The 129,129-nt window shown below is 48.2% G+C and overlaps 3 protein-coding genes and 1 pseudogene across 3 annotated transcripts; 1 reads left to right on the top strand and 3 right to left on the bottom strand.

The window, feature by feature from the left end:
- The first annotated feature begins 896 nt into the window (after positions 1-896).
- On the top strand, positions 897-57,320 carry Sytl3 (synaptotagmin like 3). Its single transcript, XM_041680179.1, has 15 exons — positions 897-1,006; positions 3,324-3,542; positions 16,290-16,354; positions 28,180-28,231; positions 29,340-29,409; positions 31,341-31,419; positions 34,428-34,552; positions 38,555-38,689; positions 45,112-45,290; positions 47,076-47,178; positions 52,326-52,496; positions 53,984-54,089; positions 54,829-54,934; positions 55,868-56,073; positions 57,155-57,320. Exons 1-15 carry the CDS (start codon positions 897-899, stop codon positions 57,262-57,264), a joined length of 1,836 nt encoding a protein of 611 aa, XP_041536113.1. The 3' UTR covers positions 57,265-57,320.
- On the bottom strand, positions 14,985-15,691 carry LOC121466450 (ran-specific GTPase-activating protein-like). Its single transcript, XM_041680178.1, has one exon. It carries the CDS (start codon positions 15,689-15,691, stop codon positions 15,080-15,082), a length of 612 nt encoding a protein of 203 aa, XP_041536112.1. The 3' UTR covers positions 14,985-15,079.
- On the bottom strand, positions 31,549-32,274 carry LOC121466307 (annotated as a pseudogene).
- A 263-nt stretch (positions 57,321-57,583) lies between the features above and the next one.
- Positions 57,584-99,443, bottom strand: Ezr (ezrin). Its single transcript, XM_041680177.1, has 13 exons — positions 99,300-99,443; positions 78,855-78,938; positions 75,018-75,113; positions 73,807-74,081; positions 73,239-73,322; positions 72,282-72,428; positions 66,318-66,414; positions 61,647-61,810; positions 61,308-61,438; positions 60,459-60,619; positions 60,065-60,157; positions 58,889-59,140; positions 57,584-58,768 (listed from the first exon to the last, which is right to left on the bottom strand). Exons 1-13 carry the CDS (start codon positions 99,309-99,311, stop codon positions 58,604-58,606), a joined length of 1,761 nt encoding a protein of 586 aa, XP_041536111.1. The 5' UTR covers positions 99,312-99,443; the 3' UTR covers positions 57,584-58,603.
- Positions 99,444-129,129: the final 29,686 nt, after the last annotated feature.

Genomic DNA, 129,129 nt, shown 5'->3' on the forward strand with positions numbered 1-129,129 from the left:
CAATTCCTTCCCACCTCTGGTGGCATCATCTGCTCTCGGGCTTGATCTAATCTTGTGTGGTTTTGTTCGTCGCCCCAGGGGCAGTGGGCTATATCATATATACATACACATGCCCTGCTGTGCAGCAGGCTAGACCACCTGGGTCTATGTAACAAAACTGGTGAACTCCAATGTTTGTGGTGACAGAATGGCTAAACAGCTCACCTCTCGGGACATCAGACTGGGCTCTTTGTCCCCTCCCAGCTGAAGATCCAGAATTCTTGGTAGGAAAACCCAAGTGTGGAAACTGTAAGAAATGTTGGAAAAATGCCTTCTTTAATAATGTTTGAATCACAGCTTAAAAACGTGTTCTCTCTTCCGTAGTGTTGTAGCAGGGCTGCCAAGCCAGGGAGACTAACGCTGGTCTCGTTTGTTCTCTGTCTTTTAAACAGGTTTTCAGGCATTAAACAGGCTGGACTTTTGATTGTCGCTTCTGCGGACCTGGACGCGTTTTCCTGGGGAAAGTTTGTTGCCATAAATCTTTGGTGCTCTCCGGCTGCTGTCTGTGAACTTCCTCGGCCTGGCGATTACTTGTGCTTTGCAGAAGTCATCTGCTTAGCAGCCATGCATCATTTATAACAATCTCTGGCAAAACCTCAGAACAAGATACGCTCTTGTGTCATCAGTGAGCCCAGTGAAAACACTGGCCGGGTGGAGGTGCCTCCGGCAGCGGGGCAGCCTCGTGGAGCTTGCTTCTTGGAGGGAGTATGGTACAGTTAGGAAGGAAACAAGAGTCACAAACCAAACACGGTCCCTGGTGAAACCAGAGAGGGGCTCCTGCAGGATCGAGGGAAGCAGCTGGACTCGGGCTTCTCCGCGGGACCGTGGATCTCTTCCTTCCGTCGTGGGGAGAGGAAATGGCCCATGAAGTGGACCTGGAGTCCTTCAAGGAGTTGGAACGGGAGGTCATTCTCGGGGTCCTATACCGAGATCGGGCTGTTCAAAGCATAGAGGAGGAAAGGGTCCGGTAAGTTGCACTCCGACCTGGGGCCGTCCTATGGGGCTTGGCTTTTTCTGTTTGGAGCCATGGCTTGTTGGATTGCTTGTGACAGCTTGCTCAGGGCTGAACTTCTAACCCAGAAGGGTCCCAGTGAAGGTGTGGAGATGGGGATTATTTTCTAAATGGACCTAAATTAACTTCACGATTCTTTGGAAAGGGTGCCTTTGTGATATTTGTTCTTTGTGCACTTGCCCACTTTATGAGGGTACCCAGTGGGACACCGACAGTCTTCTGGCAGACACCCCCCCCCCCCCCCGACAGTGCAAACTTCCAGTTCAGAGTGCCGCCCCCCCCCCCCCCCCCCCCCGCCCACGCTTGTTTTCTGTGGTAGCTGGAGGTACAAAGGAGGAGGCTCAGAAACAGAACCGGAGGAATCCATTTCTGTCTTTTCTCTTTGTTCACTTTTGCCTGCAGCTGGCTTGGAAGAAGGAAAGGTGAACCTGCTCAGCCTGTTCCCTGACCGCTTTATCAACAGGAGCTTCTTTTTCTGGCCTGGCTGTTTGGTCTGAGGTTGCATTTACTGGCGGCTCTGGGTAGCAGAACGGCACACTGTTAGCTGGAAGGTTCCCTCTGTAAATACAAGGCTTGTTTTTCGGTTCATGGCACACCTGAAATCTCCGTACCTGGGAGGTAGAAACAGGAGGATTAGGGGTGCAAGGTCAGGGCTCAGGAGATGCCTCAGCAGCTAAGGGCACTTTTTCATCTTGCCTAAGACCCTGGGTTCAATTCCCAGCATCGGCATGGTCGCCCACAACCACCTCTTACTCCAGTTTCAGGGTGACCCAGTGCCCTCTCTGACCTCTGTGGGAACCAGGCACTCATGTGGTGCACATATATGCATAGACAAAACATACACATAAAATTGAAAGAAAGCTAAATATTTTTTAATTTAAAAAAAGTTCAAGATCACCTTTTAGCTCTCAGGCCTGTTTGAAAGTAAGCAGATGAACGGTTGAGCCCTGCTGAGCATGTAAGAAACTCCAGAGTCGATCCTGGTACCAACGAGGGGAGCAAGCCAGGGTTCTTACTAGAACTTTTTCAGAGTCACTGGAGACGTGGCTCAGCAGTTAAGAGCACTGGTTGCTCTTCCAGAGGACCCATATGGTAGTTCACAATCCTGTAACTCCAGTCCCAGGGGAACCCGATGCCCTCTGCTGGCTGCCACAGGCACTGCATGAACAAGATGCTCTGACGTACATGCAGGCAAAAACAACCCATGTGTGCAAAAATCAAAGCCATACATAGAAAACAAAATTTTTGAAGAGTGAGGGAAATTGTTTGGTTAAGCAAAGATACAAAGTTCTTTTTCCTTGTTCCTCTATTTCTTTTATTTATCCATTCATTTGTTTATCTATCTGAGACAAGCTCTCTCCCAATCGCCTTGGCTGTCCTGGAATTCCCTGCCTAGACCAGGCTGACTTTGAACTCACAGAGATCTGCCTGCCTTGGTGTCCTCCTCTGTCCCAAATGCTGGGATTAGAGGGGTGTGTCACCCCGCCTGGTCCCTCCTTCGTTTCAAAGCCCCTTAAATATACTTGCAAACTCTAATTCATTGAAATAACAATAGGCTGAGGGGGTGATTTAAATCTCTTTGGTAATAAAGAGACAGTACTGGAGTAACAGAGTTCCTGGGTGCTGGTGAGAAGGCTCTATCAGGAAGGATGAGCAGAGTGTGATCCGCCTCTGACTTAGGCATGCAGTGTTGTGTCACGTGATCCTCACAGCCATCCTGGGAGACCAGGCATTGCTTCACAGAAAACCCTGGGCCTAGGCTTAGCAGCTGAGGAGAAAGGCCAGCTCGGGCAGCCTTATGTGGTGGTCTGTGGGAGCTCCCGCCTCTAGTCGGCTGTCTAGCACTGTGTCTGGCTTAGTCTTCTTTATGTTGCTAAGATAAATTACCCTGACAAAAAGCAGTTTCGGGGAGAAAGAGGTTTATCTTTTCTTATGATTTCAGGTTACCACCCATTATTGTGGGGAAGTCCAGGTAGGAACTTCAAACAGTTAGTGACGTACACAGCCAGGAGCGGAGTGTGCGTGTGCTTACCCAGCTCCATCTCGCCATTCTCATAGTTTGCCCCTGCCTAGGGGATGGTGCTGCCCACAGAGGGCTGGCTTTTTCCACATCAGTTAACTTAAGACAATCCCCCACAGATATGTCCACAGGTCAACTCAATGTAGACAATCTTTGTGGAGGCTCTTCCCACAAAGATTCAAGGTGGCGCCATGTAGCAGGTAAAGCAAACCATTATACCACCCAATCGTTATTCAACTCATTGGATCACAGGAAATTGAAAACGCACCTGCAGCATCTTCGGTGGAAGGGGGCGAAGAGCTCGAGCCAGGAATACAGGGCCAAGTGCTGTGCACGCTGCCAGCGGGCTCTGGGCCTGCTGCTGAACCGTGGGGCCGTGTGCCAGGGCTGCAGCCACCGGGTGTGCTCCGAGTGCCGCGTATTCCTGCGGAGGACTCATGCATGGAAGTGCACAGTGTGCTTTGAGGACAGGTAAGCAACATGGTTAGGGTGTGTGTGTGTGTGTGTGTGTGTGTGTGTGTGTGTGTGTGTACAAGCACTCCAAAGAGTGTTCTGTTCCTCCCCTGACCCAGGACTGGTCCAAAACCATTCTGGCTTCAAACTCATTGTCTGTGGCCGTCACACTTCGGTCACCAATAGATGGTTCCCAAGAGCCATCATCACACCAATTCAGATCCATAGCTGCTCCCAGGTGCCTCAGCTAGGGCTGCTTTTCTCTGCTTAGGAGGGAGACATCTTAATTAAAAAATGATTTTATTGCAGGATGGTGGTATCTATCCATCACTGAGGAAACAGAAGCATCTCTGTCTCTCTTTCTTTCTCTCTCTCTCTTTCTTTCTTTCTTTCTTTCTTTCTTGAGCTAGAATCTCACTACGTATCTCTGGAAGGTCTGCAGATTGATTCATAACCAGGCTGGCCTCGGATTTCCAGATCTCTCCTCCTGAGTCTGGGATTAAGGAAAGCTGTGTGCCATTTCCCCCAGCCATATAGCATTTGTATTGATGAATGTTTGGTGACCGATGATGGACTGACCCAGGACTTGAGGTGATATTGTGTTTCTTGACTAGTGCCTTAGTCTTTTTTTCTTTGTAAGGATAGGGTCTCAGGAAGCCCAGGCTGACTTCAAGCTCCGTATATGTAGCTGAGGCTGATCTTGAACTCCCGATCCTCCAGCTACTACCCAAGTGCTGAGATTACAGGGTCACTCTACACCCAGCCTGGTGCCTCCATTTTCTTGGACCTTGTCCACTTCAGGAAAGTAGGAGGGAACGAGAACTGGGTTGTAAGCAAGGTCTGGAGCTGTGTTCTAGAAGAGTGTTTTGAAGGAGAGAAGAGGGCGTGGACACACAATTAGATGGTGACTATTATTGTATACAGATTCTGCATCCATTTTAACCATTTGATGCTGTGGGTTTTAATTTTTTTAATTTATGCATATTTTACATTCCTGTATGTCTGTGACCCACATACATGCCTGGTGCCCAGAAGACCAGAAGACAGCGTTGCATCCCCTGGAACAGGAGTTATAGATGGTTGTTAGCCACCATGTGGATGCTGGGAATTGAACCCAGGTCCTCAGAAAAAGCAGTCAGTGCTCTTAACTAGTGAGCCATCTCTCATGAGACTTTTTTTGTTTGGTTTTGCTTTGTTTTGAGACAGGGTCTGTCTATGCAGCCCTGGCTGGCTTGGAAGTCACTATGTAGACCAAGATAGCCTGGAACACACTATGTAGTGATGCAGAATGCGCCAAATAGGGAAAATGTGAGTCAAATAGCTCCAAGCTAACTTCTAATAGAGTATTTTAAGTTTTTTTTAAAAAAAATTATTATTAAGGGGCTGGAGAGATGGCTCAGAGGTTAAGAGCATTGCCTGCTCTTCCAAAGGTCCTGAGTTCAATTCCCAGCAACAACATGGTGGTTCACAACCATCTGTAATGGGGTCTGGTGCCCTCTTCTGGCCTGCAGGCATACACACAGACAGAATATTGTATACATAATAAATAAATATTTTTAAAAAAATTATTATTAAAAGGGAACTCATAGATCACAGCGAGGAAATAGGAATAGGGTCCAACATCCAGGTGTGGCTTGTGGGAAGAAGAGACCAAGCGGGATGGGACCACAGCTTTTTGGTACCCAAAGACATGCCCCAACCTGGTCCAACCTCTCAAAGGCCATTGGCTGAAGGAGGTTCTCTATTACCTCTCCCTTTTGTCTAAATAAGAGAGTTTCAAACACAATACAAAACTATATACAATAAGAACAGATATCAAGTATAAAAATTAGAATTGTAACCATCATAACCAATATTAAGCAAGGAGCATATGCTAAATGGTTCAGTAATCATTTTATCCTAAGAAGTCTAAGTCTTGTATTTGAAATGGCTTGGCTAGATTATAAGAGGAAGGTAACTACATCTATCTAATCTTTAACGCTATCAAAGGCCTGAGAAGGGAGATAATATTACTTGGGTAATATTAATTGAGTAATATTATCCAGTAGACAGTAGATTTTAAATTTTGTGAGACATATTTTTTACAGTGACTAGGAATGACTGGACCATGTTTGACATGGGGGCCTGCAAGAGGCCCCCAAGGAGTTTTCTGATGATATTGGGTTGCCTTGTCTGTCTTTTGTTGACCTATATTTGTTGGTTGAATGTTAGCCTTTGCCATACCTCCTACATATTTTAGAAGGCTGAGACTGCCTATTTTTCTCATTTTCAGAGAAGACATTATTTTTAGGAATTTCTTGTCTACAATTCCTTCTCAGATGTCCTCTTTTACCACAATTAAAGCATTTGGCATTTCGATGTCTCCTCATACCTTTGGAAATTGCTTCTCCTACCCAAGCCTCAGTATTATAGTCAAATATCTCAACATTCATTGTATGCAGGATCCATTCATCCATTGGTGCTGATCTAATCTTTAAAGGCCCAAGTATCTTTTTGCATTTTAAAAAGTCATAGATTTGATAAATACTCATCTAGCATCTGGGTCTGTTACTCCTACTTGTACAGCCTTAGTTAATCTTTGTAAAAAGTCACTAAAGGGTTCTCTCTGGCCCTGTTTAACCCTGATATATCATTCAATTCTCTTTCCTGATTCCTGAATCCTGTCCCAAGCATTTAAAGCTGTTGTGCTGCTTAGGGACAAGGTGTGTTCATCATAGAGAGCTTGGTTATGTGGATCAGCATAAGTGCCTCACCAAGAATTTGTCTCTGGTTCTAATATGTACTGGCCGTGTTGAGTCCTGTTTTTGTACCTTCCCTCCATGTTCATCAGGTACAATAATCTCCTCAATTGTTTTAAATATTTTTACCACTCTTTTGTAGACTGACTCTCCTGTCCAGTGTTCCATTCTAATGTCCTCATTGATGATTTCAAGGTATGAAATCTGTCCAGTAAAGATAATGTCTCATCCTTGGACATAATTTTAATGGTGTGTATATTGCCTTTATGGAGAGATACCTTATCCATTAATCTATCATAACTTTCTTAACAGATTTTGATTGCTAAATTTGACAGCATGAATTTTTTTTTAGATAATGAGTCAGCACCCTTTGACATTGATTGGATTTTGTCTGTCAAATTAATGTTATTCTTTTTAATAGGATTTTAAACAGCTATTTATTATTAGTCTGTAAAAACTGTATTATTTTTAAAAATGCCTCATTCTTGGCCCTGTTATTAAACCAATGTTAATGATATAATATGGAAAACAAAACTAATTCCTGAAATCAAATAAATGAATATATAAGGAAAATCACATAAGCCTTGTAGAATACCCTCTGTAGCATAAGCAAAATGGTTATTAAATTTTTGAATGATAATATTGCCAGTCATTTTATAACTTTTAAATTCATCACTTACCCCCTGTAGAAAATTTTAGTGACTAGGTGTAATAATCTTTATTGGCAAGCCAGTGTCATGATTGTAGCTGTGTGGTGGAGAGACCCAAGCAGTGGCAGACAGTCCTGGTTTGGTTTTGCTCATGTTATCTACTTAGATACTGACAAATATGCTTTGTTTAACAAATTAAGAGCAGTTATTAAGGACAGTTAAAGTGATTCTGTACAGGGAGAGAGTTTTATGGTGGCTTTTCGTCAGTTGCGAGCCGCTGAAAAATGGCAGACTGCGGGGAAATTCAGAGTCCTAGGCAGAGGCAGGTGGAACGAGAGAGGTTGCAGTAGTGTGCTGAGTCTGGGTGCCAGCTGGAGCCACAGGTCAGCAGAGTCAGAGTCCTAAACAGCGGCAGGTGAGCCACGGGCAGGTGAGAAATGTGCCCTGGCTGGTGAACGGGGAACACCGCGGGGTGGGGTATCCCGATAAGCATGGACTTGGCCCCGCATTGTATGCCAGATGATGCAGAACTCGTCAAGGGGGGTTGCGAGTCAGATAATCCCAAGATAACTTCAAATAGAGATTTTAAGGGTTTTTTGTTTATTATTATTATTAAAAGGGAACTCATGGATCACAGTGAGGAAATAGGAATGGGGTCCGACATCCAGGTGTGGCTTGCAGGAAGAAGAGACTGAGCAGGGAAGGACTGCAGCTTTTTGGTACCCAGTCATGCCCTCACCTGGTCCAGCCATTGGCTGAAGGAGGTTCCCCATCAATGTAGACCAAGTTGGCCTCAACCTCAGAGATCTATGTGCCTCTGCCTATAAGTTCTTGGACTAAAGGCGAGCGCCCCAGTACCTGGTTGATGGTGAGGTGTTTTAAGCCCAGAAGTGGTGTCTTTGAACAAGTCATCTTGAAAATTAGCATATTTGACCTGCAGTCCCACTGTCCTAAGTGAGAGCAGGTCATAGGTTCCTTGAGACATGAAAGGGTGCACCCACTTGAAAGAAGAGCAAACACAAAATACCGCAGAACTCACAGGAAGAGAGCAGTGTGAGGTAGATGCCAACCTGTAAATGAGCAGTCAGAGACTCTGGCCTAAAAGCAACTTGTAATATCCCTGCTCGTGTTGGAGGGTCCTAGAACAGATCATGGGAGATTTGAAAACAGCAGCATGAATCTAGCTTCCCTTCCTAAATCAGGAGGGCTGTCTGTATAGCCACCCAACAGCAATGCTGGATTTCCTGTTCCTTTGCAAGGAATCTGGCTTCCTTTCCTAGATCAGGAGGGCTGGCTGTACGGCCACCTGACAGCAATGCTGGATTTCCTGTTCCTTGCAAAGGCTTAATGCACGTCAGTCACCAACAATATGGAAATGGCTCTGCGCTCTCTGTCTGAACCAGTCCCTTCCTTTGCCCCACACCATCTCTCCCTGTCCTGGATCAGTGTCCTTCAGGCTTTTCTTAGTTCAAGAGACAAACCCTAAGCAGGATTGTGCGCTGCCCTGGCCACACGGTTCTGATGTGGGCCTGGAGAGGGGATTGATTCCGAGTCTCCTCCACACAGGTCCAAGGACTTTCTTCCCCACTCACTCACCTGACTTTGATGCGTGCAGTCAACCCTAATAAAGGAAATAGATGAACTCTTAGCATTTTCCCCCCTCTAATGGTTAACTGCAAACTAAAAATCAGAATAGAGGGCCTGGGCTGAGGCAATCTCCTAGGGAGGTAACTATGTTGAAATTTCCGCCCTACACGGCATCATGCCCAGCATTGTAACTTGACCCACAAAGTACACAAAATGTCATTTTATATAACCCCCAGCTTCCTTATTTTGAAATAAGGATGTTTTTCAAAATACCTGTGGTAATTGCGCCACTCCAGGTGGATTCGGAGATGAAGCCATGTTAGAAGAAAGCTAATTTAGTGACTCGGGATTTCTCTCACCCCATTCTGCCCACTTCTTCACACTCCTGACACCCGTCTCCAGCTCTGTCCTCACGGAGCCACCGTCCAGTTTTGGGGCTGCAATGATCACGCATGCTGATCAAGCACTCTGCCACTGAACTTCACCCTCCAGCAGTTGCACGCATACAGTCTTACGGGGTACTTGCTACTGCTTGACACTGGGAGCGGGCTGTTAGACATCAGAAAGTCAATGACCTAGGGATACTCCTTGCCAAACAGCAAGTCATAAATTTGCTTACAGCATTATGGAATTGTTTTACCTAAAAAAACAACCGAAAACCCCATCGTGTGGTTCTCAGGCGTGAACTTTGTAGGTGACAATGTCTTGCTACATACCTAAAGGATGGACACTTCTGCTTGGACGGAGCAGATCCAGTCCTGAAAATCGGGGAGTTATTCAAGTTTGAAAGTATTTGAGCAATAGGTGTGTCCTGGAATTTTTATGAAACAATCAGAGCGAAGTGTCTTAGCTATCACTTCTCTGATGAACCAGCACAACCGAAGCACACTGGGGAGGAAAGGAATTATCTAGCTATCACAGTCCATCGCTGAAGGAAGTCAGGACAGGAGTTCAAGCAGGTGGGAACCTGGAGGCAGGGGCTGATGCAGGCCATGGAGGGTGCTGCTTGCTCCTCATGACTTGCTCAACTGTAAGCAGCTTCATTTCCCAGCTGCCCAGACCCGAATAATCACACAGAAACACACTAATTACAACATTGCTTGGTCTATTAGCTCAGGATTCTTATTAACTATTATATTTTAAATTAACCCATTTCTATTAATCTGTGTATCAGCATGAGGGTGTGGCCTACTGGTAAGGGTCCAGCATCTGTCTCCTTCGGCAGCTACACGGCATCTTTTAGACTCTGCCTACTCTCTCTCTATATCTCTGCTCGGATTTCCCGCCTGGCTTTACTCTGCTAAGCCATTGGCCAAAACAGCTTCTTTATTAAGCAATGGTAATAAAACATATTTATAGCATACAGAGGGAAATATATTGTGTAAAGGATTTCACGTTGTCAGACAGAACTCCTAACGGGCAGTGTTATATGTCTAGTCCTTGCAGGGTGGCACGTGCCATTTCATGTGGACTATGTATACTCATCTTAAGAGTATTTTTTTTAATTTATAGGATTATGATATTTTACTCATGCACAAAAAGAGAATAAAGATTCTTAATATTCTTTGAAGTCGAAGCAGAAAATAAAACTGTAGAAAATTATAGAATACTTTTCTGTGTATGACGTGGGAGTGTGCATGTTTGTGTATGTGTACGTGTTTGCGTGTCTAAGCATAGGCACGTGTGTACCATGGTGCATGTGTGGAATTCAGAGGCTGTGACTTAGTTGTTGGTCCTTGCCTTTCACTATTTTTTTCTTTCTTTTTTTTAAGTTTTTTTGAGACAGAGTTTCTCTGTATAGCCCTGGCTACTGTCCTGGAACTCACTTTGTAGACCAGGCTGGCTTCAAACTCACAAAAATCTGCCTGCTTCTGCCTCCCAAGGGCTGGGATTAAAGGTGTTCACCATCTCTGTCAGGCGCCTTCCACCTTTTTTATTTTAAAGATTTATTTTTAATTGTGTGCGTCTGGGGTAGCATATGTGTGTATACATGTTGGTGCCCTCAGAGGCCAGGGACATCAGATCCCTTGAGAGCTGGAGCTACAGGCAGTTGTAAGCTGCCTGGCCTGAGTTCTGGGACTGTACTTGGTTCTCTATAAGAGCAGGACGCATCTTTTCAGCCCTGGCTTCGACATTTCTGCCTTGTCTGAATCGGGATCTCCTGTATATGCCTGTGTAGCTGGCCTTTGAGCTCCTGAGAATTCTGCCTCCTCCCATCTTGCCATAGGATTGCTGCAATTATGGGCCCATGCTACCACATCTAACTTTATGTGGGTTCTAGAGAGCCAAACACGGCCCTCGACCCTTGTGAAGCGAGCGCTGAGTGGCCCCACTGAGCTCAGCACTAGAATACTTCTTTGGTGCTTACTAAAGAGAACTCATTTTTGAGACCGGGCCTCAGTAGGTAGTTCAGGCTGACCTCAGACTCATAATCCTCCTGTCTCCACCTCTCGGGTGGTGGGATTCGTAGGCTCATGCCAACATGCCCAGAAAGAGAATGATTTCACACAGTTTTGTGAAGGTCAGGCTCATTTTGTGGTCAGCACTTGATTGCAGTTCTTTAAAACCCTTTTGAGAATCAGTGAGCTTTTTATTTTATTATGTCTTTGGTTTGTACTCTCTGTTGTCATCTGCTTACTTCCGCTGGAGCCTGTCACCATACAGGAGGCGGTTTACCGGGCTGGCACTTGGCATGGTAATCAGGTCACAGGGGGCCGGGAGTTGAGAGCTTGAACAGGTGGGTGGGGGTGGGTATTTCTGTACAGTACGCTTTCATAAGGATTTCCATAATAGCTTGTGCACATCCACAAGACAGACCAGAGTGTGTTCCCAAACCAGCAGACGTCATATGTGTTCTAGCTACAAGTGACTCAGCTCCCACACTGGCCCATTGATGCGGCAATTTCAGTGTTGTCATGAATGAGCCTCTTTATTGTCACAGAAAGAGGGCAGCCTGGGTTCCTGTCCAGTCATAGAGCTGACTGTAGGCTGCTGTGCTCTGAAATCCCTCCTACACTGAGATGCTCTGGTGATGGTTGGGTTAGATTCTGGAATTTCTTTTTGATTACGATGAATACTTCTGGTTTTCAGAAACCAACAATGTTCCCCTTTCCTAGGAAGACACTTGGATCTTCCCCATAAAAGCTTGTTCTCCACATAGTTACCCGTATGAACATTAATTACCCCTGTAAGACTGCATTTCCCAAGCCAGCGGACTTAAGTGTGCCTTCCAGTGGCCCTTTCACATGTGTGGTGACCTCACTGGGTTTCTATATCTGGGTCTCGCCCTTTTAATCAAGAAATTCAATAAATGCCTCATTGTCTTTCAGAATGTAATGCTACAGAGACTTCTGAAGGTGTTTATCACCTATTCTTTATGCCCTAGAGATTCTCCTGTCTGAGGGTTTCTGTTGCTGTGAAGAGACAACATAACCACAAACTCTTGTAAAGGAAAATACTTTTATTGGGGGTGGCTTACAGTTTCAGAGGTTCAGTCCATTATCATCATGGTGTGGCATGGTGGCATGCAGGCCAACATGGTGCTGGAGAAGGAGCTGAGAGTCCTACATCTTGACCAGCAGGCAACAGGAAGTAGTCTGAGACACTGGGTGTGGCTTGAGCATATATGAGACCTCAAAGCCCACCCCAACAGTGACACACTTCCTCCAACAAGGCCACCTCCTAATAGTGCCACTCCCCATGAGCTTATGGGGCCAATTACATTCCCACAGCCCCCCTTCCCAGTCCTTACAGTCAAAAAGACTGGGAAAGAGGGTCTCTCCACTTGATCTTACGGACCGAGGAACATACTTTTGAATCTTTGGTTATTCAGCCTCTTGAATTTGCCCATTTCTAAGCCAACACTTTCTTCTCTTCAATTTGATTATTCTTTTGTGGTGCCCCACTTTCTTATCTTTTACTGGGGACTGAAGTTAGGCCCTGCACATGCTAGGCCAGTGCTCTCCCACTGAGCTACCAGCCTGGAGAATAACTCAGTGAGCAGCTTGGTCTCACGCTCCATTTGTGTTCTCCTCTCTTCCACATTTCCAACTTTTCCCCCCTTTATGTTCTGGGAAAGCGGCTGAGCCGAGCTCAGTCAGGACTCAGCAGATTTGGTTCTGCCCCCCCCCCCCCCTTTTTTTTTGCCAGACAGGTTTTCTCTGTGTAGCCCTGGCTGTCCTGGAACTAACTATGTCGACCAGGTTGGTCTCGAACTCAGAGATCTGCCTACCCCTGCTCTTGAGTGCTGGGATTAAAGGTGTGTGCCCCCTTTACCTGCTGGTTCTGCCTTTTATTGGGCGCCAGCAGGGCTCCCTGTACTCGGTCAGTGTCCTAACCTCCTTCACGTGTCTCCTGCGCTCTGCCCCATGTCTCCTCACTCCAGCCTGATTTCCTGCTGTGGTCGAGGTTCTTTTGCACAGAGGCAAGAGCCATGTTTTTGAAAGCTGCTTCCAGCTAGTGCTTTCTAGTTGCCATAGTGACGCTTGCTCAGCATGGCCGTTCCCCTGGTCTTTCAGGCTCCATGGATATTGCCTGTGGCATTTTGCCAGCTACTCTTTGGTGCCTCCTCAGACCTCTGGGTTGGGGCTGTGCCAACTCAGAGTGGTTCTTGCCCCGGTGCCCTTAGCTCAGTCCTTTTGGTGACATGAACCCCCTTGAAGGCACATGGCTATGGGCTCTATCCGCTTTGAATCCCACCTCATCCCTTTCTTCTCAGAGTGCTCCCTAGAGAGGTGGGAATATTCATATATTCACCAGTGCACTGTACTAGGACTTGTGAGTGTGTCTCTGGGTGTGATGGACACCAGGCCCTGGGTTAAAAAAGGGACATAGTGAATGTTTTGCAGGAAAGGGTTGATAGCAGCGTGATAAAATCATTGCTTTATCTTCATCACGAGTCTCCTCTCTTCTCATAGTTGCCTAGGATTTAATCACATACATCTGTCTGTTTTCCTGGACCAACGCTGACAGCAGATCAGCTGGGCTTGTGGATGGGCAACCCCCCACTAGTTTCCTTTGCCACAGCAAAGCAGCTTCGCTGCAGGGTTGTTGGAAGGAAAGTTTTAACTGGGTGAGTTCACAGACTGCTCCTAGCAGGAGTTAGAGGGCGGACTGGCCCGCACAGGAAGCCCATTGTTCTGTTTCACACTAGCCTGCTGCTTAATTCTGAGTGTTTGCACCTTGAGCATCTGGCAAGGCACCAGGGGCTCTTGGGGTGCTCTTCAGGTTTCTTTGCGATCAGGGCCTTGACCAGAGAGCAGACCTGCAGAGATGCGCGGCTTCAGGCATTCAAAGTGTTCTGAAGACACGGCCCCACCTGTCTTTCACTTTTTGTGGGTTGAATGGTGAAAATACCTTCGGCATCTCTGGGGGACATCATGCCCACTTTCTCAGCACATAAAGCATAAATGTCACTGCTCCCCCACCTGCAGACACAGCAGCATGATGCAGAGGGAAGATATGCCCCTACATGCCCATTTAATTTGCGACTTGATCGTGGCGGTGAGGTCAGAACAGCTTTCTCCTAGGTGCCTCCAGCCTCCCCATCAGGAAACATCTGTGCCAGAATTCACAACGTGTGTGTTCCACAGTTATTTCTCGTTTGCTAATTCAGCATTAGGAGGGTGGAAGACCATAAAGATGAATGCTGGTGCTTTCTAGAAGCAGAATCAGGTGTTCGATGTTTATAATCCCAGCCTCCCTCAGGCAGGGACTATCTTCCAGGAGTGTTCAAGCCATGGCTCTCGGGTTGTAAGAGTACGTTTATTTTAAGTGACTTCTGGACACAACGTTGCCATCTACAAAGACTACTGTGCCGGTTAGTTTGTGTCAGGATAACGGAAAAAGAAGTCACGATTAAAGAACTGCAGCCATTGGATTTACTTGTGCACGGGTCTGTGGGGCATTTTCTCAATCGATGATTGGTATGGGAGGGCCAAACCCGTGCTGGGTGCTGCCACCCTGGGCAGGTAGTCTTGCATTATCTAAGAAAACAGGCTGAACAAACCATTGAGAGAGAGCAAGTCAGTCAGCAGTGTTCTCCTGTGGTCGCTACTTCAGTTCCTGCCTGAGTTCTTGCCCTGGCTTCCCTTGGTGATGGGCTGGGAGCCAAACAAATCTTTCTTCCTCCAGGCTGCTTCTAGTCAGTGTTTTACCACAGCACAGAAAACAAACGAGGGCAGTTAGAGCATTGAATAAATTATAAAATAATCTCTCTCTCTCTCTCTCTCTCTCTCTCTCACACACACACACACACACACACACACACACACACAGAGTATTTTTTTTCAAAGGTATTTTTATTCACTATTTTTGATGACTATAAATAAGTGTTTCCACTATGGAAAAGAAAGTTAGCACAGTACATTTTCATTACTGGGGAATGGATTTCTGAAGTCATGTTCAATGGTGTCAAAACTTAAGGAGAAAAGAATTAAAAAAAAAAAAAAGAAAAGAAAAAACCCCTAAAGGTTGGAATTCAGTTCTTTATAAAGTCCCTTGTGAAAACAAAACAGAATAAAAACAAACCTTAAAGGGCAGGGAAATTTTTTTAAAAGAAAAAGGAAGGAAAAGGACAGATTCATTGCTTCTCCTCAGATTTCTCTTCAGCCTCATCTCTGGCCTCCCTCACAGAAAGGGCTTCCAGCTTCTCAGCCACCTTTTCAGCATGATCATTTTTGCCTGGTCCTTTCTTTTCTCTTTCTTCAGTCTCTTTCCTGCATTCTTCAAACTTTGTCTTGAACTTTTGTGCATTCTCAGCATTTAGGAAGCAGATGGCAAGCAGTTCAGGCTTGGGGCACTCATCTGCAAAGTCGGCGTGAGTATTCCAGACCCAGGCACGGTCACTGCCAGCATTGGGCTTCAGCTCCATCATTGATGTGATATAGTGGTTGGCGCATATCTTCAGAGTCTTGTCCCTCCTCATGAGAAGGCGGATGTTCCCTTTCTCCTTATGCTTCAGGAGTTTGACATCACCAGTGCCTCGCTCCTTCCATTCTGGGAGGTCATTCTCTGAAGCAAACCGGAATAGCTTTGCCCGCATCTTGAAAAGTTCCTCTTCATCTTCCTCCAGTGTTTTAATTTCTTGCTCAGGAAGAGAAACTATTGGCTCGAACTGAGGGTCATGGTTGGATTCATCTGCATTCTCTGTGGATGTATCATGGTCCTCATGACTGTCCTTGGTGGCCGCCATGGGGGCGCGGCGACGGCTCAGGCATTGCTGGCTCGGCGGCCTCCGGGCGGCTGGTCGCAGCTTCTTTTCCTCCGCGTCTGGCGCCGGCGTCTCCTGCCCGTCCGCCCACACAGAATATTTTTAGTACGTTCACAGTTTTGTGTTGGGGCCACATTCAAAGCTGGCCTTGGGGTTGGATACTTCGGAATGTGTGGGCCAAGACCTTTTTTCTTCATTCAGTTGATCCAGAGAAGCCAAAAGGTTGGATGTCCATGGCTACCTAGAGTAGGGGCAGGGGCAGGGGCAGGCCCGGCGGGTAACAGTTGCCTGTAACTCCATTTCCCACGAATCTGACACTTCTGGCCTCGGAAGTTACCAGGTACGCGTGTGGCACACAGACACACATGCAGGCAAAGCGCCCTTACAAAAATCACACTATTGTTTAAAAAACAGGTATCTGTAAAGGTCTTAATGGCTCACAGCTGTTACCTCAGCACGAGCAGCTGAGGCAGGAGCGTGCTGTGAGCGGGAGGCCTGGGCTCTGCACAGTGAGTTCTAGGTCAGCTTGAGCTGGAGAGTGAAGCCTGCTCTCAAGAAAATACTTCTTTTTGCTTTTCAGAAATGTGAAAATCAAAACTGGAGAATGGTTCTTTGAAGAGCGTGCCCGGAAATTTCCAACTGAAGGTAAGTGCTCTAACACCTTAGCTCCTGTAAGATGATCCTTTCTAGTTTTAAAGTATTTGGTACTGAGTTATTTTTGTGGTTATTGTTGGCTTGCTGTTGTTTGTTTGTAAGTCAAAAACCCTCATGGTGTTGGAATTGTCAAAACATGAAATGACGGTGTTTTTAGTGACGGATCTGACTGGCTTTAACTTGCACGTCACAAACCGAGGCAGCCTCCGATGTACAAAAATCAAATGATTTCACCGTAAGCAGTCACCCCTAAGCAGTGGCAGCGAGTGGGGTTTGCAAGGCAGGGACAAGCTCAGTGGCTAGCACCCGGTTACTTCAGCTTCCTTACTCTGGTGAGAACTCAAACCCATGGTGAGTGTTCCTTTATTGCTGTAAATGGGTTGTAAGGGCTGACGTATACAACTCTGGTCAAGAGGACTCTTTCGTCTCCAGGATGTCTGTCTATTTGGGATCTTTCTTCTTCCTTAGGCCTTTTAGCATGAGTGACTCTGTTTCTGTTTGATCTGGCTTCTTGGGACCTAATACAGGACCTCAGACCACAGGAGCGACCTCCCAGGACTTGAGTGTGTGGCGCCTAGGCCCTGACAGCTGGTCTGTCCCTTCCATCTATCTGAGCATTCCTGTTATGAACCAAGTCGATTGGTTACCTCTGCCTGAGGCTCTGCCCAGTCTAACTCACTCAATCTCTGCTTTGCCAGACTTCCAGCTTCTGGGGTTGTTCTGGACTGCTGTGCAGCAGCTGCCTTCTGCCTGGTTTTCTGTGATTGTTGCAAGGCACTTTTGCGCGCTTCCATTTCTCTCTGCAAGTGCTTTTCTATATTTTCATTTAAAAAAATCTTTTTGAAATCTTTTCATCCAGTGTTTTGTTCGTGATCCTGAATTAAAAATACTTAGCTTAGATCTGGGCTCAGTTGATAAAGCAGATGTGGACCTGAGCTCCGGCCCCAGAACCCACCTCAGAAAAAGGCTGGACATGTGGTCCAAGCTTGTAATCCTTACGGAGGCAGAGATAGGCAAATCCTTAGGGTTTGCTGGGTAGCCAGCCTACCCTATCGGGCAAGTTCCGAGCCAGTGAGAGAGACTGCATCAAATAAGACAGGGAACACCTGAGGACCAATAGCAGCTGTCTCCTGTGTGCAGTGGTAATTAGCAGGTCCCTTCCTCCCTCCCTCCCTCCCTCCCTCCCTCCTTCCCTCCAACAGGACAGAGGTGAGGACTAATGCCAGAGGTGTTCCTCCAACTTCACAGGCACTCATGGCAAGTGCATGGCTCCCACACACCTATACGCATCCACACACAAAAGATAATAACGCTAAATACAAGTTAAATAAGTCAGTTTAAAAGATTAGTGCCTGGGGCTATATTAGGTAGCATGCTGGGCTCACATGAATGAGACCCAAGGACTTGGGGGTGGGAATGACATTTTGTTACTTCTCTTGCTGTGGTAAAACACATCAAAGCAAAGGCAGTTTAAGATGAAGGGGTTTGGCCAGGTGGTGATGGTGGGACCCTTTAATCCCAGCACTCAGGAGATAAGAGGCAGGCAGATATTTGAGTTTGAGGCCATCCTGGTCTACAGAGCGAGTACCAGGACAGCCAGGGCTGCACAGTGAGACCCGGTCTCAGAGAAAAGAAGAAAGGGAGAAGAGGTTTATTTTGGCACATGGTTCCAGGTGGGTGGAGGTCATCATTGCAGCGATGACAATGCATGGTTAGTGGCAGGAGCAGTTTGGTGGCTAAGCACATTGTAGCCACAAACAGGAAACAGAGAGACATTGTACAAATAGGGCATGGGACCAGACTAGAAACCCTCACCACCCACATCCTTCCTCCAGCAAGGCTCCATTGCCTCCCCAAACTGCATCACCAGCTGGGGGCCACTTAGTCAGATACATGAGCCTATGAGGGACCTTTCTTCTTCAAACCACCCCAGCCATTGTCGGAAATGTATCGATGACAGCAATTGGTTCAACTTGTCCCCTACTGGCAGGCATTATACCCTTTTATTTGATTTTCACATGGCAGGCCACTGTGAGGAGCATCTTGTAAAGAGGTCTTGGCAGTGCTGTGTGACTCCCTAGGAGAGCGTTCTCAGAGGGAGGATAGCTGGTTTCATGCAGGGGCACAGGAGTGGTTTGTGATGTTTTGTCAACACACCTTCTAGGAAGCCATTTCACTTGGTGTGCTTGGTGGGTCGGGCCGGCTTTCTTCTCCCAATACTCTAGGCCTCTCGGAAGCGTCATATCAGATTCCATTGTGCTTTTGTTTTGATGTAAGTACTATGTATCCATTCAAAAATCAGAAAGGGAGGCTGACTGGAGATAAGGCTTCATAGAACACTCGCCTGGCATGTGTGGGACCCTGAGTTCAGCCTCCCATCAGAAGAGGGTTCAGGAGGGGATTGGAGATGAAGAGGAGGAGCAGGAAAGGGAGGGTGGCGATGTGAGAAGCAGAGCCGCTTCTCTCGGAATGGTTGCTAATGTTCTGTTACACGTTGTTTCTGCCCACCCTTCCCCATGTGGGCAACCTGAGTTCAATTCCGTCCTCTGACACCCCCCGACGCACTATATTAAAATGCACTAAAATGTTTAATTATCCACGTGAATCAAGAGACTTAGGCACAAAAATGATTGATGACACTCTTCTATGATATTCGTGTGATTAGAGCAATTCATCTTCCGTTTTAACCTGGTATTTCTCTATGCAATACTTCGTGAAGGATATTTTCCAGATACTTACACATCATGGACCGTGTGGTTTCTGCTGACCACAGCTCATCCTCCCTCAGATGTCCCCACCATTTGCTCAGCCAAGTTATGATTGTGGGCTGGGTAGGCAGGGCTATTTGACGATAAAGGCTGTATCCTATCCACGAGCGCACACCTCGGGCTAAGGTTTGGTGCTTTTCCTTTGTATCGTTGGAAACCTAGAGCCGAGTTTAATCTTTAGCTACTGTTCCAGGGATCATTACGCCCTCAGCACCATTTCCCTTTTTATGTGCTTTACTTATTTCTCCCTTAATGGTTCTATTCGATATGTGCCATTTAAGATCAACGTTACCGAAATTCCTGTGAAAGCGGACTAGATGGAGTCATAATAAAGAGTGGTAGAGATAGATTGTGGTAATGTTGACTGTGCCAACCTCTCAAAAGACAAGAGAACTGGCAGGACGGCTCAGCGAGCATTTGCTGCTCAGTTATAAGCTTCTGGGTTCAAAGTCTCCAGAACCCACATAGAAAGCTAGTGTGACCGTGTCTGTGCCTGTAGCCCCAGGACTAGGGGGAGGGATCACTAAGGCTCCCAGGCCACGGGTCTCCAGATGTGTGAGACAACCTGTCTGAGGAAAACATGATGGGGACTGACAGAGCTGTGAGTGTGCAAGGTGTGCACCCCACACTCGTGCATACACTGTTTATATAGACCGTGTGCACCCCACACTCGTGCACACCCCACACTCGTGCACACACTGTGTATATAGACGGTGTGCACCCCACACTGCGTATATAGACGGTGTGCACCCCACACTCGTGCACACACTGCGTATATAGACGGTGTGCACCCCACACTCATGCACACACTGTGTATATAGACGGGTCGCACCCCACACTCATGCACACACTGTGTATAAAGACGGGTTGCACCCCACACTCATGCACACACTGTGTATATAGACGGTGTGCACCCCACACTCATGCACACACTGCGTATATAGACGGTGTGCACCCCACACTCATGCACACACTGTGTATATAGACGGTGTGCACCCCACACTGCGTATATAGACCATGTGCACCCCACACTCATGCACACACTGCGTATATAGACGGTGTGCACCCCACACTCATGCACACACTGTGTATATAGACGGGTCGCACCCCACACTCATGCACACACTGTGTATATAGACGGGTCGCACCCCACACTGTGTATATAGACGGTGTGCACCCCACACTGCGTATATAGATGGTGTGCACCCCACACTCGTGCACACACTGCGTATATAGACGGTGTGCACCCCACACTCATGCACACACTGTGTATATAGACGGTGTTCACCCCACACTCATGCACACACTGCGTATATAGACGGTGTGCACCCCACACTCATGCACACACTGTGTATATAGACGGTGTGCACCCCACACTCATGCACACACTGTGTATATAGACGGTGTGCACCCCACACTGCGTATATAGACCATGTGCACCCCACACTCATGCACACACTGTGTATATAGACGGTGTGCACCCCACACTCGTGTGTATACTGCGTATATAGACGGTGTGCATCAAAAAGGTTTAAAAATAAGCAAAAATGAGCTCCAGTTCCTCATTCTGCACACACACAGTATAAAAATTTAGTTATCTCGGCTCACTTATTTTTTTTCTGAGGATATACTACATTTTCTAAAACTTTTAAATTAGTTTTGTGGCTTTTATAAAAAAATAGTTTATGCCAGGCAGTGGTGGCACTCGCTTTTAATCCCAGCACTCAGGAGGCAGAGACAGGCAGATGCGGATCTCTGTGAGTTTGAGGCTAACCTGGTCTACAGAGCTGGTTCCAGGACAGCTAGGGCTGTTACACACAGAAACCCTGTCTCTAAAAACCAAAATAATAATAATAACAAAATTATTATTATTTATGTATATGTCCGAATGTATGTATATGTACCACATAATAGTGTCTGATGAAGGGTGTTGAATCCCCTGGAACCGGAGGTGCCTGATGTGGGTGTCGGATCTGCACCCAGGTCCTCTGCAAGAGGAGCCAGTGTTCTCACCCGCTGAGCCATCTCCCCAGCCCCTGATTTTCCAGTGTTGTTGAGGTTTTCTGTCCTCATCGGAATCATTGTGTGTCCAGAGCTTCCCAGCTCTGACATGTCTTTAGAGCCTTCCCTGGCTGTCTTGGCATTGTTCCCTCTGGATCTGCTGTCCGCAGTATTTGGTGCGTGCAGGCTTTTCATTGGTTTCTGGGACCCTGGCTTCATGACCAGCTGAAAGTGTTTCAAGTTTGCAGCTCCTGGCTTCCCACACTAATGGTGCAGTTCAGTGAGACCCTGGGGTGTGTTAGGTGGGCCGGTGGGGCTTCACAGGGTTGTGTTAGGCAGGTCGCCAGGGCGTTCTTATGAGCACTGTGGGTTTGAGAGCCACTAATGAAGTGTCTCTGTTAATCATGATGGACATTTTCCTGAGTCATTGGAATCTGAAACTGGAAGTCACGTTTACTCCTGGCGCCGCCTTTTGGCTCGTTGCTGGAAGTGCATGTTTACTTTGGTGCCAATTGTAGCTTTTCTGCACCATATAAATTGAAGCACAGTCGTGCATGCTTGTAATCCCAGTATTTAGGCATCAGGAGCAGGAGCATCAGAAGGTCAAGGTCATCTTCAGTTACAGAGTGAATTTGATGCAAGCCTGGACTACCTGACCCCTTGAGTATTTTGTGTGTGTGTGTGTGCGCGCGCACATGCATGTGTATGTGTGTGTGTGTAAAATAGATGAAAGGCTGTGTGCTTGTCTGTGGTTCCAGCACTCAAGAGGCTGAGGTTGACTATACAGTGAGATCCTGTCTCAAACACATGCACACACACACACACACATACACACATACACACATGCATACACATGTACATATGCACACGTGTGCGTGCACACACACATCAGAAAGCAGCATCAGTACCTTTAATACCAACTCTTCTCAAGTTAAAAGAGGGTAAATGCTTCTGTAAATAATCAGACTTCTGTTGTTAATACCTGGAAATAAAATGACTTAGGGTGGCTGCCTTCCACCCTCCCTCAGCTAACTGTCTCTGTAGCCAATTGAATCACAAACCAGGATGAGTTTTGCAGTTGGTCATTATGGAAGTGCAGGGATCTTTATCCCCTTCCGTAGCAAGCAGGATTTAATTTTTCAAACAACTTTTAAGAGTCTTGTGCTTCTACCTAGGCAGCTTAGCCAGAACCTGTCTTGTCACAGGATTCTGCAGACAAAATGAGTGCTAGGGCTCATGAATGAAAAGCAGCAGAGGGGCTGGGGAGACATCTCAATGGCAGAGTGCTTGCCCGGGCTCATGAATGAAGAGCAGCAGAGGGGCCGGGGAGACATCTCAATGGCAGAGTGCTTGCCCGGCATGCACGAGGCACTGGGGTCCATCTCTGTACAGAAAGGACAATGGTTAGTTGGGCTGGGGAGAGATGGTTCAACAACCAAGTCTGATGGCCTGTGTTTGGTCTCTAGCTCCTCACAGAGAAGATTGACTCCCAAATTTTGTCTCTCATACACACGCACACACACATACACTAAACAAATAAGAATTTTAAAGAGATAGGTTCCATTGAGTGTGTACAACTCTGCTCAAGACCGTGTGTGTGTCCTCTCCTCTGTTCCGTCAGTGAACACCCACCCACCCCATTTGTCAGATAGATCAGACAGACTCAGCAAGGCTAGTTCTGTAACACTCACTCACAGTTCCCATGAGTTCACACTCCTACAAATTAGTATCTTCAGTGAAATCATTTATTTTCCAGAGATAAAATGTCTTATTTCTTTTTTTATTTTATTTGCTTTGGTGTTTTGCCTGCACATGTGAGAGTGTCAGATCTTGGAGTTACAGTTGTGAGCTGCCATGTGGGTTTGGGGAATTGAGTCCAGGTCCTCTAGAAGAGCAGTCAGTGCTCTTAACCACTGAGTCATCTCTCCAGCCCTCTGTTTCTTATATTAAAGAAAAGATAGGATCCTGTGTTTGATTGCTTTTTTTCTTGATATTCCTCTTAAGAGGAAAGCCTGCAGACACGACACCACAGAGGGATGGTCCTAAGAATGTTGCTCCCAGAAGGCTGGGTGCCTGTCAGGCCCCTGAGCTTTAGACTGGTCCTACCAAGCTGGATAGAGCAGAGATAATCAGATTTCATTATCAATAGGTAAAGTAAGACCCGGACCTTTAAACTTTCTGCTTTTACCCAATGTCTGCAGATAGTAATCTTCCAAAGCAGGTTCTTGATTTTCTTTTCCATTAAAAAGAAAAAATCTGTTTAGCCTGGGCAGTGGTGGCACACGCCTTTAATCCCGGCAGAGGTAGGCGGATCTCTGTGAGTTTGAGGCCAGCTTGGTCAACCAAGCAAGTTCTAGGACAGTCAGGATTATCTCACAGAGAAACTCTGTTTTAAAAAAATCAATTTCATTTATTCTTTTGCAGTTTTACAAATGCCTATAATTCTGATCACTCTCCAATACCTTTCCCGCCTCACCCACCTCTTCCCCTTCTTTATGGCTTTTGAGTTGTTGGTCAGGGAGACTCAGTGAGCCTTCAGGTTACTATGAGTCTGTGTCGGTTCCTGTCAACATTATATTCATAACCACCACCCCTTGTATGGGCTACCTTCTCCTGGGTACTTGGGGTAAAAAGATGAGGCTCATGTCCTCAGAGTTCTCACTTTAATGGCAGTTATGAACATACACCCACTTCCTATGGGGAAGGCACGGGGTCTGTACTGTCACCACTGGGAGAGACAAGCCTCTCAAAGATGGTTGGTTGTTCATTGTTCCAGGTTTATTTCTGTTGCTGTGATAGAACAGTCAAAATCAGTTTAGGTGGGGGAAGGGTTTATCTAGCTCAAAATTTCAGGTCACAGACCATCACTGAGGGGAAGTCAAAGCAGGAGCTCAAGCAGCTGGTCACGTGTATCCTCGGGCAAGAGCAGAGAGAAAGGAATGCATTCTCACGTGCTTGCCTCTTACACCTTGCTGGCTTTCTTCAGGGTTGCACAATCCAGGGCCCAGAATGGGCTGGGTCCTTCCTACATCAATGCTAAGAGACGGGCTCAGCGGCCAGCCTGGTCTAGTAAATTCCACAACTGCGATTCTCTACCCAGGTGACTCTGGGCTGTGTGAGGTGAAAGCTAACAGCACACAACAGTCATCATATCGCTGTGAGACATGAGCAGGAGGGGCAGACTAGGTCCAGTTTCAGTTGAGAGAGGCTCAGGGAGAACACGAAGTGTGTTGTGCAGTGTGTCTGTCTGGGAAGCTTACCTGACCAGGACCAAGTACATGGGACAGAATAGGCATCAGGGGACCCTGGAAAGGAAGGTGGTGACTACAGATGGTCTCTAGACTGGCTTCTTAGGACACCACAATAAGGCCTTTGTTACTTTCATAGCTCCAAGTAATGGAGAGTTATTGTTAGTTGTTTCAGAGGCTGAAAACCCAAGAAAGACCAAGGTGACCGTGAGACCACACTTCCCCGTGTTTGTCTAGCCTCTGGTGGTTCCCGGCAGCCTCTGGCATGTCCTTGGCTTTTAGAAGCTTCACCCCAGCCCTGCCTCATTGCTACCTAGCCATCTCCATATAGTCTTCCTACCTGGGAAAAGGGGAGAATAGCATGACCAAAGTAAGAACATTCCTCTAATTTAAAACTGGTGTGTGTGTGTGTGTGTGTGTGTGTGTGTCAGCTGCCCTCAGGATCAATCGCATGGTCCTGCAAGGAGCCCAGGCCATAGGAGCTGGTCTTGCTGCAGCTAAGCAGGCTGCAGGCCTCTCCAGTCCTGCTGCTCTCGACTCCCCTGAGGTCCAGGAAACGGCCTCTGAACACATTTCCTCAGAAGAGGAAATTGCAGGAATTGGAAACGTGTTAACAACAACAATAACAATAACAGAATGAAGACTTTGTGGTTTTTGAATAAAAGCAATGAGCGAGGGGAATGGGGGTGAACAGGGGATCAATAAAAGCCACACATGGGGCCATGTGCTGTGTGCACCCGATTGGCCTCATTTGGGGATCTCATGTCACGGAGGTTCTGATACACAGTGAGGGTGGATCTGAGGTTCTGGGTAGCCCCCCACTTCCCTGCCATACGACACATGGACCTGAAGCAAACTTATGCTAAGCTAAGAATTTTTTTAAAAGTTTTATTTTACTTTATATGTATGGGTGTTTTGTATCGTGTGTGAATGTGCACCACATGCGTTCCTGGTGCCCACGGAGGTCAGAAGAGGAAATTGGATCCTCTGGAACTACAATTACAGAAGGTTTTGTGAACCACCACGTAGGTGCGGAGACCTGAACCTGGGTCTTCGGTGTGCTCATAGCCACTGAGTCATCTTTCTGCCCCTAAGTTAATATTTGTGATCATATAAGTGATACTAAATTAGAACGTTAGTGTCCATAACGTTTTGTCAGAACACAGCTGCGTACCCTTCAGTAACTGTCAGGGCTGTTTTTCCAAGCAGAAGCCCTCAGTAAGTGCTTCCCATTTGGTCTTGGGCCACAGCTTGCCACAGCCTGCAGGGGGCAGCAGAGAGCCAGACACAGCAGCAAGGCCACTTCCTGTGGCCACGGGAGCAGATGAAACAGGGAGGGCCAGGCTGGGGGTTAGTAGAGAGCTGTGCAGTAGGAGTCTGGGGTAGGAATGCATGTGGAAGCAGCCCCAAGAGAAGTGGGGTCACATTAGTTGTGGAGGCAGAGGTCAAGTGCAGGCTAGGTAAACCAGAGAGGCAGGAAGAAACGATATGCTATTTGGAGTGGAAAGAGCAAGGGCTGTAGGGCACGGAGGAGCCCAGGCGAGGCAAGAACACCCAGGACACCATGTAGGGCTCATGATTTAGGCCTAGGATGACAGATGATAGCATCAGATTTGAGGGTGTGGGAGAACAGCAGCGCTGGAGGTCGTGCCTCAGGGCTGGGTTTGTAGCCATCCAAGGTCAAGCAGGTAACCCAGGCTAGGGGAAGTGGGTGTTGGAGCTCACTGTCCTGTGTCTTGGCCGGGGTCCTTCTGGGTATGCATTGTGCCAGTTTCTCATCTTCCTTTCTCCCCTTTCCTTGCTCTCCTCTGCCTTCCTGTCCACCATCACCGTGCAGTGAAGTTGGCTCTCTCAGTTTCTACGCAGACGCCGCCATCGAGGCAGCTCTTGTAGATGAGGGGAGGGGAGCTCCATATGTTGCCTTCTGGCTTTACAGTTTAGCTGCCTGTCTTTGGGAGAGGCCTTTTGTTTTGCCTTGGAGAAGTTCTTCTTGGTGGACCAGCATAGGAGGGTGCTCCCAAGTTATTTTAGAACACTTCTATGAAGCCCCCAAAATATACACAGTCACAGAGGTTCAAAACATTTGGGCTGGGATAGGACTCAGTTGGTAGAGCGCTTGCCTCACGTACGGAAGCCTTGGGTTTGAGCCCTTACACTACATAAAATCAGGGACAGTGATGTACACCTGTTAGTCCTGCACCAGGGTTTGAAGTTCAAGATCTCCTCAGACTATCCTGGGCTACACAGACCCTGTCTCAAACAAAAGAAGACAAAAATCCTTTAGGTATGATTTTAAGATTCCGGTCTCTTCTGGAGGCAGCCCAGCTACAGATATGGAGCTGGAGCTACGTCCTGCTTCGAGGGTTGGAGCTTCACATCAGGGTTAACGCTAGGTGTTGTCTGTCCCTCCTAGAGGTGCCCCTGCCTGCCCGCTGTTCTCAGTACCCCACTCTGTCGTTGTGTCCTTAAGTAGCTCTGCTATCCAGATTTGTGCAATGAATTAAAATCTTCCAGGCAACACAAGAGCAGTCTTGCTCTCCCAGAGCCTTGGTGGGCCAGGCTGCATGGAGGTTCTAGAAAGTTCCATGAGCTGCCAACATGGTCCCATACTGTAGTTCCTCCCATCCCCCCTCCTTGCTAGTAGCTAAGAACCACTGTGGTCACAGGAACATGGACAGGCAGAGTTGTATTCGGGGAGGGGGTAGTGGTACGCGAGGAAATAAAAAGGGTTACTACGGCAGGTGCAGTCTGCTCTGGGAAATTATTAGTCACTAACTAGAAATAAGTAGATTACATTTTTTAAAGAGATTAGCTTAAGTCTTCATCACAAGGGGCATTTTGTAGGCAGCGTTTCCTGGGGGAAAGGGACTGGGGGACTTAAAGGATTGTTTCAAATTACCCAGATTTAGAAAATCTAATTCAACATTAGCGTCTCATAGAAGCAGTCCCAGACATGATGGATTGTGGGGTGTGTAGGAGAGTTAACAAGTCGGTGGTTCTCCAGGGATGGAAGGCTGCACAATAATCCCCACCATCCAGAATTACATTTTTAAATGATTTATTTATTTTTAGTTTATTGTATATTAGTACATTAGTACATTGATGTGCATGTATATCTGTGTGAGTGTGTCAGATCTTGGAGTGACAGACAATTGTGAGCTGCCATGTGGGTGCTGCGAACAGCCAGTTCTCTTAACCACTGGACCGTGTTTCCAGCTCCCTAGAGTTATGTTTTTATGTTCATTATTTTTTATATTTTGTGTATAGGTGTCTTGCCTGTGTGTGTCTATGCTCTGCATGTGTGCCCACAGAGGTCAGAAGAGGGCATTGAATCGCCTGGAATTGGAGCTGCAGATGGTTTTGAGCTGCCATGTGGGCGCTGGGAATCAAATCCAGGTTTTCTAGAAGATGAATCAGTGCTCTTAACTGCTGAGCCATTTCTTCAGCCCTATGTTGATTAATGGTGTGGGTGAGTGTGTGTGTGTGTGCGTGTGCGTGTGTGTGTGCGCCAGGTATGAGGGTACTGATCAGAGAACGACTTGGAGGAGTAGTCTCTCTTTGCACCCTGTGGATTTGGGGGATGAAGCTCACCTTGTGGGTTTGGTGGCCTTTGCCTGCTGAGCCACTTCACCTGTCTTTTGCAACCCAACTTTGAGCATTTCTGTCACCCCCCAAAAGGATCTGTCTCTTTTTAATACCACAAGTGATATTAGAATAATCTTAGTGTTTTGAGGCCAGTGTTTGTGCCACCTACAGCGTGTTCTCAGCCCTGACTGCCCTTGGCTTGTTTCTCCTCCAGGTAAACATGAGACGGCTGGGGCGAAGCTCCTGCAATCTTATCAGAGGCTGAGGTGAGTGCCTGGGACGGCGGAGCTCAGAGGACGTCCTGAAAGAGCTCATGAGTCCAGACCTCCAGAGGTCACTGCTTGGGAACACGACTTTTCAAAAAATTCAAAAGTTCTTGGAAAAGATTGAGATGAGCTTCCAGATTTATGAGGAACCTTCTAGCAATCCTATTGTTACACAGTGTTTCCCCCTCAGCTTCTCCTGCGATGCTGTAAAAAATGAAATAGCATTTTTGATGGTGCATCTGAGACCTTCTAAACCAAACAGTTGTGTTTATTTCCCTTCCTTTGGCATCTTCCCGGGTGCCAGGAATATCCCTAATATATCTGTGGGGGGGGGGGGGGGGGAATACCTGTTGCCCATGGCCAGTGCTCTGAGAAATGGTGGCCTCTGCACAGGGTTCTGAATCCCCGCAGCCTCGAAGCAGCAGGGGTCGCACTGCCTGTCCTGCTGAGGTTAGTGAGCGGCGCCGAGAATTCCCACGGGCGCTGACTTTTGTTGGCCCATGATAAAATTTATCTGGTCTCAAAACTTAGAACCTCCCCTTCCTTCCCTATACATGTAGCCTCGTGGTCTGGTCATGGCTATGTAGCCCAGACTGGCCATGAAGTTCTGGCAATCTTCTTACCTCAGCCTGCCCAGCACTGGGTTTACAGGCTGTGACCACACCAGCTTCTTACTTTATTTTTCCAGTCCCCCATTGGTTCTTTTAGCTCACGCTTCCAGTTTTTCTCAAAGTATGTTTAATTTTTTGTTTGGTTTTCCCCGCTTCACATTTGGCCCTTCTGCTGGTGTGGTTTGTACTAAGGATACAGAGTCCAGATAGGACTCCACATATGAAGCATGGGTCCAGGAGCAGCTCAGTGTGGGAGTCAGAGTCCCCTAGTGGCTTCAGAATGTGACGAGCTATGAAACCTTTATGTCCCTCTGAGACACCAGCACACAGCACCTGCACAGAAAAGCAGGGCCAAACCGTGCTGCTGGGCCATTTTCTTTAAAAGGGAATTAGACCCAAACAAAGCTAAGCACTCAAATGGTAAAGTCACACATTTGAATACATGTGAACTAGTAACTCACATAGATCTAAGGCATTATTGTCTTTTTCCTTGGCAGCAAAATCTCTGTGGTCCCTCCGACGCCACCACCGCTCAGCGAGAGCCAGTGTAGCGGCAGCCCTGGCAGGGTAACTTGTCTGTCGGCGGGTCCCTGGGTGGGAAGCAGGGAAGGAAGGCCAGGGGAGGCTGCTGGAGAATTGGGCCAGTGGACCTGACTTACCTAGAGCTGGAGCTGAAAAGTGCTTTCTTTTTCATTCCGTTGCCAGGGACCATCTGCAGTCTCAGCTGGCTCCTTCTGCTCGTGCCCTGAGACATCTTGTCCTGGCTCTTGTCGCAGCTTCCATCCCCGCCTCTGTAGTGTGCCTTTAAGTGTGTGTGGGTCTGACATGTGTACACAGCAGGTTGTGGGTGTGTGTGTAAGTGGTGTGCCTGTGGCGATGAGTCAGTGTTTGCTGGCTCTACGGGGGCCAGAACCAGTTCTGTCCAAAGAATTTAGCTGTGGGATCTCAGTTACTTGGTTCTCCACCTGAGAAGTGGAAATAACTGTCTCCCATGCAGGATGTGTCTGTGTGTGCTTGGAAACTGGAGTGCCAGGGAATTGTATGGTTTTGATTACCTGCATCGATTTGCGCATTAGAGGGAGCAGTTATGTCTTACGTGGGATAATATACATGACCATTTGAGTGATGGAAACATGTTCGTTGTTTTCCAAGTTCACAGACACCTTGGGGATTGTGTTCTGAGGACATATTTTTGGGTGAATGGATGAACTCTGGAAGGATGGATAGGCGGATATATGGGTAGCTGGGTAAATGGATAGGTGGGTACATGGGTAGATGAATAGGTGGGTACGTGGGTAGATGGATAGGTGGGTAGGTGGGTAGATGAATAGGTGGGTAGATGGGTAAATGAATAGGTGGGTAGGTGGGTAGATGAATAGGTGGGTAGATGGGTAAATGAATAGGTGGGTAGGTGGGTAGATGGATAGGTGGGTAGATGAATAGGTGGGTAGGTGGGTAGATGGATAGGTGGGTAGGTGGGTAGATGGGTAGGTGGGTAGATGGATAGTAGGGTAGAAGGGTAGGTGGATAGGTAGGTAGGTGGATAGGTGGGTAGATGGATAGGTGAGTAGGTGGGTAGAAGGGTAGGTGGGTAGGTGGGTAGATGGGTAGATGGATAGGTGGGTAGGTGGGTAGATGGATAGGTGGATAGGTGGGTAGGTGGGTAGGTGAGTAGGTGGGTAGAAGGGTAGGTGGATAGGTGGGTAGGTGGGCAGAAGGGTAGGTGGGCAGAAGGGTAGGTTGGCAGATGCATAGGTGGGCAGATGGATAGGTGGGTAGAAGGGTAGCTGGGTAGGTGCATGCATGGAAGCATATATGATGGATGGATGCATGGATTGTTGAGTAGGTGAGTGGATGGGTACATAGAATGTTGAGGCAGGTGGATAGACAAGTAGAAACTGGATGGATGGGTGTGTTGACAGACATTGGACACATGGATATATAAATGGATGAATGGATGAATAGGTAGGCAGATGAGTGGTTGGGTACATACAGGTAGGTGGATAAAGAATGGGTGGACAGGTAGATAGATGGGTAGACAGTGAGTGGGTAGATGGATGGATGAGATCTGAATAAAGTTACTGTTTTCCCTTTTCTATGATCCATTTTGGGAGACAGTACTCTGTCCCTACGCTAGTCACCTTCCCTCTTATGGTACTCTCAACCCCCATGTCACCTGCATCCTGTACCTTCTACATAGAATTTGTGGAGGGCTAGGAAAAGAAGGTCAAACAAGCAGTAATTAGCTCTGAGCCAATGAAATGTCAGTCATCCTAAGAGGTAGTTGTCTTGTGAACTACCTATTGATAGCGCTCCATCCTTTAACAAGGCTGCAAAACACAGAGGAAGATGGCTAAGTGCCAGGGATGTCTACTTCCTGGGGGCTGTGCATCCCTTCCCACCCCTTCCTGCTTGTAGTGTTGGGGGCTGGCAGCCTGGAGATGGTGGGGCAAACACAGGTGGTGGGCTAACAGCTCATTGTCCCGTGTCTGTTTTAGTTACAGGAACTTGGTCACTTCAGAGGATTTAATAAGTCCGTGGAAAACTTGTTTCTGTCTGTCACCACCCAGATGAGAAGTAAGTGATACTCAGGATGTGTTCTTCTATCCAGCCCTGTGCAGGTCAGCCCAGGCAGCCGCAGGTGGGAAAGCCGTGGGTCAGTGGATCAGCCTCTGGCTCCTTGAGGAGAGCAGGCGCCATTTCGGTCTATTGGCCTTGTTCTGACTCCTGCTTGTCTTGCCCAAACCTTTCCAGCTCAGCAGCACAAAGAATTCCAGAGGAATGAAAACAAAACACAAAATACCTAGCAAAATCCAAAACCTTGGCTTTTCTGGCTTTGCAAGCCCAGTATCTTCCACATGTCCATTCTTCTTCCTGGTGAATTTCAATGCAGGCATGGCCACAAACTCCAGTGAGCTTTCTGGCAAGCCAGAGGAGACACTTTTCAAAGTCGTAGTTACTTTTGGCAGAAATGTCATAATGAAGATTTTAATTTTGGTGGAAGATAATAGATTTTGCCTTCACTTTTGTGTCCTTAATATCCAATTTGTTACTACATAACACGATGGGGATGTTTTCATACACACACACACACACACACACACACACACACACACACACCAGATTTCTATGCCAGTTAGGCACATTCTTATAACTCACTCTTGACGATACATAAAACATTATAATGGCACACTGGGCTTGGATGTAGTAGCCATCACGCAGGCCCCCAAACCACTCCTGGCTGGCTGTGTCCCACATGTTGAACCTGATGGGTCCTCTGTTGTCATGAAAGACCAGCAGGTGCACCTCCATGCCCAGGGTGGCTACAGACAGCTTCTCAAACTTGCCAGTCAAGTGGCACTTCCTGGTGCTGCCGTCGCCCACCAGGACAAGCTTGCACTGGACCTGCTGCTCTCCCTGGACAGCCGTCATGGCAATCCTTCCAGAAGGGTCTCCACTCTCTTTGTCTTCATTTACCGCCCACTTTCTGCAGTTGCCTGTGATGGTCTCATTGTTGTTATGGCTTCCAAGCCAACTACAACTGGATTTAAATTAGTCATCAGTATTCCACACAAGCCCCACCACACAGACAGCTGAGATGAAAGCCAGGCTCTTCCCATCAGCAGTGGGCTGTCTTGGGTCTCTTTCAGGAGGAGGAAATAGTTGACTTTCAAGGGCCTGTTTGCCCCTCTGAGGATATCAGCCTGGCTGTGACAGCGGTCTGTTCTCTGCAAAACTGGTGTTAGTCCCATGACAGTCTTCTAAATCAGATCCCTCCCCAAGTCCACGTGAGAAACACCGCTCTCATTCCAAAGGGTCAGTTTGTTCTGCAGACAAAGATGCGTGGCTCAGGTTACCCCAAATCCCACAATGAGAAGCAGTAAAGGTTTCATGGCAGTTTTGTGGTACCAATACAAGGAAAGTCATCAATCAAGAGCACTTTTCAAATTCACTGATGGAAACATCAGGGAGTTGGATTATGGCAAAGTGGGGAAGCTTCTGTGAGGCCTCAGATGTTACCTGATGAACTCGTGGGTTGAACTCGTGGCCCAGGATGCTAAAGTTGGTTTGGAACCACAGGATTTGAGAATGCTGCCCCAGAGCAGCACCCTCTGTCTGCCAGTGTGGTCCAAAGCACCTAGGAGAAAGATTCCAGTTCTTTATGAGACCCCTTAGCAGACAGACAGGGGGTTGGGTTGACTCTTACTTGGGAGCCAACTGTGTTTCTTTCTGCCCACACGCCACCAATCCTACTGATGTAGAGAGATACTTGTCAGAACTCCAAACTTCTCAGGTTCTTCTCTACTTGAAAATGGGCCCTTGAAATGGGCCAAACAGGCACAGCCCCAAAGTAGTGTGAGCAGGCTTATGGCAGATGGTGCCTACCAATGGCCAGACTTGAGAGTCTTTTGTGCCCTTAGCATCCAGGTTGCTGTAGGTGGCTGTCATCGATCTCTGCCATATGCTGGTCTTTTCCAGTTGCTGACAACTGATGCCCCCCAGGATACTTCTGGATGGTAGACTTGAGAATGCTGGGGTGGTGTGGCTCTCAAAGAAGAGTGGCTAGGAAGCAAGACTGGCAAACTGGGTGCCCTTGGCTCGGGAAGCAGGTCAGGAATCCATGTCAAGGAAAGGAGACCTCCCACGCTCTCCCTGGACAGTGCGGATGGCAGGCAGCCACCAGGCAATGGTAGCACAGGATCATCTGGATGTTTCCATGTGTGGACCAGTGGACAGAGGGAGGCTGGCGCACACGATGCTCAGGAGTTCCCAGGGGACAGTGGCAAGGAGCACAGCTGGAGTGAATGACATCCTAGATTCCAGAGAATTGTACAGTTAGTGGATGGTCTCACAAGTAACTTTAATATTCGCAATCTATCTTGACAATCTGAATATTGTGTCTAATGAAGTGCAGAGTTAATGTCACCTGTTAATGTGGCTAAAAAACATTTTAAAGTAGCATAAGTAATTCAAATTATATCTCTAGAGTGTGAAGTACAGCTATGAAGATGGGTGGGGAGCTCTGGGAAGGGGATCTGGATTTGAGGAAGAATCTGGATGGAATACAGAGCCTTCACTTGTGTGGGGCTCCCTCCCTTATGCTTTGTTCATTGTCAATTTAATGTGTGTCCCAAGTGTGTCCCTCATCAAGCACAGCCCACGGAAGCCAAAAGGTTGGGCACTAGTGTACTGAGAAACCCAAAGTGTGAGTACTCTTTCTAGCCTCAGGCCATCTCTAATCTTCCCCCTTCCTGTAGTCACAAGAGAAAGTCTTAGGCCAACAGTCTGTTTCAGGACAGGTGGTTGACCATACAATGGTTTGGGGCACAGGGAAGCTGGACGAGAATTTCCCTCTGAACCCCACCTTGACCATGGCTGCCCACAGAGGCATGCAGCCAGTGTGGACCTTCGAAGGGGCTAGCCTTTCCTCTTCCTGCCTCTGGCACACAGTCACACCCAGTGCCCTTTGTTCTGCTGTGGACCTGCCACCCTTGCTTAGTCGTCTTTTCTTGTCTGCCTGTCCCTCAGGATCTGTACGTCTTGGCAAAATCTCATACTCCCAACTGTCACCCCTTGTCTTCTAGAGCTCTCCAAGTCCCAGAATGATATGACTTCAGAGAAGCATCTTCTCGCTATGGATCCCAGGCAGTGTGTGGTCCACACGGAGAGGCGGAGCCAGTCTGACACAGCAGTCAATGTTACTTCCAGGGTATGCACTGACCTGCTGGGCCTCTGCGCCTAGCGCCTTCGTGTCCTCTTCATATCCTCTTTTCTGGCTTATTGCCCTCTACATTTGCTTTTTTATTGATAGAAAGCTTCAATCGGCCGGGAAAACCTAAGTAGGTATAATCTGTATTCAGACACACCTGACCAAAGGAAGCAAGAGTTTGAGGTCAAGCCAGATGATCTAGCCCGTGCCTGCATCCCCAGTTATTTGGGAAGTTGAGGCAGGAGGTTTGTCTGAATCAAGGGATTATAACCAATCTGAGCAACAATGTGAGACTCCCCTGAAAAAGAAAAGAATAATGATGATTCAAGATCACCATGGAGAATTAGATCAGCGACAGACTTTTACCCAATCCCAAGCTCCCAGGGCTGCTTCTTTCTGGTTTCAGTGCTATCCAAAAGCAGGCCTCACCTGCAGGGCTGACCTGCCATTTTCTGGGATCTACAAGTCTCTTCTCATGGGGAGGCCTTCTGACTTCCATTCACGGCAAAAAACCTTTGGTTGGGCTCGGCTTCTGGTGGAAAGTGAACACATAAGCTCTGCGCAGAGTGAGGGAGCAGGAGCACAGCTCCTCCCCTGGGGTCTAAAGCGAGAGAGCTCACTGGGAAAGGAGAGCGGGTAGGGAGGACATCGCAATGCCCTCTACTGAATGGGTTAAACTAAAAGCAGGTGCACTGAACTCCAGATAATGCTGACTTTGGAGTCAAATACTTGGGTTCAAATCCAGCCCAGGTGACCTGGCAGGCAGATGCCAGCACCTGTTGTTTCCAGTCTAACTGTGGGCTCTGTAGGACCCGTGTCCCTCCTCTATGCCTGTGAGTCCATCCTTGATGTCCCCAGACTGTCCTTTTTGTAATGGTGGAGAACTTAACCTTCTAGAACTTGCTCTAGAGCAGAGATTCTCAAGTCATGGGTCCTGAGGCAACCTTTGTCTCCAAAAAGTATTTACATTGCTATTCTTAACAGTAGCAAAATTAGGGGCTGGAGAGATGGCTCAGTGGTTAAGAGCATTGCCTGCTCTTCCAAAGGTCCTAAGTTCAATTCCCGGCAACCACATGGTGGCTCACAACCATCTATAATGAAGTCTGATGTGCTCTTCTGGCCTGCAGACATACACACAGATGGAATATTGTATACATAATAAATAAATATTTAAAAAAAACAGTAGCAAAATTATAGTTATACAGTAACAATGAAAATAACTTTATGGTTGGGAGTCACTACAACATGAGGAACTGTATTAAAGGGTTGCAGCATTAGGAAGGTTGAGAACCACTATCAATCCAACAAACTGGAGATTAAATGTAGCCCTGTAGTTGGAACGGCGGCTGCGTTCTCGCCCAGCTCCCTCACGGCTACCTTAGCCCCGGAAATAACACACAAATTGTATTCTTTTAAACACTGCTTGGTCCATTAGCTCTAGCCTCTTACAGGCTAACTCTCACATCTTAATTAACCCATTTCTATTAATGAGTGTAGTACCACGAGGTGGTAGCTTACCAGGAAGGATCTTAACCTGCGTCCATCTTGGAGAGGAGAGTTATAGCGTCTGCTTGACTCAGCTTTCTTTCTCCCAGAATTCTGTTCTGTCTTCTCCGCCTACCTATGTTCTGACCTATCAGGCCAAGCAGTTTCTTTATTAATTAGCCAACGAAAGCAACAGATAGACAGATGACCCTCCTCCATCATAGCCCTGTTTTACACTGAGAGACATATGAAGACATATCACTGTGGCCTCACTGGGTTTGAGATGCACAGACTCCCACATCACTGTGGCCTCACTAGGTGTGAGATACACAGACTCCCACACCACTGTGGCCTCACTAGGTATAAGATACACAGACTCCCACACCACTGTGGCCTCACTAGGTGTGGGATACACAGACTCCCACACCACTGTGGCCTCACTAGGTGTGAGATGCACAGACTCCCACACCACTGTGGCCTCACTAGGTGTGAGATGCACAGACTCCCACATCACTGTGGCCTCACTAGGTGTAAGATACACAGACTCCCACATCACTGTGGCCTCACTAGGTGTGAGATGCACAGACTCCCACATCACTGTGGCCTCACTAGGTGTGAGATGCACAGACTCCCACATCACTGATCTCACCGAGTATGAGATGTGGAGTCTCTGATACCTTTCTGCTGAGCTTTGGGAGATAAACAGTTACTGATGCTGATGGTTTTCTAGTGACACATGTCTCAAATATTTGTGATGTGCTCAGCTGACAGGGCTTTAAAATTCTCAAGTGCAAACATATCTGCTCACAGTGGCTCCCTGGAGCCATCCTTTTCAAGTGTACAGATGGGGGCTAACATTAGGTCCACGGGCAGATGGGGGCTAGCACAGGGTCCACAGACAGGTGGGGGCTAGCACAAGGTCTACGGGCAGGTGGGGGCTAGCACAAGGTCCACAGACAGGTGGGGACTAGCACAGGGTCCATGGGCAGATGGGGGCTAGCACAGGATCCATGGGCAGGTGGGGGCTAGCACAGGGTCCACGGGCAGGTGGGGGCTAGCACAGGATCCATGGCAGGTGGGGGCTAGCACAGGGTCCACGGGCAGGTGGGGGCTAGCACAGGATCCACAGGCAGATGGGGGCTAGCACAGGATCCACGGGCAGATGGGGGCTAGCACAGGGTCCACGGGCAGGTGGGGGCTAGCACAGGATCCATGGGCAGGTGGGGGCTAGCACAAAGTCCTCTTTTAAAGTCCTTTGTTCTGGGCACTGTAGTTGCCTATCTAACCACAGAATAGAATCACTCATGACCACGGTCAGAAACCTGATCTTGACTCAGAGGCCGACCAACCAGCAGCTCACATGTAGGGAACGATGGTGCCAGGAGTAGAGCCTACGTTCAGATATTGCTCATTTCTAGACTGCTTCATTTCCGCCCTGAGGACAAGGGAAGGTCTGAAGGAGGAGGCTTCAAGGAAGGGAACTCCAGATGGCACACTTGCCAGATCAGACGAAGCTAGTCCGATGGTGGCGCTGACCAAGGGCAGTCCTCATGCCGGGCACTGTCCTCTGCAGAGAGACCATGTTGCTCTTCATCTTTAGAGCAGTTCTGTAGGATTTGTCCCCATTAAAGATGAGGACTTGGGAGCAGAGAGCCAGCAGAAGACAGTGTGGTCAGAAGGAGGAGGCCAAACCTACTTGAAGTGCCAGCCCCTCCCCTAGCTCCTGCCATGAGAGGTGTTCTTTTCTCACTTGTTTGAAATGTGCCCCCTGCAGGGTATCTCAAGTTCCCTTAGGCCTCACTGTTGGTATTCTGAATGTTGGTGTCACATGGCATCCTTGGGATATCCCTCCCCTGCTGCCTGAGTCCTTGGTTCAGAGCCTCCCAGGCAGTCCCAGCCCAGAGGATGTCTGAGTTGTGAGGATTGAGGAATCCAAGCAAGGAATTGCAGAGGGGCTGTGGCTCCATCATCCTGGCCTCATAGTCTCCACTGCACAGGCTCCCTCGCAGCATGGTGCTGCTGGGAACCTAGTTTATTGTATTTTACTTCAGCTGATTTGAACTGGCTCCACCCCCATGTGGTTAGTGGCTATTGAGGAATACTGCTGTAACACGATAGAAGAAATACTAATTATTACCAAAAAGGAATAAATACAATCTAAAGACTTATTTTTTCTTTTTATGGGCATGTTAGAAGTAAAAATTTTTTCAGTATAAATACTATATTTCATGTAATTTCATGACATGATCATTATTAAAGCCAGAATTTAAACATTTTTAGTACTTTCTATAACTCATAGGAGCCCACCTGTCCATGCTGGCAATGATCCCTAACGATTCTACTTTAGGGTCCTGCTGGTGTGTAGGGTGTGCGCATTGATCCAAACACAAGTGTGTCTTCCTATGCAGCAGCCAGAAGTTTGTGTGTGAGAAGCATCACTTCACAGATGCTGGCTGAGCTTGCTGGCCTCTTTGGTCACGTGAGATAGTGGGCTATGTTTGTTTTTACCCTCTCCAGAAGGTCAGCTCACCCGATATTCTGAAAGCATTCCATCAAGAAGATCCCAAGCAACCTCCCAGTCCTGTCTTGAAGCAAGGCACTCTCCCGTCCAGTCCAACACACAGCGCTGTCTTTTCTGGAGGCCTGAGACACGTGAGTCTTGTCCCAATACTCTTGTAAAAGGTGTGGTTCTCAAGCCACCAGGGACTAGAGATGGAGCTCGGCAGTAGAGCACAGGTAGAGCATGCACACGGCCCAATTCTGTTGAATCCCCAGCACCAGAAAAGAGAAACCAACCAGACATCATCCAACTGGCCTGGTAGGTAAGGCATGGTGCATTGAATGAGAACGGCCCCCATAGGATCATATATTTGAATGCTTGGTCCTCAGTTGGTAGAACTGTTTGGGAAGGATTTGGAGGAATGGCCTTGTCGGAGGAGGTACATCACCAGTGGCAGGCTTTCTTCAAAAGCTCCTGTCATCCCCAGTTAGCTCTTTCTCTGCTTCATGCTTGTGGGTCAGGTGTAAACTCTCAGCTACTGTTCCAGCACCATGCCTGCCTGCCTGCCTGCAATGGCCCCCCACTAATGGTCAAGGACTCACCTTCTGAAACTGTAAGCCCCCAGTAAACTTTCTTGGTCATGGTGATTGCAATAGAAGAGTAACTAAGACCCAAGGGAAGGAATAGACTATGGTCTTTGGTCAACACTGGAGGTAAGAGGAGAGGTGGAGGTGATTTTCATGTTGATTTGGAGCTAGGGAAAGCCTCAAAACACATTGAAGCCATCTTTCCTGTTTACCTTTTTAAAAATATCATCTTGTTGAGAACATTTTATACCTTCAGACAGTAACTGGTCCTTGTGCTGGTTTTTGTCAATCTGGAGTCATCTGGAAAGAGGGAACCCCAGTTGAGGAACCGCCTCCATGAATCTGGGTCATGGGCAAGTCTATTGGACATTTTCTTGATAAATGACCAGAAGAGGGCCCAGCCCTTTGTGCTTGGTGCCACCCTTAGGTGGTGATCCCTGTTTTAGACTCTGTCCTCTGGTGACTAGGTCTATGTTTAGGCCACGGCCACATTGTCTTGTTTGTAACTTTGCTTTATGTTTAGAGGGCTAAGGTTAAGGTGTATTCTTTTTCAAGATGGCTTCATAATGTTTCAAATCTACTCTGTTTCTAGACTGCATGTGGAGTCACCTGTTGACTCATTTGCTAAACAAACCTAATGCTACTTAGGCCTAGAGTTTTTTGCGGGAACCTGAGGCCTCAATTAGCAGTTGTTTTGATTGGTTCTGTGTTGCTATCACAGAACAACACTGACTTGGTAATTTGAAAACAGTAGAAATTTACTTATGATTCTAAAAGATGGGATTCCAAGATCAAGCGATGGCAGACTCGGGCTGTTATGGGCCTATTTCCTGCTTTGTGATAGGCATCTTCAAGCTGTGTGCTCACCTGGTGGAAATGGTGAGGGGCTCCCTGTGGCCTGTTTTCTAAGTTAACCCCATTCATGAAGGCTTATAACCTGCTCACCTCCTCATATCATAGGTTTCAGTGCTCATGTGTGAGGCTGGCTTAACACCAAGGGCTGCTTGTGTTTTAGAATAGTCTAGAAAGATGAAAGTCAAGAGGACTTCTCCATGAAGATCAGGCGGGCAAGGCTGGCTCTAGAACCTTCTTTTCTAGTATGGATTCCTATGGTGGACTCAAGGCAGTGAGAGCGGCCTGGGAGCAGGGAGACTCTGGGAACGAGCCAGCAGGAGCCTGATGTTGACTCAAAAGGACCATGATCCAGAAGAACAAAGCCGAACTCACTTCTTAGAGAGCCTGAGGGGCTGTGTCCATACAGTTCCAGCTGAACTCACTTCTTAGAGAGCCGAGGGGCTGTGTCCACACAGTTCCAACTGAACTCACTTCTTAGAGAGCCCGAGGGGCTGTGTCCACACAGTTCCAGCTGAACTCACTTCTTAGAGTGCCTGAGGGGTTGTGTCCACACAGCTCCTGACATCCCACTAGAGTTGGCTCACTGTCCCTTCCTGGAACAGGATGGCGCTCACGCAGCTCCAGAGCCAGCACGTCTCTACACTTGAGATGGTCCACAGGGTCCTGAGCACCTGCCCCCATTCTGCTTTGACCCCATCTGCTTTCTTCCTCCCATTGCTCCATCACTCAACCATGTGATCAGTCACTGGTTCTCAAGTCTAGGACACACAGACTTCCCAGGTTATTCCCTAGTTCTCTGAATTTTGTTTGGAGGCTCCTTTTCAGAGAGGACCCTGTCAGTTCCCATTCACTCACTTGCTCCTGGCTCATGTTTTAGCATCTTCTACCTGAGATCCACCTCACTTACCTGCCTTTCATCAGCTGATCGTTAGAATACAATTCCCAAGTCCTTGGAGCAATGTCTGACACTCAAGCGACTCTTGGTAAACACTCACCAGATGACAGGGTCAGTAGCTCCGAGAACCTGCACCGATGGCTTCTCATGTCCTGTGACTGTATGTTGGCCACTGTTAGTCCATTTCACAATTGAGCAACCTGAGAGTTCAGGGGTAGGTAGTTTACTAGAGTCCTCTAGGGGTTGTAGAACTTGGGGTCAACTAACCCAGGGACCACAGAATAGCAGCTATGACCCACAGGCTTGTTGCGCTCTAGTACGAACTGGTTTTTCTTACCCACACCGTCCGTCCTTCTTTCTTCTCTCCCTATAGCTGATCAAGAATTAAGGTTGGGCAGAGGAAAATGGTTCAGTGAGTAAAACTAATCATGATGTCCCAAGCTCAAATCTCTGGAACCCTATAAAAGCCAGATGCTGTGGTATGAGTCTATAATCCCAACAAGTGAGATAGGAGGCGGAGACATGAGAGCACCCCAAAAGTTCAGGGCCAGTTAGCCTGGTATAAATACAGGGGAAGGCAGGGGCTGACACCCAAAGTTGTCCTCTGACATTCACACATGTGCTGTGGCATGTGCGCCTTCACATGAACATGTGTTCATACATACACATCATAGACAACAACTTAGCTGTTTTAAAAGAGTGTTAGGGCCATGACACTGAGCTAAGGAGGAAGACACTGTGGTGGGGTTTTTCTTATGATAAACTCTAAACTCAGTAGGCCACTCCATTCTCATCCCTTCTAATTTTTTTTTTTTTTTTTGAGACAGGGTTTCTCTGTGTAACAGCCCTAGCTGCTGTCCTGGAACTAGCTGTGTAGCCCAGGGTGGCCTTGAACTCACAGAGATCCACCACCAGCCTCTGCTTCGCAAGTGCTGGGATTAAAGGCCTGTGCCACCACTGCCCGGCTCCTAATTTTTTTTTTTTTTTTTTTTGTGGCGTATTCTCTTCAGAGTTATGATGGTGAGTTTAGATTGTTCTTAATTGTAATGTCTTCTTTTAAACCGAAGCAATATCTGTCTAAGGGATTCAAACTTCTACAAGGCAAATAACCACTGCGTTATTTCGTGTCCAGATTTGTGGCCTACCCTTCCTGGAGAAATTCATGACTCCAAGAAACCAGGAGTTGTTTAGAAAAAGCCTGTAAAATCTCCGCTTACACATAGAGACAGGGAATAAATAGAGACAATCATCTAACCTCCCAAGTAGTGGAATCAGGGCAAAACTGAAACAAAATCCTATTTTGGGACGATGTTAATAACGTCTAAAAATGCAAGGCAAGGGCCCAGAGCGGCAGGCATCTGAAAACCACATGGCAAATGGAAATTGTTGCAGCTTCCCTGGAGACACATGCACATATTCAAAAGCCTGGAGGTGTCTGCTTCTGCCACAGGCCTCGTGCATGCTAAACGCACCCCTTACCGCTGAGCCACACTCCTGCCCCTGCAGGTTCTCTCGAATAATCCAACGGATGGGAAGTACTTCTAAAGCCTGTCCTAAATGTTGCCCCACACGTGTGGTTGTCCAGGGCAGTGCTGTTTATGATTGTTTCAATGTTGGAAGTTTGGCAGCAACCAGACAGAACAAGCTGTGGTTCATGGGCACACAAAATGCTTTTAACTGTGCGGACACCAGAATAAGGCAGACTGGGAGGGGAGTTGATATTTTACTAATGAAACCATAAAGAAAAATAAAGTTGATGAGCAAGCAGCTTTGAAGCAGCTGGTACTCAGGAAGGGTGGGGACTAACTAAAGGAGGGGCTGTAGGGCGTCTCAGAGATCCTGGTGAGTGTGTGTGTGCACATGTGCACGCGCTCATGCTTGTGAACAGAGGCATGTGTGTGTCATCATATGCGTGTGTCAGAATACCCTCAGGTGTCATCCTCATCACCCAAGCTACACTGTTTGAGACAGGGTCTCTTGTTTCCACTGCCTATGCTTGGCTAGCTGGCCTGGTGGCTCCCAGGGATCCTCCTGTCTCTGCCTGTAGGGTCACTGAGATTACAGATGTGTTACTGCACCCAGCTTTATGTGGGCGGTAAGGTTCCTGACTCAGGTCCTCATGCTCGCTCATGGCAGCAGCTGAGCCATTGCCCTCCCAGCCCACTGTTTTTTCTTCTTAGCACGCGAGTGGGGAGAGATGAGATTATTGCAGTTATTTTTTTTTAACTACTCTTGCGCATTACACGTGATGTTTAAATGCTGTATACACTTCACAGCCAAGAAGACAAGAACAAAGGAAGGGGTTCACCCAGCTTGCAAAGGGCCCTCGAAGGTGCAGAGTTTACAACAGACACACACACTTTGGGCGCTTCCCATAGACCGGGTTCTAAGCTCTGTGTTTTGTAACTGTCTGAACTGTCGCAGAGATTCGGGTTTTACAAATGAGGAAACTGAGGAAAATTGCTGGAGACCACACAGCCAGCAGGGCTCAGTCCAGAACAAAAGACTGCCTATCACCGGCTAACCCACTGTGTAATACTTTTCCCTGTGTTCTTGGCTAACAGAATGTATCACTTTTAAAAAACCATAGCTGTCATTTTCCTAGTTTTTCTACCTTTGTGACATAGACAGGCCCAGGACTCAGCTTGAGGTGATAGTAGATGACCTCTGACCTTCAGGGGGTCTCTGGCCACTGACGGGTGTATGGTCTTTGCTTTGCCCTGAGTTGGCCTTTCAAAGGCAGACAGAACCAGTGACTCCGACAGGAATCAGGTCTGGATTGTACTTTGGGGCCAGAACCTTTTGGTTGATTCAAGTTTACTGCTCGGGCTTTTGTTTATTTATTTGTTTTTTAACAGATTTCTGTAACAGCCCTGGCTATCCTGGAACTCACTGCAGACCAGGCTGGCCTCAAACTCACAGAAATCCACCTGCCTCTTCCTCCCGAGTGCTGGGATTAAAGGTGTGCACCACCACCACCTGGCTGCTTGCTCTGAAGTTCTGTTCTGGCTCCAGAGAAAACAGAACTGAGTCCCAGACAAGGAACTCTTGGGAGGGTTATCAGCCGCCTCCAGAGAACTCCATGTGGGGCAAAGTCTCTCTCCTGGACTGAGTTCTAGGCAAAGGACCTTTTGAGGTTTTCCCAGTCCTGGGCCTCGAACCTAGAACACCTTCTGCTTTGTTAGGTGAGTGCTTTATCTCTGAGCTACAGTCCCAGCAAAAATTTTATCGTAGTGACTAGAATTCTTCAGCTCTTTCCTTTGGCAGCTCACGTCTTTTGCCCACCCCTCTTCACATCTCCCGTCTTCGTTTTCAACCCTCGCTCACTCGCTCTCGCGCCTCCCATCCCGTGTGTCATCTTTGAATGTGTACCGGCTAAGGTTGCTTTCCATCTGACCACCACAGGGTACGGTCAGGCGACATTTTTCTGGGGCTGGGTGTGGCAATGCTCTCTGTATTCTTGGCATTAGTTAAGACAGGTTCCTGGCCCTTTGAGTTGGTTTGGGTTTTATCTCTCTCTGCCAGTTATGGCTTTCTGTTGTAGACTTTCTTGCTTTCTTTTCCGGGAGTTTTATGGTGTGGAGGAGCTGGTTGGGTATGAGAAGCAGAAATTATTTAGTGTTCCTCTAAAAGCAGTACTGGCACAACTACTCACAAATGGTGGCGGTTGTCTAAGCAAATTTAATAATGATGAGATGACCTAATCTTTTAGGCACAGCATCCTGGGATGCAGTCCTTCAGGTATCACTTAAGTTTAGAGTGTGCTAATATCCGAAGGTGCTTTCATTTTTATTTTAGGTGCCCATAAAACTTAAGGGTAATTTATTGTCTTCGCACAGTCTGCACGAGTCACTCTGTGTGGGCCCCTTCCTCACTGTCTGATTCTAGCCTCGGTCACTTAGTCTCACTGCTGCCCAGCTGTGGATGCCATCTGGCCCAAGAGTTACGGTGAAAGAATGGCACATGAGCTAGTCCACGTCATCCTGGTGACCCGCGGTAAAGATTGGGTAACCTTTATCGCCAGGCAGAGACAGAAGGAGACAAGATCTCCTGAGGGTGCCTTGTCACCTTAGGACTCACCAGGTGGCAACGTTAGCAGGGGGCATGCCGGGGGCACATATCAGCTTAGCGAGAGTTGGGTTGCATGCTCTGCGTGAATTGTGACTTACCGTGAGAGCACAATGGCAAACTATTTATTAACCGTGAGTTAATTTATTATATCTGCCATTGATTTCAGGGAAGCTTAATTAGTATTAACAGCACCTGCACGGAGATGGGTAATTTTGACAAGGCTAATGTCACTGGAGAAATCGAATTTGCCATCCGTTACTGCTTTAAAAGCCATTCTTTAGAAATACACATCAAGACCTGTAAGAACCTTGCCTACGGAGAGGAAAAGAAGAGGAAGTGCAACCCGTAAGTTGTTGGGTTTTGTTTTGCTTTAATTGAAGTTTGGCATTACAACATTGGATGTGTTGCTGATGCAAAGGTAGGTCGATAGAGGATCAAGGTCCTGTTTTATAGGCCTGAGCATATACGGGAATTTGGATGCTCAAGGGGTGTTTAGACCACTTGAGTTGCTGTAACAGATGGCAAGAGACTGGATGGCTAAGAATCAGCAGCAATTTATCCTCACAGTTGTGGATGCTGAGACGCCCAGGGACTGACAGAGCTGGTGTCTGGTGAGGGCCAGCTCCTGGTTCACAGATGGAGACTGGGGCCTGTCAGTCCATGGGAGAAGCAGGGAAGGGCAGCTCTCTGAGGACTCCGTTCTAAGAGCACAGATCTCATTGAGGGCCACCCTTCCACCCAACCACCTCCAAACACAATCACATGGGAGTTAAGTTCCAACACACAGGAGTTGAAACTTAGGGGCAAAACATTCAGTGTGTGTCAGGGAGCTCTAGCCAATCAAGGAAGAGAGATGATGCCCAGTAAAGGGTGTTGGAAGGCTGATTTCATAGAGGAAAACCAAAATTAACATCAGAGGTCCGCCTGCCTCTGCCTCCCAAGTGCTAGGATTAAAGGCGTGTGCCACCAAGTCAGGCTTCCAAATAGTCCCTTTTATTTTAAAGAGATCGAATTTGGCCTGTTCTATTAAAATTGACAGCATGCATACAGGCTGGGGATGTAGTTACCATGTACCCTGTCATGTTTAGTTCTGTGCCCAATGCATACGTGTATCAGGACTATAGACTCTAATAGCAAAAACTAAGACAAAGAGTCTTTCGAGGCTAATGAACAGTGATGATCAATACAGTACAATGATATATAGGGAAATGGAGGGATCAAAGCTCCATAAGCGGGGGAGGGAATCAATCTCAAACAGCACGATCATGAGGGGACGAGGTGAGTTAGAGAATGCAGGTGAGCCGTTTCCCTTACGTGGGTTCAGAAGCGGGATCTTTTGTGGGAAAGAGTATAATCTTTGAGGTCTCCGAGCCAAAGCTAAGTGTGAGTCATGAGTTTCTATTCTCCTCCTTAGTTCTGAGGGTCCAGGGGTAGCAATGGGTGGAGGTGGAAAGAGGGAGTCTGGCATGTACATGGAACATCAGGTTCTGCGGTCATGTGGTCATCATGAAGCGGGAGATGAGGAAGAGGGACAGATTCTAGTAGGACCCAAGAGTAAGGCCAAGGCGCTTTACACACTCAGTGCTCAGCCAAGCGGTGTAAATCCAAAGTTACTCATACTGCACTGAGATCGCTCACGTTGAGGGCTGTAGGGGCATGTCCTGGTCAGTAAAGGGCTTGCTCCGCAAGTATGAGGACCCGAGTTTAGATCCCAACAACATCTGTGTAACAAGCTGTGCACGGTGCCGCATGTCTGTGATCCCAGTGATAGAGAAATGGAGACATGAGGAGGCCTGGGGTTTGCAGACCAGACAGCCTAGCCTAGCCAGGGAGCTCCAGGTTCAACAAGAGAGACCCTGTGTTGTTAATAACATTAGTAATAATAATAAAGCAATAAGGTTGAGGGCAATTCAGGAGGACATCAAACAACCTTTGGCCTCCTTGTGAAGGTGCTTACATTCTCTCTCTCTCTCCCTCTCTACTCAAGTCAGGATGCAAATCTTGCCCATCAACTCAAGCTCCAGCAGGGAAGCAGGCCAGAAAACCCACTGATGCTACATTGTACTCCCCTGAACTCTCTGCTCACCCCATGTTGAGTTCACCCTTTGTTCTTCTGCCTCTGCCCACTAGGTACATCAAGACCTACCTGCTGCCTGACAGGTCATCCCAAGGGAAGCGCAAGACACAAGTCCAAAAGAACACTCTGGACCCAACTTTCGAGGAAACCTTGAAGGTACTTGTGGGCCAGACATTCCTGAGTCTTCCCTATCCCAGGCTGGGTTTAGGGTCAGAGGTCAGCATGCCTCTTTGAAACTCTTTTTTTTGTTGTTTTTGTTTTTGTTTTTCGAAACAGGGTTTCTCTGTGGCTTTGGAGCCTGTCCTGGAACTAGCTCTGTAGACCAGGCTGGTCTCTAACTCACAGAGATCCACCTGCCTCTGCCTCCCGAGTGCTGGGATTAAAGGCGTGCGCCACCATTGCCCGGCTTCTTTGAAACTCTTGAGTCAGTTAAATATAATTGCAGACATCTTCATGTCAATCAGTGCCAAGTTGATAGAAGGTAGACATCAGCCTTTGTACTCTGCCAGACTCGGACACAGCTCTGGATTAATGATTTCTAAGAAGACACAGGTCTCAAGCTAACAACTGGGCACAGAACGACTTGAAAGACTGAACATCAGAGAGGTGTTCTCCAGCAGAGGGTCCCAAGAGTGATGTTCCTGGGTTTTGTTCTCCACAGAAGTACCTCTTTATTAGAATAGATGAAAACCATAGATTTCATTTCTTTTTATGAAAAAAAACAGTTATAGGGTCAGGGAGATGTCTCAGTAAGTAAAGTTTTGAGAACCTACATAAAGCCAGACTCTCAGTGTCCTACAGCAATATGGGAGGTGGAGACAGTGGAGTCCCTAAAAAGTGGAGAACACCTGGTGGACACAGTGGCAAAACAAGAGACTCTGTCTCAAACAAAGTAGATGGTTGTTCTCTGATATCCAAAGGTGTCCATGCAAGTGCCTGTACTTACACATACATTCATGTGCAGAGATATATCCTACATACCCAATATACAAACCCTTCATGCACACATCATAAACATACCCTTCATGCACATTTTATATACACACCCATCACACACACACACACATCATATAGACACCCATCCTGCAATCCATTATACACACCCATTTTGCACACATCTTATACACACCCATCATGCACACATCATAAACACACCCTTCATGCATGCATTATATACACACCCATAGTGCACACACCATATATATGCTCTTTGTAATACATCATATATATACCCATCATGCACACATCGTATACACACCCTTCATGCACACATTATATACACATCCATTATGTGTGCATCATATACACACCCATCATGCACACATCTTATACACACCCTTCATGCAACATCATATACACACCCTTCATGCGCACATCTTATACACACCCATCATGTGCACATCATACACACCCATAATGTATATGTCATATATACACCCATCACACACATATCATATACACCCCTCACACATATACAAAGACAGAAAAAATTATAAGGGAATTATTTAAGTCTTCATTTTCTGTGCTACTAAGAAACAGAATTATGCTTCAGAGCAGAGTTAAGCCCTCATAATTTCATTTGAAGTAGAGGAAGTCCCAGCATGGACTGTGGCTGTTCTAGCCAGATGGGCTGCCTGGACCTGTGGAAACCCCAGCCACGACTGGCAGCTCAGAAGCCCTGCTGTCTGGCACTGGCAAGGGCTTTGTCTGCCTTTCTTGGCAAGGAGTAGTAGTCAGGGGCCATGTTGGGGCTGGCACAGAGCCTTGAATTCATTAAATAATAATAATAGCCATTGTTCCCTGGGCCTCTCTCTGACCAAATGCTTCATGTACACACTGAGGATGGTATTAGAATCTCCATCTGCCAGTGGGAAATTGGACTTGGGGAGGTCAGGAAGCTTAGCAGGAACTCACAATGGAGAGGCTGTCCTGGAGAGTTCATAAGGGTTGGAATCCCCTGTTCTGCTTTTAAATTGCAGATTCTGACTCAGCAGGTGTAGGCAGGGCCTGAAGTCTCTGTTCCCTCAGACTCCTCTGCTGGCCACCCACGTGTGGGCCACTGCAGCCAGTCTGCAGGCTGCTTGCTTGCTGGTACATTTTAGGTTGATATTGAAATATTCATCATAAGGCTGATAAGGTATTTTATGTAAGACTGAGGAGGCTCAAGAAATGAGGTGGGAACTATTTTTAGATAAGTGTTTATATAGTTCAGTTTAAAAGTCTTTCTTGCCTTATTTAAGTTACATGCACGATGTCAAAGAAATCACAATCATAGTCTGTTAGGCATGTTTTAGGGTCTTAGGGGATATTTTAGATCTATCTGAAAGAATAATGTCTTAATTTTATAGTGTTCTAACGCAGACCAAACTTATTCTTAAAGAAACTCCTGCAGGCATGGTAGTGCAAGCCTCTAGTCCCAGCACTAGAGAGACAGAGGCAGGTAGATCTTTGTGAGTTCAAGACCAGCCTGGTCTACATTGTGAGTTCCAGGTCATTTGGTTGGTTGGTTTTTTTGAGACAGGCTTTTTCTATGTAGTTTTGCAGCCTATCCTGTAACTCACTGTGTAGACCAGGCTGGCCTCAAACTCACAGAAATCCACCTGCCTCTGCCTCTTGAGTGCTGGGATTAAAGGCGTGCGCCACCACCGCTTGCCAGGTTAATTTTTAAAAAACCTGTTAGGAACCTTGCGTTTCACTTCCCTCTGGGTCTGGTATCCAGCAGGCTTGTAAAACCAAGGGGAGATGGCTGTGAGAGCTACCTCCAGTTGGTTTTGAGAAAAAAAAATGTGGGTTGATGTAATCAGGGTAGAATGTGACAGCCATTCTACCCTCATTACATCTGTCTTATAGAAGTCTGTGTATCAAAATTGAGGCTTGGGCTAGAGAGATGGCTCAGCTGGCAAGGTACCTGCCACATAAGCCTGAGGACCCAGTACCCACGTAAAAAGTTATGATACATGTGTGTAACCTCAGTGCTCGGGACTAGAAACAGGAGGATCCCTGGAGCTCATTGGTCAGCTAGCCTAGTCAAACAGCTTTAGGCTCAACTGAGGGATCCTGTCTCAAAAACAAAAACAAAAAACAGAAAACAAAAGGAAAGCAATTGAGGCTGACATTAATATCAATCTCTGATCTTCATATGCCTGTGCACCTACACAAATAATATGCTATAGCACATACCATACCACATACACACATGCCCCACGTGCACACGCCATATACAGCATACATCACAACACACACACACACACACATACTGCATATAGCACACACCGTACCAGACAGACACATGCACACACGCACTCCAAACATACACATGCCCTACATACAGACCATGTACAGCATACACCACAGACACACACACACCGCACACCATGTATACATACTTCATACAGCGTGTACCCCCACATACACCAGACACACAAAGTTGAGGCTCTAAAAGCCACTTGCCATCATTTTCTCGACAGAGTGTTTCTTGGGGCCCTCTGGGCTTGGAGAGGTTTCTAACTCCTTTTGAGACTCTGGGAATCAGAAAGGGGATGGAGACAGCAGATTTGGTCCTTGTCTGTTCATGTTCTCTGAGCTGTTAATGTGTCAGACCCCATAGTCTACAGTAGCCTCAGGCCACTGATGCAGGCTTTAGAGACATAGTCCAACAAGGTAGTTCTTGTTCAACACAGTAAATTCATTATTGGAGGAGAACAGTCCTGTTTATCAGATAGGGGTGAGCAGCCAGTGAGGACGCAGGAAATGTCCTCAGGCCTGAGTGTCCCAGGGAGACCCACAAGGGGCTGCAGAGGGAGCGGTTAGGGAATGGCCTCAGGTGACACTGAGGACCCACTGCACCATGGCCCTGTAGCTAGCTCTTGGAACAGCCTTATTTCTCAGAGGGCAGCAAGCCAGCCCTGTAGTCAGGGCTTGTAACCGACTGCTCCTGAGGAACGGGAAAGGAGGAGTCAGCAGGATGATTTAGTTGTTTGTCTGACAGAGGGAGAAATGGAACAGGGCGCTGGGTGTAGTGCCTGTACCTGTAATCACAGTGCTGGGAGGCAGAAACAGGTGATCTCTGAGTTAGAGGCCAGACCTGGTGGGCGGCACAGTGAGTTCCAGGACAGCCGGAGTTACACAGTGAGACCTCATCTCGAAAACAACAACAGAAAGGAAATAGGGATTTGGAAAGCAGAGAAAACGGAGCCAGGGGCTGTGAAACGGGAATGTGCATGGCTCAAGAGCGTGTGGAGTCCAGAGGGAAGAGAAGATGGTAGGATGGGGACAGCACCCCTCACCACCACCTCTCTGCTAATTGATCACAGCGTCTTGGTCCCCATTTCCTTCCCATCTTGTCCCTCAAAGGGAAAGAAAGGCCCTGAGATGGGAAAGTGGATGCAAAATCCAGCCAGACTGTCCACGTCCCCTCAGTGTGAGCACGTCTGCTCACACCATGCCACGAGGCTAGCACTGGCAGGAGGGTGCAAAGGTTATTAGCAGGGAGAGCTCAGGGCTGGGTACGTGGGTGGCGATGCCACTCACTGCTGATGGCTTCGGGACCGAGGGGGGCACACCTACCTTCTAAGTGACTCACAGTATTGACCTCACTTGTCCTCTTGGAGGCCAAAGGTGCCCGTACAGGACAAGGGCCCAACAGCTTGCTCTTTGTAGCCATTACTGAAAATGTACAGTGTACAGACCAAAGCCTGGGCTCCCAGAGGCTGAGGTGGAGTGTTCCGTGTGGCACAGCCTTCAGAGGGGCCATGTGTCACCTACATTCCTGATCTCTGTCCCCCCATCCCACCCACAAGTATTTTCTATCCACGGTTTACACTGCTCTGGAATCTTGTGCCTGCCTTTCTTTGTTTGCTTGCTTCTTTATTTTACTGCATTACTGGGGGTGGGTTGTAGGACTTGGTGTGTGTCAAATACATCTTTGATTCCCAGCTATGGTCCCCCTGCATTTAATAAAAAAATCAAAAGTCTGGTTTTTAGTATTTTGGGATAACACTGGCTTGGGGCAGTGCAGTCCTGTGTAAGGGTATGTCATGGTTTGGTTTCCCAGAGTCCTGGGCTAGGCAAGGACTTTCATCCAGGAAACAGGAAAGGGTGATGGGTGAGAATAGGGATGGGAGGGGATGAGAACTGGACCGTGGGGAAGCTCAAGGTGCTTGGCAAGCAGACAGCGAGGTTCAGCTTGGCCCACCCTGAATACATCTGAACTCTGGCTGTAGCTGAGTCCCAGGGCTCAACCTACGCAGGCCTGGGGGTGGTTCTAGAAGACCCAGCTGACAATCTTGTTCTTGCACCTGCAGTATCAGGTAGACCTCGCCCAGCTGGTGACCCGGAGGCTGCAGGTCTCTGTGTGGCACCTAGGCACCCTTGCCCGGAGGGTGTTTCTTGGAGAAGTGATCCTTCCTCTGGCCACATGGGACTTTGAGGACAGTTCGACCCAGAATGCCAGGTGGTATCCACTTCGGGCCAAGGTGTGTCTTTGGGGGGCTATATTTTGGGGGGCTGTATTTGTTACCTTTCTGTTGCTGTGAGAAAACACCATGGCCAGAAGCCACTTACAGAGGGTATGTTTTGGTTCTGGTGTGTGGTTCTAGGTGGATAGTCTGTCATGGCAGGGAGGACGCTTGGAGATCATACCTCAAGGGCAAGCCCGAGGAAGTGGATTGAGGTTCTAAACTCTCAAAGCCGACCTCGGTGACATGCTCCCTCAATCAAGGTCCCACATCCCCAAGGCTCTGTAACCTCCCCAAACAGTGCCACAATTAGGCACTAATAGTTTAGATTCATGAGCCTATGGCGGGACATTTGTTATTCAAACTACACAGGGCCTGAGAGCACCTAGTCACTATGAACTCATTTTTCAAAGGATAACACACACACACATACACGTACGCACGCATGCACACACGCACACACTGGCAGCATGAAGAAGGCCAGGACATCTCTGACCGGCTACCATAGGGTCCCACCCAGCCTCCTTTGGCGAATGGGCCAGCAGCAGAGTGCCAAGCTAAGTCACCTCACGGGATGCCAGCTGGGAGTAGCACAGCACCCTGTCACTGAATGGGGTATGAATGTCAACAGGCTGCCATGGGGCTCTGGCACCAGGCTACTCGGGCTGGGACTTGCTTTCTAGACCTTGAGTGTCCCTGCCCCAGTTGGCACCAAAGGGCCTGTTGAATGTTTCAGTGCAGATGCTGGCTGGCCCAAGCAGGCTTTCAGAAGTCCTGGGTACCCTGAGGGTTGCTTCTCGTTTCTCGTGGCGGCAACCCTGACCTTCCCTCCCAGCACAATTTCCACACCTGGACGGAGGGCTGTCAGATTCAGGACCCTCTCCTCTCTGGGCTTTCCATTCACTTTCTGGCAGTCACTCAGGACCCGAGAAGTCACTTCTGAACGGTATCTCACAGGGCTAGACACCATGGCCTACAGAGCTCTCATGTAAGGTAGAAGCAGTCTGCCACTCTTTCTGCCCTCAGTGCCCGAAGGAGGCGCTGCCATAGAAGGGTAGCTCCAATCCTTACCGACCTAGAGCGGGCTGATGGATGGAGATGAATCTTGGGTTTTCAAGTCCAGTGCTGTCCAGGCCTCCCTGGGGCCACGCTGTTCCCAATGGCTTCTGACGTGCTAAGGTAGTGAATTGCTCCTCCCATGTTGAGGGGCTGAGGTAGCAGCAGCGAATCTGTAGACAGAGGGCTAGTCCACCAGGCACCCCCATTCCATCCTTAGGCTTTGAGAGGGTCTGTCGGGGTGGGGTGGGACAACCTGCATGGCACAGGTGGTTTTGAGACGGCCTTGAGAGGGTCTGTCGGGGTGGGGTGGGACAACCTGCATGGCACAGGTGGTTTTGAGACGGCCTTGAGAGGGTCTGTCGGGGTGGGGTGGGACAACCTGCATGGCACAGGTGGTTTTGAGACGCAGGGGCAAGATTCTGCTGAGCTCTGCCTCTCGCCCTCAGGCTGAGAAATACGAAGATAATATTCCTCAGAATAATGGAGAACTTGCTGTTCGAGCCAAACTGGTCCTTCCTGCAGGGCCAAAAAAGCTCCAGGAGGCCCAAGAAGGTGAGTGACCTCCAGTCCCGTGAGCTTTTGTTTGTCACTGTGCCCAAAATTCAGAGAGCAGGCAGTCTGAGGTAGGCAAAAGACTTCCCACTGCCCACTGGCCCCACATTCCAGGCCCTGTACATGGGTGACCAGAATAGGCGAGGCCTCCGGTGCACACTTCCTCCTTCCTAACCGCCAGTCTCTGGTGGCCCTGTTGAAGAGGGGGCCACTGTAGCAGCACACATGGGGAATTCAGGAACCAAGACTGCTTCTAGGGCCCTGGGAGCTGGAGGCCGAGAGAGGTCAGGATGGAGTGGGTGAAGGGCAGATCCTGGAACTATTTAACTTAGATAATATAAGGTATGCAGATACCGAGGGTAGAGAAGGACACGGGAAGACTCATAAACGACAAAGGGTCGTTCAGTGACTTTGGCAGGAATTGGAGCTCCCAGGGCCAGCAGCGTGTACCTGCCAGAGGTTGCCAGGACCTAGCTCAGCAGCGTATGGCTCCCTTCTCAAAGCAAGGGCTACGACCAGCTTTCACAGCTTTCTCGCCATGGTTTCCCCAGTCCTCTGTGGAACAGCCACCTTCCTGGCATTTTACTGGTTCTTCCATTCTGTCTGCCCCAGGAAAAGTGTGGGCAAAGCCGGTGAGGCTGTGGGTCCTCTCAGGGAGCTACCGCTTTCTGACTGTTGGTACTGTACACTAACATATCAGGAAAAATATGCTTAACCCGAGTTCTGACTTTCCTTCCAGGCACGGGAGGTCAGTTATCGCTTAATGGTCAACTTTGTTTGGTTGTGCTGGGAGCCAAGAATTTACCCGTGCGTTCGGATGGCACCTTAAACTCTTTTGTTAAGGGGTAGGTATTGGATATCAGTATATACTGAGCATGGTCCAAAATCTGTAGGAAACATCAAAAAGTATAGACCATTTGAACTCATCTTATTTAGCTTTCCTATGAAAATCTAAAATAGTGCTTGCTGGTGAGATGGCTCAGTGAATAAAGACCTGGAACCAACCACACAGTGCAAGAACCAGCTTCTGCAAGTTGTTCTGTGTCCAACACGTGTGGCGTGTGCACTTGTTCTTACATGCATGCACATACAAAATAACAAAGTAATTAGATTAAAAAGAAAATCGAACAAAGCACATTTTTAAGGACCAAGCATTCCAAGAGATGAGGCTTGGTTATGCGTGGCACGGCTGGGAAGAGCACATTTTAAACAGGAACCCAGACCTCGCCAGTTCTTGATAGGCCAGTAGATCAGTTTTGAAATTGAGTGTGAAGTTCAGTTAGCATTTCCCTAGCTCAGCACCTGGTCACTCTGCCATTCCAGCCATTACCGGTGTCCGTGTCCCCAGAGGAAAACACTAACAAAGGCGTGAACCCCAGTCCCTGAAGCACGGGAAAAAATGGTGGCTTGTCAGGATAGAACCCCTTGCTACTACTGTGTACACCCTAGGGCAATTTAGTTTTTCTGAATGTATCTTCCTAAGACTGGAACAAAATGAAGCCATGGATATACAGAGATCTGGTCCCTCAGCATTGGTTTCAATGGTGGCGTGGCCGTGAGGAGAGCTCACAGTGAAGGTCACGTCCCCCCGATTTCTAACTTACCCTAAATACCTGAGGTGGGATCCAGCCCTAAAAGGAAATAGGAATTCTAGGGAGGAGACAGGCCTCGATCCTAACCCAGTTCAGCGTAGAATGGGTTTAGGTGACAATGGGTACCAATGAGGAAGGGGGTCGCACGCTGGGCTGTGGCCTCAAGCTTCCCGTTTCCTTCTTCAGCTGCCTCACTCTGCCAGACCAGCAAAAGTTGCGTGTGAAGTCCCCAGTACTGAAGAAGCAGGCTTGTCCCCAATGGAAGCACTCTTTCGTGTTCAATGGTGTGAGCAGCTCTCAGCTGAGGCAGTCCAGCCTGGAGCTGACTGTCTGGGACCAGGCCATCTTTGGCATGAGTGACCGCCTGCTCGGGGGAGCCAGGCTTGGTACAAGTAAGTCTACTTTGTGGCTCTGTGTCTCCCAGACTTTACTGGTGAAAATCACAGATTTATGTCTTTAGTGATTGCCCAACACGGGTACCGATTTCAACAGTAGACGATTCAGCTGGCTTTGAAACTGCCCTGTCCCGTCATTAATGGGGATCCCCAAATCCAGGTTTAACTACACCAGAGAAGATAATACCACCAACTATTTCTGCAATTTAAATCAGATTTGGATCAGCTAAAGAAACAAAAGCTTTAGGGTTCACAACAGGCAAGGGACAGTATTTACTTTTGTCCTGGTGTCAGTCATAAGAGGATTATTTCTTTAAGGAAAATATCTCAGCCCGGCCAAACATACATCTGGAAGGACGTCACTGAGGGGCAGACAAGGGCACCATTCAGCACAGCTCACCCCGAAGGGGGCTGCTGGCATTGTATGGACAGCCTCCTACTGGGAGCGGGCAAGTTCTGTTCTCTCAGCATGGCTCCCACATCTAAGACCTCCCCAGGCAACACCGGCATCACCAGCTAAGAACTACTAACCGAGACTGGAGTTGCATTCCTTAGGATGCAAATGTTTCAGAGTAAACCCTTCCTCTGAGAAATCTTTTCCGTGAAAAACCAGGGTCCCCAGCCCACCTTTGACCTCAGAATTAAGGGTCCATGACTCCCACTGAGAAGAACTGGAAGCTTGGAGTTCATTTCCTCTCCTTTACAGCAGCGTTCTCAACCTTCCTAATGCTGCAACCCTTAATACAGTTCCTCATATGGTGACCCCCCCAATCACAACATTATTTTTGTTGCTAATTCAGAACTCTAATTTTGCTGCTGTTATGAATCACAATGTAAGTATTTGTGTTTTCTGATGGTCTTTGATAACCCCTCAGGTTGAGAACCACCACTTTCAAGCATAGAATCCTAGGCTTTGGAGACTCCACTCTGAGGACACCCCAGCACATACCATCCTCACATCTCCTGTGCAGGGGTGTGGTGCCTCTTAGGGAGAGAAGGGGCTTCTCTTTAGCGCCCTTCTTAAAGACTAGGAAGGGGAAAGGGGCGCTCTCACCCACCGCCTACTATCTCATTGCAGAAGGAGGCGCTGCAGGTTGTACGGACTCCTGTTCACAGTCCAAACTTCAATGGCAGAAAGTCCTGTCCAGTCCCAACTTATGGACAGACATGACCCTCGTCCTGCACTGAGGTGAAGCCAAAGGCCAACAGATCATAGCGGAATCTGACCCACCGGGGCACCAGTAACCGACTGTAGTTGTGTGGTTATGGCCACTTAGGGAGGTTACTGACCAGAAGTGTTCTGATTTCAATAAATGCTCAGCAGCAGCCTATGGCTCTCATCATTAACAAAAGTTCTATGCTTCGCGTGTGTCTCAGAGAAAAGAGTGTGCTGAGTGTTGTCTGCCTGTTTCCTATGGAAAGCCTCCCAGTGAAGGAGCCTGCGAAGACATCGTTCTGGTAAGTGTGCTGGGCATGTCTCGAAAGACCCCATGCAAGCAGACACAAGGCCTCGGAGAGCTTTTATTGTGCATAGGTCTGGTGTGGTGACGTCACATCTGAAAAGGACAGGGTAGCACAAAGGAAGACAAAAACTGAAAACAGGAACGAGGCGCTCACAATAGACGGGTCGGAGTGTGAATGCTCTCGGTGTATTTTTTTAAATGAGAAACCGACAGGAAATTGAAGTGCGCACTTACATGCACAAAACCCCACCAACATTATGTACAGACATGATTACTGCAGTAGTTGGTTTCCAACTGCCCCATGTCAGATCAAGTGTCTCGAGTACACGGTTCTTAATGTTCTTTTATTCTGTAAAAGGTAACAAAATATACAGAACAAACTTTCCCTTTTGAGAACTAATGTTACAAACCCATATTATCACTTTATATAAATACTATTCTCTATAGCAGATCATTAGGTAGAAGTCCAACAATGTATGCTAACAGCAAGCACGGAAACCAAGTTTTCTAGCGGGAGGGTCCTGTACCGTACGCTCTCAAGGACCGCCGTGGACTCTGCCAGCGGTGTGGAGGAAGGAAACTGTGCGGGAGCGTGCTTTAGACTCAAATTGCAAAATCATTTTCACCCCTTAGAACACGGAGATGGATCCTTCATAGAAATCAAGAACAAAATCGATTTGAGCTCATTTCAAAACTAGGAAAAGTATGGCACCCAGGTGTGCGCCGCAGTGTGGTCCCTGCTGATGGTGAACCTTGTGTCACACGGGCCAGCCTGAAGTTATTTAGCCTTTAGAGGTATCCGAAATCCACTGTAATCCTGCTTAAAACAGGAAGTGATTCGGTAACTGTCATAAAAATCTGGCCTGTTTGGCACTATGATACAACTGGAAGTAACCAGGGGGGCTTCCACTGGGACCTGGTGTAGAACAGTTCTGCCCCAAAACTGCTCTTTGAGGGACTGGAACCTGTCAAGGGGGGTTCTAGACTTAAGAGTACTAAAGAGCCAAGGTGACACCCCCTGCCATGAGGTGCCCTCCACCCTGGGTCGTGGTGTGGCGTGGCCTTTACATGGCCTCGAACTCGTCAATCCGCTGCTTGGTGTTGCCCTGCCTGATCTGCCGCAGCGTCTTGTACTTGTCCCGACCTTGCCGCATGTTCTCGTTGTGGATGATGTCATTGTGGGTCCTCTTATTCTCATCCCGGGCCTGGGACAACTCGTTACTCAGGGTCTGCAACATGAAGCAAGGATCTGTTAACCTACCTGTCATGATGCTAACATAGTGATCCCATGGAGTGACCAGGAGATGAGAATACGGATGGACAGGAGGGAAGACCCTCCGCCCACTCACCAGCAGCTGCCGCTGCACGCGCTCGTTTTTCTCGGCCTCGGTGATCCGCTTCTCCTCGTTGCGGTCACCCAGGATGCCCTCACTGGAGAGCTCAGCGCTGTAGCCCATGGGCTCTGCACCCTCGTCATGCAGCCCCTCATGTACGTGGTAATTCACGGGTTCGTACATTGGGGGTGGAGGAGGTGGTGGAGTCGTCATCACCAGGTGCAGCTCTTCCTTGGTTTTCACCAGGTCATCCTGGGCTTCTCTGGCCTTTGGAGAGGAGACCATGGGTCAAATGAGAACTCTTTCCCACAGCCTGTGTTGTAAGAAGTAGCACGGTCTACCAGTAAGGAGCCTAGAGATCCTGACTCTCCTCGGCTCTCACAGGGGTGGCACCACCCAAGTGCAGAGTCTGGACACTCTGAATACCATGTCTTCCACCTAGACTCCTAGTCTCCAGCCTGGCAGCACCACCACCGGGAGAGTCTGTGCCTGCGTCTCATCCTCAGCCACCATCACCCTTCCTCTTAAAGAAGCCTTATAAATAAATGGCTTTCTTCACCTGCTTGCAATGGGCTGGAGAACATATATGGTAGAGATGGGAGATACAGGCCCGGGGCAGCCCCAGAAAGGAACCCCTAGAAGCAGGACATGTGGGAAAGGGGTCTGCCAAAGCACAGTGTTGAGTCCATGGTAAACACCGTATCACCTAGATGTCCTGGAGGACATGGGGATAAAGGTGGATCCAGGCACTCTTTCAGCCATAGCTGACTGACCCTAGGCAGGACACAACACTGCTGCTGCCCAGTCTGAGGAGCCTGGAGCCCTCCAAGGTTCTTCAGGACATTCCAACTGTCACATCCTGCTTCAAAGCTCGGTGACCCCTGCAGGGGGGCACCCAAGCAATTAGAATCAAAAACTCATTCCAGTTAGGGTGTCTGATCAAGGCTGAAGCGCGTGGGAGGCGGGAAAGGAATAAGCAGGCCTTTGTTCCTCTGCTAAGGCAATGCAGCGCTGGCCTGCTGTTCTACCTCTTCAACCAGGTCAAGATTTCCATCTCATTAACAGAGAAGCCATCTGCAAAGGGTTCTGAGAGGTTCCAGAAGCTTGTGATGTGACCTGCAGCTGAGCTAGAGCCCTTCGCAAGGCTTCCCCCACCCCATGGCTACGCAGGGTCTCTGGGGTCAGACTCACCCGGTGCTGCCACTGCTCCACCTCGTCCTCTTTGCGCCGCCGAGCCTCCTCCAGCAGTGCGATCTTGGCAGTGTACTCTGCCAGCTCGGCCGCCTGGAAGAGAGGGTGGAGTCACTCCTAGGATCCTTCTGGCAGAATCCATCGGTGAACCAACATTCACCGACAGGAATGAATGGCCTCCCCGGCGATGGCCTGCGCCCCCTCCTTCATGGCCAGGAGACCCTGCCGGCACCTCCCTGACTGGGGATGCACATGCGTCCAGCCCACCCCGCTCCCCGCGGCTGCAGATCTGCTTACAGCCCTAGCCGAAAGCTTTGCAAGGCAGGTGTCGCTTGCTTGGCTCCCCAGTAACAGCCTCTCCATAATTCAGCATCCTGAAACCAGGCAATCCTACCAGCTGCTCCTGGCTCTTTATCTGATCCTGTGCCTGTCTCTCCAGTTCCTCCTTGGCCCGAAGGGCAGCCACACGGTCGGCTTCCAGACGCTCAGACTCCTCCTGGGCTCGCCTCCTCTCTTCCTCCAGCTGGAGGGCCTTCTCAATCTGCTCCGAGAGCTCTGCAGGGAACATGGAGTCAGAACTGCTCAGACTCCCAGGCAAGAAATGACCTCAGCCTTCCATTCCCACTCCAGTAGGCTGAGGGAGACTGAGTGAAAACTGAACCCCAAACCCCCAAGTCCTAGACTGAGTCACGGGCTTGTGAGCAGGGACACCTCAGGGCTCATTCCTGCTGATGACCTAAGTGTGTGGAGACCACCGACAACACCCTGCCCCTGGGTGCACCCGCTGCACCCTCACCAGCTCCACCTCATCTGCACACTGGCTCAGACACAGAACCGGCCCGCTGGGATCTGGCAGGCCCCAGCAAGCACCATCTCCCTTCTATTCTAAGTGTCTTATAAGGGCAGGGCTGCTCCTGTGACCAGGGACGGATGGTGGAGGTGTCACAAGCTGGCTGTGGCAGCTGAGTATGTGCTAAGGGGATGTGGTACTGAGTCTAAAAGGTGTGGGAGTAATGTGTCCCACATCTCTGTCCTCACTGGAGCTTGACTGCAGGCTGCCTCTACCTCTCACTAAACAGTCTCAGGAAAGTAGTGGGAAATCAATTATGACAGGCGCAGACATTTAAAGCACAGGACCGCTGTCTAAACAGACACTCTTGATCAAGTCCCCTCTTGGCTGCGGGCCAACCCCAGTATGACTGTGGGGTGGGGTGGGAAGGGGCGGGCAGCCCGAGCTCCTGACCTTTCTCGGCCCTCTTGGTCTTCTGCTCAAAGTCCTGCAGCCGAAGCATCAGCTCCTCCTTCTCCCGCAGCATCTGTTCTTTCTCTCTCTCCACGGTTTCTCTCCTTTTTTTCTCCGTTTCCAACTGTTGTCTGGTAGAGGGAAGATGAAGGGGAGGATGAGGCAGGCAGCCCTGGACCTGGACACAGCTGCCGGCCTGCTACATCTCTGTTCTCTTGGGAGCCTGGATGGTTGATGACACACTGGGTGGCAGAGGTTCCTAGGGACAGTTCCTGTCCAGGCCTGGGCTCCCAGACACCTACAGATGGTGACATTCTACTGGGCTCTTTGGCCGCTCACCGCTCCAGCTGCTTCTGGTGCTTCTCCTCCCGGGCCTGGGCCTTCATCTGCTGCACCTCGATGGTGTCGGGCTTCCTGCGGCGCATGTACAGCTCATGGTTCCCCATGCAAAGCTGCAGAATCCGCTTGTTGATTCTCAGGCGTGGGGCGTAGAACACGAAGTCCTATGAAACAGAACAGGGTGGCCTGGTTGAACCCAGCTCCTCCTTTCCCAAGACCACACTTCAGAGTTCCAGAACCTTCTCTAACGGGCCAAATGCCACAGAGGATGGGGCCAGAAATGTTCACTCCCCATGGGGGCGTGTGTGTGGTCTGTGTATGAGCACGTGTGTATCCACTCACATACATATTTGTGGTCTATGCGTGGTATGCCTAGCGTGGGTTTGTACACACTAAATCTCGGTCTACGGCCTTCTGTCAAGAGGCCTCCCCTGTCCTGAGAAAGCAGGGGGGTGGTCATCACGGGCCCCCTAGTGTATTATGTTTTGGTGTCTGCCTCCCCAGCCCCTGCTGTCACCATCCTTCCATTCCTGGTCCTGAGCTGTCTGCCTCCTGCCAAGCCCATCACTATGCACACACTACTCACTGCCCCGATCTCCACTGCTCCAGATCCCCGAGCCAAGGATGCACCCCCATGTGAACTGAGCTGCACTGTCTCAGCACCTTCAAAGGGAGTGTCAGTCCAGCCCCATCTACCCAGTGACCCCAGGCCTGTTTCCGGGCCACCGTGCTAGCATGTCACTCACTCCATTCCACTGCCTACTTCTGCATCCGACCCCCACTAGACCACAGCTCCCTCCTGAGGGCAGTGGCTGTCTACTCATCTGTCTCCCAGGACCAAATCAACACTCAGTAACTCCCGGTGCTCAACAGATAGTAGCTGGGTGATAGCCCGTTAATACACGCCACTACTGCTGAGTCCTACAACCCTGAGCAAGTTACCCATCACTCAGAGTCAGGGAATGAGGGTGACGATATAGTGGGAATGTCACGGGACTAAACTGGAGACTGTTCATAAGGGACTCGAGTAATACCTGGGACAGTAAACACTGGCTCCACACGCAGTGGCTACTTATCGGTGCCAGCTGCCTTATGCCTTATGTACTTGGGGCAGAGCATGGTATTTGGAAATTCTGTCTGCAGGAACTGCAGACAGGCTTGTGCTTGGAGAACAGTGTTCTTGTTACTCATGTTAACAGTATCTCATCTATATAGTTATAGATTAACCCCAAACTAATTATTCTTGGCGTAAAACGTGTTACTAGAAACATACAAAATAGAATTAAAATCCATCCAATATGTGAAAATTCATTGCTGGACCTAAAACCAGGGCAATGACGACACACAACCTCACTTCCTAACTTCTTGGTCCTTCCACGATAGCTTGTGTGACAGAGGGGAGACATGGCCTATTTGGAAATGCCTCGTGGCTTCCTCCAGCCATCTGGAAGGAAGGTGATGGAAACACAGCAGTGTGCATCCCACCCACAGCCACCCTAGAGACTGATAGCATGCTGGACTAGCCAAGTGACACACCCAAGGGGAGCCCGTTTAGTTCCCCTGTCTGCATGAGGCCATCTGAAACCCTCAACTTCCTGGGTGGGGCTCCCTTCTGGTTTCAGACTGATTATTAACTCACTGAGTTTCCCAGGGAGGAGCCCACAGAGCTGAGAGAAACAGGAATTTTTATTACCTACCTATCTCTTATTACACAAGAGGAAACAACCTTGGCTTATGGCTTCAGAGGCACACAGCCCAAAAAACGTTCCACTGTGACTCACAAGTACGTGCAGAGAAATGTACCAACTCCCCTTTAGAAAACACCCATCACCTAGATTCAAGAGTTAGAGCTACAGGCGGACACGAGACTCCCTGACCCTGCCTGTAAGAAAAAGACCCAGAAACCACTAGCAAACATTCAGAGAGAGAACAGTTGGCAGCTACATGGATGAGGGGAGGGAATTTCACCGGTACCTTAGAAAGAAGCCAGTTATGACTCCAAGCTAAAGATTTCCGAGTTCAAGTCCCCAAAGCTAAAGATTTCCAAGTTCAAGTCCCCACAGTGCGTCTTAATGCAAAACAGAAGGGACCAGGGGGAGCTTTCTTACAACAGACAGCCCATGTCCTAAAACAGACATCAGGCACAAAAAGACTAAGAAAGAGGGAACCCAGGACACCCCAAATCCTGTCAGGCAAAGGAGACAAGCCCTGCTACACTCCCAGGAAGCTCCATCTTGTTCTGTCAGAGGGGCTCCTGAGAAGGCTGCCCTAGCAATCAGCTGAGCAGAGTCCAGACATTTCCTAACAGTTCAAATGCCATGGATCAGCTGCCTGAGAGCTCTCTCCCTTTCCCTGGATGCTACAGGAATGGGGGGACCTAGTCTGAAGGGAAGGGACTGCTTTGGCCTTTCACAGGCTGCCTGGACAAGCAGAAAGGGAAGTAAGATCAGAGATCCCACCCAAAAGCCAAAATGAGGCCCCAAATCTCTGTGAGCTGGCGAGCGAGAAGCTGCCTTCTGGCCTGGTCCTCTAGAGAGGTTCTCTAAATTCCCAGGGTTCCCTTCACAAGGCTGCAACAAGGAAAAAACCCTATACCTCCTTCACCATCAGGGTTTCTGTTGTCTTTAACATCAAAGTCTAACTTGAAAATGGGGTTTTCTTGTGCTCAAAGTAAATGCTGCCGCAAGGCATGGCCACACGGCAGCCCCGGTAAGATCTGGAGGGTCACTGGGACACCGCCTCTTCCACTGCCCCTCAGCTCCCTAATACGGGCCTCCCTCTCCTCAGCCCGCTCACTGCCAGACTCACAGTCCTACTCTCTGCCTGGTGTTACCGCTTTTCCCTCACAGTGTAGAACTGGCAGCTGTCCATGGCCACGGGTGAGTCCCGGCACACAGGCTCCTGGGGTGCACGCAGCGGAGGTGGTGCGTGTGTTGAGGGTAGGCACATCAATCAGGAATCTTCCTTAATCACTCTCCACCTTATTTTCTGAGGCAGGGTCTCTGTGAACCTGGGGCTCAGAAGTCCAGCTAGACGGGCTGGCTATCTCACCTTCCCCTAACCACTGGGGCTGCCATCAGGTAGGTGCAGGGATCCAGACTCAGGCCCTCAAGCCGGCATGGCAAGCACCTGCCTGAGTCATCTCCTTACGTCTCTTTCTTTAAGTGAGGCTTCCCATGGGGTGGCCCAGTAGTGAACATGCATGCACTAATTCAATCTGATCAACATATATGTGTTCGTGGGTGCACACACTCTTTAACAGTCTAGCCCTGAGACTTCCTTTCCTGTCAGCTGGAATTAAACAAAGGTCTGAGAGCGTGTAAGCACCGCACTGGGTGGAAAGCCACCTCCTTTAGAATTGTCTTGTTCTTCGAGCCACGCCACCTCACTGCCCACAAAACGTGGAACTGCTGTAGCCCTCAGCTGGTGGGACCACATACTGATGGGAGTGTTACCATGGAGCCCGAGTCTGCTAGCCCTCAGCTGGTGGGACCACATACTGATGGGAGTGTTACCATGGAGCCCGAGTCTGCATTAAACACAGTTTGATTTTGAAGAACTGTGTGAGCGCCTGCGGAGGCGGAGCACAAGCTCACACACAGCAGGGCACATTTCAATAAAGAAAATACCTCCGCCAGCTGAGCCAAGCCGCGAGACCTGCTGATTTGGCAACTCCTGCAGCCGAGCCTGTGTGTGGGGAAAGCAACGGCAGCAGCATGGAGTGTTTGAGGGGATCTGCCATTCCGCAGTGGATCGCATGACTGCGTCTGCCTCCCTAAGCTTCCCACTGTGACTAGGGACAAAAGATACGGGGACCTAGTCGTTCCCGATCTATAACTGTAGTAAAAAGAGCAAGCTCTAGAAAAAAAAATATTATGATTTAAAAAAAAAACCAGAAAACAGAATTCTGGCCATTTCCTCCATACTGTAGCTGTGTCTATGTCTGTCTTTAATATTCTGAGCTAATGTCCGCTAAATGTTTAAATGCTGACAGAATAAACCCAAATGAAGTCCCACAATACACTGATCCTTTCAGTTCTTACACTCTGCCCCTCCCACATGGGCAGAGAGCACCGGCTTAAGTGAAGGTCATGTGATGACCGGAGTGACCATGGGGAAAGGTGTGAGGAAGAAACAAGAGGCAGAGTGGAAGCCCTGGGGAGCCGCCATGCTCTGAAACGCTAGAACGCTTCTTAACTGCTCAGCCCAAGAAGGTACAGAAAGTCACATTTTGGTCCTTTGGATTTGAAAGCCTCATTGTCTATGTTCCAACCAGCTACCAAGGAGACACTGGCATGAGCTGCACCCACAAGTTGGTATGAGGGGTAGGCTGGCTGCCTACACGAACATTGGGCAAGTTGGGTGTGCCACGGCAGAAGTGTGTCATTTTGGGAAATGCTTATTATCACTTGGTCAAGGTCAGTGACTGAGAACTGTCTTTTTCTCCATGTGAAGGCTGAGATTATATCATCTAACTTGGATGGACACATCTGGTCTCCATAACAACCTCCCACTGTGGTGGTCAATCATGTGGCACAAAGGTCTCTCTGAGCCTCCATAAGAGGGAACTCTGAGAAACACTGTCTTCCCAGGACACAGAGGAGCTTCAATGTTCTGAAAACCCAGCTAGCTGAGACCTCTAAGCAGTAGCGGGTCTACAGTTGAACTTACAGGGGCCTTCTTGTCGATGGGCTTAATGACAAACTTCTTGTCATTGAAAGAGATGTTCCTGATTTCACTCCAAGGGAAGCCGATCTTTGGGGTCAACCTGAGGTTAGAAGAAGAAAAGCAGCAGTTGGTTAGGTGTCCGGACTCATGAGCACTCTAGGACTGAGAGACCTTAGCAAATCTCTCTTTAAAACATAAAGCAAGTCCCTAATTAGTAATACACCGCATCTCAACAGCCTCTGCCATCCCAGGTCCAGCCTTGACACGGCCACACTGTCATTTTTCTCAGTTTCAGGAAGTTGTGTTACAGCACCCTGGTCATCTTGCCTAAGAGCTAATTCTTAATCTGGAATACCCTTTTGTCCTATCTGACGTCCAGCCTGGAGCCTCCTGCCTCAAATCCCCACACAGCGACCCTCCCCCCAAGCTCTCACACAGCTGGTTCCGTTCTGCTGGTCTGATTAATTTCCTGTTGGCCAACCAATGCTCGCTTCAGACATGTCAACTGTTTCTACTCACCTGAGAGTAGCCTTCCAGCTCTCAAACTACACTTTCAACATGGGGTTCCGGGCGGCAACACGCTTCCTTGTCTTCTCCCCCAGACCCCTTCCCTCCCTCTCTGACACAGACCATGTCAGGGTTATTTAGATCCTCGTTACCTTTAGCTTTATAGAAACGTGCCTTGCTTTCCATATAAGCCTCCATCACAAAGAGAAGCCACTGACTAATGGAAGCGGGCAGGACAGACGGACTCTGTGCCTCTGGCTCTCATCCAGCACATGCTCCTACCTTGCTAGATGCTGCCCTGTGTCCGTCCAGGTGACTCTGAGACTACACGGAAGCCCTGTATGGTCCTACTACTCCGTGTTACTACATCACTGGCCGAATCCTGGCTTTCCCACCAAGAGATGTCAAGACCACACCGCTCGCTTAATCATGTCCCCACCCTTCTTTCCAGTGCTGCACCAGAAATAGCAACACAGGACAGACTCTGAAACTACTGTCCAAGTACAGCCATCAAAATAGCCCTGGGCTGGGGAGATGGCTCACGGGGAAGAGTGTTCTCTACACAAGTATGAAGGCCAGACTTCAAATCCACAGAACTCATAAACAAAAGGCATCAGTAACCACTGTGGTGGCAGAGACAGGATTGCTAAGTTTCACTGGCAACCAGACTAGCTTCAGGCTCAACAAGAGACCCTGTCTTAAGGGAATAAAGTGGAGCGTGATCAAGCAGGGCTCCTGATCTGATGTCCTCTGGCTTCTGGACACACACCGAAAATGAGAATTAACAGGAGGGAAAAAGATCAACCAGCCGTCCCCTACAGTTCCTACTTTCAGCAATCACAGCAAGGCTGGGGGTTGGGGCGGCATCCAGCGCCTAACGACATAATGGGCAGGGCGGGTTTTTGCTTTGGCAGCAAAGGCTGGGTCAAAAACAAAAGGCAGCCTCTGAAGGCCACAAGAGGGCTTCCAGGGCACAGTAGTCACGGTACAACTGCAGAAGCAATGTAGGCCACAGGCCAGGGTGGTCCAGGGCGGAAGCCTTTGGTATAAACTCATTCTTCACAATTCTGTCACCTATGCTTGCAGCCACCGCTAGCACGCATCATGTCACTCGAATGCGGCGTGTCTGTCACTTTATCGTCACCCTATACACGTAACTTTCAGCAATATAGTCTCAAAACACTTGAAATACAGCCATAGCCTGCGCCTACCAGCATCCTCTGCCTGTGTGTCCCCAACATCCTTGCCTGCGTCCCCAGCATCTGCTGCCTGTGTCCCCAGCATCCTCCGCCTGTATCCCCAGCATCCTCCACCTGTGTATGTCCCCAGCATCCTCCATCTGTGTCCCCCCGCCCCACATACACACAGAGAAAAGCTAAAACATGGCAATGACAAGCAGCTGCTTCTGGAGCACTTGCTCCAGACTCTGAGGACAAAGCTGGTCATAGAAGCACTAAGAACCGGGAGACAGCTACTCAACCCATTAGCCACATGGCCGGATCAATGTCTCAGCTCCTTAAAGCCCAGGGAGGCCGGGCTCTGGCCCACAGCTCCTGTCTGTACAGGTCTCTCTAGTCTCTGACCCAGAAAAGCCAGGCCTCCAAGCTCAACAGGCACCTGTTTTCCAAAGGCTGGGCCCAACATGGCCTTGGAGACTTTGAAAGCTCACATGAACGACAATCCCGTAGCCACTCATAAGCCTAATTGCTGTATCAAAGCACAACGTTAAACATGGTAGCTGTGACTCACTTCTAAGTTAAAGAACACCCTTTAATTCTTAACCAGTTGGAAAACGAAAGCCTACAAGCACCCTCTTTGCCTCTCCCTGTCCAAACAGATCACACGTAGGACATGGGCATGGCCCACGAAGGAGATTTATCTGCCACAGATTTATCCTGTGACTGCCCGTATGTGTCACTTAGAAAGGGGTGGGAGAGAACAGGTGGTGCATGCCAATAGTCCCAGCACCAGGAAAGCTGAGGGGCAGGAGAGTGGTGAGTTCTAGGGTAGCCTGGGTGACTTGTAAGCTGGAACTGGAGGCGGCTGATGATGGCAACGTGGGCGCCTCTACCAAAAACACAGAAGTATCTGCAGATGGCTGGATTCTGGGCACACACAGGACTGGACTGAGGCATCTTGAGATGTGAGAGGATAAGGACACCCTCAGCACAATGGGGATACTTGGAAAGGATGCAGGTCCCAATGCCAAGGTCCCCTACAGGCCGAATCTGAAACAGCCTGAGTAATAAAGTGAACAACATTACCACTGACAAGTACCCACACTTCATTTTAATACAGAGCCGAGTAAATGGAAGAAAGAAACTGGCTCCTTCGAGCTATGTGTATCTGTGAGAGATTGCCCTCCCCTCCCCCAGACTGCCATAACACAGAAATAATCTCATGAAGGTTTCACCCACGGACATCAGAATCAATAGCAGAATGTCAGAGTCCGTGTCAGTAAGCTCAGTCTCACAGAATCTCCCTAAAATATACTGCCAACTGAGAAGGACAGGCATGGCAGTGGAGGCTCCCACTGAGGGCTGGACCCACGGACACTACCTGCTGCTCTTTGTGGGAGGCCTCAGGCCCTTCTATGGGATTCTCGCCCAAAGGGCAAAACTCCAATCTGATGTGAGCAAACCCTGGCCCTATGAAGCTGAAGGCTTTAGAAAGTCAGTGGAAAGTCCAGGCCAGCAGTGCTGAGGAGCCAGGAGACAAGGAAGCACGGTGCTGATGCTGGCTGGGTGTCAGAAGCGGAAACCGGCTGCTGGGACAACATGTGGAAATGAGACCCACAGAGCGCCACCGTCCGTGTGAGCACCAGTCCTGGTGGTCACCCTTGCAGGAAGATGGGTAAAAGGTATAGGGGAATTCTTTGTACTGTTTTAAACTTAAGTTGGGAATAATTTTTTTAAGGATATTTAAAACTTTTTAAATCCAAAATCAGCAGCAATGGAGATATTTGGGGGGGGGGGTGGCGGGGTGGTTTCTTGAGACAGGGTTCTCTCTGTAGCTCATGCTGTCCTGGAACTCACTCTGTAGACCAGGCTGGCCTCAAATTCAGATATCCACCTGCCTCGGCCTCTTGAGTGCTGGGATTAAAGGCCACAAGGGCCCAGCTGAGATGATAAATACTCTACGTCTTGATATGATTTGGGATTTTTCAGGCACATTTGTCAAAAGTCAGCAAATAAACATAAGTCTACATTTTACTATTCTTAAATCTTCTATCAAAACCTACTGCGATAACAAAACATAGTACGTGATCTTGGTTTTCATTTCTTGGGACAAGTACGGATGCCATAATTCACGGTGAGACACACCAGCTCCAGGCTAGGGTGCTGCCAGCCGAGAGCGGCACGTTTGTGAAGTCACCCTCAGTGACCACACGGACGGATGGACTGATGTTCCCACCAGTCCACAAGCTCCCCCGGGACCCAGTCTTTAAGAGTCAGGAATGCTGCCTACACCACCGCTTCATGGTGGAGTGAGGCGGCTTGACATGCTGACGCCAAGGGGGGAGACAGGACAGCTTTGGTAGGGGAATGCCAGGAGCAATTACAGTCCGGCTCAGCTGGACTTCTGAGCCCATCACCCCTCCTTCCGAGCCAAGGATTAAAGAAGGGGGACACACACAGGCTTTCACTACCTATGCTCCCACTGTTCTAAGCCGTACACCATGAGAAGGGGGTCTCTAGGAGGCATTTCCCGGCCAGAGCCCATTTAATTTCAAAAAGACTATGATAAAGATATATCTGTTTATTTGTGTATCAAATTGCCCTATTAACAATGTATCAAGAATACCCAATCCCTACCACTAGTTCTATTGGTGAAGGATGCAATTCAATACTCAGGGCCTTAGAGCTCTGGTCCCTTGGAGGCGGGAACAATCTCCTGTAGCTACTGCAAACAGGAGAAAACCTGGCTGTTAACCTATTCGGTCTCGACCTCAATGCTTTTCCTCTGTAGAGAGGCTGTGCTTCCTTTAGAAGTCACAGTGCTGCCACCAGGGGAATTGCATTGGCTGCTGAATGGGAAGGAGCCTGGGGGTGGGTGGGGACCCCAGTAGGGCACAGTTCAAAATTTACTTGGGGGAAAAAAGGCAACATTTCTGTGGGCTAGGCTGGTTACAAGCTGACATCAGCAAGTTCCTGCCCATGGCTGTTTCTTACAGCTGGAAAAACCTGTTTGGACAGCCCTTGCCAGGGCTTGTTACAAAATCTGGCCATTCACAAACGGAGCTAAAAGGCAGAGGCAGCTTCCCACAGCCAGGGTTGGGTGCTCACTTTCTGACCCCAGGCCCAGCTTTTTGGCATGGTGGTGCCTCAGAGTCCCCAGCCTCTAGTCCTGGCGCGGAGGAGGGCCTGTGGGCCGAGAGCACCTGTCGCCTGTGGCTCAGACTGCCCTTGCTTCTCTACCAACACCGCACCAAGCACACTTGTTCAGAAGCAAGCATGAAACATTCCTCACTCCACAGTCCGCGTCTAGGGTTCCTGGGATGTTCTGAATGGGTTATTTTATATTTTAGACAGGGTCTCACTGTGTAGCCCCTGCTGGCCTTGCATTCACAGACCTCTGTCTGCCTCTGCCTCCTGAATGCTGGATTAAAGGTGTGTGCCACCATGCCTGGCCACTAGCTGGATGCTTTATGTACATATCATTTATTACCAGCAGGGCCACTCTCTTAGATAACTGTGCAGAGACATGGCAGCAGGGTGAGACAAGGGGGGGCCGACACATCCTCATACACTTCACAGGGCTTGTCTGCACCTCAGGGCTCCAGGCTGACATCAAGACCATGGCACACTCCTGTTGCCCAGCTTCTGCACTCAGGCAACCCTTGCTAAAGCCGGCTGATTTCCCCTGGTGGGAAAAAGGCAACTCGGGCAGGCGAACACCTGCGGCAGACAAGAGACTCCTGGCGCCAGGCGGCTCTCTTCCTATGAGTCTGCTAGCAGACCTTGCACGAGATGCCTGTGAAGCAATTAGACACCTTCTGTGGGCTCAGGGGATTTAGCTAATTGTTCCTACATACAGGCTGCTGCTGCTTACAGACTCCTGGAGTGTCTGCTGGCATTACCAACATTCCTGGTTGGATTAGCACAAACCTTGAGCCAGGAGTCCACCCTGGCTAGGCAACAGCCTAGGAATAGCTGCGGAGGGGGAAAGTCCTCTAAAAGCTAGCTACACCCTCTCTGCTTCACAGGGCGCAGGGTCCTAAGGTTGGTGCACTCTGGGCCTTCCCTTGCCACAGACTCCACGTGCTGCAGAACAGACTGGAGGTACAACTGACTTCTGGTCACCAAGCTACCACACTGTTCGACACGCACCACACACACACACACACACACACAGATGCGCATATGCACACGAGCATGTGTGCACACACACACCTGGCATTTCCTTGGCTTTGTAGGCCTGCTACCCCACAGTTAAAACCAATGATCAATTTCAACTCACTTGTCATCTTTCTCATAAATATTAAGTCCAAGGGCATCAACGCCAAGCCAAAGGTCTGTTCCTTTTTTATTTTTGATCTCGAAATAGTTGATCCCGTACATTTCCAGGTCCTGAGCAATCTTCAGGTATTCTAGCATGGCACTGTCCCTAATGGGAAAGAAAACATAGGTTCTGTGGTTAGCAATAAATCACACCAAACACACGAGCCTCTGCAGATGCTGGGAATAAAGGCCAGCAAAGGAGAGTGGGGGCATGGCTTACAGAGAGGCAAGGCCTGGAGCAACCAGAGGCAGCTAGGCAGTAGGGATGGGCTAGGCCTGCAAGCAGCTCCCTGACAGGGGTCTGTGCGATCCTGAGCCCTGTAACTTATCTGCTCTACACATTCAAGGAGAGCTAACTGATTTGCTCTAGTTTCTAAGGAGACAGATTTTTTTTTATTCTCTTGCTAGGATAACCCTGTTTCTTGCATTCACAGAATGACCAGAGATCCCAACAAAGGACTCCAAAGGCTCTTGGCCACTCAAGGACTATGCAGCACGTAGTTTCCGAGTCCCACACTGCAAGAAAGTAGTGAGGGCTGAGGCCAGCAGCAGGGACTGGGATCTTTACCTGAGCACCCTGAAGCCTCCAGGCCTCTGTCCCTCAGAGATCTATGGCCGATCTCACCTGGGGCCATGTTTACATTCTGTGTAGTGTTGAAGGCAATGACCTCACTGCAGGATTTTCTCTGAAGGGATGGCTGGAGCTAGCATCTGAGGCTCAAACTGAGTTGCTTCTTACCCCAGACAAGAATACCAGGCCTTGTTTAAAAAAACAAAACTCTAAAATTTCTCCCCCCCCCCCCACCCCAAGGGAACCCCACTTGTCTGTGCTGTATGTCACCAAGCACAAAGACCAAACGCTGACCTCTCTGGAAGTGCTACCATGAGAAAGTAAGCGGAAAATGGCAACACTCACTTGAGCATCCCTCGGTGTTCTGCATGCCACACCTGGATCCGGTCCTCCCACTGGTCCCTGGTGAGCTTGTGCTGGTCCATGACTCTAGGTTTCAAAAGGAGAGATGCAGGGCAGGCTGTCACCTCGAGGGCTGTGGCATGTGAGCCAAGAGGCCCCTTCCTAAGTGCATTCACCCCTACTGTTCTTGTGAATGAGACAATCGTGGGGTTTTTGTTTCTACTTTCTGGTTTTCTTTCTGGAATATAAGCCTGAAGATTTAGCCTTTCAAAGAACCCAATCCCACTGTAAGCTTTTTTACAGTATTTTAAATGACTTTTCTTCCAAAAGGGGTCATAGACTTGCCAGAGGCCAGGTTACTGTAGACCAGGCAGAGCTAAGTAGGCAGGTCAGAAGGGGGCCTGGCCATCAGACACAAGAGGAAGGGACACAATGACCCTGCAGTGTCTCAGTTATCATCAGAGGAGCGGACTGGCTCAGAATAGTCCTAAAGGAGCACTTAAGAAAGTCCCAGCCTCCCAGCCTAAGTGACTTGATGGTGCTTCCTCCTCCCAGGCCGGCGGAGGCTCACCTCTGGGGAATCAATCGCTCGGAGCTAAGGTACCCAGACTTGTGCATCTCCTTGTTATAATCTCCAAACTTGGCCTGCACGGCGTAGGAGCCCAGGAGCACAGCTGTCTCTGGGGGGCAGTAGATCTCGTCGCTGAGGATCCCCTCCTTGACTTGCAGGAAGAACAGCTTCTGTGTGATGTCCTGGATGAGCTCCTCTGCCACATCCTCGGGGTAGAACTTGGCCCGGAATTTGAACTGGACGGGGTTCTCCTTCCGAACCTCTTGTGCAGACACCTATAGGACAGAAGGCAGTTCTCAGTACCAACTCCAGCTCATTCCTGAACACCAGGGATCCAAATGCTATTATAAAAGTATTGTTCTTATCATCTGAGAGTGTCCCGGGCCTGCTTCGGACTTGCTGCATTATGGAGGATAGTCCTGAGTTTGATACTCCTGCCTCTGCCTCCTGAGACCTGGGATTCCAGGCATGACCCACCATGCCTGGACTAATTCAGCACATTCCTTAGCCCCAAATCCATCACTGTAGCTTGTGATGTCAGCCTAAAGCATCTTGGCTCTGTTGGAAACCCAGCTACTAGGCTGCAGGACCGCTCGTCCCTCTGCCATTTCTTGGGACAGTGCTATCGGTTCCAAAGAGCTCATTTAGGAATGACCCCATGTCGTCACGCTGGGACCTGCCCCAAGCCAGCCTGTGCCTGGACCATGAACTGACCCCTCTCGCCCTCCTTGCAGTGACATGGAAAATGAGGTGGAGGAAAAACAGCACAGCCTGCAAGGGTCCGAAGAAAACACACTTAGCTTTCATTATTATGAGTGACGTTGCCAAATTTTCAGAGCTAGAAGATAATTTACTGCAGACTCAAACAGAACAGCAGGTTCTGACAATATGGTAGGTGACTCATGACTTCTAGATTAATCTCATGGGGGGGTGGAGGTGGGGGGAAACAAGGCAGTTAGCTATTACCTGCCCCAACAGGGGACTCAAGGGGAGGAGTGCCAAGATCTGATTCTACCTTCCTGGAAGCTTGCAGCCCCTCTGTCTATAAAAGTCTTTACACAAATAACAAGGAACACAAAGACAAAGACATATGCTGGGTCTATGCCTGCTAGCTGACAGAGGGAAGGAGCTCCCACAGCAGACACGGTGGAGGCATTCTGGTTTTGATGACCAGTTAACTAATGGCCTGCAGATGGTGAACTCCGACTTACCTTTTTATCAAGTTTCAACCAGGTAGGAAATCCTTTATTGTCCACATACTGGAGACCAAAGTACCACACTTCACGGAGGCCAATCGTCTTTACCACCTGTGGGAGAACGAGAGGCCCACCATGAGAAACACCCTCACACAGGCAACGCCAGCCAGTGGGTGCCCCCGCCATGTGTTCACCAGTCCCCAGAGACCGGGACTCTGACTGGTACGGCAAACAGGCAGTCTCGAGCACAACCTCTGGCCCAGATGTCATGTCAAAGCATAAGTGACATATTTTAGCCTGAATCTGACCGGATTCTAGGTTATCTGTAAGCTTTACCCTTGACTGCAGGCTCGGGCTGGCTGGGATGAGCACACAGAACGGAGAGACCACCTTCGGGAATGTCTAGGCATACTGCCCTGCATCAGGATGCTCAGGCAGGGGGATGGCTGGAAATCACCAGCACCACACATGGTCCATGGAAATAATCCCCCCCCCATACACATAGACACACATACTCACACCCACACACATAAGAGAACTAAGTCCTAAACCTTAGATGTTGCAGTTTTAAACGCCATGACAGGAAACATTAAACCTGTCCTTCTAGGAGTTCCTGGGAGGTATAAACAACACGCTAGACTAGACTGACTGAACACACCAGAAACCACATAGGAAGCCATGTGTTGATGGTACACACCAGATCCCAGCTTTCAGGGGTGCAGGGCAAGAAGGGTGTGAGTTAGGGACCATCACAGGTTACATTGTGAAATGTCTCATCTTCCCTAAAAAGAGAAACCATACACACAGGGCAACGAGGAACCCTAGCCACCTGACACCCTCATCTGTAGAGGGGCAAATGCTTACTACCTCCAGAATCTCTGCTTATGAACTGTCATGGGCCGCCCTGCTCGTGCACCCCACACATCAGTGGGGATGCACCACCCCAAGACTCTATCAGGGATGGTGTGAGGGAAATTTGGCTTGCTCCACACACTCTGCCCCCAGGACTTCGTGAAGCCCATTCCCTTGTGCTGAGTGCAGAGGACTCTCCGTAAACCCCTGCCAACTTCCTACTCTGCACAAACCAGCGCCTTATCATCCGAGGTGATGCGGGCTGCACAACAAAGTCCTACATACATAGCAAGCGGGTTCTGGCTCTAATCCACCCTTTGCAGTTCATCCGCCCAACTGCAACCTCAGCCTGGTCCTGTCCATCTGACCTCCCTCTCCAGGGCTCTAGGCTTCCACTGACTGCCAAGGCCACCACTCAGAGTCCTCTCCTGCATTTGTGTGGATGGCTAAGTCAGTCTGCAAGCATCCCGTGTAGCCAAGGCCACCACTCTCAGTTGCCCTGACTTGACACTCCCTCCTTACTGTTCTCAATGAATGAGCTTCTGCGGTTTTAGTTTAAAAGATGGGCTTCCCCCAAGGGCAGGTTAAACACCTTCCCTCGGTACATTCTGAAACCATGGTCCTCCCATGGGGGAATCCCGCACTCCCACAAAGTCGTTATTTCCACTGCCTTCACGGTCCTGTGATTCACCTCTCAGCTTCAGCCAAAGAAGGGTCTCAGTAGCTCGGGGGCTGACCCTCACCTCTGCCTTGGGACGGGTTTGGATGACAGACTTTTAAGACACAAGGACAGGGGTGCCTGAATCAGTCAGCCAAGCAGCAGCTGAAGTACTGTGTCCCATGCCTCCTGTCCCCACAGCACATCCAATGCCAGTTCTTGCTCTACATGGAGCCCCAGCTAGTCCAGTGACAGGCTGCAGCCTGGACTGCGAGGGGAGAGGCTGTTGCAGTGGCAGGATGGTGGGGTGATGTCTCGGGGTGTCGTCACAGGAGTGCCAGCATGCCCATGGTCTCTGTCCCTTGGCTCCATCAGGCTGGAGGGTCTGGTTCTGGGACAAGCCTCGTTCCTCGGATCTGTGACTGTAGTCTCATTTTCCCCTTGTACTATATAGTTTCCTGCTATGCTGTGGAAGCAATGTCGCTGGTGGCCCCACCACCCATTTGCCAGCAAGGACGAGCAATGCTCGAGAGCCAGAACTGACCAGGCCAAGGGCCACATGGCACTTAGTAGCTGTGCCCAGCTTCCTCTGGGAAACTTTCAGGGGTGACCTTTAGATTTCATCCTTAATCTAGCCTCACCCCAGAGCAGAAAGTATCTTAAATCTCACTAGAAGAGAACACCTTCCAAACAATGGTGACTGGCTGCCAGCCCTGCGGAACAGGTCTGGGCACGCCCTGGCACCCAGGGTTCTGCCGCAGGTAGAGCCACCTGGCACTACCCTGTGCTCACTTTTCGGAAAAGCCTGGCCCGAGAGTGGGCAGTAGTGCTGAATTCCCTTCCCAGGCCTTCCCAGCACCAGTGCTCATTTTCAGGTCTGGACCTTGAATGCAGAGGGCAGTGGGGCCACTTGGGACAGCAAGCTCCTTGGGTCAGGTGTTGTGTGGCTCACCTCTGGCCTTGTGACCCAGACCCCTGTCTGCTCTCGAGAGTTTGCTCTCATTTATCTCTCCGATCCACCTCAAGCTTCAGGAGGTGCAGGAACATGAACGTGCTTGCCCTGCTACCTCCAGGCAAAGCCTGTGCAGACTGCGCTGAGGGCCTGAATGCCAAGGGTGAGCTGGTATCTTTGGTGCATCCCTCACCATTGTCTGGGCCCATTTAGTCTACGAAATTGGGCAGAGAACAAAGAGGCAAGGAGGATTTCCCAGGACCTACCAAGAGATGGGAACAAGAGGTACCCTTTCTCCCCATTCTATGTGAGAGTAATGTAGAACATTCTGGAAGAGCTGCTTTCTAAAACCAAGTGTTCTGCGGTGAAACTGCCTGTTGGGGCCAGCTACCTGAAGTGTTTTCTTTTCTTTCTTTCTTTCTTTATTTATTTATTTATTTATTTATTATGTATACAATATTCTTTCAGCGTGTATGCCTGAAGGCCAGAAGAGGGCACCAGACCTCATTACAGATGGTTGTGAGCCACCATGTGGTTGCTGGGAATTGAACTCAGGACCTTTGGAAGAGCAGGCAATGCTCTTAACCGCTGAGCCATCTCTCCAGCCCCCCTGAAGTGTTTTCTTAAGAAACAGATGTAGGCCATTCTGTTTCCTCACAGAACTGAGGGGGACCACAGGACTGACACCCTGAGAACCATTCCAGGTGTTGGATGGTCTCCACCACAGCCCTGTCACGGTGATCACGTTAGCAAAGCTGCCTCTGTCTGAACTGCAGAAGAGTTGGCCAGCTCTGGCTTGGATGCTACATCTGGGCTGCTGACCACCTGTATGGTCCTCAAGGTAAGAATGGGGTTCTGCTTTTGTTGTTGTTGTTCATTTTTTTAAAAGGTTCTGGAAATCCGTTTTAAAAAGGGGGACCCCACATCGTCTTTTATCTGAACAAGGTCACTGTGCTCACAATTCACGGATTTATAACATTGAAAAGAATGAGCAGTTACTACAAAGACCATGGGGTCTTCGAACCTAACAGAGCTGCGAAGCGCTTGCTGACACGTGACTCGCAGCTGCTAAAACAACACTAGGTATCGTTTCCTAGTCCACTTTGGGAAGGGTTGAACCATTTAACAAAACTGAGTTTATAGCAGTGCTGCTATGATAAACCCTAATATCTACTGAATGTTATCAGCTAACAGCTACTTAACAGAAAGACCCGATGTCACGGGCGTGTCACGGCGGATGAGATCTAAACAGTGCTCTACTTTCTCAAAGGCCCCTTTCATCTGTTACCTGAAGTGACAAAACATGCTATCTGCTTAGAAGACCAAAGGGTTGGCCCCTCACCCACTTCTTACGAGTGGTCAATTCCCTGTCCCGATATCGGAGACTGACCTGATCAAAAAGCTGTTTCCCGGTGGTGTTTGGCTGGATGGCAAACTCCAGCTCGGCATCCATGGTGGTCACCCGAACGTTGATCTGGAAAATAGGAGGAGAAATTTGAATCTCCCTGTGCTTTCTTCCCCTGGTGGCCTCCACGACTTCCCACCTAAGCCTAGAGCTGCTTGGCCACGCGGCTGCTGCACATGCTTCTCTCTAACATCTGTCCCCCACATGCCACAGGTCCTAAAGGAGGACAGCTGACTGAAGTCACAGCAAGTACAGGCTCTGGGCTCAGCACACGCATGTTTGCAAAAATCTTAAAACCCCCACGAGAGTCAGCTGAGTCAGGCAATGCTCCTGAGGTCCCAGTCGGAGGCTCGTACCAAGGTGAAATGCAGAAGGAGAAGAGGACACACACCTGATAGTTTGGGGACATTAGGAACTCAGAAAAACGATGCAGCAAGTAAGCATCAAAACCAAAGAGGACAAAACGTCAGGCAACCATTTAAGATGCTAACTATGAAGCAGAAAAAGGGAAAATGACGTCTAAAGTTAAAACCAGGACAGGCAGGTGGTGTAGTCTATGAATGCTGGCACACAGGACAGATGTAGGGGAAGGCAGTGGAAGCTGCATCAATGGTACCCTTGCTTAAGTGATCCCAGTGATGGGGAGAGCCCTAAAATGCTTCTACTCTCGCCCTACTAGGGTTTTTTGTTTTTGTTTTTAAACAAGTTGGAACTGGAGAGATGGCTCACCAGTTAAGAGCATTTGTTGCTCTTACAGAGGACCCGGGTTCAGTTCCCCAGCACCCACATCGTGGCTCACAACTTATCACTTCAGTTCCAGAGGATCTAATGCCCTTTTCTGACCTCCAGGGTACCACACAAACATACATACATGCAGGCTGTGTATGTATACACACACACACACACACACACACACACACACACATATATTTTAATTAAAAAAAAGACAGTTCTCACACTTTACACTTGAGAATACCTAGGCTGACTAAGTATAGGAAACTGCAGTATCTCTTCCTTATCACCCTTCCACGGGGAAAGACCACAGCACACAGCAGCTGTGATTCAGACAGTCAGCGGGGTCTCTTCCGAGCACGGGGCCCTGTCATGAGGACAGCACTTAGCCCAGAGAGCTCAGAATCCAGTAGATACAGGATGCACCAGTACAGAGTAAGCACCAGATGTAAGTTCCTTCAGTAGAAACAGGATTTATCTGCTTTCTCTCCAGCTGGGGCAGCACAGACATTTAATCCTAGCACTCGGGAGGCAGAGGCAGGCAGATCTCTCAGTTTGAGGCCAATCTGGTCTCAAGGCTACACAGTGAGACACTGTCTAAAATATAAAAACAAAAACCAAGAAGGAAGAGGGAAAAACAAAAGGTTTGTACTAGTGTTAAAGACTGGACAAACCGAAGGATGATCTCAGATGCCAGAGCCTCACTATCTGGCTTCTCTAGTATACAGGAGAGAGGCATCATTCCCCAGATTAAAACAACAAAGGAAAACAAAGAAAAATCCCCAACTACCCCTCCCCAAAAAACAACCACCTCCCCATATCTGCAAGTTGAAGAACTAGAATTCGCTGTAAAGAAACCTTCATTTTATATTTTAATATTATTTTTAAAATTTAGAGTGGTAGTCACTTTCTGATAACAATACTCCTTTTAATTAAAAGAGGGGACATTGGGAGAATATAAACTAAACAAACATCCCAACACCAAGTCATCAGATCTTCAGTGACCAATACAGGAAGAGCAGGCTGGATGAAGAGAACATTTGGGACCAAGGCTTTCTAAACTTAGGGCAATGGGGAGAGATCATCTCCAGAAGCCAAAGCCAGTCATTACCATAAAAAAGATGCTGTGTGGGCAGTAGGGACAGCTCAGTGGATAAAGTGCTTGGCCGAAAAGTATGAGGACCAGAGTTTGGTACCCAGACTAGCTGGAATTGGAGAGCCTGGAGTTCCATGAGAGACCCTGCCTTGATAAATAAGAGTGGACAGCAATCTAGAAGACCACCAGCATCAACTTCAGGCCTTAGCAGGTATACATACACATACGCATCTACCCACATCACACATATGATGTACACATATGCAGTTAGTATCAACCGTTCTGAAAACTACATGAAACACTTTATTAGAAATTTAAAATGTGCCAGGCGATGGTGGCACATGCCTTTAATTTCATCACTTGGGAGGCAGAGGCAGGCAGATCTCCGAGTTGGAGGCTAGCCTGGTCTACAGAGAGAGTTCCAGGACAGCCAGGGCTACACAGAGAAACCCTGTCTCTAAAACCCACAACAAAAACAAAGCAAAAGACGAACAACAAACAAAATTGTCCTCCCTAAAAATGCCAAGTCAGTATTAACGTAAACATAGAGATTCATCTACGGTGTATCCACAATCTTGATACTCAAGACTGGCAAAGGTGTGTGGAAGCTACCAGGGCAGCAGAGCAGAGAACAAGCAGGGCCCTCGCTGTCCACGGCTGCAGAGGACGAGCATGGCGGCTCTCGCTGTCCACGACTGCAGTGGACGAGCAGGGCCCTCGCTGTCCACGGCTGCAGTGGACGAGCAGGGCTCTCGCTGTCCACGGCTGCAGCGGACGAGCAGGGCCCTCGCTGTCCATGGCTGCAGTGGACGAGCAGGGCTCTCGCTGTCCATGGCTGCAGCAGACGAGCAGGGCTCTCGCTGTCCATGACTGCACTGCTCTCAGCTGATGAGCACACGCTGCTCAGCAGTTATGGCCCAGCAGCGCATCTGTTGAGGACGCTGCTGGCATCTGGACAGCATGGTGGTCATTCTACGAGACCATCCCAAGCAAGCAGATTCTTCCATGTCCCTTAAGATCAGTTTCTAAGCACCTATGCTCCCAGTCACTGGTCATCTCCCCAACCACACAGATTTCCCAAACGTGGCACACACCACCTTAGGCTACGCACACTGACCTAGTCTGTGTTTAAAAAGGCCAGTAGGATTGTTATCAGTTTATCAATCTTTAATAACATGTTGCAACACAGCATAAACTTCCATCAAAATTTAAATGTGACCTTTAATAACATTCACATTATGGAACCCTAAGAGAAATCAGGCTTCAACAAACGAAGACACCCTGCCTTCCCATTGTGTTCCCCTGATGCTGGGTTTGTATGGTGAATGACGGTTTTTAATGAACTCAGAGGATACGGACGCATCTGGTGTCTGAATGGCAATAATGCCACAGAAATAAAGGAGAACTAAAATGTCCCGTTGACAGGAGGACGGTCCCACGAGAACTCAACTGACTTGCAACTCCAAACTGCACACAGAGATGGGGAGCAGAGGGCTCGCGGCAGGTCACTGTCTGGATACTTTACATCTCCTGCTCGTAAGAGCAACGCTGAAGGACTGAGGTGTAGCTCGGAGCTCTTACGACTTGGGGTCCTAGATTTGCACCCCAGAATTACCAATATTGATGTCAGCATAATCACTTGTATATGTATACACTGCACACACACACATACACCTCAGTCACTTAAAATCTGACCCCAACATCCAAAAAACAGTAGGATTTATCCCAGGGTTGCCAAAGCACTCTAAAGCATGCGTCCCTATCTGGGAGGGTGGTAGGGAGACATAAACGTGTCTCTTGTATGCCCAATCCTGAAGCTGATGTAAGATAATCCATACCTGGGGTTCTAAGATGTTAAAATCCCTAAGCAACCAGACATAATCACACTCAACTGCTTATGATAGGAACGTACAGACAAGCACTGATACGCAGCATCCTCCAGACTGGCAGTAGGGAGTCTCTCTAGAGCGCCTACCGTCAGAACTTCAGAACACCTTGACTCGGCAGGGAAAGGTACCCACCACCAAGCCTGACCTGAATTTGAGCTCCCAGACTCACACGGTGGAAGGAGAGAACAGACTCCCTCAACACGACCTCTGCCCTCCACATGCACACCAGTGGTATATGTGCGCCCTCCCTGCCCAACAAATAAATGTAATTTAAAATCAATCTAATTAAATTTTAATTATTTTAAATTAAATTTTAATTAATTAAATTTAATTTAAAAAATCTGTTTAAAGGGAGGCTGTCTTGGACACAAGCCAGGTCAGCATGGTATTGACAATACCATGGTGGTTTTCTAATAAACACACATATGCTTCGCGCTGATCCTACTGAGTGGCCCTGACAGCTGCACTGTGTCGGAGAGTGACTTCGGGGGGAGGGCCAGTTCGTCATTAGCTGCCAGAACCCGGAGCAGCGTTTTATTTCAACCAAACCGCCCAAAACTAAAATCTCATTTCTAAAAAATAAGGGTGAAACTAGTCAGCAAAAACTAATTTAAACAAAAATTTGCGGTTTTGTTTTTGCTTTTAATGAAAAGCAGCTAGCATTTGGCGAGCATTCGTGGGGACCCCTGAGCCGCGCCTTATCTGGGATCAGTACTGAATGGTGGCCTGACCCACCTGGCTCCACCCACCCCGGGTTTAATAAATCTTTTCAAAGCAGTCTGTGTGTCATTCTTAGTCTAGGTTAGCTCATCGTAAACCTACTGTTCCCAGAACTGAGGAGATGAACAGGCCTGGCCCTCCTGGTGGGCACCTCCCACATCCTACGCTCATTGAGGATGTATAGGCATCTGTGGGCACCATGAGCCACCCGCCCCGTCCTCTTCCTCAGGTGGGCTTCATCAGTTTCCCTGGAACTGCTTCTTATACGCCTGTCAGTCTCAGAATCTAGGAACCTATATCTTCCTTTTGTTATTTTGAGACAAGGTCTGGGTATATAGCAGCCTAGGTTAGTCTAGAACTTACGATCCTCCGGCCTTGACCCTCCAGCGTGCTCAGGGGTTCATATTTCTTAACACCAAGTCAAGAGTTTCTGAGGGCAGACCAAATGCAGGCATCACTGGAACACTGGCAAGAACGAAGGTGCTTAATCCCAGCACTCGGGTGGCAGAGTCAAAAGAATCTCTGTAAATTCAAGGTCAAGTGGTCTACAGAGCAAGTTCCAGGACAGTCAAGGCTACAGAGAGAAACCCTACCTCAAAATAAATAGATAAATAAAATTAAGGTGTCATGGACTGGGTCCTTTAATCTAGAGCAGAGGATACTGTCTGTCCTTGGGCCTAAGTCACCTGATCCACAGAAGGCTGGACCTGGGTCCTGCCTCCCTTCACATCTTTTTTTTTTAAATATTTATTTATTTATTTATTATGTATACAATATTCTGTCTGTATGCCTGAAGGCCAGAAGAGGGCGCTAGACCTCTTTACAGATGGTTGTGAGCCATCATGTGGTTGCTGGGAATTGAACTCAGGACCTTTGGAAGAGCAGGCAATGCTCTTAACCACTGAGCCATCTCTCCAGCCCCTCCCTTCACATCTTAAAGGCTTGACACAAGCTAGGTCAATGTTCTCAGCTGGCTGGGGCTGGTCCAGGGGAATGAGGTCTGTCCAGAGACACAGGAACTGAGGGTGCAGATGGCCTGTCGTCTTAGGGCCATGCAAATGGAACACAGGACAGCCAATAACATCGCTTGACCAGGGAAAAAAGTAACAACAGAGCCGAGTAACAAGCAGCCAGGAGGACATGGTCATGAACACCTATTTCAGTTTTCGGGGTGACCTTTCTAGGCAGACAGGCCACAGAGCAGGCCGGACTGCTTCTGTGTCTCAGAGATTAAAGACTTAATCACCCAACCTGGTTTTGCTTTGAATAAACCAGTAGCAGCTACCCTGTTAGCAAAATAAACCAGCCTCCCCTTTGCTGGTCCCTCAGTCACTGGGCAGAAAGGTCAGAATCTTTTACCCACACGCTCCCCTCCCCCAGCTGTAGTGATTCCCAACTTGAACCATGTATAAAGTCTGAAATCTGTCTTGGGTGTATTCTGGCCATGTCAGTGGCTGGGGGGTTCTTTAGAGAGTTATGGACTTTTAAAGAGAATAGGAAGACAGGGGTGGGGCCATTTCTTAAGGTCCTGTGAACGTGGAGTAACTGTTCCTTTGTTTAGCTAATGCAAACTGAAAAGTCCAAGGATGCCCAGGCTAGATTTCCCAGTCCCTGTTGCCCAGGGGCATCTCAAAGATGCAGGATTTTTCAGAATGCATTTTGAAAAACACAATTTCTGGATTTTTACAGTTTAATTATCAAAATGTTATCTGAAATGTCTAAGAGTCTGGGGGGGGGGAACCAGATGAACTTGACAATGAAACTTTGTACCATCTATCCTATCTCTCAACGTGTAATTGCAGAGTTTGACTTCTGTCAAATTATCTCCTGGCTTTCTCTGGCCTTGGTAAATCAATCTTGGTTGCTCAAGTTTCCTTTGGGTAGCATCACAGGGAGACCTGACCTTAGCTTAAGATTTCTACTACACTCACTTTTGTTTCTTTTGTTTTTGGAGACAGGGTTTCTCAGTGTAGTCTTGGCTGTCCTGGAACTCACTCTGTAGACCAGGCTGGCCTTAAACTCACAGAGATCCACCTGCCTCTGCCTCCCAAGTGCTGGGATTAAAGGTGTGCACCACCATGGCTGGCTTCTACACTCCCTTTTACAGAGTAAGCACAAACATATCAATACAAGCTCTGACACAGGGATAAATTCTAGACTGAATCCTCCATACACAGTCACGTGACACAGCCTTCAGGGAGCAGACTGAACTTCGCTGTAGCACTACAGGTGAACTGTCCCCAGTGACTTTTCATCTATATTCAAGTATCAGGAACACCATGGCACAGAAAGGAAACTCAGAAAGTGGCATTTGAATGTTTGGATTTCAGGCAGGGGACTGGGTGGTAAGGCAGCACCCAGTTACACCTATCTGGGCTCAGAGCTCAGTCTGGGCCCAAGATTGTGCTGAGAGTCCAGCCTTTCTTATCAAGGCAAATGTCAGTGCTGAGGTCCAACATTCCGGCCAGGAGTGCCACTTCAGCAACTTCGGACAACCTTGCGGACTCGGGCAGGACCTTTTAAATGCTTGGAAGTGCTCTGATTAGGAAGGGACATGGACCTGCTCTCCCACAGAGGGAGGATGTATGAACATCCCCATCGCTCATCTGCTGTTTCAGGTCACCTGACTGGATAAATGAGCCACGTCTATATTTTCTTTTTTTTTTTACGTCTATATTTTCATTTCCATGTTGAGTCAGTGCTTTTGTCAGGCTTTGAGGAAATATAATTTACATGCCGTAAAAATTAACACATTCGTAATGTGCAACTTGGGATTTCTATCATTCACTGAATTACACAAATACACACTGTTGTCAAATTTTAGGGTTTTTTTTTTTTTGAGACAGGGTATTGCTACACAGAACAGCTGGCCTCAGCTCACAATCCTCCTGCCTCAGTCAAGGATTCCAGGTGTGCACTGCCATAGCCAAGTTGCTTTGAAGATGTTCTCAACCACCTCAAAAATCAACATGGTGCTTACTAGCATCTCTCCCCTCACTACTCTTAGGCCCCCAAACCTTGCTCTATAACTTTCTGGCTCTATCATTTCCCTACTCTGGGCATATCAGATAGATGAAATCTCCTGTCTACCACTTAGCACGTCTTCAAGATCATCTCTGTTGAGCACGTGTTACTGCTTCGTTTTTTCTTTTTTCTTGCCAAACGACATTCCACTGTATGGCCACATCCCTGTCTCAGTCCACTGGATGAGTTACTGGGTAAGCATTTTATTTGTGAGTTTGCTCCCCGCTGCTTCAGTGATTGACCGCAAACAGGACAGCAAAGGAGTAAGGTCACTCGAGCCAGACTGTATGGTCAGCTCGACGGAACAAAGATGAGAGGAGACTGATTTCAAAAACGAAAACATTTAACTTTGAGTTTTAAATGAAAAATCCAAATGTTCTTGGGAAGGCAGGACTAGCAATCACACAAACTGGCCGGCCACAGCAGCAGACAACTCCACCCCACTCCCACCTCAGGCGGTGGCAGGGTGAGCCCTTGGGACTGAGAGGTCTGTCCCTCTAGGGCAGGGGTGAGAGACGGGCTCTCCTTGGGTCCTGCTTCTCCCTAGACAGAAACAGGGACTCGGTCCTCTGTTCTGTATCCCACTCCAGTGATACTGGTCATCCCACACCCTTATGTTAACGGACTCCCCTGGCCTCCAAGGCCTGCTCCTGCTGAAGGAAATACGCAGAAATACACTTTCTATGGGGTCTGATCTGAGGAGGAAATCTAAGCCACAACCTTTCCCAATGGTCTAAGAAGTGTGCACAGCTACACCTGAACACTAACCATAGTGTTCCTCTGGAGTGTAAGCCACACTGTAGCATGTATTGGCCCCGGGTGAGACAGGGCTGTGTGTGAACTTATTAACTCAACTCTACTCAGGAGTGAAGCCAATGACAATGTGTGCTCACAGGAAAGAGCCTGACATGATGAAGGTGGCACATCCTTCAGCTGGTACTAAAGCACCAGCTAACTGTGATCTTCATGGAAATCACTGGCCCTAGGGGTAGATGAGACAGAGGGGCCCACATTCTAGTCCTCAGAATTCTGGTCCCTTCTTGATACAAACAGCGGTCTCTGCAAAAGCATCTTGTAGCATCTGCTAAGACACAGTGGCCACTTTACACAAATGCTGGCTTATCAAATAACCAAATTCTGTAAAACATTACCAGTAACTTAGCAAACCTTAACCACCCTTGTGTGCAAAGGCAAGACTCCGGAACTCCGACAAGGTGGGCAGAGTACAGAATTTGGTTATTTGATAGCCATAAGAAATACACAAAAGGAAGCTCAGCCTTGGGTCAATTACTCCAAAAACTGTTGGCTAGGCAAGGGGTAAGGTCTGTATGCATCATGGTCTCTAGCAGAGCAAGGCGAAAGATGCATGTCCACAGAATAATAAAATTCCCATACGATGACACAGTCCTAGGATATGTATCTTTTATTGCCTAAGTAATAACAATAATAAAGTCCAATGTCAGAGCTGACACAAGTCCACTTGCCACTCAAGCAGAGAGCCATTCCACAGAGGTCAAAGTGCGGGTCTACAGTTCGGCTATTTCTCTAACTTTCCCAGGAACCATGAACGCTGGTCACACCGCTCACAGAAATAAAGTCATTGAGAACTAGTGGCAACATCAGGAGCCCAGGCCAGGATCAGAAATTCCAAAGAAGACTCTGTTCTTGGGGACAGGTGTGGCTCCCAACAGTAAGGTCGACTGGCAGGGGAATTCAAGGTGGGCCGCACGTGGAAGAACAGAATTCTGGTGGTAGCACGAATGAGACCAATCCACCACCGGGCCAGTGCCTCTTTATCAGCACCATCCTGGCTAGCGTCTGCCCTAGCACTAATCACTAACGAAAAATGTGACCGCAGAGGTTAGAGCCAAAGGAGCCAGCTTGACTGCATGGAGGAGCAAGCAGTCCTCTCTCCCAGTTCACTGCTCTTCTTCAGTGTTTGGAAAATGTGGTGTAGCCGGGTGGTGGTGGCGCACACCTTTAATCCCAGCACTTGGGAGGCAGAGGCAGGCGGATCTCTAGGAGTTTGAGGTCAGCCTGGTCTACAGAGCAAGTTCCAGGACAGGCTCCAAAGCTACAGAGAAACCCAGTCTAGAAAAAACAAAATAAAACAAAAATTCCAAAAAACAAAAACAAAAAACCAACCAAACAAACAAAAAAACCCACTTCCATCTGTATAGTCCTCATGCTTTATCTGAGCTGGTATCTAGGTCGATGGTTTTAAGCCTCTGGATTGAAAAGTCTGTATTACTAAATTCCAGTCTGAAAATGGCGACAAACTCAGATGGGCTAAGGCTTTCCCTTAACTTCGAGAACATGTAACGAAATCTCAAGTTCTTCTCAATAGCTCCTTTCTGTCTCAGAAAGTAAGCCACTTCCTGCCCCCAGACCCACTTCCTGTCAGACCAAGGCTGCTTAACAAACACAAAGAGCGGACAAACCAGTCCTGTTTGTACTCATTACGATCAGGAGAAAAAAAAAAATCTGACCTTAGAACCAGAAGGGAACTTTCTGAGCCTCACATTAAAAAGAGGGTTAGCTCTCTCTGCTTCAAAACCTGGCTGGGAACAGGCTGTGCAGAGCCCTCCCCACAAGCAGCGCACACACACGCGCGCGCGCGCGCACACACACACACACACACACACACACACCCCTCCAGCTCGCTCTAGAGCAGGAGGACCTGTGGGCAGGGCAACCCAAAGGACACTTTCTGAACTGCTAAGTCTACGCCAGGGCTGCCTGGTGCCTGGCATCTGTATGCTTTGTGGGTGCCTGTCTGTAAGTGGGTGCCCATCTCTTCCAGCCTGGGGTTTCCATGGGAATCAAACAAGAATTCCCAGAGACCACCTCTAGGGGAGGGGAGAGAGACAATGAAAGAACTTTACCTGCTGCTAAGGAGAAACACAAACAACCCACACATCCCTCATTCCACCAAGGCAGACAAAATAAATTCTCAGTCAAGGGCACTTTCTCTTAGCTATCAAACCAGCGGAGTCTGGATCCTGTGACATTTCACTGGCTACATGACACCTACGTCAGCTTGGATGCAGCTCACTGAAATACCTGCCTGATTACACACACCAACTGACTAGCCCTGGAAAGACAAAGGTAGGGGCAGCCAAGATGGCTACTACACGCTACACTGAACACAACACAGGACACGAAAGGCCTGCCAGCCAAACCCACCTGGAACGTACTATTTTCTTTGTAAATTTAGAAGTCTGTGAAGTCCAGTGGAGGAGGAGCGGCGGGGAAACAATGAAATTGTCAGATCGCCCCATGTCTTTGCTAACCTGTTGTTCTAGGACGAGACAATAAAGCCAATCACAGTGAAATCCAGTGTGATTTCTGAAACCACACAAGCAGTAATATTTTGCAGTTTAGGGAACATTTTTTTCTATAAGAGGCTTAGATAAGGGTCATTTGAATTTATGCCTATGAAGTCTTTTATTTTGCCTCCAGCAATTACAGCCAGACTCCCAAAAGCTTTTTATTTTTTTTAAAGAAACCCACTGTAAATAGGTATGTTGTAAAATCTGCTTAAATAAGCAGACTAGGGCTGGGGAGATGGCTCAGAGGTTAAGAGCATTGCCTGCTCTTCCAAAGGTCCTGAGTTCAGTTCCCAGCAACCACATGGTGGCTCACAACCATCTGTAGTGGGGTCTTCTGCCCTCTTCTGGCCTTCAGGCATACATACAAACAGAATTTGTATACATAATAAATAAATAAGATAAATATTTTAAAAAAATAAGCAGACTAAAAAAAGAAAAACTTCTATTTTTAAAACTTCTCTCGTTTTGAAGTTATATTAAGTTAAAACAAACTCTCTGATTTGCATGCCATTTGCATGCCACAAAGGGGTTGTGAAGACAGGTACTGGACTGGGGGTAAGAACAGCAGGCTGTACACTCCGCAGCCTTGTTACCACTGACAGGACACTGTGCTGGGCCACAACACCTCCCTCCCGCCCCAAGTCTCGAAACTATAGTCTAAAACCGGTATAGTTGGGAACCTACAGTTTGGGGGTTTCCATGCCAACTGCAATTCTGATGAGAGATCGCCTTAACAAATATATGTGCTGAGGGGAAGATGAAGGCCCGGGTGCAATGATATCAGTTATTCATTTGAGCGGCACACACAGGTCATCTACAGAACCGTGACGCCACTTGGGATTTCAGAGAACCCTCAGCAAGCTAAGTCTATGTGCAGAGACAGACTCCCAGCACCAGGGGCTTTGCTGTTTGGATTTCCAACTGGAAGAAGAAGCCGACATTTGGTGAGGAACAAAGTGAAGAATTCTCCCCTTATCTGCATCTGTAATAAGGTTTAGTTAGTGTTAGTGTGCTACCGTGTGCCTCTGCGTGCATGCATGTATGCATGTGTGCCTTGTGCATGATCTCAGAGGACTCCTCCTCTCCGTTCACCATGTGAACCTGGGGATGGACTTGAATCGGACCCTCAGGCTTGGCAGCAAGCTCCTTGACCTGCTGAGCCATCTTGCCTCCTTTCCCGTCACAAACTTTAAAGATGCAAAATCTCCTACAGACAACGGAAACAGTCACAAAAGATAGAAAGAAGGAAAGCTACAGGGAGACTCCACATGCTCTTCCTTCATATTGATACCACTGACTCCCTGGAATGCTTCATCTGGGAGGGAGGGATGGAGAGAGGGAGAAAGGAGGGAGGGAGGATGGATATTGTGTATTTTAAGGATCTCAAATCCCATCCACCCATCCACCCCAGCATGCAGCCCCATGATGGTTCTCTTATGGTCCAGCTAATACATTTTGCCGCCCTGCTTAGGAAGATGTCCCAGCCCTACCTCCTGGCTAAGGCTACTGAGGGATGCTCACCCCAACAGCCATGTACTGTGTGTGCATCTCAGTGAGAGCAAGGACAGCAATGGGTCCATAAGGACAGATCCTACTCTGAGTTGTGCTGACCACGTCATCCCCACATCCGTTTTCTCTTCAGCAACACACAGACCGAGGCTGAAGAAGAAATCTACAGATGCTACCATGGAGACGCAGGCCCGATGTCTCTGACCCACAGCATCTGAGAAACAATGGACGTGTCATGTCTCGGGGGACCCAGAAGATGCTGATGTACACCCACCACCAAATCTGTTTGAAAACAAAGTCTTAGAGGAATATCACTCAAGACAAGCTCACTGACAACAAGTGACTTACAAGAACAAACAAAGCCATCACGTCTTGTCCACTCTGAACATTTTACCCAAAAAGCAGATAAATAAATAAGAAGTAATTCTATCCCTTAACAAAGCCCGAACATAGGCAGTAGCTGTCTGCCTGCTTTTCCACATCTTATTAAGAATCTCTCTCCACCCCCGACCCCCATCATGCACCAACCCTTCTTGAGAGCAGGTAGGCCTTACCCTAGGGAAGGGCGGAGGGAACCACTGCTCCCCTGTGGCCTCTTGGCAGACAGGCTATCTCAGGCCTATACTAACGCGCCGTGGCCTTTGGCCACTGACGGAGGGTGGGGCATATTCAGGAAAGGCTAGAGTGCATGGCAGGTGGAAACTGGTCAGTCATGATGTGGTGACTATGGAGGGGATGAAGGCAACAGTGATCCAATCTCTTAGAAAGCCATCTATTGTTAGTCAGTGTATTCCCAGGACTTGAGACCCCAAGACAAACACTGTATTTTGGAGGGGTGTGAGCAGTACTAACCACGAGAGCAAAAGAGCAAAAGCAAACTGTATTTGCCCCTAGGTCAGTGGGCTGTCTAAACTGGAGGGAAAAGAATGACCAGCATGGGGCAGGAACTCTCTCGATTATATGAGAACTCTGTAGTTGAAGTAGAACCCACCAGGCTCAGACACAAGGCTGAGTATGTGAAACACACACACACACACACACACACACACACACACCTCCTTGGCCCATCGAAGCAGGCAGTAGAGAGAGTGGAAGCACCCAGTGAGAGGTGAGCTTGTACCAACTCTACTAATCCCTATGTATCAGCCAATAATGAAGGAATGAAAAGGTCTTTTTGGAAGCAGATAGTGTTTTTTAAGCCACCTGACCTCTCACGGCACTGCCAGGAAAGGCACAGATAAACAGGTACCAAACATCAGGACAGGCAGAGCTAAGGTCTAGGAATTATAATGAAGAGGGCAAGGGGTAGCTGTCATTTCGGCTGGGTTTAATTTTTAAGTTTTCAATGATAAAAAAGCAACACATTTACAGACACTCTCTTTCCAACTCAAATATCAGGTACAAATTGCTCTTAGCATGTGCCAAAAATCTGTCATCAGACAATGGCTTAGAAGGTGACACAAGATACTGCCACTTTCCCTACGAAACAAAGGGCAGCCACTAACACCAGCCTTGTTAAAATAGTACTTCAGCCCCAGTGCTGCCTGCACTCCGTGACAGTTTTCCCCATGGGAGTCTGTGCTCAGGACATGTGAGGGTCGCACTTAGAAGCTACTGAAAAAAAAAAAAAAAAAAACGGGTCCTTTGTTTTCTGAGAAGAGTTTTGTAAAAACTAGAACCAAAGGAACTGTTCTCCTTCCAAATATTGGCCTAGTCATAAAATATACACAAGGTCTGACAAAAGCTGGACAATAGTTACCTTTATCCTGGAAGCAAGGCCCAGAGGGTAAATCCCTCAGGCTTTGAGGGCTTTATCTACGCCCACACTTGCTGATGTTTAAAAGCAAGGCTTCAAAAACCCCAAACATATTCTTAGCTGGGACACCGAAGAAAAAAAAACATTGGCTTGTGTGTGTGATGGTTCACCTGTCCTCTCCTTAAGTGAGAACAGAGACCTCCCCATCTGCTGTGCCGAGCGTCCCCAAGCAATGTTGGGTTACCTTCTCTTGGGCAAAAGGGAAGGAAAACAACAGAAGCCGGTTGTGGAGAAGGACCTCGAGTTCACAAAAGCTAGGCAAAAATCTGCTGTGCCTTTGCTGACCAGCGTGGTCCCACTTGAGGGACACCCGTCTCCCCTGTACTAACCCGCATGGTCCCACTCAAGGGACACCCGTCTCCCCTGTACTAACCCGCGTGGTCCCACTCAAGGGACACCCGTCTCCCCTGTACTAACCCGCGTGGTCCCACTCAAGGGACACCCGTCTCCCCTTACTTCCATCAGAGAAAGTAGAGTTGAAGTTAATTTTTTTTTGTTTCATTTTTGCCTTTAAAGTTTGTTCTCTGAAATATATTAAACTAAAAGGGTAATGTGTTCATAAAGTTTTCCTTTCCTTTGCAACAGTATTACCATCTATCTATAGCATATAAAAGGGCCTTACTGAACTAAACAAAGAAAAAAAGTGGAACCAGCCTGAGGCCAGAAATGTTCTCAGCGCTCAACCCAGATCCCTTATCTGGCCCCTAGCAATTGGCCAATGTGGGGGTGGGGAGGGGGGACGGGCAACCTCACTCCCTGTGACCTCTGCCCACACTCACCTGCTCTATAGAACTCCTCCCAGACAAAGCCACTGTTACTATTTTTGACACCCGGCGCCAGGCCCACAGAGGCACCTGACAACTCACCACAGGCAGGAGACAGAATTCCCAGGGGACTCTGAAGAGAGGAGATGTGAGAGACAGGGGATTCGTTTTTACTAATGTTTCCTGTGGCTCTTTCCCTGTGAAGTCACGGGTAAGCCTGACCGAGAACTCTACTTTTCTCTGACAGTTTACTCCGAGAAGTGCACACGAGAGCCACAAAGCGTAAAGCATGTAAGATTAGCCATTTGCACTTCACAAACACAAGCCTTGCCTCAGTTTACCCTAGGGATCATCTTCTGCACTTAAAATCTTTTATACTCCAGAAGACAAACTGAGGTCTGTAGAGCAGTATACTTTCTAAGTCACGCTGTAACCGAATGCTGTGCTTGGTCCTTTAACTTTATCTTATATGTACGTGTGTTCTGCCTGCCTATCATACAGTACTCGAGGGGTCCAGGAGACAGTGTCCCCTTTCCTGGAGGTACAGTTACAGGGGTTGTGAGCTGCCATGCTGGGTGCTGGAAACAAGCCCAGGTCTCTACAAGAGCAGCAAGTGTGCTTAACCACCAACTGGTTAGTTGAAAAACTCTTGGACTGGGGATATAGCTTAGTAGGTAGAGTGCTTGCCTGGTGTGCAGAGTCCTGGGTTTGGTCCCAGCTCAGCAATCACTAGGTGTGGTAGCACGAACCTGAAACCCCAGTATTCGGGAGTTGGAGTCAGGAGGAACAGACATTCCAAGGTCATCCTCAGCTACAAAGCAAGGTCTAGGCAGCCTGGGCTACAAGAGAACGCTCCACCAACATCGAAAATTCCAAAGTCAACAGCTGTGGAGGGCAGGCATGTAAGGAAAGATGACCAAACCTCTGGGCTCTTCCGCAAGCATTTCATACCTCAACAGTGATAGCGCGAATTAAAAACTAATTAAGAATCAATGGGAAGTGCACATGTAGTTAATGTTGAAAAGAAAGAAGACTCAGTGTGCTTCCTGATGGCCAAAGCCGACTGTGCATCCAGCTGCTTCATACAGGAGAACAGACCAAGCACACTGAGCCAGAGGGGTCGCCAAAGGGTCAGAGCCACACGAGTTCCAGTCTCAAAACTTAAGAAAAAGAATTTCAGCTCACTAGGTGGTGCTGTTCTCTTCTCCCTAGCTAGAAACACACTAGTTAGTCCACTTTCTGCTAAGAAATCACAATGTCACTGTTGAGGACAGCAACTGACAGAGGCCAGTGTGGAAGGAACAAGAGGAGAAAGGAACAGATTCACAGGGGTAAGCCCCTCCCCCCAGCCCCAAATTAAGCTCTGTTCCTGGACCCCATGCAGAGAGAAACCAAGTCACTGCTGCTGCCTCGCATCAGAGCTAGCCAGCATTGTCTTTCTGGAATTAGGGCCCCTTTCCCACCTCCGTCACAAGCCAGAGTCCAAAACAGCAATATAAGATTGAGGTCAGACTTTAAGAAAATAAAACCTTTTTTTCAACTTTATTAACATGTACAAAAGCAGGTTCTCAACCATCCCGCAGCACCCATTCATCTCTGCAAGACAGAACCCAGAAGGCCACCTGACCCAGGCCTTGTAATCCTGTGTAGCCAAAGCTACCAACAAGGCTTTCCACTTTCACCTCCCTAGTCCAGGCTGCCGCACCATGGACTCCTTCCAGAAGGTCAAGACCTGAGTTAAGATTAAAATGCCGGACAATGAGGACTACTGAGAACTCAAGAACAATGGTACTGGGTTTTTGATCCTACTGCACGTACTGGCTTTGGGGGAGCCTAGGCAGTTTGGATGCTCACCTTACTAGACCTGGATGGAGGTGGGTGTGGTCCTTGGACTTCCCACAGGTCAGGGAACCCTGATTGCTCTTTGGGCTGATGAGGGAGGGGGACTTGATCGGGGGAGGGGGAGGGAAATGGGAGGCGGTGGCGGGGAGGAGGCAGAAATCCTTAATAAATAAATAAATTTAATAAATAAATAAATAAAATGCCGGAGTATGGCTGACACGGCACAGACACCAGGCTCCAACTGGAACCCCAATTCCTCCCACTGCGGGGCCACAGCGCAGCACTGACTGTGATTGCTGTCTGCCCAATGACTGGGGTTACGTCTGCCATCCAGTGTCCTAACACCTCTCACGGGAACTTAGCAAAGGTCTGCTCGACTCCTGGATGAGCTATAAATATTCATGGTGTCTTATTGTGTGATGACGGCAGATCAGTAACCCCAGCCAACATTTCTCACTGCCCCACGCCAAAACCTTAGCTACCTAATTCACCATCTGTCCTGGGTGAGAGGGACGGGGATGGGGCAGCATGCCCGCTTTCTTCTCAATGAAGAGGTGTATGCACGCATACACGTGTGTACTTAAAACCTATCGGTCTACTCATTACAAGTCTGTTCCTGTTAAAATATCAAGTGAAAAGCAATATTACCAAAGAGGTATGGTGATCTCAGAAATTATCTTGGCTTGTGGTAGAGCAGTTGCCTAGCACACATGAAGCCCTGGGTTCAGTCCTTAGCAGTGCAAGACAGAAAGCTTTAGTTCACAGTAGATATTCAAACATACTTTCAAGTTTTAACCAAGGGTAAATCTACTACTTTAGAAAGGTCCACAGCCCCACTTTGGACACGAGGCATCTTGGTGCGGCAAAGAGGCAGTTCTGAGATATTTGAGATGGTGGCTTGAAAGGCAACACCCTTCTCTCTGAGACTCGCCTGCAGCTTCCCACCAGACCAGGATAGCAGGTTGGGGAGGGAGAGAGAGGAGCTCCCAGGCCACCTTGCCCTAAAAAGATTGGGCAGCAACTGCTTCCTGAACCAGCCCCTCACGCCAACTCAACCTGGTCGGTCTCCAAGGAGACCACACAGCGTCCAATCCTGACACCAGATGAGCAGAGCACCGGACTGCCTTCCTTGGAAGTCCATCAGTCCTATCAGAGGGAGCTCCAAAGCGACCATGGAAAATTCAAGAGCAGACAGCAGGCCACAGCTGTCCTTCCTCGGGTACCAGACCCCTCTACAAAGCTTTCCAAGCGGGCTGTGGTGGATCCAGGGGATCACAGATTTCCCCCACACCTTACTCCACCCGAAGGCTGTCTTAACTACTGCACTCTACTGGGGAATCTTTCCCTCTCTGAAAGCACGGTGTGTGTTTGGGGGGGGGGGGGGGGGGGAGTCGTGTCGTGGTTGGAGAGCCAGACTGTGAGTCTCCACGGGGAAAGAACCATGTTGATCTCTGTGCCGGGCACCCTGCTTGCTGTCATAGAAACACCCGGCCTTTGAATTAGTAGGGTCTAAATATCATGTCATTTGTACTGTTTTATGAACAAAGTTATCTGGCTCAGTCTGGAGAAGAAGTCAGCCACCACATGGAAGGCCCAAACCAGCCATTCAGATGTGCCCGTAGCTGACCATGATTGTCCCCCTCACTCAAGCTACCTAAGGAAACACTCCTTTTAGGCTTCAATAGAATCAATAACCTTTTGTTTAAAGGGCATACCTACAGAGTTTGCTGGTGGATGCTTCATTTAACATTGACCCAGGCACGAAATAAACAACCCCCTCACAACAACAACAATAAAAAAAAACTAAACTAACAAACCCAGTTTCCCCTCAACAGCCTTAGATGGCCACGAGGCTATTCTCAGCGCCCAATCTCGCAATCCATAGCTCACATCCTCCCCTCCCTGCAAGGGGGTAGGATGGGATTTCCTTCAGCAGGCGTGCACCTTGCACCTCAAAGGAGCCCTCTCAGCAGTCTGGAAATTGTTAACTCTGGCTATTGTGGAGCGGTGGCTTCAAAAAAGTTACTCTGTTACTGCAGCTGATAGTGCACACCTCGTCAGCTGGATGACTCTCTACCTCTTCAGACCAAAGTTCTTACCATAGAAGACCTTTAAACCAGGACAACATTGAAACATACCAGCCATTAAGAAAGAGAGAGAGAGAGAGAGAGAGAGAGAGAACCTTAAAAGTAAGCAGTTTTGACCTAGGGCAGTGTCTGGAATTATGAACACTTTATACTAATGGAAACGAGGCAGAACAAGTAACAAGATTCCACCCACAGAAGGTCCCTAGAATACTCAATTCACGGAGGTAGACTAGTAAGGTGATTGCCAGGGTCTGGGGAAAGGGAGATTGTGTTGGAGTGTCAAATAGTGGCGCTGAAAAAATGGACGATGGTGATGGTTGATTAACAATATATTTGATGCCACTCACCTATGCATTTAAAACTGGTTATAAGGATAAATTATATGCTATGTATAGCTTATAATTAAGAAAATAAAAAGAAAAAAAAGAGAAATTACAGTGTGTAAAGAGAGAAGGAAAAGGAGTGACTGGAAACAGGCTCTGGCTTTTCCTCCCTGGCACTATCTCTGTATGTTTTAATGAAATCAAGAAAACCACACCGGGAACTAATGTACTGACCAACCCCCCTCCCCACCAGAGCAAGACATCCTGGGCCAGTTTTATAGCACAGGCATTGTAGGGTACGGATGAGTCACTCTGAGTTTGAAATGCATTTTGTGTAGGGGTTAAAAATACTCTCTCATGAATAACTCAGACCAAAAACTATATTAATATCCGGATCAATTATCATTTTAAGAATAATAAGATTTCTAGATTAGAACCTCCTTTCAGAGAGCATAAAATGAAAAGTAGCAAAAGCACACAAGCTCTAGAGACTAGGAATAAATCCCTTATATCTTTGTCGTTTTTGTTAATCTTATTTTCTCCATCTTAACTTAAAAAAAACACCAAAACTCTCCCTCTATCCAGTCACCAGCCCCTCGGGTTAAGGCAGGTGGAATATATTACCCTGAGAACCCACTCTAGTTGTTTCTCCCCCACCCCCAACCCCGTCCCGCCAGCAATCTCAACACAATCAGATTCAAGACGAGAGAGGCAAGCTTACAGCTTAATTAGCCCAAGTTCACAACCAGAGCCCAGTGAACCTTCTTATCAAGCCTCTGGGACTACCTCATCTGCCCGTGGCTAACCCTGTCCGAGACAGGGATCCTGCTGCAACCAGCAAAAACCCTGCTTAGCCCGGCCGCGCCTCCCCAGAAAGGGCTGAGACCAGGCTACCCCAGACACAGAGCCTCTCTCCTCCCAAATGCCCTTCAAATCGCCCAGGAAGGTGTGGGTTGCAAGTGGTTTCGGTCGCTCGAAGGAACTGGGCGGACAGGTGTAGGTTGTAAAGAAGCCACCCCAGTCTCCGTGCGATTTGCACTAGTTAAGAAACTTCGAAGTTACATTAGCAGACACTTTTAAAGCAGTCAGAAAACCCGAGGGTGGGTGGGGGAGGTCGGAGGAGAGGCCAGCGACCGAAAAGCACCAGCAAAGGTGACTAAGGAGTACCACAAAGGCGTCCCCAGGTACCAAGAGGGCGGTCGGCGCCTTCACCAGAAAAAAAAGAACTGCTGAGCAGCCAGCGAGAGGTGACTCCCGGGGGGAGCCCAGCCTGGCGCACGCCACCCGATGACTTACTGGCTTGGGCATCTTGGCTGGCTGGTGGCTGCGTGGGTCCTCAGAAAGTCGGCTCTGCGGCGGCAGCTGAGACACGTCGGGACCAGGAGACGGAGGGAAGCCCTGAGCGCGCCCCGCAGCCCCGAGCTTAAGAACCGGCCGAGCGGTGCCGGCTGAGTCACCGCCCAGCCCGGGCCGGGCGCGGGGCGGGGCGGGGCGCGGGGGCGCGCGGCCGAGCTCGGGAGAGTTTCATTTCGTCTAGCAACCGTTGCCCTAGAGCTGAAACCGCGACCGCGGGACATTTTTAGAGAAACGCTTTTTTCTTTTTTTCCCCCTACAAACTGGGAGCGGCCGGGAGGGGCGTGTCCACGCAGCCCGCCGCGCTTTGCCGGGCCCCGGACGGAGGCGCACACCGAGGCTCCGGCTCCACTTTACCTCCCCCCCCCCCCCCCCCGTGCAAAGGTGGTCCCTCCTCTCCTCCACCCCGCCCGGGAGCGTATGCGGCGGGACACCGAACGGGGCGGGGACCCGGCGAGGTGTGCCCGCCAAGATGGCTGCGGCCCGGCGGGTCCGGACGGAACGGGACCCGGGGACCTCCTGCCGCGCGCCCTGGCTCACGGCCCCGCGGAGTCTGGGGCCGCTGGCGAGCGCAGAGGGAGGAGGGGGCTGGTGGTGCGCCATGCCGTCCCGAGCGGAGTCGAGGAAATGCACCTCCACGTGGTGGGGCGGCGGCCACCGGGCCGTTCGTGGGTGGGGCAGTCGGGTCTCACAGTGGTCACGACCCCCGGTCCCCGTGCACGTGGCCTGCGCAGCCTCCGAGACAGACCCGCCCGTGGAAGACCCCGTTCCCGCCTGTTTTAGAGAACTCCTGTGCCGTCTTACTCGACTTGACTCTGCGGGGAGTCGCCTCTGAAGACCTAAACTAATTCTGAAAGTTTTTTTTTTCTTTCTAGTAGTCCTCAAAGGGACTCATACACGCCCGCCCCGTAACACTCCTGGGCACGTGTTCCCTGGTGATTTGTGACATTTGTTGGGCTGTGATCAAAATATTGATTCTCAAAGTCTGGTTCTGAGACAAGTAAGCTCCACCGGGGGTTGAGAAGGTGGTTGGTGTTGGGTGAAGGTTGAGACCAGAGCTGCTCTCCGGGAACTTTCCGGTGCTAGCATGGGGTGAGGGTGGGGGACTGGATGGGTTGATTCCTTGGTTTTCTTATCGGCAAAACTGCCCGATTTTATGGCACTTCTTCCATGAGGTTGTCACAAGGAATAGATGGATTGGATGTGAAACACACTCAGCTCCATTCAAGACAGAGTATACAGTGACTGGGAGGAGGTCCTTTGGTACTTAGTATCCTAATTTGTAGAATAGGGACCGTAGGAGCAACGCCTAGACAGCTGTAGACGAAAACGAACTTAGCTTAGTGCTGGAATCCTAGCGCTACACAGTCTGTTGCGGGGTCACATGGCTCGGGACTGCATGTTTAGGCATGTCAGGGGCCTGGCAAAGACTGGGGCCGTGGCTTGGATGGCATCTCATCAGCACAGTTCATTCCCTTGAAAGATGGAATTCTTTTTTATTAAAATGAAAATCATATAATGAATAATAAACTATGGAGGATGTTCAGAGCACGTACAGCAAGAACATCTCAGATTGGACATACTCCTGACCCAGCCCACCTGGCTGCCTTCTTCCCCCATGCCTTGACAGTGCCTGCATCTAATCCAGTTCTGATCTTACTCAGTTTACAGTCTGAAGTAGCAGTGGCCCGAGGCCTTCAGAAGCCTTTCTAAACCTTACCCTCCAGAGGAATTTTGAAAAACAGCCAGTACAGTGTAGTAAAAATAAAAACGATGACAGGGTTTAGAAACAAACAATGAAAGCTGTGTTCTGTCTTCAGCAGTTCCCAGCTGGTCACTGGGCAAGCCATGCAACCCAGCGTCCAGGCCACCTCCTCATCCCTATGGTAGAGGTGCACATCTGTAGACATCTTGCAGAATCCTTACAGCTGCTGAGTCAGTCACATAGGGAGAGCACGCATGCATATTCGACATATGTATATGCTTTCTCAGATTAGCATCACAAAGTCATATTTTGTATATACTTTTCTCCTGCATCTCCCATTACTATAAACCCTAAAACGTACAGTTAAAAGTAACTGTACAGGGAAAAACTTCCTTCCCCCCACATATATTACATCTAATGATTGTTTTAGAAGGATGTGTCAGGGGTCATCTCTTTCTATCCGACTTAAATTCCCTCAGCCCAGCACTTTTAGGGGTCTGAACTGCAAGGCAGTCTATGGAAAGGTGGCCTAGAAAGCCGTGTCTTTACCACCATCCTATCACCCCACACCTGGTGATTGGGATACACACGTAATTTTGAGAACTTCTGACTTAGGATATATTAACAATAGGACCCTGATGTGAATTACTTACCTTACATGGCTCTTTACCCTTTGGGGGCCTGTAACTGTATCTATCTGAAAGTAGTGTTTGGATAACAGGATAATCGGTGCCTCTGAAGGCCAAGAGAAAGCCGTGTAGCAAGGGCTCATGGGTATTGTCCCATCAGCTATTCATCTGGCCACTTACTCCTACTGAAGCCGTATTTTAGGTTTTCTGATTTTCAGGCATGGGGGCCTGATCACATGTCGTCCTCAGGAGCCAGGAGGACACCTTGCTCGGAGTTCCTCAAGCAAGGTTAAAGCTAACCAGACAGGGCCTCCCTTGGCCATATGTAGCTTGAGAAGTCACTTGCTCTGATATACCCTTTAGTCTTTGTATCAAACCACCTGAGAGCCTGTCTCCAGACAGGTGCCGGGTTAATCTCAACCAATTAAGGCAAGTCTGCAGAGAGTATGCCAATCTCCAGCTTTGGAAGGACAGTCAATAAACGGTAGGGAAACAAATACAGGCCGAGTGCCCTTGGCCAAACAAGGATCTGGGTACTCCTTCAGCACTTAACCTTGGGTGAAGTTTAAAAACGGGGGACTCTGTCTGCAGACCGGGAGATGATCCGTGGAGGGGAGTTCCAGCATTGGCAATACTCTGTCGAGGTGGCGCCCCCCACGTCTTCTATTGCATCCTTTCTAGGACCAGGAAATTTCTTTAAACGTAACCCCAGGGCAAGCTTTTCATTAGCTAAATGTTCCGTGGAGAAATGCAATCTTATAAAGTCCCAGGAACTGCTCGTGTAAATTCCTGATAGCATTGAAGTTCCCTTTCTGGCTTCTGTAAGGGCAACAGGTCCCTTCTAAGCCAGTGGCTGAGAGGGTGGCTCAGCAGCCTGAGGGTGCCACTCAGCTGTGTCCAAGTGTGGGTTAATGTCTAGAAAGCGTGGTAGGGAGTTCTCCTGGACAGTAAGCCAGGGTGTGTCCGGGGTCAGTTTTGACATCACGCTTGCTAAGAAGAATGCTTCCCATTGCTGTTTTTTAACTTTTTCTCGTTTAACAATTTGCATAAATATCATTAAAAGTTTTATAGAAAAGAGTACCAGGTCTTCTGATATTATAATATTTTCTTGTCTTTTCATAATTTTTCCCTTGTCTTGAAAAGAGATATTCTAGCTTCTTAGCCTGTGGTACAACTAGGAGAAGGAGGAATCCCCAGTCAGATCTGTTCAGAGACGCTCATTTTATGAGAAAGCAAGCTGGGGACATGGAGAGTCCTCCTTCTTCTAGCGGACTTCCCCCGTCCAGACTGCCATTTACTTCTGGGTTTCTTTGTTCTCTTCTCTGCCTTCACTCTCCTCTCCATCCTTCCACAGACTTTCCTGGCTCACTGTGGCCTAAACCAGGCCCTCATCGGACACGCCGCCCTCCTAGGTCATTCCATCAGGCCCCAGGGCTTTAGTCACATCTCCACCTCTGACCTTGGTTTCCCCAAAGGGGTCCCCATTCCTCAAGCCTTCCCCTACCGCTTCTCAGCAAACAGCCTTATTTAGCAGCCTTGTGTTTTCTGCCCCCCAGTCTTCACCCAAAGGCCTGGCTATGGGGAACACGTCCCAGCCGACTTTCCAGAAGCAGTGCTCCCTTCCAGCCCAGGGCTGCTCTGCAGTTACCCCTGTTTCCTCTCACCCCAACCAAAGTCAACACTCCTGTCTGTCTGGTTGCTGACCGGCCCTCAGCACCAGAGCAGTGCCTGTGGCCCTGCGGATGTTCAAGCAATGTGTCATGGCAAATGAACAGACACTACTAGTTACTGCCAAAGCTGGGGACTCAGGTTAGGTTACCGTCCTTACACCATCCTGCCTGTCTGCTAAGGGTGATGACTAGCCATAATACAGTTTACCTAGAAGTCTTTCCTTAACCACCTTGACTTTCCAAATTGTTAACAATAATTTACGTGTGTGCTTAGAGGTTTTCTAGGTTCCGCTTGTGGTCCCTGCATTACAATTCTTATTGCGTTTGCTTATTTTTAGTACCTTTGTGTGTGAATACATGTGAATACATGTATTGTGTGCGCGAGTGTGAGCCCAGGAGTGGTCGTGCCATGGTACACACATGAAGATCAGAGGACAGCCTTGGCTCTTGGTTCTCACCTTCTGCCTTGCTTGAGGTGTGGCCTCTTGCCCACACTGCCTATGAGCTTCCATGGTCTTCTCTGTGTCTCATCTTCCTGTGAAGCGCTGAGATCATAGACTACTCTGTCTACTTTTACCTAGGTTCTGGGGGTCCAAACCCCCATGTTTATACTCCCATGCCAAGTGCTTTCCCTATTAAGCCATTCCCCCATCCTCATTTTGTGTTTTGTTTGTTCTGTGGTTGTCTTGAGGTCCCACATAGCTCAGGCTGACCTCGAACTTGCTGTGCAGCTCAGACTGACTTTTGGGGTTTTGATTCTCCTGCCCCTACCTCTCAAGTGCTAGGATTTCAGGTTTTTGCCATCATTCCTGGCTTTATGGAGTGCTAGGGACTAAACCCACAGCTTCTTGCAATACTAGGCAAGCAGTCTGCCAACTTAACTACAGCCCCAGCCCCACCCCTGGGTTCCAATAAGCTTGATAGTCTGCTTCCCCGGGGCAGGTAGTGACAGCGGGTCTCAAGATGACACTAAACAGACACAGCACCTAGGCTCGCAGGCACCACCAGCGCATTCCTCAGGAGCTCCCAGGGCAGGCAGTGCAGCTTGGGAGTGGATTGACGATCTCAGGACAAGGGCATACACCCTCTCTCTACCATCAGAAAATACACTATTTCACCCTTTGTTTTATAATTCTTTTGTTGTGTGCGTGGGTGTTTTGCCTGCATCTATTCTGTGCATTGCGTGCAGGCAGTGCTCTTGGAGGTCAGAGGGACATTGGATCCCCTGGCACTGGAACCACAGAAAGTGCTGGGGATTGAACCCAGGTCCTCCAGAAAAGCATCCTGTGCTTGTAACCACTGAGCCATCGCTCCAGACCCTATTTTGCTATTTAATATTTTAAAATTCCAGAAGGGAATTCAGTCTACAGATATATGCCCATGATTTATAGATTTAATGATACTAATATTTCATCCCATTATCTTCAGATTTGAAAAAGTATTCTAGATGAAGCCTACTTAGCCCTCACCAGGACTATCAGTATTCTAAAGACATCATATCTTTACTGTGGACATATCCATATGGAAAGAGGTTTGTTTACATGAAACATAATATTTTCCAGATTTTGTTTAAAAAGTCATTTATTAAGTACATAAGCATTAAGATTTTAAAGTGAGTCTCTTCTGTCCCCAGCCCCAAGGTAAGGCCATCAGTCCTGGTATCTTGATGCCTGGAGCCTCGCAGAAGACAGAGCTCAGTGAAGATCTATGAAATGAAGGAAACACAGAACACTCTATTCTTTGTGGTGCCGTTGATTGAAGTAATAAGAGCGGAAGCGAGGCTGCATTTCAAGCACCCCGGCCGCCTGCTCGGCTAGCTTTACCCAAAATAATTACACGGACACTGTATTCTTTTAAGCACTGCTTGGCCCTTTAGCTCTAGCACTTACAGGCTAATTCTCACATCCCGATCAACCCATCTCTAATAATCTGTGAGAACCGGTCTTACTGGGAAGATTCTAGCCTAGTCCATCCTGGGTTGGAGCTTCAGGCCGGGAGCGGGGCATGGCGTCTCTCTCAGGCGTCTGCTCCCGAGAGGAGAGCTGTGAGTCTCTGACCTCACTTCCTCTTCCTCCCAGTGTTCTGTCCTGTTTTCTCCTCCCACCTATCCTCTAACCAATAAAATGGGCCAGGGCAGTGCCTTTATTAGCCAATGACCTTCCTCCATCAGTTGATGGCTCATCAGACATGTAGCTAGCTATCTGGATCCTGAGACTTGACATGCAGCCTTGGAGATTTTCTAGTTGTTATTATTATTATTTCTTTTCCAGACAGGGTTTCTCTGTGTATCTTTGGCTGTCCTAGAACTCACTCTGTAGAACAGGCTAGTCTTGAACTTAGAGATCCACCTGCCTCTGTGTCCACTACCACCAAGCTTAAAATTTTTTTAATTTAAAATAAAATAAAATCTTTTTGACACATCGGCAAATAAAATCTGTGGCATGTATTGCATGTGGTGTGATTTGCTTAGATCCTAAGGACTCCCTCAGGAATGAATTCATCTTTGTAATATTTTTGTTTGTTTGTTTGTTTTTTGAGACAGGGTTTCTCTGTGTATCTTTGGCTGTCCTGAAACTCACTCTGTAGACCAGGCTGGACTCCAACTCACAGAGATCCTCCTGCCTCTGGGCGAGTGCCACCACCACCTGGCTTATCTTTGTTAACATTTTAAGCAATGCTTTAGCCTAGGCTGAAACACACTGCAGACGGCCGCGTATTTCTTTGACAAATATTTTTGAGCTATGTGGATCTCTTCTTAAGCCGTGGGTTGGCTGCAAGGGGAAGTCCCTGAAGTCTACTCGTCATTGCAGTTTGGCCTTTGGCTGTTTGGAGTTTACCAGATTTCCCCTGCATTTCTAAGAAACTGGCCTTGTCACTTGGCCGATTTATAATACCAAGGCAATCCCCAGGCTGGGGCCTCAAGTGACCCTGGGAATTTTATTCAGGAACGCGTGGACAGTGGGTGGTGGAGCCCAAAGACTCCGGGAACTGGGTCTGGCCCTGGCACCAGCAGTAACTGTGAGTATTGGCAGGCACCTCAGACCCTGGCATGGTGACAGACAAGGACGCAGGCCGACTGAAGACCCTGGGGACTTGGAGAAACAGGATAACTGGGAGGGCTATTGTCAAGCTAGAATGTGGGCCCTGTCTTGCCAATGTCCCAAGTCCCCAAAAAGCCTGAAACCGTGATTTTTTTATATGAAATCTCTCAATTGTTAAATGTTGGCAACGAGTTGAACCTTTTGGGGTTTTCCTTCAAAATGCTCTCCTAGCCAGATGAAGCATGTGAGCAGGCCAGGTGTGTGTGCATCCTTTGTGTATGTTCCACAGCCCTGACTGAGCATCTGTTGTGTGGATTGGGTCCAATGTGTCTCTCAGGGCATGCTTGGCACTCCTAGGCAACACCACTAGCAGGGGCTGTTCCTCTTGGGGGTTAGGGAGGCGGCTGGCTGCTGGCCCGTGTACATAGACCCTCTGTTCTCGGCATTACCAACGACTGCTGGCCATTCGAGGCCTTGGATCTAGGAATATCCAAGGATGGAATTTCCCCTCATTTGTGGTTCATACTAGCCTGAACTGTTGGCCATGGGTCTTTCTCTCTGGCAGCATCCATCTGGGCTGTGTGCTCAAACCCCTTCATTTGCTCCACCACTATATAAGGAGAAGTATCTTGCCAGCAGATCGACCTGTGTCCTCAGACTGGCAGCAATGGCTACTGTTCCCGTGACTGCTACATGTCCCATCTGCCTGTCTCACTGCAGAGTGATGAAACCTACTCAGAGACCAGCGGAATGATGGCCCAACACACTCAGCCAGCTGGCTTCTTCTCAAGGCACACCTACCTAAGCAGTTTTTTTTTTTTTACATGTTTTTCTTTTAGATCTACCAGTAACAAACTGGGGGCCTTAGGTACACATTTCCTGGGGCTTGCTTTCATTTTGAAAATTATTTCTTTAAAAGATAAAGTTGGGGCTGGAGAGATGGCTCAGTGGTAAAGAGTACTTAACTGCTGCTCTTGCAGAGGACCCAGGTTCTGGTTCCCAGCATTCGCAGGATAGCTTGCCACTGCCTGTAACTGTGGTTCCAAGGGACCTGACAGCTTCTCACCAGGTGTACACGTGGCATGCACGTGGTGTAGAAAAAGCACTCATAAATATCATAAATATATATGAAAGAAAAGTCGCTCGCTCACAAACAAAAGGCTACTTTGCATCTCAGAGTGGTTTCCTGGTTTCCTCCTAGACAGCGATGGGACCTTGCAAACCGGTGGGTGGAGAAGCCCGTAGGAATGTGGCCAGACTGGGTCATGGGACTCTCAAGCTCTGATGGCCTCGATTCCTTCCAGAACTTCTACAGCCTGTCTATCATCTCCCAAAACTTGCAACGTAGAAGACCTTCTAATTGAGGAAGACCTCAGGGAGATGAGCTGGTCACTGTGAAGGAGCCCATGAGGATAGCATGCCGGCCCCTTCCTAATGCTGTGTGGAGGACTCCTCTGGCACCTGTGTGGTCTGTCCTTTACCCTTCGGAGCGAGCACCAAGGGCTCTTAGCCCTTTCCAGCACTGCTTGGCCTCTTCAAGTCTTCCGAGCCATGGTGCCAGCCCTCTGCCACTTCCCACAAAGCAATGCAGGAGATCAAGGCTGCTGCTGACCAGGAGGCACCCTCATCCACTCTGCCATTCAGTTCTGAGGTTGTCCCTTTACACACATTCCATAGTGGCAGCCTTATCAGCAGCAAAGCCTTAGGGCCACGTGTCAGAGCTGGGATGGAAGAAAGATGTCAGGAGCAGCAGCATTACCTACTAGGCCTCTTCAAACTGCAACACACACGCACCTCTGTCTGGCTCTTCACCCAAGAGCTGGGAAGAAAGATTACCCATAAAGGGCTGTGTCCAGGCCATGGATCAACCAGGGTAACCCAGAGAAAACAGAAACTTCTTCAAGGCTTTCTCCAGCAATAAGGCTTTTCACCCTGGTGTTCTGGTATCTCAGAGTCCTGTCTCTGATTTATCTAAACTGGCTTTCCCAGGGTCCCTCTGCACCTCCTTCTTCTCTGGCATCTTGCATGTTCTGTCAGGACCACCACCTTCAATACTCCTACCTTTCCATTCTTAAAATACCACTTAGGGACTAAGCTCCCCTCCACCGACTCTGTTCACTAAATACTGCACCAGCTCTCAAACCCTCTCAGGCCAGATTCACTTGGTCTGAATCTCCCTGTGTATGTTTAGTTACATCAGTGACGCTCTAGGGCAAGGCAGATTTTGGCTCCTTGAAGACATGTCTGATACAGAGAATGTTCAGTCATCTTAGCCCAGCACTGGGGTCACTTTTCCTCTGAGCCTCCTCATAGCTCCAAGACTTCTCAGCAAACAGCAATTACATATGCGAGGCTGAAGTAGAAGTATCTAGTGTTGCAGACAAGCCTGGGCCATACAGCAGGACCCTGACTCAGTGAAACAAAACAAACAAACATGAATGAGCAACTGAGCTAGGGTACCAGCTAATCCATGGATGTTTATCCCTGGCGGGTATTTTCTGGGAGAGCCCACCTGTTGAAATTGAGTTCAGCTCTATCTGTTGTAATTATTTAATGTAGCTTATTGCATATTTTGTTCCTAAGCATCTTCTACAAACTTTTATGCATATATTTTGGGTTATATAAATGACGAAGGTGAAGGATTCTATCTCCTTCATATCTCCCCACTCCTGACTCATCACTGTTTTCATTGCCCACCCATGGTGCCATGGGTTTATGGAATTTATTATTTCTCATGTCTGCATCATCCTTTGTGTGTGCACCTATCACCCTTCCCCTGCCCCTCCTCCCAGGTCCATGATTGGGTCTACCTCCAACTCCTCTGGTTACTGATGCCAAGACCATCTCTGCAAGCATGTCTCTCAGGACTCGAGAGTTTCCGTAGAGCAGATGACCACAAGAGTGTCATGGAGAGATAGCCATACATCATTCAAACTAGTGCAACCTAGAGAATGAGTGGGTTTGTGTTGTTAGAGACTGCTCATTTGTTTCCCGGCCACCCAGACCTGAAATAATCACACAGAAACTGTATTAATTAAATCACTGCTTGGCCTATTAGCTCATATTTCTTATTAACTAACTCTTACAACTTAAATCAACCCATTTTTATTGTTTTGTATTTTACCACGAGAATCGTGGTTTGCCGGTAAGGTTCCAGGGCGTCTGTCTTCTTTGGCAGCTACGCAGCGTCTCCCTTAGGTTTGCCTGCCCATCTTGTGATGGAGTCACATAGTGCCCTTCCTGCACAGTGCAGTTTGCCCATAGCACAGCCTCTCAAGGAGGTGCACAAGAATGCTCCTGCTTTGAGGCCTCTGCCAAGCAGGCCCCAGAGCCAAGTCACTCCCAAAGTGCTCAGGTAGGTGCTCCTCATTCGTGAAGGCTACACCCAGCTTCTCTCCTCTCTCTTCAACCCATGTCCCTGGCTAATCCCTCACAATTCCACTTATGGCCATCTCTTCTCTTCCAGCTCCCCACCCCTCCACTGCTGCTTCCCCAGACTGCCATAGACCCAAACTCCATCCCTTAGCTTGAGCCGTGCAGACCCCAAGGGCCATTCTGGACCTGACACCTGGGACTTCACTGTGACATGCATTGGGGTGACCCAGCCTTGGCTTTGTGCTTCCACATCTGCTCCTCACCTCGGACCTTAGATCTGGTCCTTGGCGCCTCTAACCTTTGTGTTCTCACACAGGCATTCTTCCTTCTCATTAAATGCCGACTCTGTGCAAGGTACGGGATGGTCCTGACTATGGAACCTGTTTTCTTGGCCACACAAGGGTGTGTGCTCAGTAAATCCAGTCCCCAGGTGCCCTGGGGCGATAGTGGCTTGCATTTTATTCCTTTTTCCAGGAATCGGCATTTAGGGAGAGCCCTGCACCTGATGACCCATGCCCTGATTGCAGATCACCGTGAACTTTCGGGAAGTCACCCGCTCCTCATTTGCTCTCCTTGGGTGCTCTGAGAGGTGAATATTAACATCTTTCAGGGCATAGAGGTTAAGTAGCTTACGTGAGACCCACGGGCAGGAGCAAGAGAGCCAAGATTGGACCTCGCCTGTCAGTCAGCAAAGTACTCTTTTTTGTCACCGTCACAGAGCCAGCCACTTATGTTCCCACATCACCCTGACTGTATCTGACTGTTATATGGAGATTCTCGTTTCCCCTGCCCTGGGTAACCACATTAATTTTCACACGTCACCTCTCGGCCCATTCATTTAACCCACAGATGTTCCCTAAGTGCCTGGCTTAGGTCAGGCATGGCTTCCATGTGACCTATTATTGAGAACAGCCCTGACTCAGCAGGTGGAACTGTGTTTTGGATCTGCTAGTGTGTCTGCTTGTTCTCTGGCAACATCTCACAGGCCAGTAGCTTCTGGGGCAGCCTAGCCTGGCAGGTGCTAGGAAGAGGTGGGGCCTGCAACGGAGCCTGGCCCCCTGAAGATAGAGAGACCCAGGGCCAGCAGAGCTGCAGGTACCAAAAGAGTCCAAGAAGGGAGGCCTAGCCAGTGTGCAAAGGACACAGACATGGGCGCTGTCTACGTGGCTCATGTGGGGTCTAGAGGTCCAGCTACAGGCTCATGGTCAAAGTCAAACCCTCTAGCGCAGAAGCAGAACTCTTTGTGGGTCCTCTGAGAAGACCGGCAAAAAGAATGGAAGGCCTCTCCCTGGACCACACTGTTGTACCTGCAACACAGCGGAGATGGGGAGCACAGACGGCATGGGGGTTAAACTTGGGTCATTTTCATGTTGTCTAGCAGAAAGACGCAGGCTTCAAGAAGGACAAGTACCACTGCCAGAACACGTAGCTTAGCGGTAGACCAGCATGTGTGAGCTCCTGGGTTCGATCCCCAGTCAAGGGAGGGGGAAGAATGGAGAGAGAGAGAGAGAGAGAGAGAGAGAGAGAGAGAGAGAGAGAAAACAGAACAGGTCCTGCGACCAAATGAGGTAGTTCAGCACAGTGAGCAAGTGTCAGTCCATGTGGAAGACCAGACAGCCTCTCAGCTGCCCTCTGACTCCCTGACTCCCTACCAGTCTTCTGTGGAGAGCCCACGGCCCTCTGTGACACCCTTCCTCTGTCTGAGTCACACAGGGCTCCCTCTCCCCAGCCATTGTGGACAGTCCAGCTGCTCTGCTTTTTCTGGACCTTTCCTCCACCCAGGTGCGCTCTGCATACCCGTGGGTCCCGGCCCCTTTCCGTCCAGGATCTGGCTTCTCCTTTAGACAACTTTCCAGATCTTGCACCCGCTTCCGCCTGTTCTCCTGGCCACCCCAAGCTCCTGTCACTCTTGCTGTGTAGCTCTTCCCAGGCAGCCCTGGTCTTTGCCTCCTGTTGGTTTTCCAGGTGTCTACAACAAAGCACACAAGCTTAGCAGCTTAAACAATAGCCATGTCTTTCCGCAGCTCTGGATGCCTGAAGTGTGGAGCCAACGAGTCTGCAGGCTACACTCCCTTTGAAACGTGGGGGAGAGAATCCACCCTAGCTTCTTCCAGCTTCTGGCAACCCCAGAAGTCTCTTGGACAGTTCCAGTATTGCTCCAATCACTCACGGCCCTGTGGTTCATTGTCATCTCTCTTCTGTGTCTCTGTATGTCAGCACAATTGAACTAAGGGCTGAACACACTCTAGTGAGAACTCACAGTACCTTAGCATCTTCATTGACCCTGTGTCCAAATACACATTCTGACACCCTGGAGGTTAAACCACCAACACAATTAAACCCACATCTGATAGTCACTTATTTATTTGTATGTGTGTATGTGGACATGCTTGTACACATGTAGACGTGTGTGTAGAGGCCAGAGGACAACCTCGGTGTCATTTCTCAGTCACCATCCACCTGGATTTTTGAGCAGGTGTCTCACTGGCCTGGAACTCACCAAGAAGACTCAGTTGTTCGACCAGGAAGCCCTGGGAATCTGCCTGTCTCTGCCGCCCCGCCACGGGATGATGAGTGTGTGTGTCTCCATGCCTAGCATTTTGTGTGTGTGGATTCTGGGGGTTGAACTCAAGTTTACTGACTGAACTGGTTCCCTATGCACCCCCTCCCCACCACACAACCTGGTTTTAGTTAACTAGGTTCCGTAAGTCTAGATCCGTCTCGGCACCAATGTCCTGGACTGCAGCCAGGTGGTTTTGGTATCAGGCAGATGTGGAGTTGCCTTCCCCCGGATACATTTGAGCAGGGTCCCTAAGCAGGCTGTCTTTTATCCCCTGTCGATCGCCACAATACCTAGACTTATAGTCTTTATTAGAGTCCGTTCATTTGCAGCGAGTGCCCGGTCGTATGCTGGATGCCACCGGTGTCTGTGTCCCTCCCTCTGATAGACACTAGGTGGGCAGCTGCAAGACACCTGAGCCGCTGGGTTTCCCCAGAGAAAACAGCAGTGACCAACAAGCCCCAGGGACGTTTTCCCAACTCCAGAACCGTGGGAATCCCCGAGGTGGTTTTGTGACAGGCCCGTCCCTACTTTGATGGCAGTGAGATTCTGGTTCCCACTCCCACAGCATGGAATCCTGGCGGGCTCTGTGGAAATGTGAACGGTAGGACAAGCAGGGACTCTACACTCTACCTACTGTCTGTTCTCAGAGGTGAGGTATGCCTCTGTGTGTGTGTGTGTTCGTGTGTGTCTGTGTGTGCCTAGAAAACTGGAGCAGGAGAACCAGACATTCTTTTGAAGGAATGTGTCTCAGGTTGGACTGCAAGGTGGCACCAAAGTATACTGTCCAGCCCTGAGTCTTCCTGTTCTCCATGGAGACCCGGATTCTCTTACCGAAAGGGCTGAGGACGGACCCAGCATTTGGAATCAGAGATCTGGATCTTCGAGTGCCTGGTGACCTCAACAACAGTCCCATTCTGTCGCATGGGGTGATAAAATCTGCCCTATCAGAGAACCCCATGCAAATGCCAGCTGGTAATATTTATGTTCAGCTGTATCCCTGACAGTACATTTCCAAAGTGTGCCAAGGCCAGCAGAGCACTCCCCAGCCTCACTTTGGCTTCCACTGCCACAACCAGGAAGGGGGGTGGGTAATCTACTAATTTACTAATTAGTGCTTGAAGTAAGGGCATAAGGCTTGGTATTAATCTGCTACTGGTCACCCGTTAGCTCACCATGCTTCATTAATACCCCAAGTTCCTCACCTCTCCTTTGAAGTCTTTCCCATCCTTAAACACAAACTCTGACCCCACATGTTCTCCTTACACCTTGACTAAGACATTTTCCCAGTGGTAGTGCGATCATCTCATCCTGGAGTTGATGACTCTAGAGTAAGGACACTTGCTGCTAAGCCCAATGACCTGAGTTTGATCCCTGGGACTCACATGGTGGAGGGAGAGAACTAACTCCCATAAGGTGCCCTCTGACCTCCACATATATGTCACAGCATTTGTGTTTCTTAGTAAGTAAATACATGTAATTTTTAAAACATACTAAAGAAAAGAATGTGGCACGGGAACAACCCATTTCAGAAACAGCATGGTAGAACATAATAACATACCTGGAGACCTAGGAAGTTTATTATTCAATTCAAATTTTCCAGCTAGTGAGGGTTAAGGATCAGAAGCACAGAGATAACCCGAGAGAGGTCCAAAGTATGATGAGGTCAAAGAATAAAGAGCTGACATTCCTGAGGGTAATAAAGAGTGCACCCAAAGTCCCTTTCTGCTATGAGAGAGATGCAGCCGGATAAGGAGAAAGAACAAAGTTTAGGTGAACAGCTTGGGAGGAAAGCCAGCTCCAGCTGGTGTTCTGGGTCCTCCCTCACAAATTGATGGTTGCCTTCGGGTTCCCAGTCTTCCATAGCCCTAGCTGCAAATGCCTGAGGCAGGAGGATTTCTTGAGCACAGGACCAGACTGTGCCACATAGTGAGACCTCAATAAAAACAAAGCAAACTGAGACAAAATGCCTGTATTCTGATTCTGCCTGTATTTGTTGTGTTTGCGCTTTTCAAGTGAAGAGAATATGGCTCTACGGGGCACGCTGTCGCCTCCTCTAGTGAACCACACAGTCTATGTAGTCCTAACAGCGTGTTGGAAAATGCTGGATTCTACATTCAGAAGGCTGAATAATTTGTGCAAAAGTCATCCCATAATGTCATCAATGAGAAGTTATGGGGAACATTTAGTTTGCAGATTAAGAATTACCCAAATCTTCATCTGTGCCCTGGATGGCACCGAGGGCTGATATATAACTTTTAGTAGGTGCCCACACTTACAAAATTCATAGTATCACAATGTTTCAGGGTTCAGTGTTGAAGATTGAGCCTGGGCCTCGTCCATGTTAGGCAAACAGTGGGTCTTTGAGTTATTTCTCCAGTTCCACTGTGATATTTCAAGTGAACCTGGGAACTCCTATAAAAACTGTTTCAATACATTTTTATCATCAAGCCTTTGAGTTTGTTTATAACACTGAAATCTAAAATAAACTTTTTTAAAAAAATCATAAATTTTCTTATTGTCTGCATAACATAACTGCTTTCAACTTTGAGAAAATTAGGTTTTCCGCTCTACCAACTGGGTTATAACACATCCCTGGCCTCTTTCCTTTCCTTTCCTTTCCTTCCCTTCCCTTCCCTTCCCTTTCCTTTCCTTCCTTTTCTCCTTTCTTCCTTTCCTTTTCTTCTCTTCTTCTTTCTGTTTCTATTTATTTATTTTTGAGATTGAACCTTACCGTGTTATCTAGGCTAACCTCGAACTCAAGGACTCAAACAATCCTCCTGCTTAAGTCTTTCACGCGATTTCTGGAATGAATGAGCCAACATAGAGGACTGTGCCAGGCTAGTTCCAGCCAAGGGCTCACGGTGACAAGATCTCGAGAGGTGTGGCATTTTGACAGGACTCAGGAGTGTGTAACCACAGAGGGAAAACGCATTTAAGGCTCTGAGCTCTTACAATTTTTGACTGCACAAAGGTTGGGATTTGTCTTTGCTGAGTTCAGGGACTAGGTTTGTGAGACTTTAAATTCAGTGGGAGGAAAATTCAGCACGAATCTCTAGGCACCTGGAAGGTGATGCACCTTGAAGGAAAAGATGACACATTTGTGAAGGTGACAGCAGTATCTTTAAGAACCCCACCTTCACCCCACCCCCACTCCCACCCATCACTGAATACCGGGACTTTGAATACTGCAAAACGCAACAGAAAACACAAATTCTTTCCTTGTAAAGAATTTGTCAGGCAGTGGTGGCACACACCTTTATTCCCAGTACTCAGGGAGGCAGAGGCGGGTGGATCTCTGTGAGTTCAAAGCCAGGCAGCTCTACAGAGCAAGTTCCAGGACAGTCAGACCTGTTACATAGAGAAACCCTATCTCAAAACAAAAACAAAAACAAGAAAAACCAAAAGCTCGCAGGGTGATGGGAAAGCACAGGAATAATGAAGAGCTGTGGTGAGGATATGTACTATATAAACAGACGCCAAACACTGTAGTACTATAACGGTGGTGTGCAAATCACTTTTGCTTCTGGTATAGAATTTAGAAATTAATAACCTTTGCCACTGCCGTGCTGAGCCTGCTGAGGAGTTGCCATGAGCTAGGTCCACCCTCCTAGCTGAAGAAATGTGTCATTGATGGTGACAGGCTGTAAAGGAATACTGGGTGGGGGGGACTTTGATCCTCTATGAATCTTGTGACTAATGAGCATGTCAGGAGGGCAACTAGTAGGCAGCAGAATAACACTGGACTAGCGCTCACACAAGGAAAGAGCACCATCAGGCTAGAAGCCTTGGAAAGGGTCTAAACCAGGGCTGCTCAGCAAAGCAGTCAGCATCTCTCCCCAAAGGGCCCGTTTGTCTGTGATATAGAATTAGATCATGTACATTTCCATATGAAACTTTTTGCTAAATAAACTTTTGTGATAGTCAAAAAAATAACTAAATAACCATAAAAACATTAAAAATAACTACATAAAGGTATGTTAATAAATACAAATTTAAAAATATATCATTTGTGATATGGACAGTAGTTGGAAGGAGAAATATACAAGACAGAGCTTTTGTATATGACTGAAGTTAAGTAGCTATCAGTTAAATATGGACCATGGCCTGGTGAGACGGCCTGGTGGGTAAAGCTGTTTGCTGCCAAGCATAATGAACTGAGTTTGATCCCAGGAACTCACATGGTAGAAGAGAACCAAACCCACAAGTTAATCTCTGACCTCCCCATAAATATTACCAAGAAGAAAACCAGTTGCTGTAACAAGTGCTGTATAATCCTCATGTGTTTTGGTCTGAATGAGTTGTTTCCTATGGTCTTGGTATTTGGTACCCAACTGGTGCTGCTGTTTAGGAAGGCTGTGATGGTTTGCATAAGAATGGCCCCCATAGGCTTGTATATTTAAATGCTTAGTCATCAGGGAATGGCACTACTTGAGAAGGATTAGGAGGTGGGCTTTGAGGTTTCAAAAGCTCAAACCAGGCCCAGTTCCTCCCTCTCTCCTCCTTCCATTCCCCCTTCCCCTTCTCTCTGTGGATATGGATGTAGAACTCTCAGCTACTTCTCCAGCAACATGCCTCTCTGCATGTGGTCATGTGCCCCACCATGATGACAATGAACTAAACCTCTGAAATTGTAAGTGAGCTCCAACTGAATGCTTTCTCTTATAAGAGCTGATGTGGCAACCAGTCAGTCTGTGGTCAGCGCTTTAATCCCAGCACTTGGGAGACAGAGGCAGGTGGATATCTCTGAGTATGAGGCTAGCCTGGTCTAGTGAGTGTTTCAGGATAGCCAAAGATACACAGAGAAACCCTGTTTCAAAAAACAAAACAAAAAGGAGGTCATTGTGTCGCCTCACAGCAATAGAACACTAAGACAAAGGCCTGGGAAATGTGGCCTTACTGGAAGAAGTATGTCAACGTGGGTGGGTTTTGAGGGCAAAAAGCCTCACCTACTCCTAGTGTTGCTCTCTTCTTTCTCTGCTTCCTGCTTACAGTTCAAGATGTGAGCCCTCTGTTTCTGTTCCAGACTATGCCTGCTGCTTGCTATTGTGCTTTCCTGCCCGATGGACTCTTAACCCTTTGAAACTATAAGCTCAAATAAACTCCTTCTTCTGTTAGCTTCCCAGGTCATGGTTTTATTTTTATCACAGCAATAGAAAAATAACTATTATAACAAGAAGTAGAGATGATCAGAATGTCTTTTAATACCTAGATGGATAGAGAGAATGTGGAGAGAGAGAATCTTCTTCAGTCGGCAAAGGGAAGACATTCTGATACTTCACAATGCACTTCAGTATCTGCCATGGTTAACCTCTTAGATGAATGGTGGTACAGAGGGCTAGGAGCCCTCAGGAGAAAGAACTGACCAGTGGTGACTCTCAGTTCTGTAGGAGAAAGTCCTACGAATCAGCGGCAAAACAGCGCATAAATGCTGAGTCTTACTGGCCTGCACACTTAAGAACAGTTAAGATAGAATGCTGGGGTGATAGCTCATCTGGGGGTGTTCTCACCTAGTTCCCAAGGACCTGAGTTTGACACCAGGGTACCCATAAGAAGACAGAGCATGGTGCTTAGGAGATAGCACAGTGGGTAAAGTGCTTGCTTTGCACACAGACACTTGAGATGATTCCCCAGACCCATTTTTAAAAGCTGTGTGTTGTGATACATACCTGGAATGCCAGCCCTGGGGAGGCAGAGACAGGTAGATCCTTGGGGATCACTGGCCACCAGCCTATCCCACTTAGTGAGAGATCCTATATCAAAAAATGGTGGATGATGCCTAAGGAGCAATAATCAAGACTAACCCTTGTCTTGGTGGATGGTGCCTAAGGAGCAATAACAAGACTGACCTCTGTCTTCCAGATGCATGCATACACAAATGTCAGTGTACTCCCTTATACACACACACACACACACACACACACACACACAAATAGTTAAGTTGATAAATTTTGTGTTGTACATTTTTTAACACAGTTTTCTAATGTTAGTTGTTATTTTTTTTCTCTATTTTCTGTTACTAAGGGCAAAAATAGGCAAATTTAATCACCCTGTGCTTGGTGGGTGCAAACTATAGACAAGTCTAGACAGAAATACCTTATAATTTACGGACACAAGATTATGTCAAGATCACACTTAAGACTCTCATTCTGTCTTGAAGAGAACCAAGGGCTTTAGAAGTGGTTTGAGTTGAAAGTTAGTGGCCTCTAAATAGAGCATATCTCTCTCTTACTGTAAGTAATTGTTCTTGCTGGTATCACCTAGCATTCATTTCAAGAGCCCTTCAAAGAGAGCCAGCTAAGTGCTTGGAAGGTATTGCTCAACAGAGAACTGAGACAGAAAAGACTACAGTCAAATGACTCCATTCCCTTCTTTCAAGGAATTTACAACTGAGTGGGGAATAGAGGGGAAAATAGCAACCCAGGGCCAAACCTCGGAGGTTTTGAGCTCACCTTGCTCTGCACAGAGGCTCTGTTTTCTGCTGACTAGCACTTCCCCCTTCATCTGAAAGAGTGCTTGCTTTGGACTGCTCGTCTGCCCACCAGTCTCTGTCAGAGGACTGTGTGAGCTGAAGGGAACCACAGCTGTAATTCTGAGCTAGCGACCCAGCTGTGGTGGATGGGAATCCTCCTGCATAGACACTGACTGAGCAGCCTTCCTTAGCTCTCCGAAAAGACTCAATTCTACTTTTTTTTTTTTTTAAGAAATAGTCTCTTAAGTATTAATCTGTCAGCCTGGTAATGCCAAGAAATGCCATATGGTAGAAAGCTCATTTGAAAATTAAGTGGCCTGAGGCCGGGCGATGGTGGCGCGCGCCTTTAATCCTAGCACTCGGGAGGCAGAGGTAGGCGGATCTCTGTGAGTTCGAGACCAGCCTGGTCTATAGAGCTAGTTCCAGAACAGGCTCCAAAGCCACAGAGAAACCCTATCTCGAAAAACCAAAAAAAAAAAAAAAAAAAAAAAAAAAAGAAAAGAAAAGAAAAAAGAAAATTAAGTGGCCTGATGTAATACCTCAAAACCGGAGAGGCTGCAACAAGGGGGTTACCATGAGTTTGAAGCCAGTCTGGACTACAGAGCGAGAGTTCTTGTCTCAAGGAAGGAAAGAGGGAGGGAGGGAGAGGGAAAGGGAAAAAAGGTGGGAGGGAAGGACGTAAAGAAGGAAGAAAGAACTTTTAAAACTTAGCTCAATGTGGTCAGCCTTGAAGTCATATACATACAAGTAATGTTATAGAACTGAGCAAGTTGTTTCTCTATATTTAGAAATATATATATGAGGCCAGAGGCCACAGATTTGAAAGAGAGCAAGTGGGGAGGCACACAGGTGTAGAAGGAGGCTGCTTGTTTGTTCCCTGCTGCTCAGTCCCAAAATAATCACACAGAAACCATGTTATTTAAATCACTGCTTGGCCCATTAGCTCTAGCTTCTTATTGGCTAACTCTTACATATTAATTTAACACAACTCCACTAATATGTATATTGCCATGTGGCTGTGGCTTACCCGGTAAAGTTTCAGCATGTCTGACTCTGGCAACTCAATGACTTCTCCCTGACTCTGCCTTTCTTTCTCCCAGCATTCAGTTTAGTTTTCCCTGCCTACCTAAATTCTGCCCTGCTATAGGTCCAAAGCAGTTTCTTTATTCATTAATGGTAATCACAGCATACAGAGGGAGATCCCACATCACACAGGAGGGGTTGGAGGGAGGAAAAGAAAAGGGAAAAATAATATATTTTAATTAAAAAAATAATCTCAACTAATAATAGTTCACCATAGCCAATTGTAACCTGGATGTAAATTTGGATCATCATAGAAATGTTGAAGCCGCTGGGCAGTGGTGGTACACACCTTTAATCCCAGCATTCAGGAGGCAGAGGCAGGCAGATGTCTGTGAGTTCGAGGCCAGCCTGGTCTGCAGAGTGAGTTCCAGGACAACCAGAGCTATGTTGAAGCCTAAGGCATGCACAGTGTTTTACATAAGAGAAATGTTGTAACCTTGGTATTAGGGCCTGCAGAGGGGAAAGGGCACCAGGCCAGTGGCCCAAGCATAGGGACTTTGTTTGTTTCTAAGAAATTTTCCCAGGGCACCACCCAGCAAATTTTATTCCCTTGGGTGGATCTACATAGGTTCTCACCTAGGGTGTGCGGGCATGCACACGCACACACATGCACACACACGCACACACACACTGGCTGCTAGAAAGTATAAGGTGTAAAAAATAAATAATTCAAAACTTTTCTGCATTGAAAATCCATGTTGAACTCGTGTGGCTGCAATGAGCTGCTCCAAAGCTGGGAAATAGTTGATGCCTTCTGTGAGGAAATGATGTTGCTCTTGGCTTGAATAAGACCGATGAGAAAGCCCCTGCTCATCCCATCAGGACAGCTCCCCTCTGCCCTGACCCCTTTCCGGCTTCAGTGCTCTCAGACTTATGGAACATAGGCTTGCTCACGTGTCCATGCTCTGCGTTGTTTTCTAGAATGCACATCCTATGAGAGTAGGCAAACTGCCTGAGCATTCTTGGCCATCACCCTAGGGCCTCGTCAGCTCCTGCCAACAGAAAACATTCGGTGAGCCTCGGTGGGATGTGTGAATAAATGGCGATTGTGAGCGTTGGTGGGATGACGACTGTGAGCATCGGTGGGATGAGTGAATGAATGACACCTGTGAGCATTGGTGGAATGAGTGAATGAATGATGATTGTGAGTGTCAATGGAATGAGTGAATGAATGGCGATTGTGAGCATCAGTGGGATGCGTGAATGAATAGCAACTGTGAGCGTTGGTGGGATGAGTGAATGAATGGTGATTGTGAGCATCGGTGGGATAAGTGAATGGATGATGATTTGACTTCTCTATAACTCCAGAGATGACTGACTGAGGAGTCACTCCTGTGGCCTAAGGAAATGGGCTTGATGACCAAAGAGGCTTGGTCACTTGTAGGTCACCTGGACGGTTTCTCCTTTCAGAATTGACATTTGTTGTTGATGGTGGTGTTAACATAAAAAGAAATTCCACTCTTTCTTTTTCCTTCTTGAGGCAGGGTCTCATGTGTCTCAGGTTGACCTCTAGTCTGCTACATAGCCAAGGATGGCTTTGAACTCCTGGTCCTCTTCCCATGTACCAGGATTGCAGTGCTTCCATACCTGGTTTTCTAGATTTTCTAAATAGCTGCATTATATGGACTAAAACCTAAAGGGAAAGTCGAGCTTTTGATCACAGTTTTCTGATTGCCTTACTTCCTACAAACTCTGAACATTAAAAAAAATTTTTTTTGTTTTGTTTTGTAGTTTTAAGGAAGTTAGAAATCATGGCAGATTCCATCAAGCCAGAGAAGTTAGGAACTCCAGCCCATCACTCCTGGGGAACCCAATCCAAAAGACCATCCATAAAGCGAAAGAATCATACCCTGGGAGAGACGCTGGTGGGCAGAAGAGGGGCAGGTACTAGGGCATGGGAGGACCAGGATGCCATTTGCTCCAGAGTTGGCATCACTTGGGGACTGTCAACTCATGTCTTCCTCAGCAAGGCCAAAATCAAGTTAATTGTTCTGCTGCTGGACAATGGGTAAATCTCGCCTCTATTTCCTCCTCTAGCTGTTGCGCTTGCCCAAAGGTGAGGAACTGGGGTGGCTGTGCAAGCCTTCTATTTCCTTTGGTTGTGCGTAGTTGATAGCATTTTGCACATTCCTCTGCTCCTACTTATCTTGCAGCTGGTAGTATTTGTTTACACTTACGTGTGTGCCGTGTCCTAGGCTTCTGGGCTCAGAATCCTCCTTATCTGAGCACAACCCACTAAACACTTGGCAGGTCATTTACAGACCTTGTAGGAAGGTGCACTTTTGCCCTGGACTTTCTTCAAAGCCTATGATGGTTGACTTCAAATACCAACTTGCTGAAATTTAGAATTACCTGAGCGGGGAAGCTCAACTGAAGAATTTTCTGCATCAGGTTAGCCTGTGGGTACATATACTGGGGTGCGAGGTGAGGTGGGGTTCTTGACTGTTAATTGACCCAGAAGGATCCAGTCAGCAAGCAGCATTCTTCCATGGCTTCTGCTTTCAAGTTTGTTCTTGAATTCCTGCCCCGACTTCCATCATTGGTGGACTGTGCCCCCCATAAGAGTCAGGCAAATAAACACTTTGCTTTCCTAAGTCACTTTAAAAACCCAGAGTGTTTTATCACAGCTACAGAAACAAAGCTAGAACAGACCTATTCAGAATTCAGAGAGTTTTAGCTTAAAAGCTAAGGTTTTGAAAATCCTTAGCTTAGCGCTGTGACGCAGTTGTCTGTCTCCAGTCAGCTACTGTCTGCCTGTCTGAAAGAAAGGGCTGGATTTCTTGACAAGCCCTCCAAATCTGTAATAGATTATGCAGTGACTAGGGTATTCAGGAGACATCCTAGTGGTGATATAGGAAATTTGATTTTCACAGGGAAAATCTCATAATAATAAACACTCTGGTCAGGTATGGTCGTGCACAGGAGGCAGATACAGGTGGGTCCTTGAGGCCAGCCTGGTCTACAGAGAGAGTTCTAGGACAGCCAGGGATACACAGAGAAGTCCTGTCTCAAAAACTCAATAATAAATAACAACAACAACTATAATAATAACAATAACAAACCTAATGACCCAAATCCAGGCTCTTAGATCCACAGGGCGGGAATGAGAGACCCAGTTTCTGCATCTGTCCTCTGCCATCCACACATGTACAACGACACTTGGGAAGCCCCTCTCACCAAATAAAGAAATACCTTTTAATTAAAAACAGGAAAACTGGTTCTTACAATGACACCCACATATATACCAACCCTGCCCAAGTTCACTGATATTATACTATTTTTTTCCAAATACTGTAACTCTTGTTAGAGCCCAGGATCAGTGTTTCTCCATTCTTCCAAACGGTAGGGCATGCGTTTTATTCCTCTGTATCCTCAGGTATAGCATACCATAGCTACCACTTAGATGAATTCAAACAAATGAAGAATGTGTGGAGTGTTTGAAGTACCACAGGCTAGCCCGCCAAAGTAACAGAGATTTGTTTTGTCGCCATTCTAGAGTCCCAGACAAATAGCATGCCTCTTCCTGAGGAAAGTGTCTTTCCCAAGCCCCTCTCCTTATCATGGAGATGGCCATCATCTCCCGTGTCTCACATTCCCTTCCTCTTTGTGTGACTCCAGGTCCAAAATTATCCTTCTGTGGCACCAGCCATATTGGATTAGAATTGTCCTTATGACCTCATTTTGGACTTAATGAGCGCTGTAAAGACCTTGTCTCCAAACAGGTCAGTGGGACTTTTAACATATGCCTGTTGAGGGGTGTGGAGGGAAGCACAATTCTTCTCCCGAGTGGGGCAGGGAGCAGCTATGCATGTTGGTGACAGCAGTGGGAACTAGAGGGATTTAGTTAATTAAGTTGTCCATCAGCTCCCTGTGCGCTACGCTCTGGAACGTGGAGTGAAAGACTAGAGAATCCCTCCTGAGTCTCCTCAAGCTTGACTCACTTTCTGGAGAAGGCTTGACTAAAACAGATAGATTATCCCAACCTTTATGGGTTGAGCTGTACACCCCCCCACCATTCCCCCCAAAATAATTACATTGTTTCTGAGTGTGATAGCACACACCTTTAATTCCAGCACTCAGAAGGCAGAAGCAGGAGGATCTTTGTGAATTTTGGGCCAACCTGGTCTACACAGCAAGCTCCGGAGCATCCAGAACTACATAGAGAAACCCATTCTCAAAGAAACAAACCAACCAGCCTGATCGTAAAGAGGGGACCCGAGATTGTAAGAAAACAACAATCATGATGTCACAAAGAGGCTGGGGAATCTATGTCTTTGGTGAGCAGGGTCAGACGCACTCACCCTGAGGCCACTGTTTACACAAGAGAACCTCTGCACACACTTGGATGGGATATACACAGACTGGGATGTGCAGACCACGTGACTCCAATAACACCCAGACCTGGAGGCCTGAGAAACTGACCAAGCAAAAGCGCAAATTAGCACCTGTTTTAAACCAGGGCCAGGCAGAGTGGCACAAACTTTTAGTTCCAGAACTCAGGAGGCACAAGCAGGCAAATCTCTGTGAGTCTGATCTAGGTCAGCCCATCTCAAATAAACAACTGACAACAGCAACCAAGTTTATAGTGGCTGGGGAGATGGCTCGGTGGATAAAAGCACTTGCTTTGCAATTGTGAGGGCCTGAGTTCAAATTCTACTACATACATACTTACATACATAATACATACATATATACATACATGCATGCATACATACATAAATCTGAGCCTGGCTATGCATGCATGCTAACCCAAGTAGACTTCAGGAGCTTACTAACCAGCCTACTTAGCCAGAGTGGCTAGGTTCTGGTCCAGTGAGAGTCCCTGTCTCAAGGCAATAAGGTGAAGAGCAATGAAGGAAGACATCCGACGTCTGCTCATGGTTGTATTGTCTCTGCACGCTCATACACAGACATACTCACATACACACTCACATACTGCATGCTCATGTGCATGCACACGCACTGCACACACACACACCAGTATGGCAACAATGACGGTGACGGTGATAAAAACAGCAATCAAGACTGAGGGTGTATCAGCGATAGGGTGCTCGCCTATCGCACGGGAAGGCAGAGCCAAGAGGTAGTGAATGGTGGGATGACTCATGTGATCTCAGGGAATATTGAACTCTCTTGACTCTAAAACTGCCTACATGGCTAGATTGAAAGTCACTTAATTGCTGGGCCTAATTGCTGAACTACTAAAATTTGCATTTCCCCTCCGTTACAGTCCCTACCAACAGAGGAAACCTATGGCGGGATAACTGTAAGCCACGCACTTCCACCTTTCCTGGCTGGCCGTTTCTGCCTCCTACAGATATCCTCGGGGCCGCTCAGTCGTGTCTGAGACTTCGTGGAAAAAGCAGGTGAGTGAAATTTCCCAGACTTAGAGGGGTTAAGCCCTGAGTCAACCTACAGCAGCTGGCACACCCAGTGTGAGGTCCGCAGGCGAAGTGACTGGCCTGTGACTCACACCGCTGGATACACTCTGTTCTATAGAATGTTGGTTAGCAACTTCACTTCCAAACATTGAGTCCCGTGGCTCTGTTGTACAGTACGTTTGGAGGGGAGACGGGTTACTCATTTCGACTCTTAGCACCAGGCAATGAGATGATTGTGGTACTGGAAGGGACTTGGGCTTTGACTCTGAGAAGTAGTGCTTTTAGTGTGGGATTCCATTTCCACACCAAGGCAGGAAGCCAGAGAAAGATTCCCTTGCCCCCAGGCTGAAGAGCAAAGAGCAAGGCCTCCACCAGGCTTTGAAAAACGCAGAAAGAGGAATCCAGCCCAAAGGTCCTCCCTCCTCCTTGCTATGCCCTGGCTTTCCCAGAGGTGCCATATGACTGCATGAGGAGAAACTGACAGAACATCACACTGGTTGGTGTTTTACTCTAGAAACTTAAAATCCAGTAACAGCCACCACAGATCCTATTAAAAGATCTTCCTTCACGTTTGTGAGTTAGCAGGAATGAATCTGCGAGAGGGTGGGGCTGTGCGGCAAGGCTGGAAACAAGGTGTGTGAGTAGTTGTTTGGTTGCTAGGCGACGGTTTTTATGTGAAAACAATTCCTTTCCTCTCAAGAACGAGAATGCTCTTTCTTCTTTAATGAAAGCTGAGCATTTTCTTGGTACAAGAAGTACACACAGTTTACACGAATTTGTGGTAGTATAGTAAACAGGGCTCATGAAAGAGAATGCTGTTCTATTCTTGAATTCTTCTGTTTGTTTTACATCACCACCATAGAAATCATTTGCCTGAGGGGACAGGCTGCTTCTTCCTTTTGTTCGCGTCTGACTGGGGCCTGTGTGGGAGAGGTTGTCTCCAAGCTTCTAACCCCCCGCTGCAGTGCCTCTGAGCCTCTCACCAACTGAAGGTGTGTTGTAAATGTGTTGGCGTGTTGAGGTGGGGAAAAGAAAGGGCATGAGAAGGCACTGAAGCCCCTCACCATAGGATCCAGTCAGCCTGTATAGTTTACAGAGTCAAAATTGCCTTGTGTTGGCTAGTTCTATGTGAACGCCATCTGAACTAGAATTATTTGGGAAGAGAGAACCTTAGTTGAGAAGTGCCCCCACCAGATTGGCCTATGGGTAATCTGTGGAGCATTTTCTTGATTAATGATTGATGTGTGGGAGGGCCCGCCTCACTGTGTGTGGTGTCACTCCAGGCTGGTGGTCCTGGGTCTTATAAGACAGCACACTGAGCAAGCTAGTCAACAGCACTCCTCCATGCCTCTACATCAGCTCCTCCCTCCAGGTTCCTGTCCTGACTTTCCTTGATAATGGATTTATGAACTGTAAGATGAAACAAATCTTTTCCTCCCCAGCTTGCTTCTGACCACGGTGTTTCGTCACAGCAATATAAACCCTAACTAAGACATACTTCCAGAGACAGTGTGTGTTTGCCTAATGGTACCTCAAAGAAGTCTGTTAAGGACAATGGAGCCATACTTACTCAGGTGGAGATTGTTTGTGGCCCTGAATTTTCTTGTGTTTGTGCTCATCTCTCATCCCTAAACATACATAGCACTCCTCACGAAAACCACCTTACAATTTCATTAACAAAAGGCTGCTAAGGTCAAAAACAGATTGAAGCCAACTCCTGAATTTTTACTTATTCTTTAAACTTTAAGCTTTGCTTAATCTTTAAACCTTGTAAATGGTATCCTTTGAGGAATGTAACTTTGAAAGTCACAGGATCAGGCAAGATGGATAATGGCTCTTGCTGCTAAGCCCAAGAGACCTGAGCTCCAGCCCTAAGACCCAGGGATAGAGCACAAGGAGGAAACTGTGTTCTGTAGTGGGTCTCTGGCTTCCACACGTGACTTGCGTGTTCACAGACACACATTCAAAAAACGAATGAATGAATGAATGAGTGCAACTAATAGAAAATTCAATTGAAAGGGAAGAATGAGGAGCTGGACAGATGACAAGAGGTTAACAGCACTGGCTGCTCCTACAGAGGACCCAGGTTCAACCCCCAGCATCCACATGGCCACTCACAGCTCTCTATAACTCCGGTTCCGGAGGATCTGGCACCCTCCCACAGACATACATGTATACGAAACACCAATGAACTTAAGAATAAATTATTTTAAAAAAAGAAAAGAAAGAATAAAATGTCACAATTATATACAGCCATTCTAAAAAACACCTAAGCTTGACTCTCTAGAAAGCCACACCCATTCCTTAGGGTTGTGTGTTCTTTCCCTGTGTGTCACTCTGACTAAACAATACAGTCTCCATCTTTTCCTGAGCGGAGGTCCCTAAGGGGGAAGGGAACTCTCAAGCTGCTGGTGCCTGTGCTGGGCTGTGTCTCCCTGCTGCCACTAACAGTATTCCTTCTTTCGTTGTTTTTTAGTTACAATCTTATTTCCTCGTTTATTTGTGTGTGCGCATGTGCGTAGGCCAGAGGAGAACTTGCTGGAGTCTGTTCTTTCATTCTGCCATGTAGAGACCAGGGCTTGGCATTTTCACTCACTGAACCATTTCCTGCCTGGGCCCTCTTGTATTGATTTTTACCATAATATAAATGTTATGTATTCTTATTAACCCCTGTATCGTATCTATGAGGAGTCCTTACAACCTTAGTACCCTCCAACGTAATATTTGACATACAATGTGTTAATAAATAATTGCTGGCTAGATGAAGGAGTGGATACACAAATGATTAATATAGTATTGTGTTTCAGTTCCACAGATTTATGTTTCTAATTGATTAATTATTAATTTTCTTTCTTTGAGACAGGGTTTCTCTGTGTAACAGCCCTGGCTGTCCTGGAACTAGTTCTTATAGACCAGGCTGGCCTCAAAATCACAGAGATCTACAGCTTCTGCCTCCCAAGTTCTGGGATAAAGGCGTGCGCCACCACCGCCCGGCCAGTGGATTTATTTAAATCGATTTAAGGCTCTGAGACAGTGTGACCATTGGTATTAAGAGTGCAACAAGAAGCAAAACTCCACAGACTTCATTTGGGATCCTGTCTTGTCCTGTCTTCATCAAGCCATGTATTTAGGTAGAAATAGCTGTAGGAACTTCCCAGGTATCCATTCAGAATGTGGATATTCTCTTAGTTTTAAGTTCATGAAATGAGTTACCAAAGTAGAAAGGTTCAGGCCCTGGGTGTACTTCAGTGGCCAACGGCTTACTCAGCTAATGTCCGAGGCCCTGGGTCCCATCCCCAACACCACACATCCGCATAAGGAATGTGCACAGGCTCACAGGCTGTCCATAGGGTCAATGTCTTTCCCTCGGGCAGTGTGTGTGTTTCCTGGAGCAGAGCTAGAGCTTTGCCACTCAGCACATCATCTGAACAGGTGTCTGCACAGCCGGAAATAAGATGTGTGCCGGTCTTACTTCCTTTCCGCTGTGTAGGAAATTCCATGGATGAATTTTACCCTCGGGGTTTCAGAGGATTAAAATGCAAGCCCTAACAGGTCATTGGTGGACTATAAGATTCAGAGTCCCCAAGAGTCATGGCTAATAGGCATTGGGGTTCTAAACTCTTTGCCAACCCCCCTGAGTCTCACAGCAGCCCCATGGAGTGTGAGTGTGTGTGTGTGTGTGTGTGTGTGTGTGTGTGTGTGTGTGTGATTCTACTATACTTCTTTGTGGATGAAGAGCAAGGCACAGAAAGGTTAAATAAATTGCTTAAGGACTCTGTACGTAGTATGTGACAGAACTGAGTTTGGTTCTAGATTGGTGAGGTCCAGAATTTATACTCCTATCCCTTCTAGGTCTC

The sequence above is a fragment of the Microtus oregoni genome, unplaced genomic scaffold (assembly GCF_018167655.1).
Source record: "Microtus oregoni isolate MIOR12 unplaced genomic scaffold, Mior012 000033F_ref0000390, whole genome shotgun sequence".
Lineage (NCBI taxonomy): Eukaryota > Metazoa > Chordata > Mammalia > Rodentia > Cricetidae > Microtus > Microtus oregoni.

Coding starts and splice junctions, on each gene's coding strand:
- LOC121466450 (XM_041680178.1), bottom strand. CDS start 15,691: ATGGCGGCCACCAAGGACAGTCATGAGGACCATGATACATCCACAGAG.
- Ezr (XM_041680177.1), bottom strand. Junction 74,082..75,017: donor GGTTGAAACTTGATAAAAAG/GTAAGTCGGAGT, acceptor TCTGTCCTATAG/GTGTCTGCACAAGAGGTTCG. Junction 58,769..58,888: donor GCGTGCAGCGGCAGCTGCTG/GTGAGTGGGCGG, acceptor TTCATGTTGCAG/ACCCTGAGTAACGAGTTGTC.
- Sytl3 (XM_041680179.1), top strand. CDS start 897: ATGGCCCATGAAGTGGACCTGGAGTCCTTCAAGGAGTTGGAACGGGAG. Junction 3,543..16,289: donor ACAGTGTGCTTTGAGGACAG/GTAAGCAACATG, acceptor TTTGCTTTTCAG/AAATGTGAAAATCAAAACTG. Junction 54,935..55,867: donor TTAAACTCTTTTGTTAAGGG/GTAGGTATTGGA, acceptor TTCCTTCTTCAG/CTGCCTCACTCTGCCAGACC.